At 37.5% G+C, this 144,179-nt stretch overlaps 1 protein-coding gene across 6 annotated transcripts; it reads right to left on the minus strand.

The window, feature by feature from the left end:
- Window positions 1-12,689: 12,689 nt before the first annotated feature.
- LOC149245291 (pectin acetylesterase 12-like) lies at window positions 12,690-107,978 on the minus strand. 6 transcript variants are annotated; one of them, XM_089457741.1, is made up of 13 exons: window positions 107,767-107,978; window positions 106,922-107,179; window positions 93,950-94,032; window positions 81,402-81,531; window positions 75,922-76,001; window positions 73,285-73,371; window positions 71,632-71,756; window positions 71,271-71,331; window positions 70,053-70,106; window positions 69,862-69,939; window positions 69,251-69,356; window positions 44,085-44,227; window positions 12,690-13,223 (listed from the first exon to the last, which is right to left on the minus strand). In XM_089457741.1, exons 2-13 carry the CDS (start codon window positions 107,163-107,165, stop codon window positions 13,110-13,112), a joined length of 1,305 nt encoding a protein of 434 aa, XP_089313867.1. In that variant the 5' UTR covers window positions 107,166-107,179; window positions 107,767-107,978; the 3' UTR covers window positions 12,690-13,109. The 6 variants fall into 6 exon arrangements, with proteins under 6 accessions (XP_089313867.1, XP_089313866.1, XP_089313871.1 ...); XM_089457740.1 differs by having other exon boundaries at window positions 107,798-107,977; XM_089457745.1 differs by having other exon boundaries at window positions 107,746-107,770.
- Window positions 107,979-144,179: the final 36,201 nt, after the last annotated feature.

Here is a 144,179-nt window from a genome sequence, read left to right on the forward strand (position 1 = left end):
GGGAAGAGGCAGATAAGATTTTGAAGGAAATGCAGTTCAATCTCAGTTTTACCTGGTCTTATGATCCATTAGGGATCATTTCTAAATTAAGGATAGAAACCAAGTCTACTCCTTACTTTCACACACCCAGGCCAGAAATAGAAAAGTACAAAAATCAGCTAGAGTGGGTTGAGAACACCTTACAGGGGGTAGAAGAATAGCAGGTCTCATCATCAACAATGCAAACTCCTACTATGCAAGAGAAGACAGCGAAAAGGAGCAAAAAGGAAGAGTCCCCTTTAGGGATTGATATTTTCAGTGAGGGATTTAAAATTATGTATAGAAAGAAGGCTAAGCTTAGTTCCAGACTAAGCCTTACCAAAGATTCAGAGCAGCAGACCATCATCACCACTAATGAGCCACTTGTTTCTTCATTAGTGGGTGATCAGTCTACACAATCTCCTACTACCTCTTCAACTTCACAAGAGCAGTAGCAAATAATGCAGACAGGTACATCTACTTCAGGAAAGGCAGAGAAGAGCATAATGGATATCTTCAAGGAGATAAAAGTCATAAATGAAGCCTTGAAGATTAACACTTACAACCAGTTCTGGAAGCAGACTTCCGGTGCCCAAAGCAGGTTGTTGTCAGCCTTTGACTCAAAGAAGGGGAAAATGCAGATGGCATTCCTTCAGGCACAAGTTCCTCAGCCCAAGGGAGCATCAGACTACAAAAAGACATCTTTTGAGTTTGATGTCAAGGATATACATCCCATTGACCAAATGGAGATGCATAAGTAGACTGGGAAATGATTTTCTCTACTGTCACTAACACAGCCATGACTTTGTCCAAATTACAGGTTACACTAGCAAATGTTCAGTCACAGCTAAAGATGGAGAAATTTTTTGCTCTTGCTAAATACACCAAGATTAAAACCTTGGAGGATCTGGTAATCAAACTGGGGTATGATCCTCCAAATGTCAATGACGCAGAGGAGTTGGTCAAAAAGAAGAATTTGGACATAGCAGCATTAGGGAAGCAGTTAAAATTTCCAACTACTAAAGATCCTCTAGCTAAGGATATTGCATAGACAAAGACTCAAAAGGAAGATATGATGAAACTCATCATGGAGCAGACTGCACAGCTTAAGCAAATGGAGACAGAGATGGAGAAATTTATCGAGGAAAATGAGAAAGTTGCTAAAAGGACTTCCCCTTTAGAAGCACTTCCTATCACAGTGATTCCTACAGCCGTACCAGCTACAACAAGTGCAGGAGATGCCACAGATCAATTGGCCAATGCAGTGCAAAATATGTCTCTACAAAATGAAGAAATTAAGGGACTGCATGACCAAGTGAAACTTCTTGAGGATCATCAAAAGAAATCTGAGATTTTTCATGCAGTAGAGCTTAAAAGAGCTCAAAATCAAATAGAAGTATGGAAAAAGTCAGCAGCTGAGTCTTCCATTGGCCACACTCTGGGTAATGTCAAGGAAATTATATGGAACAACATCATTGAAGAGATGGATGAAATCTGGCCATGTATCCAAGCAAAGCAGACAATTTCCAATATAAATGCTCAACTGGGAGAGATGCCTGCAACATCCAACAACATTATAAAGTTTCTTAATTCTAAAAACAGGTATGAATCGGATGATCTAGGAGTGGATGACAGGACTAAAACTATTATGGAGGTGAAGAAAGTTCTAACCAAAAAGAACTTAGTAGTGCAGTTGACATAAAAGTGTCACACTTTTGAAGTAGCAGTCAATAGATTTTTCACAGGGATTGATGCATTGAACAGGAAGGGTCTGTCTTCACTGTTTGTGATCAATGATAAATTAATGACCAAGGAAGACTACTTCAAGAAGCTTCAGGACATTGCCAGGGACACAGCCAAGTCCTCCAACATCAAAGGTTCCATGACAGGCAGGGTGTTTTACGAAGCCATCAACAACATATGTTTCATTCAACATGAGATAAAACATATTTTCACTGTAAAACCCACTTTTGCCCAATATACTGAGGTAGATGAAATCTATCGTAGGGTAACCAAGATAGCAATTCCAGATGAAGAACGATGGGAAAAGTAGAGTGAATTTCAGGATTAAAGGACAGATCAACTTTGCCAGCGCAACACCCAAATAGTGGCCACTCAACAACAGCTTTCCTTCAAAACAGGGCCAGATGTTTATATTCATTATTTTTGTTTGAATGAATTCTATTTCCGTTAGTTTTAAGTAATAATAGAATGTTGTGTCACTCAAGAATTTATTGTAATATTTTGTATTTTGTTCAAAATACTTCATTTTGTCGAAGTATTCAAGGTTGCACCCTTGAACCAGTTATCACACAGATTTGTACTAAGCTGGAGAATTTTTTATATAATAAAAGATTCTGGATTTATTTCATATGTCTTGTCTCTCAGTGAGTTGTTTTCATCATGTTTTTCTTTTGTATTCTTCATATAATTCAATTCTTTTACAGTCATCTAATTGAAAATTTATTTGAATCTCAGCTTCATTTTGAATCCGCTGTGAAGTTGCATTTAAATAAGAGATTAATTTGCAAGACTATATGTTATTGTAAATACCTCATTGAACTCAAATTGCACTAGATTTATGTAATAGTTTTATTATATTCTGTTGATCTGGGAAACATTGTTTTCTTGATTTCTGCTTATAAATGGTTTAATACTCAGTCTGAATATTTAATAACTTATACTTCTCTATATTCTACTTAACCATCTCATTTAAATAAAAATAACCATATGTATTTAAAGAACAGCCTTTTGTTTTATTAAGGATCTTTCTAAGTCTAAAGTGTCTGTTTTTATACAGTTCACTAGTTCTCCAAACCATTAAAATCAACAAAACATTTTAGATGCTTTGGCATAGCCAATTGACCTTAGGTTATCTAAAAGGACAACACAACCCCATCACCCATATGTGAGTCATTCGTCCAAGCAACTAATTTGTGGCTGCAACCACTAACATATCATCAAAATATAGATAAACATATATAGCAGATTTCAAAATTGACTTAGAATTTCGAAGACAAAATATAAATTTTCATCAAACCAGGTGTCGTCAACTCGTGATATGCGAGTGCCTCTGGTGGTTTCCTGCCATACTCAATAATCATCAGTAACAAGGTTTCTATGTGTTATTCATTTTCATAATAACATCATTATTCATTGTGAACCAGAGCTAATGCAAGTAGGTAACATAGGGGACACATCCATCATGGCTATCATTATCATAACATCAATGGAAACATACATATCCATCAAAGCTATCAACATCGTAACATAAATAGAAAACATACATATCCATAAAAGCTATCATCATGATGATATCAATAGAGAGCATACGTATCATTTACCGCTATCATAATCATAAATTCAATAGAGACAAAACATAACAATTTATGCAACAATCATCATAATATCAATAGAGAACATGCATAACCATTAATGCTACAATCATCATAATACCAATAGATAACATACATAACCATTAATATTATCTTCATCATAATATCAATGGAGAACATACATAAACATCACAACCACTAATAATAGAGTCATGTGTCTGGATCCTCAACCTGAGGTCCTCAAAGAATAAAGTGTGGGCCTTAGGGATAAATAAATGTTAATGTCATATCACTATCAGTCAACTAGAGTGGGGCACTACATCTTGCCTCTATGGAACTCAAATTTTCATCTTTACAATGCCTTTGTCAAAATATTTGCATCTTGTTCCTCTGTAGGAATGTACTCCAACAACGTGATTCTTCTCTACAGACAATCTCGTAGATGGTGATATCGGATGTTGATATGATTGGATCGATCATGAAAAATTGGACTCTCAGAGAGTTTGATACAACTCTATTTGTCATAGTAAACCATTGTAGGATCCATCATCTGACCGAATAACCCAACAAGAATCTTCCTCATTCAAATAGCTTCACAAGTTGTTTGACTAGCAGCCATGTACTCTGCTTTTGTTGAACTGAGTTCAATTGATCTATGCTTCCTATTGTACCAAGAAATTGTTGTTGACCCAATACTGAAGATGCCTCCTAATGTGCTCTCCCTGTCTAGTGCACTACCCGCCCAAACTGCATCTATAAAGCCTTGCAGACTCCCTCTTTCCGCCTGTACCAAAGACCAAATTGAGTGGTGCCTTTGAGGTATCTCAACGCATGTTTGGTTGTCTTCCAATACAGTTTGGTTGGCTTAACCATTGCTTGACTAAGTTGGTTGACTACATAACACATGGTTGGTCATGTGTTCACCAAATACATAAGTGAACCCATAAATTGCCTCTAAATAGTAGCCTCTACTACTTCACCTGAAGTAGCATCTTCTTTCCTCTGATTCCCCACTAGAGGAGTCTCCATGGGCTTGATGCTCTCCATGTGGAGCTTCTTCAGTATCTCGTCATCATACTTTCCCTGAGAGACAAACAGTTCCCATCTCCTTGTCATACTTCCACACCAAGGAAATAATGCATGAGCCCTAAGTCCTTCATCTCGAATTCTCTTATAAGATGCTCTTTGCAATATTTTACCAGCATCTTATCACCTGTTAGAATTAAATCATCGACATATAATACTATAATCAATCATTTACATTCAACCACAATATGGTAAAGGTTTGCATCTGCTTCATTTTTTATGAAGCCCAACCTGGTGAAATAGTTGTCAATCCTAGTGTACCAAGCACGGGGTGTTTGTTTCAATCCATACAGTGCTCACTTGAGTCTGCACACATGTGACTCTTTGTCGAAGGTCTCAAATCCTTTTGGATGCTCTATGTACACCTCCTCCTCCATCACTCCATTGAGGAATGTTGTCTTCACATCCATCTGATGTATCTTCCATCCCATTTTTGCTGCAAGCTCTAGAATTGACTTGATAGAAGAGTACCTTGCTACTGGAGCAAAAGTCTCCTCATAATCAATTCCCTCCACCTAAAAGAACCCCTTGGCCACAAATATGGCCTTATTTTTCTCGATGCTTCCATCTTCTACTTGCTTCACCTTGTCGATCCACCTAGAACCTACCACTGACTTTTTCTTTGGTCTTGGGACAACTTTCCAAACAATGTTTCTGACTATGCAATCATATTCCTCTACCATGGCATCAACCCATACTAGCTTTTGCACTGCTTCCTCGAATGAGGATGGTTTTGTCTCAACTAGCTCACTCATCATAACCATGTACCTAGTGTACCGATCTGGTGACTTCCTTTCCCTACACTGTGATGTGGCTGCTCCCACATTCTCTCTAGCATCATGCAATAATTTGTCACCTTCCCTGATGTGCTTCCTTCCATCTCTAGATGTCTTTGCATGAGTGGGTTCTTCCACTCTCTGCTCCTTTGCTTGTGGTTGATCCACATCATCTTGAGGTTCTTCCTTTGGAGCCAAAAGCTCATCATATGCATGTAATTGAAGCTCCCTCTCAACAGAACATCTCATGGCCTTCTCTTCATCGAACTTCACATCTCTACAAACAATTGTCATCCTATGAGATGGCAGGTACACCCGATAGTTGTGAGGTGTATCATTGTACCCCAAAAATATGCCCAACTCAGCTGTCAGCTCTATCTTTTTCCTTGCATCCTTGGTAACATGACAGTAAACTAATGAACCAAAGATCCTGAAGTGTGACACATCTGGTTTCTTCCCTGAAAAATCTTCTTCTAGTGTACTCATCCCGAGAATCCGATGAGGACTCATGTTCTGCACATATACAGTTGTGTTGCATGCTTCAACCCACAAGTGCAATGGTAGGCCCTGATCATGTAACATCACCCGTGCAACTCCCACAATACTTTTGTTCTTCCTCTCAACCACCCCATTCTGTTGTGGGTTATGGGGTGCTATTAACTCTCGTTGAATGTCTTCTAATGCAAAGAAGTTCTTGAACTCATTCGACACATATTCACCACCATTATCGCTCCTGAAATCCTTCACTTTCTTTCCAGTGTCTTTCTCAACAAGTGCTTTAAATTCACAAAACTTGGAGAATGTTTGGTCTTTCTTCTGCATGAATAAAATCCAGCACATATGTGAGAAACCATCTACAAATATAACATAATACATGTGCTTGGTCGTGGACGCTGTCAAGAAGGGTCCACACACATCTGAGTGAACTCTTTCAAGGAATGTTCGCACTCTATTGTCCTTATCATGAAAGGTGGCTTTAGTATACTTCCCCAATGTACACTCTTTGCATGTATCTCGCTACTCTAATGCACCCTTGGGAAGTCCTGCAAAAATTTGTTGCATGATCTTCAAGGATCCATGGTGCAAATGGCCAAGTCTCCTATGCCATAATTCACCAATGTCTCAGCTTTGCACCTTCTTTTCTTTCATGCTCAAGGTAGCACAGTCTTCTACAACTAATTTGTAGAGGTTCTTCACCTCAACCCCGATCCGCTTCACTTGTCCCGTGGCAATATGTCTAAGGAAATTCTTTCATTTGCTAAATATCACATCGTAGCCACGATCTTCCAACATAACAATGGAAACTAAATTCTTCTTCAAACCCAGAACATACATGACATCTTTTAATGTGAGAGGAGAACTAGACTTCCTCTGAAAATTAACTGTACTAATACCAGTTGCGCTATACCTTCCATCATCTCCCATCTCGATGTGCATCTGGAGGTCCTTCTCCTCCAATTCATTGAACATTTCTTTGTTTCCCATCATATGGAATGAGGCTCCACTATTCAAATACCACACACTACCCATTACCGATGTCACCATGCATGCAATGAGTGTGAAATCCAACTCAAATTGTGAAGCTAGAGCTTCACCTGCTGCTCCTCCTTAGGGATTCTTGTCATCCTTTTTGTGTGGACACTTCGTGGCATAGTGTCCCAGTTCATGACAATGAAAACATCTAATCTTCGACAAGTCCTTCTTCATGCCTGCCTAACCAGAATCTCCTTTGGATTGGAATTTCTTCCCTTTCCCTTTCTTTGCCTTTCCAGTCAAGGCACAGTTCTCCACATCATCATGCTTGGATGAGATTCCATCTCTGGTGTTCCACCTTATCTCTTCTTGCACCAAGTCGGACCACAATCGCTCCCATTTTGGTAGCTTTTGCCTCCCATTTACCGAATCTTGGTAGTTGTGCCAGCTCTTGGGAAGGCCTATAAGTGTTAGGCTTACCAAATCATCTTCAACCATTGTAATAACAACACTCTCAAGTTCATCCCAACAGTGGGTGAACTTGCTCAGGTACTATGGTATTGTGTTTCCCTTCTCCATCTTGATCTTTCAAAGCTTGTCCTTTAGTGCAAGCTTCTTGTGGTCATTGTTGTTCTAAAACAAGTCTATCAAGGCTTGCTACATTGCATATGGGGTATCCTTCCCGTGGAGATTCGAGACAATATGATCTCGAACTCCTAGTATGACCCTCCGCCTTTGCCACACATTTCTTCCACTCTACCAGATCTTGAGCATTTGTTGTTGGAGGCTTAGGAATATCATTGTCTATGAATTCCTTCAACCCATTATCTTCCAACACTGCCTCCATCATGTCCTTCCAAGCAATATAATTTGAGCTACCCTCAAGGGCATACTCGAGTCTCAATCCATAGAACGACATCCTGCTGGCTCTGAAGAATGATCCTGCAAATTCGATTTACTTGCAAAGACAAACTCGAATTCTTCTCTTCTATTGTGATTCTTGCTCTGATACCATGTAGAAATTCCTTGTAGATTCAAAATGCTTATGTAATTTTCTAAAACAAAAGACTTGAATCTACTCTACTCATCAACGGAAACAATTAATCGATCGAAAAATCATAAAACATGAGACAAGATTCAATCACATATGCTCAAATATGTATCTGAGGGGAAAGCTTGCTGCTCAAAACCCCTTCCTATCTGTATATTGCATTAGATCAAAAAAAAAGAGTAGATTTACCATGCTTGCTCAAGCCTGAGCAACCTCTACACTAGTACAATCTATCTCACTATCTCAAAAGTTGACTTTGGCCAATACATAGCCAATTTTAATGCATGCCAAGCTCTTATCTCCTTGTGCTTGTTTCTTAAGGAATTAGCCCCTATTAATTAAGGAAATCCTCATCCTAAATTGGGCAATCTCTATAGGCCCTTCTCTGACTGCATGCACCACCTGTACAACTTGGAAAATTATACAATTGATGGTACACTGCCCTTGAACTCCAATCTCAACTAAGTAACTTGAATTTCATTCATGCATGAGTTATTTATGGATGATTTATCAGTTAACTGGTTGAACACATGAAGTTACACCCCACTACTAAACCTCCTACTAGTTCTCTAACAATTAGAACTAGTTTAACTGACATTAACTCAGTTTGACTAAATTAAACTATTGCAACTCAAATTAAACTCACACTAGGCTCCTAAAATTTAAGAACCACTCTACATGACTCAAGTTAGGCCCTCAACTCGAATTAATTGAGCCAACTAAGTGAAATTAACTTATTTAACTCATCCTCTTTGTCTTGTGATGTGGAATTACAATTTTCTCCTAATTTAATTCAATGGAAAATTAAATCAGGATTTTTTTGTTGTCATTTTCAACAACAGTATCAGTGTTGGAGCACTCATCGACGAAATGGGCACTCACAAAATTAACTTTCTTTTTTCTCATTTTAAAACAAATAAATGCCCTCCACCAAGGGAATTATGCCCATAAGAGCTCACTTAGCCAATCGAAAATTAGAAATAAGGTTTCCTGAAAATTAGAAAATTATTTTTGAATTTATGGAAAATAGAAATATTAAGCATTTTCCTGAAACTTTGGTTAAAATTGGAAAAATACAGCAAAATAATGCAAAGTCAACACGATTTGACCGTGAGGCAAATGTTATAGTCCCTGGCAAGGAAGGGACTAATAATAAAATGAAACATGAGTATCACCGATAATCCAAAATCTTTATTTAGTTTTAAATGTCACTATCAATTTCATCCATTATATTGATTATTTTATTAAATTTGGATGAAAAAAATAATTAATATTTATCATAACAAAAATTATATCAAAATTAAATTTTATTTTATTATAACTATGAAGAAAAATAATGAATACGTATAATAATGTGCAATGCAAAAGAAAAGTAAATTACCATAAAATATATTAAAAAAAGTATTTATAAGTGAATTCATTAAATTTTTAAAGACACGATAGGAAACTCGTTTATTTGTAATCCCCTTATATACAATGATGCATAATTATATTTGACTTCCTAGGCTTATATATCTTACAACCCTCCAAATTTGATCTAAAGTCTCATAAAGAAAACATATACTCTTAATCATTAGGCCCACCCAAATATATATATATAAAGGAACCCCCACTTTGCAAAGTAATACAAAACAATTTGACTTTTGAAGTTTATAAAGATATGCATACCCTACTTCCCTCATGATACAAAAGTATAACCGACTAAAAGGAAATACATGCTCTTAACCATTAAACACACTCATATTATAGTAGTGTCAAAAATATGTACAATAAATGCAAGTTTATATATATATATATATATATATAAAAGAGCCCCACTTTGCAAAGTAATACAAAACAATTTGACTTCTGAAGTTTACAAAGATATGCATACCCTACTTCCCTCGTGATACAAAATTATAACCGACTGAAAGGAAATACATGCTCTTAACCATTAAACGCACTCATATTATAGTAGTGTCAAAAATATGTACAATAAATACAAGTTTATATATATGGCTGGGCCTAATGGTTAAGAGCATGTGTTTTCTTTATGAAACTTTATGAACTTCTATTTATTGTACATATTTTTTACACTACTATAATATGATTGTGTTTAATGGTTAGGAGCATGTATTTCCTTTGTTAGGTATAGGTTTGTATCATTAGGGATGCTTGTATACTTCAAAAGTCAAATTGTTTATATATGTGTGTGTGTGTGTGTGTGTGTGTGTGTGTTTAATGGTTAGGAGCATGTATTTCCTTTGTCAGTGATAGGTTTGTATCACAAGGGATGCTTGTATACTTCAAAAGTCAAATTGTTTATATATATATATATATATATATATTGAGTTACAAGAGAGCCCCACTTTACATAGTAAGACAAAACAATTTGACTTCTTAAGTTTACAAGATATACATACCCTACATCCCTCTTTCCCCATACAAACCTATAACCAACTAAAAGGAAATACATTCTCTTAACCATTAAACATACTCATATTATAGTAATGTCAAAGATATGTACAATAAACATAAGTTCAATATTTCATTATGTTCAAATCAAATGGCATGAATAACTCAAACTGTAATGATTAAAAAAAAATTATTAATCAATTCACATGTATACAAAGGAAACGAAAGTTTCAATATATCCTTCACTCAATATTTCATAGGTGGCAAATACATCACAAATGAGAAAATTTAATGTGGTTTATCATACAAGTACAAACACCAAAAGTCTAAAAGTTTACTTCAAACACTGAACTATAGTTACTTCAAATAATTAGCTTCCCAAAGCATGTTATTGATGAGGAAGTTATAAGTCACATGTTCAAATCCAATCAATTCTCTCAAGGTTACCAACAACTATTGTGATTAGCATTTGAACCACATCCATCCATCCATGTACTCCAAAAGAAAATGAGGGGATTCTATGAGATTTTCCTTTAAAAAAACATACAAACATCAATATCATATTAAAAGGACATGCAATGTAATCCTTAATGCCCATTGATAGTACAAGTTGGAATTGCAACGCAAGAACATAATTTTGACAATTTTTGTCATTGCCCAAGTAGCTCATCATTTTCCTTATCTATTAAAATTTTAATAAAATCTTTTATGGAGTCATTAACGGCTTTGGTATATCTTGTTCGACTTCATTATCATCATGCATTGTTGGTTCATCATTGAATTATAGAAGATTGTTGATGCATGAAGGCTTTGACCTTCCAAGAGAAGTGCAAATATCAAATATCATTGAATTATAGAAGATTGTCGATGCATGAAGGCTTTGACCTTCCAAGAGAGGTGCAAATATCAAATCTCTCTCCACATTACATTAAAGTGCATAAAGTGCACATTGCCCTAAATTAATGTGAAGTTGAATTTTACAGCGCTTTTAAAAAACAATTAAAAATGTATCTTTTTCTTTGAAATAAGCCTAATCCCACCCTCAAACCCTGCACCAAGAGGAGCATACCCTTTTAATGTAACAAAAAGAGAGTGTTATATAGAGAACAAATCTATTGAAGAAACACAAGGTGCAAATTAAATTGGTAGAGAACAAATCTATTAAAGAAGTACAAGGTGCAAATTAAATTGATACAACTTCTTAAAGATGAACTTTATATGGGAAATACAAGGTGCAAATTAAATTTGTACAACTTCTTAAAGATAAACTTTATATACTTCTTTTTAAAGATGAACTTTATATGAGAAATACAAAATGCAAATTAAATTTGTACTTCTAAAAGATGAACTTTATATGAGAAATACAAGATGCAAATTAAATTTGTACTTCTAAAAGATGAACTTTATATGAGAAATACAAGGTGCAAATTAAATTTGTACAACTTCTTAAAGATGAACTTTATATGAAAAACCCAAGTAATGGAAATTTTGCAGGTCACTTGTGCATGTATATACCTAGCACTAACTTTATATGAAAAACCCAAGTAATGGAAATTTTGCAGGTCACTTGTGCATGTATATACCTAGCACTAACTTTATATGAAAAACCCAAGTAATGGAAATTTTGCAGGTCACTTGTGCATGTATATACCTAGCACTAGTATTTATTTTGCTTGTGTGATGCCATATTGTTCTTTGATTGTTCATTGTTTCCCCGTGTTTCAACAGGGAACACGCTTTTTCTGGTCATAGGCATTTACATGTACCAGATTCCAAATTCCCTTTCGATGTATTTTCTTGTAATGCTCATGCTCCCGTCCCCTTGACATCAAGGGCTATTAGAAGGCCCCTTCCAGCGATCCCCGAATCTTTTCCCTTTACAGTATCCCCAAAACATGGTGTAACGTACGTCTGAAGAAAAGACTTCCAGTGTACATCCACCAAACTAATTTTCAGTGTTAATTTTATCTAAAAAACAAATCAAACTAACTTCTGATTGGGTACAAAACAAATATAAATGTGAAACTGAATGATTTAGTAGGACAATCCTCTAGGCTCTTTGCTTAGACAGAAGCAACAATCCAATGTTCAGTGACATCTTGTTAAAAAATAAAACCAGCTTCTGGTTCATACAAAACAAACATAACTATGAAACTCAGTGATTCTAAATGATCTAGCAGGGCAATATTAACCAACAATCCATAATTGCTCACTGTTGGATACAAACAAAAATTCTATATGGCATACCTTAATTCCGCTTGACATGAAACACAGAAAAGAACCATCCCAATAAATCACAAGTAAAATTTATAATCACATAAATTGTTGCTTGCAGACAGTTGTTAAATCGTTCATTATGGAAATTTTATCATCACATATTAATGATTAGGAATTGACCATAGAAATCAATTGCAGGTTCTACTTTCCACTTTCTTATATACTAAAGCAAGCTTCTAAAGATAACGATAACACAAAATTGTTCAATTACTGATATCGGTAGAAAGGATTGAATATAGAATACACTTTAGAACAGTGTCACCTGCAAAGTCATTAATGTGGCTAGAAATCCTCAACAAGAGAAATGCCATTTTTATTTTTATAAGAGAATTGGATAGAAATGAAGAGTTGCTTCCAACCCAAACATTTGTCATATTTACTTCTGCCTAGTAAAAAGTGAAGAATGGACATCTAAGAATGAAATATCAATTATTTAAACATTACATATAAATTATTGCCAATAATTTATAAACATCATCTTCCTTTGGCATGTTGGCCATGCACCAGTTTTCACCTCACCCCATAAAGAATACAGCGACCAATGATAATTTTACAAATCAATACTGGAAGATGAAATTTCATCTATTCCACAGTAGCTTTCACTTGATACCAGGATCACTTGAATGCTATGCGTTATTCCCAACACTTGTTAAATTGAAGAAATTGGAAACGAATTCAAGGATGTAGATCCTGCCAGAGCTATTTCGATTTGAAAATGAGGTTGTGACAAGTTTGATCACAAGGGTATGGACAATCGATTTCCTTCGAAGGACTTCGATCAAAATACCAATCCCCCACTGACTCTGCAATGGTCTTTAATGCCACCATGAAAACAACTTGATTAGTTTCAAAAGGAATTTATCTCATTTCCAGAAATTTAAAACCATCAATGTACATAATTTACCTTAAAGATGTATTAATTACTGACACTACAGATAATACCAATTTCATCCAATAGTATGTGTATTATGTGTGTGTTCATCTTGCATGTATGCTATAGATGTCATAAAATCACTGAATAGACATATTACCAATAATTTCTGCAATTTAATTCTGGAAGTTTGAAGTTCTTGAACCCAGAAATAGGCTCGAATTTGATGCCAAATTGATTTCAATATCAAACAATGTTCCTGGCAATTAAATTGGAGAATATGGTATGAAAAAAGAAAAGAAAAATATGGGGAAACAAACTCAAGTTCGTCCTGCCCACTTCATAAAAGTATTGAACCCCTGTAGATTGCAATGATCTTGAATGCAGCTAATGTATAAATCCTTTGGGCTGTGACCTGACAGGCAACTTGGAGCAGTTGTCATGGTGATGACCCAGATTTAATTCCAAGTGGATTCACCCCACACCTGTGTGCCTTTTGTTGGCCAGCAACCTCTCCTCATTATAAAAATAGAAGAGAACTCGCATTATTACCCCATATATATGTATGTAGGGGAAACCCAGGGATGTTTCCCCCACATTTTTCGATAGCATCTCTTGTAAACCCTTCAGTGTATACTACCATGCCTGACTCAAAAGGATTTGAACTAGGCACCTGCTAGCACAGAACTAGCCAAGTGCTCAACAACACTGGCCACAATCAGATGCGCTAATCCCCTGGGATAATATATATATGCTGGCACAAAATTAGTAAAATACCCAACAACATTGACAACAATGGGATGAACCAACACTAATCCATGCTTGCTACAACAACCATACACATTTGTTTTATCAGTTTTTTCTCCAAATGGAACATTCCGTTTATAATGGCTTACCAAAGTGCACACATTAATTTATATCCGATAAATCCTGAACTGACCATTATGTTTTCTTTGGGTGCAATGTGTTTGATAACCAGCCTAGATCCTTTTTAAGGAGGCATCTACTAAGCCATGAGAGAGATCAATTCTCTTTTCACTTTAAAAGAGATTTGTATCTCAAGAAATTTGATCCCTCTCGGCCCTTGGTAGATCCCAGTTAAGATGGATCTAGGCTAGTTTTAAAAATAATATAATTTATATATTCAGAGTTGAGATGTATCTACGCTAGTTTTAAAAATAATATAATTTATATATCCAGAGTTGAAATGGATCTAGGCTGGTTTTAAAAATAATATAATTTAGTGTTTTGTTTGCAAAATATTATTTTTATAGATTAATATAACTTATAATATATTTAATAATTTATGTTGAAAATTTTGAAAAATAAATAAATATTAACAAGATTTTGATTTCTTCTTGTTTAAAATACATTTTTTAACGCATAAACATATGATTATTGCAAATTAAACATATGATTATTGTTAAAGAATTTAATGGGTCTGTCATATACATATAATTTATATATCCAGAGTTGAGATGGATCTAGGCTGGTTTTAAAAATAATATAATCTAGTGTTCTGTTTGCAAAATATTAATTTTATAAGTTAATATAAATTATAATATATTTAATAATTTATGTTGAAATTTTTGAAAAATAAATAAATAAATATTAACAAGATTCTGATTTCTTGTTGTTTAAAATACATTTTTAATGCATAAACATATGATTATTGCAAATTAAACATATGATTATTGTTAAAGAATTTAATGGGTCTGTCATATACATATATTTGCATTTATTACATCATTAATATATATAGTTATATAATATATTTTATATTAATTATTTTAATGGACCACGCACATAATTTGTATAATAAATTTATTATTGTATTAAATTTTGATCATCAAATTTAACTACCCTACATTAATATTAGTTTTTTTTTAATAATAATAAAAATATTATTAAATTGTAAATTTTTTAATTTCTATTAAATTAAATATTATATATAAATATCACTTGAGTCGATAAGTTACTAACCATTCATTTTTAGTCACCATTCATTTTTAGTCACTGGACTTGGACTTGATTGTGTTAAGTAGCTTTTGAGAAAAGTGTTATAGCCCATGGTTTGGTTATAGCAGATGGGTTTGTACTTTATATTTATCTAATCTATTACTTTTGCCCATGGTTTTGTACTTTATATTTATTCAATTTATTAATTTTTGTTTGTTAAAATTTCTTTCATAAATTAAAATAACCCAGAAAGATGTGAAATTATTTGACCTTCCGTTTACATTTTACATTTTATCTTTATATGTGTTTTTACATTTTATATTTTATCTTTATATATGTTTTAATTTGAATATCAATTAAAACATACTAAGCCAACATTTTTTCACTATATATATTTTTCCTGATATTTAAAAATGTTGACAAACTTTCTTACATTACCCTTACACACATCTCCCTGGCTATAAACCTCTCAATGCAACCACAAATTTAATATAGCTTTTTTGACAGAAGAAATAGCTCTAAATACCAAATTAACAACGAAACACTTAGCCTTCGACAAAGGAGAGCAGATTTCAGGTTATCAAATCGAGTTTGAAGGAAACATGGCGATCGATGGGACATGAGGAATTTGAAGGAAACCCGGCAATAGCTGGGACTCAAGGAGTTTGAAGGAATCATGTTGAACACATCATAAGCGTGTATATTCAGTTCATAAGAAAGGATCAAATAATAAGGCAGAAGGCAGAACTTGAAGCCATCATCCATGAGAAAAGAAGCCGTGGTAGCTGAATTTAGAAAAAACAGTTTTGAAGGTGATTCAAAATTAATTATTTATATCTGAACAAACAAATCCAAAGTTCCTTTGGACACTTGTAGAGCTGCTTAGATTGGGTCACTAAATATTAAAAAGAAGATAACAAATTAATGTCAATAATAATTATCTGGGCAAATTTACTTTCCCGTTCAGTCAGGTTTTATAATGAAAAGAAGTTATGTAACGAAGTAGTTCATATTAATTGGTGATTGCCCGAGGCTGAGTGTAACTTGGAGAATCATTTTTAAGTAATAAGAGTTCCAATCCCTTGCCCCATAGAGGTTTCCTTGACACACTATCAAGGTTTTACCACGTAACTTTTGTGTCAATTTGTGTGATTTCAGTTTCTACATTTATGCATTTCTTTCTTGTTTTTGAATGTTAATAACTCTGACCACGTAACTTTTTGTGTCAATTTGTGTGATTTCAGTTTCTACATTTATGCATTTCTTTCTTGTTTTTGAATGTTAATAACTCTAGATTATTAACAAGTGATATCAGAGTGAGGGTGTGAAGCTGATCAGAGCAAAGGGAATCAGTGTAGAAAGATCATCATAGGAGGGAATCAGTGGCATAGTAGTTTTTTTTCTTCTGACAAGCCGTGCACGACTTAACAGTTAGAGTCTCATTTTCTTTTTATTAAAAAAAAAGGGAGAGGCCCATTTTGACGCCGAGAAACAGGTCATTGAAGTCTAAAGTAAAAGGGACAAGCAGAGTCGCTGAAGCCCTGCCGCTGTGTTCGAGCCACTTGACTACTGCCACGTCCGTCATGTGTGTAGTCCCGAATGTTGTAAAGAGAGCTTTCGTGCAGTCCCAAATGTAGTAAGAAGAGTTTTGAAGCTGTCGGTCAAAGTCAAGAGCCAGTCTAGAAGCCTAGCCGTGCTGATTGCCGATAGAAGAGCCCGGAGACCTTTGTCCCCCTGTTTGTTGTCACTGCTGGTTAAGCAGCCCTGTCGTCGTTGTGAAGAAAGAACCACCAGAGAAAAAAGGAATTCGCTCTCAAATACACCGTAGAAATCTGCCAACCGAAATCCGCCAACTGCTCAATGGAGTCTCGAATATTTTTTTAAAGACAGAATAAAAGTAAGGGGAGCCGTTAGCAGCCATAGTCAAGAGGGGGTCATTACAGCGACTGGTCGTTGAAGTTTTCCAAGGAGGCAGGGGTCGTTGAAGCCACTACAACGCTGAGCCAAGTGCAGATAGCACAACAAAATTAGTAAAAAAAAAACTTTCAAGACTCGTTGTGGCTGAGTATCACTGGACATTAAAGAAGGTCAAACCCTAAACAGTGAACAAGCAGAAACAACCAAGTATTTTTTTTTGTAAATTTTGCAGCAGAGATTTACAGAGAACAAAAAAAAATAAAAAAATAAAAAAAATATATATATATATAAATTTCTCTAGTGTAAGAGAGAAATTCCTTAAAGAATTGATTGATAATAATTTTTGGGGTTTATGAAGACTTTCTTTTAAAAATTTACTCTAGCTGAGAGAAGAAAAACCCTATTTGAGAACTCTAGCCAAAAGAAGGAACCCTAGTAGCAGTTTTTTTTTTAAAAGAACTTAGTGTAGGAAGAAATGGCAAAAATGACTAATGTTAAGTTTGAGGTGGAGAAATCCACCGACAAGAATACTTTTGCATTGTGGAAACTGAAAGTAAGGGACTTGCTAGTGCAACAAGGGTTGCACAAAACTTTATATGGGGTTATAAAAAAACCTATTGGCATGACTGATTTGGATTGGGAGGACTTAGATGCCCAAGCTCAGAGTAGCATCAGGTTGTGTCTAGCAAATGAAGTTCTCTTCAACATCGTTAAAGAAACTTCAGCGTCAGGGTTGTGGGTAAAATTGGAAACATTGTATATAACCAAATCTTTAACCAACAGAATTCATTTGAAGAGACAACTGTATAGCCTTCGGATGAAGGAGGGTACTTAAATTGCAACACTTAAATGTTTTTAATATACTTATTTGCCAATTGTCATATATGGAAGTTAAATTTCAGGAAGTGTTAGTTTTTGTAGCATTGGATGTGTTCTAGCCTTGAAATTTTGTGAAGAGGCTAGAATGCATCAGATCTCCAAAACCCAATCCTTTCTAGAAATTCCACTAGAGATGGCTTAATTAAATTATTAGTCGATTTTTAAATATTTCCTAAGTCTAAACTTAGGGAATATGGTTATTTAATCAGAATTAATTAACTCAAGGTGAATGTTCTAGAAACTCACATGGATCGACTTCAAGTTAATCCTAGCCATCGGTTAACATCTAATCTTGGTCGTTGGAGTCCCAGCAGAGGATTATAAGAATAAGTCGATAGGCACTTGGAGAAGACACGTGAGCAATTCGATTTCATGAGCAGATCGATTTCCAGAGTAGCAGCAGTCAGTTGTCGGAGAAAAAGCCAATGAGATCTAAGTAGTAAGAGAGGGGCAGGGACACTGAAGTCGGAGGAAGGATTCCAGTTCCAGTGAGTGCATTTGCAAAGAGGCAAGTGAGCCACAGTGAGGCTGACACATAGCAGCGCCATAGCCTCTAGAGGAAATTTTGAGTCTGCTGGGAAAAATCAAAGTTTCAGTGCCAAAAGTTGGGCAGAAGTTTCAGATGCAGGAGAGACATTTTCCCAAACAGCAGCAGACCAAACGGCTTGAGGAGAAGTTGGTTCAAGCTGAGTGCAGAAGTGACTGCGCTAGGGTGATGCAGTAGCTACGCAGAGCTAGTTTGCACGGCTGAATTTGAGCCGAGGTCAGAGCCTGGATTTGCCTATGGAGTAAGGAAATTCCTCACTAGATTTTTCTTGCTAGTTTTTCTCTGCAGGATTCCCAGTTTCGACATCTAGTTGTACTCAAATTATTTCACTACTGCATAATAAAAGCCTCGATCGCTGCACCAGTTTTCCCAAGTTGGGTTTTTCTGGGGACATTGATCCAAAAATAATTGTCATTTTATGTGTGTGCGCTAGTATTTATTTCCAGCATTTATTTCTTCCATAGTTTATTTGTGTAGGTTGCAGTGTTCTGATTCAGTATTTGTTGTAGCAAATAGTAAATAAATTGTTAAAATAATTTAACAATTAGAAGAATTATTTTCAGTTGCTGCAATAAGATTCAGGTTTCTGAATTTTCACATGGTATCATAGCGCAGATGATCAGTCAGAGAGCTCAGTAGCGAAGGAAAAGGGAGTTTTGATGTTCAGTGAGGACAGCAGATCAAAAGCCCAGAGACATTGCAGTCACCTTGGCCAAGAGGCCGAATTTTTTAGGAGATTTGATTTTTTTTGTGAGTGTGAGGCAGAAAAATTCGATCTCTCCAAATCGAGGGATTCCAGAGGCAGAGGGAGAAGCCCAGTATTTTCGCAAAGCAAATCTCTAGTTGGACGTAGTAATTTTGCAGCAGTTTGCTAGAGCAAAGCTAGCGCCAGGTGGAAAAAGAGCACACACTAAGGGAAAATTTTCCTTAGGGAACTTCTAGTCTCAAGAAGTTCGATTTCCCTTGCAGATCAGTGGTCGTTGTGAGTAGAGTTTCTCACTCCATAAGGGAGTGCGAATAGCCTAACAACCACTGACCAGAAGGGAAGAGGAGATTTTCGACATTGTTTGAGATGGCCATTACTAGACTTCAAGATCAAGACAGGTTGGATGGTGCTTTCAACTATGTCATCTGGAAGGCAAAGATGTCCTTCCTTCTAGATGAATATGGCCTGAAGCCATTCATAGATGCAGTGGTAGCTATCCCCACAGATGTAGATCAACTGAAGGAGTACAAAAAGGAGATGGCGCGAGCGAAGAGGTTGTTCCTTGATGGTTTTCGGGATCACATTGTTTCACACATAGCTGGCAAAGGGACTACCAGAGAAATTTGGGAGACTCTCACAACGCTATATCAGGGCACTTCTGAGCAGCGGAAGATGTAATTAGAGGAGAAGCTGAGATGCACCAGGATGCCGAAGGGGGAAGGCACAGACCCCTTCATCACCAGGATTCAGGGGATCCGGGACCAGCTTACAGTGGTTGGGGCAGCACCTCAACCTATGGAGCTAGTGCGATTGGCACTCAACAGTGTCTCAGAGAAGTGGCAGGTATTTTTCCAAAGTATCTTGGGCAGAGACACCTTGCCAAGGTTGGACAGGATGTGGGCCGATTTGCAACAGGAGGAGTTGAGACGAGCTCTAGTAAAGAGCTCCATCAGTGGCAGTAGTAGTGGATCGAAGCAGGTGAAGGAGGAGGAGAATGTGGCCCTCACATCGAAGGGTCCCAGTCAAGGACATGGAGAGCAGCGAAAGAAGAAGAAGGAACTGTCAAAGGTCAAATGCTTCAAACGTGGTGAGCTTGGTCACTACAGTACCCAGTGTCCTCTCAGGAAGAAGGGCAAGGAGGAGAAGCAAGACCAATAGGTAGCATCAACAAAGATCGATAAGTTGTCCTCCAGGCTAGAGGAAGACTTCGCCATGTTTGCTGACATACCCCTAGGAGTCAAGTGGGGTGATTCGGTGTTGTAGCCCCAAAGTGCTACAGATGGGTCACCTCTTGGATCAGTGCCTTGCTACAGGGCCCATAGTTTTCAGAAGCAGATGGATCAGTGACAGTAGATGCAGTCAGATACCAAAGTGACAGATGCAAAGTCTAGTTGCAGTCAGATGTTGGGGAGCGCAGTGCAGAGTTGGCAACAGTGCAGGTGGCACAGTGTAGAGTCAGCAGCAACACAGATGCCTCAGTGACAGCACAGATACTAGCAGCAGTGAAAGACTCGGGAGACAGATGCATCATACTGATCACAGTTGATTCAGTATTTAGGATGATTTTCAGTTACAGATGTTGCAGTTGCAGCAGCAACAGATGAAGAGGGAGTTGCAGTGCAGATGCAGTGTTGGCAGCAATTCAGCAGGGTCAACAGCAGCATAGATGCAGCACATATTAGAGTTGCGCAGTAGTTGGTGGGCAGCAGCAGCCAAACATCAACAGCATGACAAGAGATGATGTAAAGACAGGGTGTTGCTACATGAGGCAGCAACTTTAGAACACATTCCTCGCTAAGAGGGAGTGTTAGTTTTTGTAGCATCGGATGTGTTCTAGCCTTGAAATTTGTGGAGGCTAGAATGCATGAGATCTCCAAAACCTAGAAATAGTTTCTAGAAATTCCACCTAGAGATGGCTTGTTTATATTATTAGCTGATTTTTAAATATTTCCTAAGTCTAAACTTAGGGAATATGGCTAATTAATCAAAATGTTCTAGAAACTCACATGGATCGACTTCATGTTAATCTTAGCCATTGATTAAGACCTAATCTTGGTCACTAGAATCCTAGCAAAGGATTAAAAGAAGAAGTCGATGGGCAATTGGAGAAGACACTTGAGTAGTTCGATTTCATGAGCAGATCGATTTCCAGAGTAGCAACAATCAGTTGTCAGACAGAGAGCCAATGAGATCGAAGCAGTAAGAGAGGGGCAGGGACAGAGAAGCCGAAGGAAGGATTCCAATTCCAGTGAGTGCATTTGCAAAGAGGCAAGTGAGCCACAGTGAGGCTGACGTAGAGCAGCGCAGTGGCCTCTAGAGGCAATTTCAAATCTATTGTCGAAAAGAAGAGTTTCAGTGTCAGAAGTTGGGCAGAGGTTCCAAACGCCAAGAGAGACATTTTCCTAGACAGCAGCAAACCAAACGGCTTGAGGAGAAGCTAGTTCGAGTTGAGTGCAGAAGTGACTGTGCTAGGGTGATGTAGTAGCTGTGCAGAGCCAGTTTGGACGGCTCAATTTGAGTTGAGGTCAGAGCTCGGATTTGCTTGTGGAGTGAGGAAACTCCTCACTAGACTTTTCTTGCCAGTTTTTCTCTATAGGATTGCCAGATTTAGCATCCAATTGTACTCAGATTATTTCACTGTTGCATAATAATAAAACCTTCAGCTGTTGCACCGGTTTTCCCAAGTTGGGCTTTTCCAGGGACATTGGTCCAAAAATCACTGTCATTTTATGTGTGTGTGCTAGTATTTCTTCCAACATTTATTTCTTCGGCAGTTTATTTGTGTAGGTTGCAGTGTGATTGATTCAGTTTTTGCTGTAGCAAACCGTAAATAAATTGTTAAGAAGTTAATTTAACAATTAGTAGAATTATTTTTAGTTGCTGCAATAGGATTCGAGTTTCCAAATTTCCACAGGAAGAAGACAAAGCTATTACTTTGTTGTGTTCCTTGCCCGAGTCTTGGGATCACTTTGTGACTTCTATCAGTTTGAGCACAACCGAATCTTTGGAATTTGATTCTGTTGTGGGAGCTCTGTTATCTGAAGAAGTACGGAGGAAGTCCAACATTGAAACTTCCGCACCAAAAGCCATGGTAGCCAAAGGCCGGTCCAAGGAAAGAGGGGAGAAAGCAAGAAGTTCTTCTAGATCAAAATCAAAAGGCAAGAAGTGTAAAGCCAAATGTTGGTACTGCAACAAAATAGGACACCTCAAGAAAGATTGTTGGAAAAGAAAGGAGTCCGTTGAAAACCCAAAGAAGGAAGCAAATCAAGTTGAGTCAAGTATGATTGATGAAGTTTTATCTGCTGAATTAGGTATGGTAGATGAAGCTTTACCTGTTTGCAATGTTTCTCAGAATTATGAAAATTGGTTGTTAGATTCTGGTGCTTCTCATCACATGAGTCCGCACAGAAATTGGTTCACTTCATATGAAGTTGTGAATGGTAGTTTTGTGTTTATGGGTAATAATGTATCTTGTCAGACTGTTGGGATGGGAAATGTAAAAATTAAAATGTATGATGATACGGTTAGAACATTGATTGATGTTACACATGTACCTGAGGTGAGAAAGAATTTGATTTCTTTGGGAGTATTGGACTAGGATGGTTACAAGTTTATGTGAGAATTTCTGAATCTACACATATGAAATCCTACTGCAATCACTAGTTTATCATCTCCTACTTGTTATTACATTCAACAAGTTATTTAATTTATAAACAGTGATGAAAAACACTACTGCAGACTACACTGACATACAGATCATAAACTGCAAATATATGAGATAAACACACAAGGGACACCATTATTTTTTGACAACACGTCCTCGGAAAAACCCAATGCAGGAAAACCGATGCGGCATATAGAGGGTTTATATTATTAAGCAAGCAAAATCTGAGTACAACAGGTTGCCTCTCACCTTTCAGATAAATATCAGCAGCAAGAAATACATACAAGGGTTTACCTCGTTCTCCAAGTCTCAACTGATCCACTGAGTGGCCTGACTCTAGCAAACACTACGAAAATCCTAGCGCAATCTTTGCTTGGCCAGCGTCTTGCCTCTAGGAGACTGTGTCACTCCTTCTGCTGGATCGATTTGCTGGAGGAAGATTGTTGTTCAGCCCTCCCGGCTCAGAACCTCACTTCTCCGACAAAATCTCGAACTTCTGACGATTATCCTGCACTGCCACTGCAAGATACCCTCTTGGCCTGCGTGAGCTCCTTCCTGGACTGCGTAGGCCTTTGCACTGCCTCTCTAATGCTACTATTGTCTCCCTGCCTGGTACTCGGTGGCTTGGAACTCCTTTCCGATCCAACTCTTTGCAATTGCCCCTCACTGCAACTCAGATCGCTAGTTCGATTTTCTCAGCAAAACACGCCCCAGAAAAATCAAATTGATTTGATCACTCGGTGTGTCTCCAACTAACCCTCAAGCCTCCTCTTATACTTTTCCTATTGATGAATCAACGGCCAGGATTAAGTCCTTAATCAACAGCTAAATTAAAATAGACTTGATCCTCGCCTCTTAGAAGCTTCTCACCCATATTTTTATTAATACCCATTAATATTTTTATTTTCGTACATTTAGACTTAAGAACCCATTAAAAATATTAATTCTTTTAATAACTCACAATCCGGGCGGAATTTCTCCAGACGATTTCTGGGTCGTGGAGATCTTATGTATTCTAGCCCCTCCACAAATTTCGGAGCTAGAGCACATCTGATGCTATACCAAAATCAACACTCCCTCTTAGCGAGGAATGTGCTCTAGCAATAGAAGCATCACACTGATCCACAGCATCGGTCTTTTGTGTTGCTGATGCTTGCCCTGTTTCCCTTCATCCACTTCACTGTTGCACCTTGTACTACTGCCCATGACACTGCCACTGTTCCATCTGTACTACAACTCCCTCTCAAAATGCTGCATCACGCTGCCCATAGCACTGCGACTGCTAACTGCTACACTGCAACTCAATTGCTGAGAAGTAAGCAACTGAGAAGCCACCCAAAAAGCTGACATGTTGGTCAGTCTGGATGCCTAGTGATGCTGAAGCTACCTTTGCAGCGAATCTATGCTAGCCCTCTGTTGCTGCTACGATGTTGCAATCTGCTCTATGCGTCCCACACTGCTGCAACCTCCACTGCGTTGCTTCAAACTCTGGCACTCTAACTCTACCATTGTTTCTCCATCATCCCTCGCACCAACTGACTCCCGTCATTCTGCTACTGTCGTTAAGGGCTCTCGTAGTCGTATGTGATCCAAGAGTTTGGGCGCCTCAAGGATCCTATCACAGTGTAGTCCTCCCGACTACAACTCGAGGTCGCCCCACCTCTTCTCCAGAGGTGCATGAGCACTCATGGAACAATCCTTGTCAGCTTTCGCTAGAGCAGCCTTTGAGTCAGACTTCTCTTCCTTTCCCTTCTTCTGAGGACATTGTGTCACGAAAAGTCTCAGTTCCCCACACCTGAAGCATCTGACTTTGGTTATATCATTTTTCTTTCTTTTCTACTGCCCTTGCTATCCCAATGATGCGAGAGCTACATCCTCCTCATCCTCCTTCTTGACTAGGGCTCCTCTATCGCTACTCCCTGCCTTGGTTAGCCTCCTGATCTCTTCCTGTCAAAGCGTTGCCTACATCTCCTCCCAACTAGGGAGAAAAGCTTTGCCCAAGATACTCTGGACAAATGTCTCCTAGTCTTCGGTGACTGCACTCAAGGCAATCCTGACCATGACTCGGGATCTGGTGTAGACCCTACGGAAGTCAGCTGGTCTTGAATCCCTTGCAACCTGAGGAGGAAGGGATCGATCTCTTCTCCCTTCTGCATTTGGTACTGTCTCAGCTAATTCTCCAATATCATCTTCCGTTGAACAGAAGTCCCTTGGTACAAGGTGGTCAACGTCTCCCACATCTCCCTTGTTGTTTCCTTCTCAGGAATGTGTGGGACCACATGATCTTTAACCCCATCTAGAATCATGCATTTAGCCTTCACCTGGGCCTCCTCATACTTCTTCGACGGATCAGTGTCGACCGAAATAGCAACTACCTTCAAGGCATAGTCCTCGATGCAATTCTTGTCTAGGACTATCAGGATCCTGGCCTTCCAGATGACAAAATTGGATGCTCCATCCAATCTATCCTAATCTATCAATCCATTGACTGCCATCTTTGCTCAACCAAATGCAGGACTGGTTCTCTTCTCCCTCTCTTGCTGCTACTCCAGCAAGACTCAGATCTAGATTTCTTCGGCACTAGAAATCCTCTAAGGAACAAGCTCCTTTAGACTCCCTCTGAGCCCTGATTTCCTTCATGGAAATCCTCCTGCCAAATGTCGAATCACTCCTCTCCAATCCTCCTTTGTTGTTGTTCAACAACCCGGATCTAGATTTCTTTGGCTAGAAATTTGTCAACGCAGTGACTCCCTCTACCTCGGCTTTGTCTCCACAAACACTGTTCTGTACCAACAGCAATAGCGTCCCACCAGCTCCTCAAATCGAATATGCACTTCCCTATTGCCCCGGCAACTGAAGAATATGAACTCCTTTGGCTCTGTGCAGTCACTGCGTGAGCTAGATTAGCGCCTCCTGGCCACTGCGTCACTCCTTAGTCCAAAAAGATAGCGTGACTCTGCGTGAGCCTGATCTGCCCCTCTCTACTTCTGCGCTAGCCCAGAACGTTGACACAATCACTGCATGGGCTCCTCCCAACTACTGTGTCACCCTATCCTCGCTCAGAATGCTGACGCAGGCACTACGTGAGCCTCTGTGTCACCCTTCCTCTACGTTCTCTGGCTTTGGAACAGCGTTGTCACTCAAGACAGCTACCTCTCTGCAACAGATTTGTTGGATCTCCCTGCTAATGGCGTCAGTGTCCTATGATCTACAATGCTCCGATACCATGTGAGAATTTCTGAATCTACACATCAGAAATCCTATTGCAATCACTGGTTTATCATCTCCTACTTGTTATTACATTCAACAAGTTATTTATTTCATAAACAGTGATGAAAAACACTACTACAGACTACACTACCATACAAATTATAAACTAAAAATATATGAGACAAACACACAAGGGACACTGTTATTTTTGGACAACGCCTCCCCGGAAAAACCCAATAACTAGTGCAGCATATAGAGGGTTTGTATTATTAAGCAAGCAGAATCTGAGTAAAACTGGTTGCCTCTCACACCAGCTAACCTTTCAGAGAAATCTCGACAACAAGAAATACAAACGAGGGTTTACCTCGTTCTCCAAGTTTCAACTGATCCATTGAGTGGCCTGACTCCGGCAAGCACTGCAAAAATCCCAGCGCAATCTCTGCTTACGCCAGCGTCTTGCCTCTAGGAGACTGCGTCACTCCTTCTACTGGATCGATTTGTTGGAGGAAGATTGTTGTTCAGCCCTCCCGGCTCAGAACCTCGCTTCTCCGACAGAATCTCAAACTTCTAACGATTATCCTGCACTGCCACTGCAAGAGACCCTCTTGGCCTGCATCAACTCCGTGTGAGCCCCTTCCTAGGCTATGTAGGCCTCTGCGCTGCCTCTCTGATGCTACTGTTGCCTCTCTGCCTGGTACTCGTTGGCTCGGAACTCCTTTTCGATCCAACTCTCTGTTTCTGCCCCTCACTGCAACTCGGATCACTAGTTCGATTTTCTCAGCAAACCACACCCCAAAAAAATCAAACTGATTTGATCACTCAGTGTGTCTCCAACTAACCCTCAAGCTTCTTCCTATACTTTTCCTGTTGATAAATCAACGGCAGAGATTAAGTTCCTAATCAACGACTAAGATTAAAACAGACTTGATCCTCGCCTCTTAGAAGCTTCTCACCCATATTTTTATTAATACCCATTAATATTTTTATTTTCGTAAGTTTAGACTTAGGAACCCATTAAAAATATTAATTATTTTAATAACTCACAATCCAGGCAGAATTGCTCCAAACGATTTCTGGGTCTTGGAGATCTTATGTATTCTAGCCCCTCCACAAAATTTCGGAGCTAGAGCACATATGATGCTACCCCAAAATCAACAGTTTACAGGTCAAAATGGAGTGCTGAAAGTTTCAAAGGGTGCTCTGGTTGTTGTGAAGGCAGAAAAGATCAAAAATCTTTACAGACTCAAAGGAAGTACTCAAGTCAATGAGGCAACGACTATATCTGAGAAGACAAAAGAAGATACTCGCCTATGGCATCAGCCACTGGGTCACATGAGCGAGAAGGGTCTTTAGGTACTAATGAATCACAAATTGCTTCCTAATTTGAAATCCTTGAGGTGGGATTTTTATAAACATTGTGTATATGGAAAACAGTGTAAAGAGAAATTTAAAATTGGAAGTCATAATAGTAAAGAAATTTGGGACTATATTTACTCTAATCTTTGGGGACCATCTCCTATTGTATCTTATGGAGGTTCATTATACTTCGTAACATTTATTGGTGATTTCTCCAGGGAAGTGTGGGTCTATATGTTAAAAAGAAAAGTTAATATATTTAATGTTTTTAAACAATTTAAAGCTATGGTGGAAAACAAAACAGGCAAACATGTTTAAGAACTAACAATGGTGGTGAATTTACTTCCTTAGAAATTGAACAATACTGTAAGGATGAAGAGATTGTTAGACATAAAATTGTTGTCTATACTCCTCTACAAAATGGCGTTGCTGAACGTATGAATCAGACTCTTATGGAGAGAGCCAAAAGCATGATCAGCAATGCTAACCTGCAGAAGGAGTTATGGGCAGAAGTAGTATCTACTACTTGTTATTTGGTAAACAGATCACTTTCAGTTGCCATTAATTGTAAAATTCCTGAAGAAGTTTGGTCAAGTCAGTCTTGTGATTATTCACATTTAAATTTTTTGGTTGTGATGCCTATGCTCTTATTCCAAAGAATCAGTGTTCAAAGTTAGATCCAAAAGAAAAATGTTATGTCTTTGTTGGGTATGATTATGCGGTGAAAGGATACAAGTTGTGGGATCCTTCTTCACAAAAATAGTCATTAGTAGAGATGTAACATTTGATGAATCCTCTCTTCTAAATTCAGATATTGTAAAAGTTGAACATGAGCAGGTATCGTCGAATCGGCAAATTTAGTTGGAAGCTAAACCTTTTCCAAAAAGTCGAAGGGAAGGAACGACGTCTGAAGGAAAAGGTGAAGAAGATGCAAACGAAACTGTAGAAATTCAAGACCCAGTTTAGCAACCAGTCAATCTCATGAGGTCTACAAGGAAGAGAAGAACACCCTAGAGGTATGAAGATTTTGCTTCATCTATTGCATTGATTACTGAAGATGGAGAACCTTCTTGTTGTCAGGAAGCAGTATAGCGAAAAGTGGAAAAAGGCGATGGACGAAGAAATGGATTCCTTAGCCAAGAACAAAATTGGGATCTTGTAGAACTTCCTAAAGGGAGAAGTGTTTTCGAATGCAAATGGGTTTTCAAATTGAAGCGAAATGTTGATGGAAGTATCGAAAGGTATAAGGCGAGGCTGGTAGCAGAAAGGTATATTTAGGTTGAAGGTATTGACTTTCATGAGATTTTTTCACCAGTCGTAAAACTTGTTTCTATTCCAACTGTGTTAGCACTAACTGCATTACTTGATCTTGAGTTAGAACAGTTAGATGTTAAAACAACTTTTCTTCATGGAGATTTGGATGAAGAGATTTATATGGAACAACCGGAAGGTTTTGTACAAGGTCGCAATAGAAGATTAGTTTGCAAGCTCAGGAAATCATTTTATGGCTTCAGGCAGTCACCCAAGCAATGGTACAAGAAGTTTGATTCCTTCATGGTGAGTTGGAACTTTACTAGAAGTGAGTATGATCATTATGTGTACTTTAAAAGTTTCAATGGCATATTCATTATCTTGGTCTTGTATGTTGATGATATGCTTATTGCGAGCAAAAGCATGGAAGAGATCAACAAGTTAAAGGCTCAACTCTCTAGGACGTTTGATATGAAGGATCTTGGAGCCGAAAAACATATCTTGGGCATGGAGAGACACAGAAACAGAAAAAATGGAAAACTCTCGTTATCACAGTAGAAATATGTGGAGAAGGTACTTCAAAAGTTCGGTATGAACAATGTGAAACCTGTTAATGTTCCATTAGTTTCACATTTTAAGTTTTCTTCAGTTTTGATTCATCGAACTGATGAAGAAAAGAAGTATATGTCTCATGTACCATATGCAAATGCAGTAGGCAACTTGATGTATGCGATGGTATCTACAAGACCTGACATTTCACATGTAATTGGAGTTGTCAGCAAGTTCATGGAAAATCCAGGAGAAGAACATTAGCGAGCAGTGAAATGGGTGCTTCAATATTTGAGAGGCACAAGTGACCATTGTATCATCTTTAATGGTAGTGAAGGTTCAGTCTACGGATATGTGGATGTTGATTATGCAGGTGACTTGGACAAGAGGAGATCTACTACAGGATATGTCTTTACTCTTGCAAGTGGAGCAATTAGTTGGATGTCAAAGCTTCAAGAAATAGTTGCTTTGTCTACTACTGAAGCAGAGTATATAGCTGCTTCAGATGCCTGTAAAGAGGCAATTTGGTTGAAAGGTCTACTTGATGAGATTGGAAGGACGCAGGAGAAAGTGAATGTATTTTGTGACAGTCAGAGTGTTATTCATTTGGCTACAAATCCAGCTTATCACAACAAGACTAAGCACATTGATGTAAGGTACCATTTTGTAAGACATGTGATTGATGGCGGCAAAGTAGCTCTCAAGAAGGTCCATACACAGGAGAATCATGCAGACATATTCACGAAGCTAGTTTCAGTAGAGAAGACTGCGATGGTGTTTGGCTTCTCTTGGCTTGCAGAAGAGATGATGAATGGGCATGGGCAAGGGATTAGGAAAATTGTTGTCAAGGTGGAGATTGTTAAAAAGATGACAACAATTAATGTAAATAATAATTATCTGAGCAAATTTACTTTACTGTTCAGTCAATTTTTATAACGAAAGGAAGTTATGTAACGAAGTAGCTCATATTAATTGGTGATTGCCCGAGAAGCTGAGTGTAACTTGGAGAATCATTTTTAAGTAATAAGAGTTTCGACCCCTTGCCCCGTGGAGGTTTCGTTGACACACTGTCAGGGTTTTACCACGTAACTTCTTGTGTTAATTTGTGTGATTTCAGTTTCTACATTTAAGCATTTCTTGTTTTTGAAGGTTAATAACTCCAGATTACCAACACTAAAGTGATCAGTTTGCTAGAAGAGTACTTGTTTATCCATGTACGGAGATCAACCAACCAAGTTGCAGATTGGTTGACAGACAGAGCCATCAACACCAAAAACAAACACATATGGGCTGGAAGTGGATTCCACATCGGTAAAGGAAAGTAATTGAAAAGAGGAACTAAATAGGAACATGGCCAACTACCTCACTTAACAGCTTTCTAATCAAATTTAATAAGGTTTGCTTATCCAAAAATCCTGAGGAAGAAGATCTACCTTGAGGTTGAAAGGACGTTGTTTATTAAGGCAATTTGCGTTGCAAACCTGATGTTTAATTATTCTCCACGTAGGATAATGAAGCTGGAAATTATGGGAGACTACAGTATTGGGTCGTGGTCCCCTTGATCAGTCTGGTTAGTTTGAGCTCCCTCATCACTCTGTTCCTTCTGGGTTCCGTCATCAATCTGGTTCTTTAAGAATGAGGAACTGTGGTAGGAGAGTTTCCCTGTGCACCAGGGAAGCCACAGCTACATAAGCTCAGCAGGATGATCCCTTGAGAGTAAATAATCGTTTAGAGTTTTTATGGCACAATCTAGCCAGCCTGGAAACTCTTATGAGAAGACTCCACCTTCCAAAATCCCCAAAAAATAACCGTTGAAAAGCATTACTATGTTCTCCGCAAGTTTGGTGAATGTCTCAGAGAGAGACGAAAAGAATGCCCTCAAACAAGCAAAGTATGAGGAGAAATGCATCTCTATGCTGGAGAGGTTGGTCATCTTGTATCTTGTCTTAGATAAGGGTAAGGAAACATGGGAGGAAGAACTCTTCAAGATAGCTATTTGTCACTGCATGGAGTACACAACATTGTTCCTGGTTAAGAAGTAGGCTCCTGTCTACATACAAGAGGGATGTGGCTCAAGCATGAAGAAGAACCACCAGAGGGCACAACTTAGGCCAGTCCTCCTCTGAAAGCTTTATAAATTATAGCTATGATATTCCAGTATTAGTATTTTTTTGGCTTTTGGTTAGAATGGTCCTTCCTTGATATGATTTTCTATGAGTGAACCAAGGAAGCCAGGGCATGTTGTTTTGCTATGACTGAACTGCAGAAGCAAGGGAAATATGCATAGGCCCCATTTCGTTTGTAATTTCTGGAATAGTAATAAGATAAGATAAGCTAATTATATTAATGTCAGATGAATGACCACAAAAGTAGGTCAATAGCACTGAAGAGTACAACCATATGAATACAATGAGAGAGTGCAAGTGCAACTCCTAGAAATGTCAAACTTTATATAAACAAAGAAACCTACATACAATCAAAAAATATGTATAAAACTTTGAAAAAGGTACAGTGTTGCAAAACACTGAGTTTGAACAACTCAAGAACCTTTCATGAGATAGAGATATCAGATGATGAGGTTGATGATGTCAATGTCTCCTAAGTTTGATGGTTGAGGGGAAGCGGGGAAAATAGGGCACTGACATGTTGTTGGAGTCCTCTAGAACCATCAGGGGGTCTAGATGTATGATCCAAGACAGAATGTACGAGTGAGGGATACTCCTAGCATCCAAGGTCGAAAGAAGGAAACTTCGAATGGATCTCTAGTTGCTCCTTTGGGTCTAGGAGGTAGTCTAACAGATGAGAGGTGCTCTACTTTAAATCCATCTAGAGTTGATCTCTTTAATGCTCTGAGAACATGTGACCTGATGTATGTACTGGTAATGCTGAGCCAATCTTGGTAATATTGATTGGCCTCCTAAAGGGGGAGGTTGAGGAGAAACTTGGGGTCTCACCATTTTGCTATCTTGTGCACTCTAGAACTCTACCTACCATTTGTTGCTCTAATATGATGAATCAATAGGTAAGTATGAGGTGTTCAGTCTAGTCATCCTAAGGCGAGGCATGGTGTGCAAGACTTGAGATCTGTCGCAGATCTCCCCCATAAAGAGGGCTAATCAACTCTAGTCTTGGTACAAGAAAAAAGTAGAGAGGGAGCCCCCTGAATCCCTATTGCGGCAAAATCTAGCAGGTCCGGTGCAAAGCCTCATCAGGCGAGGGACCAAACCTTATGACAACAATGATGAAGTGTTGCCATTGTCACCTTAGCAACCTTCCTCTTGCTCTTTAATGGAATTTAAGCCACAAGGGAGGCTTCCCTAAATCACCTATAAGAGTACTCTAATACTAGGGCCCAAATTGATGATTTTTTTAAGGTCTAAAGAGGGATAGAGAGCTTGGCCAGCCCAAAGATGACCTAGGTTTTCAATACTAAGGTTCAAGCACTCTAAAGTTAGACCACTAAATGGGCTGCTATAAGTTAGGGTTTGGATGATCTTCAATAATATGGCATTCAATGTCATATAGCAGCCTAAAAAAGGTCCTCAAAATGATCTTCAACAAGAATGGAGCAAGGACTTCAAATAGAGACTAGATTTTAACTAGGGTAAACAATTTTAACATTGTTAGATATGCATAAACAGCAAGAATAAAGGGTGACATCAGCCCTTCTAGGGTGTCCAAGGCTATCCATTTACTATGCTTATATATGATTTATATAGATTTACCTTAAACACTGAGCCACCCACATGTAGCAAAACAACAAGTTTAAGCAAAAATCAGCCTAAAACCCTAACGGCTACCCTAGCTATCTATCAAAGAGAAAAAGGGAAGGGTCTTTACTGAGTTTTAGGGTGATCAACACACTCATGGACCAATGCCTTATCCTACAAGGCTTAATGAAGTTTTTATGGTACAAAGTTTTAGGAAAGGATATTGAAGGAGTAAGCAGGGTGCTCTAGGGAATCTACTTCTAAAACCCTAACTATTGCTCTTGTGCGGGGAGACATCAAATATGAGGTTTGCACATATAGAATTTCCTTATAGACCTTGAAGAAGACAATTTTACATGCAATTGCGAAGCAAAATTTCAACGATGATAGAACATTTAGTCATGGAACAAGTGAAAACCTACTTTAAGTATTAAAGCATGCAAAATATCAATAATAGACAATAAGCTTACAATAATCCTCCACAAAAACACTTATTTCAATCCTTGGACAATGTTTCCAAGCAAAAATAACTTCCATTGGAAAATTGCATCCATAAACCTCACATTTTGCCCAATGCAGCGAAAAAGACACAAGTGGCACTCTCTTAGAGAGAGCATGAATTACATGTGTGATGATGAAAAGACAAAATCAAGGGAGGCTCCACTCATTTTTACAATAAAACAACTAAACAAGCCCTATTGACAAGTTTACTTTAAGTCTTCCACAAGAAAGAGGTTACAATCCAACCTCATAACTCAAAAACATAAAAAATGTGCCATAAAGGCCAACATGTGTGGGAAGAAATGCTCCTAATGTTCGTTTATGTAGCATCGGACGTGTTCTAGCCACGAAACTTGATGGAGAGGTTAAAATACATGAGATCTCCAAAACCCATAAATCGTTTCTGGAAATTCCATCTAGAGATGGCTTAATTAGATTATTAACAAGTTTTTAAATATTTCCTAAGTCTAAACTTAGGGAATATGGTTAATTAATCATAATTAATTAAGTCAAGGTGTGAATCATCTAGAAACTCACATGGATCGACTCCAAGATGATCTTAGCCATTGATTAAGTTTTAATCTTGGTCGTTGGTGCTCCAACAGTGGATTATAAGAGGAAGTCGATGGGCACTTGGAGAAGACACACCAGAAGTTCGATTTCCTTGGCAGATTGATTTCCAAAGAGTAGCAGCAGTTGCCAAAGAGCCAGAAATTGAAGCAGGCAATGAGGGGCGGGGACAGAGAGGGTGGAGGAAGTTTTCGAGATCCAACGAGAGCATTTGTAGAGAGGCAGAAGTACCACAATGGGGTTGCGCAGAAGCCTCTAGAGGGTAGTTTGATTTAGCTGGAGAGAAGTCGAGTTTCAGTTCCAGAGGTTAGAAAAGGATTCCAAAAGGCCAGAGAGACAGTTTCTCAGCCAGTGGCAGACAGGATGGCTACAGGAGCAGCTGATTTAGGCTAAGCGTGGCAGATACTGCGCTAGGGTGACGCAGGCCAGCGCAAAGGCAGTTTGGACAGCTCACTTGGAGTTGTAGTCAAAGCCTGAATTTTCCTGTGGGGCGAGGAAAATTCCTCACTAGAATTTTGCCAGTATTTTTCACTGTAGGATTGTCAAATTCAGCATCCAGATTATTGTACTCAGATTTTCTCACTGCTGCATAATAATAAAACCCTCAACTATTGCACCGGTTTTCCCAAGTTGGTTTTTCCGAGGACAATTGTCCAAAAATAATGATGTCATTTTTATTGTGTGCTAGTATTTTCTCAGTTTCCAGCACTATTATTTCCGCAATATTTTATTTGTGAAGGTTGCAGTCTGTTTATTTTGATGTTGTTGTAGCAATAAGCTAAATAATTAATTTATTAGTTAGAATAAATAATACCAGTTGCTGCAATAGGATTCTAGTTTTGGAATTTTCACACCTAAAGCATGACATCATCCTCCAAATGAACTCAATAAGCCACAAAAAGGTGTGATAAGGGCTATTGCATGCTCCACACTCCAAAATGCATTTTCAAGAATCAAGTGAAAGCCTCTAAAGTCACTCCATGCCAACACGTCATGTCCATGGTGCCCTATGTCACCTCAAAGGAGAAAGAGGGGTGACGTGACCCTCAATAACTCAAGCTTTGGGGCTCCAAGATGGTGTACAAGCCCTCCCTTGTCATATCTATCATCATCTAAGCACTGGGACAAGTGGTGCCCATCAAACAGTGTCAAGGCCAACTTGGATGCATCCTAGGTCCATCGCTAACATCACCAAGATCTCCAACACCCTAGATCACCATGTTTGGCGAACATAATCCTTCAGATTCGAAGTTCGTTGAACTCAAAAACAATTCGAATTTGTTCGATTTTGTTTGCCAAACATACAGGCAGATAGGAATTCAAACCCGAACACCATTGCGAACTTAAAATTTAAAAAATTTCCCTTCATTCCATTAAATTCGAGTTTGGGTTCTACTTGTTTCGGCGGGTTTTTTTGGATTGGGTTGTTTTGGCAATTTATGATTTAAAAAAGAAAAATAGAAATTAGAACCCTACTACGCTCACTCTCCAGACTCCACTCTCGACTCATGTAGCAGTGTCATTGTTTCCACACTCGCCCCCTGCATGATGCGTCTAGACTCCACACTCGACCCTTGTGTGATGGACATGTGATGTGTCCAGACTCCACACTCTGTTGATTTTTGGTAGCATCGGATGTGCTCTAGCCATGAAAATTGGTGGAAAGGCTAAGGCACATGAGATCTCCAAGACCCAAAAATCATTCGGGGAAATTCCACCGAGATGGAGAGATATTAAAATAATTAATATTTTTAATGAGACCCTAAGTCTAAACTTAGGAAAATTAAAATATTAATGTGTATTAATATAATATGGGTGAGAAAGTTCTAAATAACGAGGATCAACCTAGATCTAATCTTAGTCATTGATTAGGGACTTAATCTCAGCCGTTGAATCGTCAACAGGAAAAGTATAAGACGAAGCTTGAGGGTCAGCTGGAGATACACCAAGTTGATCAGTCAATTCGATTTTCTGGGGCAGGGTTTACTGAGAAATTGAGTTAGTGATCTCTTTTAGCGAGGGGCAATTCCGCAGAAGGCCGAGAATACATATCAGAGAAGCAGAGAAAGTGCCGGAGAGACAATGCAGAGCCTAGGAAGGCTGATGCAGAGGCAGCCAAGACTGACGCAGAGGCTAAGGAGGCTAGCGCAGAAGACGCGGAGGGCCAAGACATTGACGCAGAGGCAGCAGAGGCTACGCAGAGGGCTGCAGAGCCGACGCTGGGCAAAAGAGGTAGCATTATGGTGTTTTCATGGGGCTAACTGAGCGTTGAGAGGTAGACGCAGAGCTGTAGAGGGTGACGCAGTTCCAGAGAGAAGCTTGGAGCAGCTTTCATTGTCCAGTTGAGGAACAGTTGAAGTCACTGTGGGATTCATCATCCGGTTGTTGATCAGCTGGAATATTTGTCTCCAAGGAGAGGTACCTCTACCAAGGAAAATCTCTGAAGGGTGAGCCATTTCTGGCACCCTAGTTGTATTCAGAAAACTGCATAATAATAAAACCCTCATATATGTTGCACCAGTTTTCCCCCATTGGGTTTTTCCAGGGATGATTGTCCAAAAATAATGGTGTCCCTGTGTGATTGTCTCAATTATTTCAGTTGTTGATTTGTATATGTGTTAAGGCTCCATTTGTGTTTATTTCGGTATTTATATTTATAAATAACTTGTCAATGGAAAGAACAAGCGGGAGATAATAAACCAAATAATGCAGTAGGGATTTCTAATGTGTGAGACTTAGAAATTTCAACATGGTATTAAAGCATTGCAGATCACAGGAGGACTGAAGGCACCAGCAAAAATCTAAAATTTGCAGCAGTAGCAGCTGTCCCGAGAGACAACGTTGTCCCAGAGCAAAAGTAGCTAGAGAAGAAGTGGCGCAGAGCCTAAGTCAGCATTTCGAGCCAGGAGGAGCGTCTGTGCAGAGGCAGAGAGAGGCAAATCAAACCCACACAGTGCCCGGTCATCTTTCTCAGCCAGGAAGTATCGACGTTGTGGCCAAGAGGAGCAGATTTTGCCTTTGCCGGGATTGCTCAGAGCTTGAGCGGCTCAGTTTCCTTAGTTGTCAGGGCTTGGGGAGCTGTGGGCAGATTATGATTTGAGGAGCTAGTGGGATGTTGTTTCTGTCGATACAGAACAGTGTCTAAGGAGACGGAACCAAGGTAGAGGGAATCACTACCTTGATGGATTTCTAGCCAAGGAATCCAAATCCGTGTTGCAGCGGCAAAGGAGGATTGGCGAGGAGTAGTTCGACAGTTGGCAGGAGGATTTCTAAGAGGGAAGTTGAGACTCAGAGGGAGTCTAGAAGAGGAGCAGAGATGGCAATCAATGGATTGAGGGTTCAGGACAGATTGGATGGATCTTCCAATTTTGTCATTTGGAAGGTCGGGATCGTGACAATCCTAGACAAACAACGCATCATGGACTTTGCCTTAAAAACCGTAGTTGTCCCAGTTGATCTGAATGCTAATGAGAAGTATGAGGAGGTGGAGGCAAAGGCAAAATGCTTGATCCTAGACTGGGTCAAAGATCATGTCATACCACATATTGTTGAGAAGAACACAGCAGGGGAGATGTGGGAGGCACTAACCACCTTATACCAGGGCTCTTCCATGCAGCGGAAGATGCTATTGGAGAATCAGTTGCGATCATGTTAGATGCAGAAGGGAGAGAAGATAGATCCATTCCTTCTCAGGTTGCAGGAGATTCGTGACCATCTTACTTCAGTGGGGTCTACATCGAATCCAGAGTTTATGGTTAGGACTGCCCAAAATGCAGTCTCTGAGGAGTGGGAGACATTTGTCCAAAATATTTTGCGCAGGGCTTCTCTTCCCATTTGGGAGGAGATGTGGACAGCTCTTTGCCAGTAAGAGATCAGGGGAATGACCAAGGCGGGGAGTAGTGGCAAGGGAGGTTGAATCAAGAAAGAGGAGGAGGAGGATGCAGCTCTAGCATCTGCGGGACAGCAAGGGAAGAGGAAGAAGAAGGACATCTCCAAGGTCAAATGCTTCAACTGTGGGGAGTTGGGACATTATGCATCTCAATGCCCCAAGAAGAAAGGCAAGAGAGAAGCTTCCAATTCAAAGGCAGCTCCAGCTAAGGTGGAGAAAGAGGTCGAGACTGATGATAATTGTGCCATGAGTGCTCATGCACCTCTAGAGAAGAGCTGGGGTGATATCAAGTTGTAGTCATGAGGACTACATACTAGGGGCAGGATCCTTGAGGTGCCCAAACTCTTGGATCACATGCAGCTACAGGAGCCCTTAACGACAGTGGCATGATGACAGGTGTCGGGTGGAGCAAGTGTAGTGGAGCAGCAAGGCAGTGCTTGGGTGCAGAAATATGAGGTAGCGCAGTGGAGGTTGCAGCAATGTGAGAGGCACAGAGGTGTATGCAGCAGCGCAATGGCAGCAAAGGGAGCACAGGATAGCAACAGAGGCAGCTTCAACATCACATGGCTTCCAAACTGACCGGGATGTTAGTATTTGGGAGAAGCCAGTTACCTATTTCTCAGTAACTGAGTTGCAGTGCAGTAGTTAGCAGTGGCAGTGTTATGGGCAACATGATGCAGCATATTGAGAGGGAGTTGCAGTACAGATGTAGCAGTGGCAATGGCAGTGTCATGGGCAACAATACAGGGAGCAACAGTGCAGAGGATGTGAGGCAGCAGGCCAAGCATCAACACAAGTACCGATGCAGAAGATCAGTGTGATGATTCTATGGTGAAGCATTACTAAAGCACATTCCTCGCTAAGAGGGAGTGTTGAATTTTGGTAGCATCGGATGTGCTCTAGCCATGAAAATTGGTGGAGAGGTTAAGGCACATGAGATCTCCAAGCCCTAGAAATCGTTTGGGGAAATTCCACCCGGATGGAGAGATATTAAAATAATTAATATTTTTTATGAGACCCTAAGTCTAAACTTAGGAAAATTAAAATATTAATGTTTATTAATATAATATGAGTGAGAAAGTTCTAGACAACGAGGATCAAGCCAGATCTAATCTTAGTCATTGATTAGGGACTTAATCTCAGTCGTTGAATGGTCAACAGGAAAATTATAAGAGGAGGCTTGAGGGTCAGTTTTAGATACACCAAGTTGATCAGTCAATTTGATTTTCTGGGGCAAGGTTTGCTGAGAAATCGAGTTAGTGATCTGTTGCAGCGAGGGGCAGTTCGGCAGAGGGTCGAGAATACATATTAGAGGGGCAGAGAAAGTGCCAGAGAGACAGTGCAGAGCCTAGGAAGGCTGACGCGGAGACTAAGGAGGCCAGCGCAGAAGACGCAGAGGGCCAAGAGGCTGACGCAGAGGCAGCAGAGGCTGCGTAGAGGGTTGCAGAGCTTACACTAGGCATAATAGGCAGCATTGTGGTGTTTTCATGGGGCAGATTGAGAGCTGAGAGGCAGACACAGAGCTGTAGAGGGTGACCCAGTCCCTGGAGGGTGACACAATTCTAGAGAGAATCTTGGAGCAACTTTCGTTGTCTAACTAAGGAACAGTAGAAGTCACTGTGGGGTTCATCATCTGGTTGTTGATCAATAGGAATATCTGTCTCCGAGGAGAGGTACTTCTGCCAAGGAAAATCTCTGAAGGGTGACCCATTTCTAACACCCTAGTTGTATTCAGAAAACTGCATAATAATAAAACCCTCATATTTGTTGCACCGGTTTTCCCGCATTAGGTTTTTGCGGGGATGATTGTTGAAAAGTAACGGTGTCCCGTGTGTGATTGTCTTTCAGTTGTTGATCTGTATATGTGTTAAGATTGCATTTGTGTTTATTTCGGTATTTATATTTATAAATAACTTGTCAATGGAAAGAACAAGTAGGAGATAATAAACCAGATAATGCAGTGGGGATTTCTGATGTGTCAGACTTAGAAATTTCAACACACTCGACCCATGCGTTCTCTTTTAACTTGTCATAACCTATATCTCGAACTCCCACTGTGCCCTCATCGGAGTGACTTGACTCTAATGCAACTCATTTTATCCATTTATTTTTCTTCACCTTATAGTCCTTACCTAACAATCTCTAAAAATTATGCAAGATTTTAACTGAAAATTTAACAAAGTTGGAAGAATATGTGGATGTTTCTATCGTAAATTAACTACGAGTTACCATTTGTGCCAAAATATTAAGAATTATGTAGAGTTTTTGGCAAAGAAAATGCCGAGAATTCATGGAATTACAATAATCATGTTTGTACAAGAATGAAACACCTACTAGCCTATCACTAAAAGAGGGATTACTATTTGACTATCAGATTGCCAGGAAATGCAATGTAATAAAAGTCAAGTCACTATAATTAGAGGCAAGTAACTAAACTTACAAGTTGCACTGTATATATGTGTTTTTATGCCTACTATGTTTTAAAACTTCAAATATATATATATATATAAGGCCAAATTTTATCAGTAAAATTTTAAGTGTCGAACTTTATTCGAATTTCAAAGTCGTCGAACACAAACGTGATGACTTATAGGCAACACTAGGCTTCATGGGCTCAACATTTCAACATTTGGGGGTCCTCGAGGTTTCAAGCATCATGTGAGGTCATCAAATAGCCCAATGCTTTGCTCTAGATAGGAAACGTTGTATCATCAAGGTCAAACTCTCTCTATGCAATGGATAGTATGGCCTTTGCTGCTCTGCTGAGAAGGTGGGGCAATCACCTCAAGAAACCATCTATTGTTGTGATGAGAACCACTTGACAAAACCCTCTCAAGGTCAAGTGAAAGTCAACAACCATTAGGTAACAAAAAACATAGAAGCATTATAGTGGACCATACTTAATGTTAGGGGCACAATTAATACTTCACACAAAGATCACCTTCAAATATCTAACTGGACCAAGGCCCATATAAATGTTCCCTCTCTTCTCTCGGTATGGCTAGATGGATAACCCTATTAGGTGTTTCCATCCCCCAAGGGGAAGTGACAGGTCCCAAGTTAGCCAATCAATCCATAGGCGCATGTGAAGATGGTGGTAATGGATAGGGCACAACTTCAGGGCTAGGTACAATAGCCAAGTGACCAGCTGATGATGGTCCAACATTTTGAGTGTATAGATGCAATCATGCAAGGAGGTAGCAATTGTGGAAGCATGAGTTACCCATTTCCTCAGCATACTTTTTCCATCCCTCTAGTGTGCCTTTTACTTCTTTAGGATAATGATTTGATTTAGGTGCATAACTCAAAAGATCAAGCTTTCTTTTTGAGATTTAGCATTTATTGCCCCTTAATGACGAAGCAATTTATCGTTGATCAAGGTTGGGACAATACAAGGAATCCTTTTTCTGGATGGAGCATCATGTGCTCTAGGAACCAGGTGATAGCTAATGGGGGGGGGTAAAGTTCATGGTAAGCTCTTCCCCACGTGCTACTTTTTGTCTCAACCATCTTTTGCATTTTATCCTTTTCTTTCATTGTGGCTTTCTGTTGCTTTTATCTTTCTTTTAGCTGCATTAACCGCTGGGACAAACTTTTCTGGCCCAAACTCAAGGAGGAGGATGAGAAGGTGCCAATCCCCATGACCAATGACCACCAACCCAAAGAATGGAGATGGAATAATGGGAAAAATGGAAAGTGGTAAGTATGGAATATCACAGGCACATTGCTTCAATCAAAGCCTCCCCGGTAGTGTCCTTCGTATAACCGTAGGGCCTCAGAGGATGTTCCACTAGACTAGAGTCAAAGACTAACCTCCCAAGTGAAGTGAGGGGACAAGAATACAGTCAAGATTAGTCAATCATCCAAATCACCCCTTGATTCGTATTAGCCCCAAAACATTAAGTAAAAGCACATGTTTATAAAATGGTTAAAGTACCTTCCACCTTCCCTCAAGAAGGAATGCCAATTGGGAGAAAGAAATCTGACAGTAGCAATATATAGAGGATTTATGGCATGATATCATGTGTTGATCAATAGGGTTGTTGGTTGGTTGTCCCAGGAAGAGAAACACTTCTCCTATGGGTTACCCATTTCTTAGTGGGTAACAGTTCCTATAGAGGTAGTGATATCCTCCTCTTATCTCATAGCATAGCGGACATCAAAAAATAGGGTGCATTTCCATCTCCAACTCCTAGAGGTGGCACACCTAGTAGATACTATCAGATCAAGGTATATGGTAATCTATCTCTATCCATAGTTGATGGGCGCCAACCCAAAGTTGTCGCAATGGGATCCTAAGCGACTGCATCCAATGCCTATGTGTATAAGGGGGGCAGACAATGATGTCTTCCCACAACTCCAAAAAGTGCTCTAGGTAGAAGGACATCTTCAAGGCCTGGCTCGTCAGAGGTGAGGTCCAAGTGACCTGAATGTACAATATGTAGATATCCTTTCTAATAGCCTGATTTAGTACCTATCTAATCGGCAAGAGATGGCTCAACACATCAAGGGATAATCCAAATGGGGGAAGGTGCTCCAAAGAGAGAGCAATTAACTGGAGAAGACAAGATGCCTCTGAGAACCAACCTCATGCCCAGCCTGAGGGAGGATCAGAAGCGAGAGCCTTCGAGGAGCAAAGTGCAAGGTAGGGAAACCTATCTCATTTGGTAGTAGTGTCTCTAAGAGAACAGACTCTGTGAAGGAAAGAAACCAAATGGAAAATGACTTCAAGGCAGAAAGGGTAGACACTAAACTCTTCCTGGATGATAGGCTGTATAACTGTTCTTACCTTTGATGATGCACCTCAGAAGCAAGATCTGTACTCCCTCCAGCCTCCTCTAGTCTGTCTACAACAAGCTTGGCCCCCACATCTCGGAGCCATAAAGAACAAGCATAAATTGGCATAAGGCAGTCTATACAAGCCCTGGTATGAATCTACCTTGAAATGTGTGTAGTATCTGGAAAGTACCTACAACTCTCAGAAATGAGAGTTTTGTGATATGAATAAAAAATATTATTTATTACAGAAAGAAATAAAACTGCAAAACACTTGGCATTATGGAATGGAATATAATTACAACGACGAAGAACATATATTATGCTATAAATGGCCATTAGACTATTATGGACAATAAAATGAACAAAAAGGGCTCAGGACATCTGATTGGCTAATTTAGAAAAGATAATGACCGATTAACAAACCAGGCTGTCAATTGTCTTTCAAAGGGTAACAGAAACAAAAACATCAATACATTTAGAAAATATGAAAATATTCTTCCGTCAGAAAAATCATTAACCAAGAACAAAATGCTGTCCACCAAAAATCTAATGTTACATGTTTAAAGTCATTAACAAATTATTGGTTGACATCAGATGTCTAAGTTTGTAAATATTTATGTTAGAGAAGCTTGGTAAAATACCACCAGTAAAAGGTAAGAAAATGACACATGAAGTTGCGAAGGCTCATATAAAAGAAAAAATTAAAGATGAAGCTCAGCTCCATGGAAACAAAATTTTCATTAAACAGAAAAACAGAAACTGCAGGGTTCCTTATATTTCCATGGAGTTGAAATTGAAAATATATATTATCAGAAACATCGATGCATTAGATTCTCTTCAAATGTTGTGAGATCATAGGCATTTTTAGCTATGCGAGATTCTTTTGATACTATAAAATGGAGCATTTAAACATTATAATTTTTTGTAAATAATGTATCAAAAGAATCTCGCATAGTTAAAAGTGCCTATGATCCCAGACCATTTGAAGAGAATCTCCCCAAGACCCACCAGGTACCTCTAAAAAAACTGTTGAGAACTGCTATCTACAGAATAAATGACAAATTTTTGATGAAATGAACATGGAACAAAAGCTGTTTTCTAAATCCGGTAGCATGCATAATATTTCATCCATTTAAACTTCATGGCTGCAATATTGGTTATTGTTTAATTGGAGTCATATCACATTTTATGTTGGTTAACAATCCAAAGTCATGTTTTAGCTTTCACATTTAAATGGAATTGATAACATGTACGATGTAGCAAACATACTATAAAGCTTAAGAGAAAAACACCATGCAAAAATATTCACAACATACCTTCTTAAGCCTCGGTGAGCCAGGAGCAAACCAAGTGTCCTGCCTCTCGGACTGGCAATGTGCAAAGCAGGAATTGATAAACATGCCTCCAACTCGAGAGCCAGCAATCCCCCTCAATTCATTAAGCATGTCCATCCTGAAACCTGTTTACAATAATAGTTAAACATTTACTCAGAAAAATTGTTTCCAATCATATTGCACAAGGATTGCATGTGTGCTATTTATCGAATGATTCAGAGATTTGCAGGATCTTATGATGGTTCTAGCCCCCAAAGGGGTTTGATTTTTGAGTTTTGGTGGAAGTTGCTTCAGACATGCATCATGTTCTTTCAGTTTGATGGAGGAATTCTACATGGATCAGTGTTGGGGAGATCACCTAATCATGTCTTAGTCACTACTTTCACTTGTTGCATGATTAGTTCAAGTGTTAGTTGTAGTGATGGTAGTGTATTTAGTATTTACCTCATGTTTTTCTAGTGTCATTTATATTTCATCACATTTCCATCATTGTACCTAGGTAATTTGTATATTTCATCACATATTCACTTTTTACCTAGGTAGAATCCACATTACACTTACGCTTTACAAGTTTCATTTCATAATAACCCTTCATTTGTCATATTTCCACTTTTTCACCATTTAAGTGTATGAACACATCAACTTGATTTGGGATATTTCATTTGTTGATTAAGTAATCCCAAACCTTGGGATGGGTGTGTCACATTACTGGCCTATTAATGCTCATATTTTATGATCTTCCATCGAGGCCTCATTCCCTAAGTTTTATTTTAATTTGTTACTAGGGAATGCATCTTTGTGTCTATTTGGTACAAATGTGAAGATAGCACTCCCCTTTGGCACACATGTTGAGGCAACCCACTAGAAAAATAATATTTTATTGTTGCCTCATTTTCTAAAATTGTTGGCCCTAATATTGGCCTTGTTCACATGTGCCAACCTACTTTTTGACCATGTCACCTATTTATTCTTTGGCACACATGTTGAAAAGATAGTTGAGTCTTGAACATTGACTAAGTGGTTAGTTCTGCATGTTGCTAATGTTTGTCGCATCGGATAGGTACTTTTGTCCGCACAGGTCTAAGTGCCTAGACGTATGGAAGTTGTCCAAGATCTTCAACATTAGCAAATTTTATTTAATTAAAGGATTTACTAAATTGTTTTTTATAAGAAAAATGAGTTTAATCTAATGAAATGCAAATGTTTTTGCACGAGTGAATTAGATGAATCTTATGTTGGGAATCATGATTGTCGTTAGACCAAAACCCATAGGTGTTAGTCAACAATTACATTGTCAAAGATAAGGATCCACGAGAGGCGGTTAGTCCATATCCGAAACAAGCAGGAAGCGTTGGTTAATCCAATGTCCAATAATCTCCCCCCCCAACGCAAGTCGGGTGTGTATCGAACTCATGACCTACACTCTGATACCACTTGTTGGGAATCACGATTGTAGTTAGACCAAAACCCACAGGTGTTAATCAACGATCACATCGCCAGAGATAAGGATCCACAAGACGTTGTTAGTCCATGTCGCAAAACACGTGGGGAGCATTAGTTTATCCAATGTTTAACATCCTAACAATTGATCTCAAGTGAGGTGAGATCTAATCTCAAGTGAGGTGAGATCTAATCTCAACTATCAATCACTTTGGAAATTAGGGTTATGGATTCAGTCAACAACTCAAGCTTATCAAAGCAAGACTAGGCGAAGGAGGAAATACAACAATGAGCACAACACATAGTCAGATAGTGCAAATCTTCGTGATTGGTTGAAGAAAGAATTTCATCCAAGTTTGTAGGTTCGGAAGGAAAAGTGCAAGGGGGCAGCAAGAGAGGAAGACCAAGCAACCAAGAAAAACTAAAGGATTGATTTTTGAGCTGCTGGCAACAGGCAAGGTCGTACAACGCTCACACTTATGGCAAACAAAGTCGTATAACATGTGGGTAGGCTCACGCAAGCTATAGCATACAGGTCGCAGACAGGTTCTGCAAACTGCAAGAAGCTCACACGTACCGTGGATAGGCCATACAGGTTACATACATCTCACACATACTATGGGAAAAAGGTACAGGCACACACGCAGGAACTTGACAAGCCATATGGACCAAGTGACAGAGGGTTTTCAACTAAAAATTTCAGGATTTGTTGTAATTGTAATTTTCCTCAGTGGGCAATTTGTTTCCCAGGTTGAGAAGCCCTTGTATGCTGTAAATTGTGTGTGCATGTATGAAATTGGCCAATTTTCTTCAGCCGATTTTATCTTATTTAACTTGTTAAAATCCCAATAGTGCATTTTATTTAGTAACCTACAAAATAATGTAATTAACAGGAAGGTAATTAGGTAGTAATTTGCCAGTTGTTGGGGTTAAGGAAATTTAATACAATATCAGAACTTACACTCTGAGAGGGAAGATTTCAAGTTTGCATAGTAGATCAACCAACAATGACATTTGTGGAGGCCATACACTTCAGAGAGAGAGGAGGAGATCATACCAGTCAAGTAGTTTGGCAAAAGTAAAATTTTTGTGGGTGTTTAAAGAATCAAACACAGATCCACAACATTTTGCAGTAGATCTATTAGATCTACGAGGACATCTCAATAGATCTATAAACTAGCAACAATAAAATTTGTGTGGGTGCTAGAAGGAATTAGCAGACAATATTTTTTTATCAGATCTAGAAATGGGAACAAGAAGTCTTAGGTTTGAAGATAGGTTGGATGGGGCTTCAAACTTCCTGTCCTGAAAGGAAAAGGTGAACTTGCTTTTGAAGAAATATGACCTTTCGGAGATTACAAAAAAGGTTGCTCCAAGATCGACAAACCCAGTATAGAGAGCAGCTCACAAAAACAAGGACATCAAAGCCCAAAGCGTAATCATGGATGTTGTGAAGGATCATTTGATCCCTCACTTGGCAAAGAAGCAATCAACTAAATAAATATGCAAGGCTCTAGTGGATTTGTTCCAAAGTGACAACGTGAATAGGAAGATGATCTTGAGAAACAAACTCAAGTTCGTCTAGATGTCAAGATTTGAAATTGTTACCATTTATCTCATGAAGATCACCCAGATACATTGTCGGCTTGCGACAATTGAGCAAAAAATGAAGGACATGGAACTTGCAAATGTGGCACTGAATGGTTTCGCCAAGCCATGGGAACTATTTGTCAAGGGGATCTACACCTATGTTGCATGAAACTTCTAGGAACCCAATATTTCAGGACGTACCCATACCCGAAACTCCGAAACTCGACCATCATGTAATCATCTACAAGAGTTAATATAGACTTAGTTTTCCTTCTAAATTGTCATATATGGGTATTATTCCCTTTTCTCTTGCAAGATAATGTGTTATTCACTTTTTTATAAATTTCCTATATATATATATATATATATATATATATATATATATATATATATATATATATATATATATATATATATATATATGTATGACATTTTGGACGACATTTCCACCAAAGTTTCCATTTTTGGGCGGTGACGTTTCAACGCTTCGTGCAACCTAGATCTACACTCAGGAGAAACTTCCCAATTGGAAAAGGCTTTAGGATGATTGCATCTAAGAAGAGGCTTGAGAGGATTCTAAAGCTAGAAAGCAAGGAGATGGAGATGAGAACTTGTCCCTAGCCAGTCAAACCAAGAAAGGCAGAGGAAAGGCTTCCAAGGGTAACGGTGAGGGGTCAAACTCATGGTCGAGGAAGAAGAGAGACTTGAGCAAGCTTAAGTGTTTCATTTGCCACAAGAATGGGCACTGTGCGTCACAGTGTCCAGTGAAGAAGAAGGGGAAGGGGAAGTCACAAACCGATTTACAAATCTTATCAACCACAGAATCCAATGAGCGGCGCCAAATCTTTCCATGGATTGCTTCTCCTACTGCTTTCCCCGTCAAAGTGCCTATGGTACCAGTTTATATCCAGTTACCCGAAGCTCATGTAGAGGGACCTACGGCTAGATCCGTCATTTCGGCAAGAACCTTCCTTGCCTTGTTCCTCTCTCTTTACTCTAATCCCTCCCGAACAAGTTGGGTTAGGCCCAATGCTCCTGTCTAACTTATCAAAAACTCCATCGAAACCCTCCTCCTGAACAACTCCCCATAAAGCTCCCCATAAAGAATGCTTAAGAGACCTGGTCAGGTAAGAACAACATAGATAACAGCTCAACTAAGAACACAGCACCAACAGACAACTGCATCAGTAGAGATACAACTAGATGAATTTGCAACAATGTTTAAAAAGGACCTCTCACTAGACTCCTGTCTTTCTACAAGCACCAACACTAGGAGTGTGTCGTGTTGGAAAATTGATAATAGCAATTTATTATACTTATTTTCCTTATCCTTGATACTTGCTTGTGAATCTTATTTATCTTCTTCAGTTCTTTAATTACATATTTTCATCAAACAATATCAAGAAAAACAATAGAGAACACAGACATTAGGCTCTAAGCCAGGGAAAACTTGGAAACTCTTCTCTTTTTAGAATCTGCTTCAAATGAGATACAAAGACCCAAACCCTAGACCAAGTCCTCCAAGTACCAAGTCGGCCCTCTAACAAGTCCTTCTCTGATTTTACACCAACTAGCTTCGACACTGCAACTTCGACCAGCCACCTTCAATACTGCAACTCATCCTACAACTTCGGCCCTGTAATTTCGATCTTGCAGCTTCCTCAGAAACCCCAATCCAGCCTCCCCCTGAGACCTTCCTAGAGCAAAACAACTCTTCCCAATGTCAACAAGGTCTAAACAGAGTATTCTCTCTTCCAGCTACAAGTTATTATACTTCGTCCTTCTACAACTCGGTCCTGCAACTTCGGCCTTCTTCTGTAGCACCAAAAACCCTAGATCCTCGCACGTGTGAGAGAGATAGAGCCCAAAGACAAGAAATTTCGTCCTTCTTCCTTCTCCGAGACCTTCTCTCTTCTTTTCGGCTTCTCCCGGCTTCAGATCGAACTCTTTCTTGATACATTGAACTCGTGTGAGTGGGTGTCTCCAAATGGGGTCGAATTGCTTCCTTTTATAGCCTTCTCAAGGGGTTGAATTCCCTTCTTTAGGCCGACTTGATGTTCCCAGGGCCTTCTTGTACTTTGGAGCTTCCAAGACTTTCTAGACTCAAAAATAATTCTTTTTACAAATATATTTTTGCCTGGAAGGGTCTTATAAACATGAAGTTGACTCCTTTGACTCAAGACAATAAATCCTAAGACCTAACAAACCCTAGAAGCACGAAGAACATTCTTTTACCTAGAAGACCATCAATAATGAGCATGAAACCCATGCTTTGATATTAATATCTTTTTCTTTTCTTCTCTTGGTTGTTACATAGGATAAATATTGAAATGAGTACAACAATTATGAATACCAAAACTAGTTACATTTTCAACACGTATGTGGACAGTGGTGCATCACGTCATATGACAAGTTGTTTAGCGTCAAAAGGAAGACGACTCGAGGATTAATGTAGAGCTTGGTGATAATGCCAAGTATGCAGTGAAGGAAGAGGGAACTATCTTGTTCCAACTCAAGTCAAGTGGGTTGTTAGAAGCCAAAGACATGTTATATGTACTAGGACTGAAGAAAAAATTGCTCTCATGTGAAATATGGAGGACAAAGGATTTGTAGTCATGTTTCAAAATGGGCAGGTGCTCATTCGTCCAAAGGAATCTAGCCCTGACATAGTAGTAGCCATTGGGGTTAGAGAGGGAAATTTATACAAGTTGAAGGGTAACCCTATTCAGGCCTTGGTACATGATAGTGACAACCTATGTGAGTTATGGCACAAGAGGATGGGGCACCTACACTACAAAGAATTTTCGATCCTAAGGGAGATTGTCATTGGTCTCCCAGATTCAGTGTTGAGTAGTAAGGCGTGTACAAAGGGTGTGCATCTGGCAAGAATACAAAGGTTGCTTTTCCAAACAACGAGAATAGGTCAAGGGGATATTGGATCGCATACATTCAAATGTTTGTGGACCGATGTCAATGGCATCAGGACAAGGACCATTATACTGCGTGACGTTCATTGATGACCTTTCCAGGAAAACCTGGATCTTCATTAGGAAGATAAAGGATGAGGACTTCAATCGGTTCTTGGAGTTCAAGGCTCAAGTAGAGAACTAAACAAAGAAGAGGATAAAGGTCTTGAAGTTGAACAATGGGGGTCAATACACTTCCAATGACTTCAAGGATTTCTACAAGGAGGTAGGGATTAAGAGGGTGTTTTCAGTGTCATACAACTCCCAGTAGAATGGAATTACAGAGAGAAAGAATTGGTCTTGTTTACCACTGGGGTGGCATCTGATGATTAAATTGATGACTCCATGCCCAAAGATAATCCAAAGGACACTTGTACCATCAGATATCATCAGTCAACAGAGTTTTTCTAGCTCTACTTCTATCTTCTCATCATCTTTCTTGTACCCAGATTCCACACCCTGCAGGGAATTGTAATAAGTGATACTAGTAATGATGAGTTTTTGAGTCTGTAACAAGCCTAGGATGTTGGGACTCGATTAGAAAATGAATACACTTTGGAGTGTTTTTTTAATCTGGTTAATTATCCCATCTTTTTCAAAGGCAGATAATTTTCAGGGTTTTTTCACTCACTTTTTACCCCAACGCTGGAGTGACAGTTTGAAGGTTGAGCCCCTAACACATCTTAGTGTATAGAGTCAATGTATATTACCATACTAGATCACACAAAAAAATTCGTGGAATTTGGTTAGGTCTAGGTAGTCATTTTTTAAATTTTTAAATTTTCCGTACTGCGAAAATTGCAAATAAAATTGTATTTAAATTGTAATAAATGTAGTCTAGAAAAGTTGTATGGGGTATGAGTAATCAAAATTACACCTCTCATCCTCAACTTTCTACTATGACACACTTTGAGAGGTTAAAAATGTGTTTTTAACCCTCAAACCCCACTTTTCCTAATTTTAGTGGGAAATCTGGCAATTAATTAAGCCAGAAATTAAATAAATGGAGAAAAATAAATATCCACACATGCTAAATGTTGTGGAAATGAGGTGGAAAATTATGGGAGAGTTAAAGTGAAGTCCCAAGGTGATGTGGAATCCTAAAATCAAGGAAACGATATGTGTTAAAATAAAATCAAATTTCTAGCATTAAATGTGAAAGCTGCTTACTTGGAATTTCGAATTTGTGAAGTTAATGCACATTTGGGACGATTTGGGGGAATATTTGGGGGAGATTTTTGTGGGAAATTGTCCCCACATGGGTTGCCACCCATATACACTTGTGATTCTATCATAAAATTTGAATTTGGCACATAAGGGAAGAAGAAAATGATGTCCACTTGCCAGAATTTGATTTTTACACTTGGCATTGGAGTTTCATTCAACAAATTCAAATTTCTCATTGGGATTGGCTCCAATGCCATTTGTCACTGTCATTCTTCATTGGGATTTGCTCCCAACTCTCTATATAATAGAGCCATGGGCTCTCATATTGATCATGTAATACGAGCTATTGTGTTTGATGAGACTCTGCGGGATTGTATTCACTACTTGCAATATAATATAACAGTCTTTGGGGTAAAGCGTGATGGTGTTCTTCTCCTTGCATGCGTGTTAAATTCTTGACTTGTTGTTATGCTTCTATTTGTTTCTTCATGTCATTATTTATTTCATGCTTGTTTCAAGTTATGTTAGTATGCAGCTATCTCATATTAGCATAAGAATTAATTATTTGCTTTAAGAAAAGAAATCTTATAGTGGATAATAGATGTATCTCTATGAATTCTTTCCACTGCACGCACTTAATTTCATGTCGATTTTAATGATTTGTGTTGAAGTTTTGTGGATGAATCATATTTCGTCAAGATTTTCAAGCGTGAAGGGAAATTCTCGAAGGAATCAACCCATTCTTGAAAAGTATTCAAGGAGAACCCGCATGTTTTGAATTTCAAAGTCTCATCTATATCTTATTTGTGTCTTGCAGGGATTCTTTCAAGTTTTTGAAAGTTTTTATTTCTTGCATCAAAATATCAAACTTGGAAAAATTTATTTTTTACGAATTGTACTTCATTTATCAATATCTAGCTATTTCAAAGGCTAAGTCATAGCTAGTCAAAGAGGAGAGTTTGCTCATACTTTTTGGCCTAGCCTCTTGTAGATTATTTTTGTAAAATACTTTGTTGTCATCTTGGTCTAAAATTTGAGTTATTTTTGTATCCTTTTGAGCAAGATAGTTTCCATGCTTTGATTTGTAGACTTATTCATCTTGAAAGCATTTATAATATCTTGTGCTCACAATTTAGTGTTTCACTTTTCAGGGTTATTTTGGCTTTCCATTTGAAAGCATTTCATTTCATTTTAAGCAAAATACAATTTCATTTCTTAAAGAGCAAATACTTGGAAGGCACTTGTTGTTTATGTATTTCATGCTTATCTTATGATGGTTATTGCTCATATCAATTTTTTGCTTATAAATCTTAAAAAGATAATCTATTTAACTCTAACAACTCTCCTAGAAACTCACATCCTTTTTAAATTAACTTTTCATTACGGGCCACCCCCCTTAGCTAACCTAGGAGATAGCTCAAACGGAGAGAGTTGGGATTAATGTGACAGCCCCTTCTTTGAGTTCCCTGCCACCAACCACACCTTGTGGAGTTGAAGGTTTTCCACTGACTTGTAGGTAGGTGTAAGCGGCAAGGTCAACAGGTCTATCATCCATTCTTCCAAGGCTATGTAGTATGAATGATGATACATGACAAGGATCTACCTATGTTCCTTTGGGAAAAGGCATGTAAATCGCAGTATATGTGCAAGAACATAAATCCTCATAAGATATTAGGGGATAAGACTCCACTGGAAGCTTTCACTGGGGTGAAGCTAGAGATGGGGCATTTGAGGATCTTTGGTTGTCTCATATACATATATGTCCCCATGGAGAAGAGAATGAAGTTGGAACCTTTAGGAGAGAAGGACATATTCATGGGGTATATGTGCAAAACATGAATCCTCATAGGATATTGAGGGACAAGACTACAGTGGACGTTTTCACTGAGGTGAAGCCAAAGATAGGGCATTTGAGGATCCTTGGTTATCCAATATACATCCATGTGCCTATGGAGAAGAGGATTAAGTTGGAGCCTCCAGGAGAGAAGGGTATATTCATTGGGTATAGCAAGACATCAAAGGCTTACAAGATCTTTGTTCCAACATGGAGGAAAAGAGTTGTGAGCAGAGATGTGAAGTCAGAGGAGAACTCGGCATCTAGGAAGTCACATGAGCCACTACTCGTGATAGAAGACGAAGACCAGGAGGCCTTGAAGGGTGAACAATGTTCAAAGGCTTCTAGCTTAGGGAGTCAACCTTCAAGTGGGGAGGAGTCAGTAGCTTATTCTAATTTTGTCAAGAGACCCAGGTAGTTTACACAGACATTGAAGGATGAACAGGAGCATATTGAGGCTCCTAGGAGCACATTCAAGGAGAGCAAGCCTCCAAAAAAGTTTCCGAACTACATGACACTGGTGAGTAACATCATTGATGAGGCAAAAGACCAAAGGGTTTGGAAGAATGCCATGACAAAGAATGATGCATGGGACATTATGCTAAGACCAAAGGGAAAGCTAGTTATAGGTGGCTCTTCGACAAGTACCTTCCCTGCTAACAAGGAGTATTAATGTTTGTAGCACCAGAGAAGTACTTCCACATAAGTCTTAGTGTCTATATGTGTAGAAGGCGTCCAAGATCTTCAACCTTAACAAATTTACTTTAATTACAAGATTTATCAAAGTAAAGTGCTTTTTATAAGAAAAGTGATTTCAATCTAATGAAATGTAAATGTTTTTGCAGTAGTGAAATGGATGAATACTAACCATTGATCTCAAGTGAGGTGAGATCTAATCTCGACCGTTAATCACTTTGGAGATTAGGCTCAAAAACTCAAACTTATAAAAGCAAGGGTAGGTGAAAGAGGAAATACAATAGAGAGCACAAGACACAATGAGAAAGTGAGAATCTTAGTTATTAGGTGAAGAAGGAATTTCATCCAAGTGCGCAAGTTCTGGAGAAAGAGTGCAAAGGGGCAACAAGAAAAGAAGACCCAGCAACCAAAAAAAAACTGACTGATTTTTGAGCAGCTAACAGCAAGCATGGCCATACAGTGCTCACACTTGCGGCAGGCAGAGTGGTACAACACACAGGTAGGCTCACAAAGGCAGCATGCAATGGTCGATAGGTCATGTTGACCACTAGAGTGGCACCTGATGATTATATGAAGACTCCATGCCCAAGGATGATCCAGAGAACACTTGTACCATCAGATATCATCAATCAACATAATTTTTTAACTCTACTTCTATCTTCTTATCATCTTTCTTGTACCCAGATTTCCACACCCTGCGGCGAATTATAATAAGTGATACTAGTAATGATGAGTTTTTGAGTCTGTAACAGGCCTAGGATGTTGGGACTCGATCAGCAAATGAGTACACCTTGGAGTGTTTTTTTTATCTGGTTAATTATACCTTCTTTTTCAGAGGTGGATAATTTTCTGGGTTTTTTCACTCACGTTTTACCCCACAGTCGGGGTGACGGTTTGAAGGTTGAGCCCCTAACACATTTTCATGTCTAGAGTCGATGTATATTACCATACAAAATCACACAAAAAATTTCGTGGAATTTGGTTAGGTCTAGGTAGTCATTTTTTAATTTTTTAGATTTCCTGTAGGTCAAAAATTGCAAATAAAATTGTACTTGTAATGTAATAAGTGATGCCTAGAAAGTTGTATGGGGTATGAATAATGAAATTTACACCTCTCACCCTCAAATTTCTACTATGACATACTTTGATTGGTTAAAAATGCATTTTGAACCCTCAAAACCCATTTTTTCTAAGTTTAGTGGGAAATCTGACAATTAATTTAGCCAAAAATTAAATAAATGGAGAAAAATAAATATCCACACATGTTAAATGTTGTGGAAATGAGGTGGAAAATTATGGGGAGTTAAAATGAAGTCCCAAGGTGATATGGACTCCTGAAATCAAGGAAATGACATGTGCTCAAATAAAAATCGAATTTCTAGCATTAAAGGAGAAAGTTGCTTACTTGGAAATTCGAATTTGTGAAATTAATGCACATTTGGGAGAATATTTGGTGGAGAATTTTGTGAGAAATTTTCCCCACATGGGTTACCACCCATATACACTTGTCATTCTATCATAAAATTCGAATTTGGCACATAAGGGAAGAAGAAAATGATGTCCACTTGCCAGAATTCGATTTTTAAACTTGGCATTGGAGCTCCATTCAACAAATTTGAATTTCTCTTTGGAATTGTCACCTCATGACGCTTGTTTAATCACTTCTACATTGGGATTGACTCCAATGCCATTTGTCATTGTAATTCTTCATTGGGATTTGCTCCCAACTCTCTATATAATAAAGCCATGGGCTCTCACATTGTATCATGTAATACGAGCTATTGTGCTTGAGGAGACTCTGCGGGATTGTATTCACTACTTGCAATATAATACAACAGTCCTTGGGGTTGTCATTCTTCATTGGGATTTGCTTCCAACTCTCTATATAATAAAGCCATGGGCTCTCACATTGTATCATGTAATACAAGCTATTGTGCTTGAGGAGACTCTGCGGGATTGTATTCACTACTTGCAATATAATACAACAGTCCTTGGGGTTGTCATTCTTCATTGGGATTTCCTCCCAACTCTCTATATAATAAAGCCATGGGCTCTCACATTGTATCATGTAATACGAGCTATTGTACTTGAGGAGACTGCGGGATTGTATTCACTACTTGCAATATAATACAACAGTCTTTGGGGTAAAGCGTGATGGTGTTCTTCTCTTTACATGTGTGGTAAATTCTTGACTTCTTGTTATGCTTCTATTTATTTCCTCGTGTCATTATTTCTTTCATGCTTATTTCAAGTTATGTTAATAGGCAGCTATCTCATATTAACATAAGAATTAATTATTTGCTTTAGGAAAACAAATTTTCTAGTGGATAATAGATGTATCTCTAGGAATTCTTTCCACTGCACTAATTTAATTTCATGTCGATTTAATGATTTGTGGTGAAGTTTTGTAGATGAATCATTATTTGGTCAAGCTTTTCAAGCGTGAGGGGAAATTCTCAGAGGAATCAACCCATTGTTGAAAAATATTCAAGGAGAACCTGCATGTTGTGAATTCCAAAGTTTCATCTATATCTTATTTTTGTCTTGCAGGGATTCTTTAAAGTTTTTAAAGCTTTTATTTCTTGCATCAAAATATCAAACTTGGAAAATTTTATTTTTTACGTATTGCACTTCGTTTATCAATATCTAGCTATTTCAAAGAGGACAGTTTGTTCATACTCTTTGGCCTGGCCTCTTGTAGATTATTTTTGTAACATACTTTGTTGTCATCTTGGTCTAACATTTGAGTTATTTTCGTATCATTTTGAGCAAGATAGTTTTCATGCTTTGATTTGTAGACTTATTCATCTTGAAAGCATTTATAATATCATGTGCTAACAATTTAGTGTTTCACTTTTCAGGGTTATTTTGGCTTTCCATTTGAAAGCATTTCACTTCATTTTAAGCAAAATACATTTTCATTTCTTAAAGAGCAAATACTTTGAAGGCACTGGTTGTTTATGCATTTCATGCTTATCTTATGATGGTTATTGCTCATATCAATTTTTGCTTATAAATCTTAAAGAGAGAATCTATTTAACTCTAACAATTCTCCTAGAAACTCACATCTCTTTTTAACTTAACTTTTCATTAAGGACCACCCCCCTTAGCTAACCTAAGAGATAGCTCAAACGGAGAGAATCGGGATTAGTGTGACAGCCCCTTCTCTGAGTTCCCTGCCACCAACCACACCTTGTAGGGTTGAAGGCTTTTCTCACTGACATGTAGGTAGGTGTAGGCGGCAAGGTCAACATTTTTGGCACCGATGCCGAGGACAAGTCTTCTTGTACCTGGGAGATACGACTAACTTTTGGTTTTTGCATGTTGGTTTTTAGAGTTAAATTCTTGTTCAAGTGGCGACTCCACTTATTTCATTTTCTGCAAGGATTTATGCTTGAAGCTTGCTTCTTGTAGATTTCTTGCTAATCTTGGACAAGAGCCCTCTCACTGGTATCCATTTGCTCTTTCAGGGTCAAGTGGGCATGACATCATGAATGATTTGTTCACCCCTTGTGATTTTATTAACATTTCAAGCTATCTGAATTTCATTCCGGATGAAGCCATTGAGGCTATTGAAGAGTCGCCTAGTTTTCTAGGTAACAATGCCATCAGTACTGAAACTCGCCTTAGGAATTTCCACCTTTGTGTGAGCAAATAGTGCCATGATATTAACCATGAGGATGTTAAAATGAGAGTTTTCATCTTTTCATTAGATGGAAATGCAATGGATTGGTTCATAGAATTACTTGCTAACAGTTTTGATTCTCTAGAATCAACCATCGATTCCTTTGAAGAAAAATATGGAGATGAAAAAAAGATCAAAGCGAAAGCAAATGAGAATAATAAGGATCTCATCAAGGGGTTGACTAAAATGACTAAGGATATGCAACTCTACCAAGTTCAACTCATTAAGACCATGGAGGTAAATCATGCACAAGCAATAAAGGCCATGGAAGTCAATCATTTTAATCAAATGGCCACTCATCAAAATAGGTTGGTCGCCATGGAAGAAAAACAAGTGCAATTAATCAACAACAAATCATGCCAAGGAAATAAGTGTTATGAAGGCTAATCAAATCACTTTTTCAGAATAGGCTAGAGGAAATGGAAAGATTACAGGTACAAAAATTCCAACTTAGGTTAAATGACGAATGGGAAAAGAACAAAGAAACAAATCATAAACCTCCTGATCCACTGAAGCAATCTTCATCTCATTATTACGAGGTCATTTACTCCATTGAAAAATGGTTAATTGATGGAGACTTGGATAGCAAGGAAACTGTGGAGAATCAGGTTTATACTTATGAGATTGATCCATCACCCATGTCAAAGCATAAGCAAAATGGATAAAGGCAAGTCAAAGAAGTATTGGATACTTCGAATTTTCCATCAGAGCATCTTCAAAATCGGACAAAAAGGTCTAGTTTGATCACCTCAACATCAACATCACAATCTATTAAGAAGAAAAGAAAAAAGCAGAAAGGATTTGGTAAATCTGATGGTCATGTACAACACAGTGTTGGGATTGATCAAAGTCCTCAAATATTTAGAATTGGACAGGGCACATTAGAAAAGCAGCCCATGGATCTGCTTGAAAGTAAGCAGGTTATCGGCATGAAATTCATTAAGGACATCTGATGCTATGGGGCATCTTTTTGTATCATATTTCTAAGCTTATCCCTTTTCATTTTTGTTTAATTAGTTTTATTTCATGAATAAATTGTCATTTATACTCTTAGAATAAATTTCCATTTCTTCGTTTCTGTACTTTATTTCATTTGATGATATTTTGAATGGATACTGCTGATATATATCTTTTGTCGATGGATGCAGATTCCAGGTTCTTGCACACTATCACTATGTATCTAGCATGCATCCCCATATGGAGCCAAATATTGACCACTAGAGTGGCACCTGATGATTATATGAAGACTCCATGCCCAAGGATGATCCAGAGAACACTTGTACTATCAGATATCATCAGTCAACAAAGTCTTTTAACTCTACTTCTATCTTCTCATCATCTTTCTTGTACCCAGATTGCACACCCTATGGGGAATTGTAATAAGTGATACTAGTAATGATGAGTTTTTGAGTCTGTAACAGGCCTAGGATGTTGGTACTCGATCAACAAACGAGTACACCTTGAAGTGTTCATTTTATTTGGTTAATTATCCCTTCTTTTTCAGAGGCGGATAATTTTCTGAGTTTTTTCACTCACGTTTTACCCCAAAGCCGGGGTAACGGTTTGAAGGTTGAGCCCCTAACACATCTTAGTGTCTAGAGTCGATGTATATTACCATACTAGATCACACAAAAAAAATTGTGGAATTTGGTTATGTTTAGGTAGTCATTTTTTATTTTTTTATATTGCCCACAGGTGAAAAATTGCAAATAAAATTGTATTTGTAATGTAATAAGTGATGTCTAGAGAAGTTGTATGGGGTATAAGTAATGAAATTTACACCTCTCACCCTCAACTTTCTACTATGACACACTTTGATGGGTTAAAAATGTGTTTTGAACCCTCAAAACCCACTTTTCCTAAGTTTAGTGGGAAATTTGGCAATTAATTAAGCCAGAAATTAAATAAATGGAGAAAAATAAATATCCACACATGCTAAATGTTGTGGAAATGAGATGGAAAATTATGGGGGAGTTATAGTGGAGTCCCAAGGTGATGTGGACTCTTAAAGGAAATGACATGTGTTCAAAGAAAATCGAATTTCTGACATTAAAAGAGAAAGTTGCTTACTTGGAAATTCGAATTTGTGAAGTTAATGCACATTTGGGAGGATTTAAGAGAATATTTGGAGATTTTTGTGGGAAATTGTCCCCACATGGGTTACCACCCATATACACTTGTCATTCCATCATAAAATTCGAATTTGGCACATAAGGGAAGAATCAAATGATGTCCACTTGCCAGAATTCAATTTTTACACTTGGCATTGGAGTTCCATTCAACAAATTTGAATTTCTCTTTGGGATTGTCACCTCGTGCCACTTGTTTAATCACTTCTACATTGGGATTGACTCTAATGTCATTTTTCAGTGTCATTCTTCATTGGGATTTGCTCCCAACTCTCTATATAATAAAGCCATGGGCTCTCACATTGTATCATGTAATACAAGTTATTGTGCTTGAGGAGACTCTGCAGGATTGTATTCACTACTTGCAATATAATACAACAATCTTTGAGGTAAAGCGTGATGGTGTTCTTCTCCTTGCATGTGTGGTAAATTCTTGACTTGTTGTTATGTTTCTATTTATTTCCTCATGTCATTATTTCTTTCATGCGTGTTTCAAGTTATGTTAGTATGCAACTATCTCATATTATAGCATAAGAATTAATTATTTGCTTTAGGAAAAGAAATCTTCTAGTGGATAATAGATGTATCTCTAGGAATTCTTTCCACTGCACTTATTTAATTTCATGTCGATTTAATGATTAGTGGTGAAGTTTTGTAGATGAATCATTATTTGGTCAAGCGTGAGGGGAAATTCTCGGAGGAATCAACCCATTCTTGAAAAATATTCAATGAGAACCTGCATGTTTTGAATTCCAAAGTCTCATCTATATCTTATTTGTGTCTTGTAGAAATTCTTTCAAGTTTCTTAAAGCTTTTATTTCTTGCATCAAAATATCAAACTTGGAAAAAATTATTTTTTATGTATTGTAGTTCGTTTATCAATATTTGGCTATTTCAAAGAGCTAAGTCATGGCTAGTCAAAGAAGAGAGCTTGCTCATACTCTTTGGCCTAGCCTCTTGTAGATTATTTTTGTAACATACTTTGTTGTCATCTTGGTCTAACATTTGAGTTATTTTCGTATCATTTTGAGCAAGATATTTTCCATGCTTTGATTTGTAGACTTATTCATCTTGAAAGCATTTATAATATCTTGTGTTAACAATTTAGTGTTTCACTTTTCAGGGTTATTTTGGTTTTCCATTTGAAAGCATTTCACTTCAATTTAAGCAAAATACATTTTCATTTTTTAAAGAGCAAATACTTTGAAGGCATTAGTTGTTTATGTATTTCATGCTTATCTTATGATGGTTATTGCTCATATCAATTTTTGTTTATAAATCCTAAAGAGAGAATCTAATTAACTCTAACAATTCTCCTAGAAACTCACATCTCTTTTTAACTTAATTTTTCATTAGGGACCACCCCCCTTAGCTAACCTAGGAGATAGCTCAAACAGAGAGAGTCGGGAATAGTGTGACAGACCGTTCTCTGAGTTCCCTGCCACCAACCACACCTTGTGGGGTTGAAGGCTTTTCTCACTGACTTGTAGGTAGGTGTAGGCAGCAGGGTCAATAGGTCGCAAGCAGGTTCTGTAGACTATAAGCAGGTCACACATGTCATGGACAGGCCATATAGACTGCGTACCACTCGCATGTGTTGTGGGCAGAAAGTACAGGCGTGCATGCAGGAATATGAGAGGTCATATGGACCAAGCAGCGGATCGTGTATCTTTAGCTAAAAATTCATGTTTCACTGTAACTATAATTTTCCTCAGTGGCAATTTATTTTCCAAGTTGGGAAGCCCTTGTATGCTGTAAAAATTTAATTAATGATCAGCAAATTTTTAAAAGCAAAATTATGTGAATGCATGTGTGAAATTGGCTCAATTTGCTTCCACTGATTTTATTTTATCTAACCTACTAAAATCCCAGCAATGCATTTTATTCAACAATCTGTAGTTTAATTTAATTAACAGCAAGGTAATAATTAGGTAGTAATTTTCCAGTTGCTGGGATTAAGGAAATTTAACAAATGTGCCATAGAGATTTCAACCATGTATCTATCCCTCCACTCATCCACTCATCTATCCATCCATTCACACTCATTTATTTCATCTCTTGGCATACTTTTCTAGAGCTACTTCTCTAGGAGGTCCACTTGCATTTTTGAATGAGCTTCTTCAGACCTTGTACATGTGAAAATTCGGAAACCCGAATCCTATTGCAGCAACTGGAAATAATTCTCCTAATTGTTAAATTAATTTTTAACAATTTATTTACTGTTTGCTACAGCAAATACTGAATCAATCACACTGCAACCTACATAAATAAACTGTGGAAGAAATAAACGCTGGAAGAAATACTAGCACACACACATAAAATGACACAGTTATTTTTGGACCAATGTCCCTGGAAAAACCCAACTTGGGAAAACCAATGCAGCAGCTGAGGGTTTTATTATTATGTAGCAGTGAAATAATCTGAGTACAATTGGATGCCGAAACTGGCAATCTTACAAAGAAAAACTAGCAAGAAAAATCTAGTGAGTAATTTCCTCACTCCACAGGAAAATCCGGACTCTGACCTCAGCTCAAATTGAGCCATTCAAACTAGCTCTGCGCAACTGCGTCGCCCTAGCACAGTGACTTCTATACTCAACTCGAACCAACTTCTCCTCAAGCCGTTTGGTTCGTTGTTGTCTGGGAAAATATCTCTCCTGAGTCCTCACCTCTAGAACCTTTACCCAACTTCTAGCACTGAAACTCAGCTTCCCCTAGCAGATTCGAAATTGCCTCTAAAGGCTACTGCATTGCTCTGCATCAACCTCACTGTGGCTCACTTGCCTCTCTACAAATGCACTCACCGAAACTGGAATCCTTCCTTCGGCTTCACTCTTTGTGCTCCTCTCTCACTACTTCAATCTCACTAGCTCTCTATCCGGCAATTGACAACTGCTACTCAGGAAATCGAAATGCTGAAGTGATTTCTCCAAGCCCCATCGACTTCTTATAATCTTCTGTTGAGATTTCAACAACCAAGATTAGATCTTAATCAATGGCTAGGATTAACTTGAAGTCAAACCGTGTGAGTTTCTAGAACATTCACACCTTGACTTAATTAATTCTGATTAATTAGTCATATTCCCTAAGTTTAGACTTAGAAAATATTTAAAAATTGATTAATAATCTAATTAAGTCATTTTTAGGCGGAATTTTCAGAAACGATTTATGGGTTTTGGAGATCTCATGCTTTCTAGCCTCTCCACAAAAATTTCAAGGCTAGAACACATTTGATGCTACAAAAACTAATAGTACAGCTTGTGAAATTAAAATGACTACTAACTAATTCATCCACTTCCTGGAGGTCCACTTGCACATTCGTTGAGAAGATAAATATAAGTAGGTTCCATTACATAGTTTTCTAGGGCACACCTCTCCTAGGTGCTCTCTCATGGGTCTCATCATTATTGCATGGATATTTCTTGGAGAGCTCCCTCACCTCTTTGACTCAGCATTTAAATTATTTTATTTGGAGGTTGTTACGGAGGATTATTCTAAAAGAGCACATTGCAACTTGGGGGGCCATATGTGTGCATTTAATTGATATCCATTCTATTTTTGGAGCTTCTTGGGGGGCCATATGTGTGCATTTAATTGATATCCATTCTATTTTTGGAGCTTCTTGGAGGGTGCACTTGTATTTTGAAGATCATCTTTCATCCAGGGGACCACGGATAAAATTGCGAGGATCCTCAGAAAGCATGATGTTCCCTCTACCTTTAGACCCCTGAACACCATCCGTATGTCCCTAAGGTCTGTGAAAGACCCCATTGACCCCAAGGATATGAAAGGTGTCTATGTTATTCCTTGCTCCTGAGGGACACCCTATGTTGGTGAAACTGGGTGCATTATTAATCAAAGGATTCATGAACACTCAGCTGACATTAAACATGGGAGGACCAAGTCTTCCGCCTTCACAGAACACATAGAAAAGACCAAGCATTACATATGTATTGAGGAGGCCCAAGTCATTGCCATGATTACTCCTTTTCATCACCGGAAATTTAGGGAGGCCATTGAAATTGAAAAAAGGCCTTAATAGAGATGACGGCTGGAAAATCAGCAGTTGCTGGATCCCTGCCCTTTCTTCCTAGCTGTTCCCCCCCACCCCTCCTCCCCCAACCCTGTTCCTTAGTTGTTCTTTGCTGAAAGGCCCTCTTGGTTTTTTTACCATCGTCTTCCTAATCATCTAGTTTCCTCTTTTTTCGTCTCCTCTCTTGAACCTTTATTCAATTTTAAGTTTTTTCACTCCTAAATTAAAAGTTCATAACTAAATGTTTAAGTGAAATGAATTTGGATTAAACTAACCTAGTAAAGAAGCTATATTCTTTCGAAGTTAATTAGTTTCTATTTAGATTGAATTCCTTATAATTAATTATTTAACTAAAATATCTATTTTAACTTTTCTTATTTCATTTGAATTTATTCATTTGAATATTATTAAAGGTATCTATTAATAGGTATGGTTCTTAATAATTATATACATACTTTATATTTTTGGGGTACTAAATATAATAACTGACCCTTAGACTAATTCACTAACTATTTGTCCAGGTTACTGTTCATCTTTAGGGTAATAATTATAAGAAATTAGCTTTCTAATGATTTAATATAGATATATATATAACAGATTTAAAAAATAATAATAATTAATAATAATAATTTAATTAACTAATTAATTTGCCTTTTCTTACCTCTTGGTCCTGTTGCCCAGTCAAAAGTAGCCATTACTTGGCAGCAAGTGGTCCAATCTAGTTGCCCAGTCAATTTAACCGTTTCCCAGTGAAATATAGCCGTTGGATGACCTGCTCTCCTTATTTAACAGGAAGCCTTGATCTGGTTCTTCAACTCGTCCTGAGGATGAACCACACTCGTTGGTTCGAAACGCGTCGGCAATATGAATTTGGAGGTGATTTTCGCTGAAGACTCTTCTCAAAAAATCATTTTATTTATGAAACGTAATTACCTTGGCACATTCTCCTAGGGAATACCTTCCTCTTAGATTATTTTATTCTTTTACTTGGCCAAAGAGGTTGTTAAAGCATTCCTTCCTAGGGCATACATCTTCATGAGCTCATTTATATTATTACATGGTCAAAGGGGATACTATGGAGAATGCCCTCATCATGAGACATGTACACTTGGCACTCATTCACTTATCTTGGAGAGTAGCCGACCTCATGGGCTTGGGATTTATATTATTTTATCTTAAGGTCGTTATGGTTTAGAATTCTAGAGGAGCACTTTGCACATGAAGAGGACAAGTGGCACTTTGCATGCACCTTGCATGAGATTGGAGGTTGAGGAAAGAAACATGTGTCACTAGCATCACATTTATTTAGCATCTTTTATTTAGTATTCTATATTGGTATTTTAGTCTTGGAGAGGCCACTTATGCATCATTGCATTTTTTTCTAGTATATTCCTTGGAGAATACAATGCATCTAAAAAGAAAAATACTATTTTTTTCCGAGGAAAAATGACGCGTAATTTTATTCATCATAGGAAAAATATAATTTTATTTTTCATATGCTGTAAGCATTCCAGAAGAAAGGTGCCTCTTGGCATAGGAACTAAAAAAAAAAAGCTAACAACTGAGATAAACGTACATCAAAAGAAGAACATTAAGTCTGACATTTTGCATCTATTTTTTCTTTTTTGAACTTTTTGCCAACCATCCGAATTTGGTTCAAAAGGAACCAACACCAATTCTCGACCCTCATCCATATGGGGAACATATTTATCAAAATTTGAACTCTCTAAAACGTGGGATAGTTTTGTGCCCCCAATCCCATCCGATGTCGGAATACCTTCAGATTTCCTCCCTTTCTGAGGGAAGATCGCTGCATCTAACTGTGCCTTTGTTCCACCAACCATTTTGGTTTCAGCTTGAGCCTTAACATGGTCAGGATGGATTTTCTTCATATCTTCTACCTCATGTGCTGATAGCCGAGGTTCTGAAAAATGCCAACCTTTTGGCCTGTTGACCTGTCTCTTTTTCTTTTTTGGACTCTTTTTCGCTTGAGGACATGTGTTATGTAGGTGCCCTGTTTGGAAACAAACTCAGCATCGGAAGGCCGTGTTTTCGTAGTCGAAGACTTATGACCACAGATGATTTTGGTGTTTCAAAATTATGTTACCCAGAAGACCTTTGTGAAGGCCAATCTCCACACAAATTCTGGCGAAGGTGAAGATACCTTTATGAGTTCTTTCCAGGTCCATTTTTTTAAATTTACCTAGAGTATTTCCTATGTCCTCAAGGACTTTATGATGCTAGAAATGGAGGGGGGGTTTGGGAGTCTAACCCACACTGGCATGGTAGAGACCACCATGGTAGTGGCATCAAACTCAGGGAGCCATGGAGTGATAAATACACCAGCCCATCCCCAAATCCAAGGTCCTTCATTAAGAACAAAATCCAAATCCTTTTGGGTTTCAAATTGGACTATAAAAAATCCTTTTGAGAATAAATAAATGTCACAATTGGGTGTCCACAGAGAGAAAACCCATTGATATAAAGCTTCTGGTTTTAGCCAATAACCATTAAATCTGCAAATAATAGCTTTAGAATGGAGTACAGAAAAGAGTGAAGATACCTCAGGAAGAGTGACTTCCATAGTAGGATTCTGCTCCGTCTGATCTATAATGTAAGGGTCTGGCATGGATTGACTCGATTCTTCCCTGGCTGATGACATCCCTTGAACAGCATCCTTGAAAGAAATCAAGTTCCCTGATGAAATCATGGCCCCTTGAGCACCCCCACACAGCCTAGAGGTAAGGATTAAGGAGGAATTTCTCGGGATACCATAATCCTTGAGCTGATTTGAATCTTGTAGAACTTTGCCTTCGTATTGCAGACATAGGAGGTTTGCAGGCAGTCTCCATTTCTCTACAATAGACTGCTTCAGAGACAGGACAGAGGCTGAGCTATTTGTCCAAAACATCAGTCTGCCCCTTTGTATTTCTGACAAAAATCTGGTACAGATTGTTCTGTTTATTCTATTCCTGAGTAGCAAAATGCCCAGACCAGGAGGGTGGAAGATATCCGATTGATAAATCCGACAGAGAAGGGGCAGGAGGCTCTGTTGCAGCCCTCACAGCCAGCCATAAAGCTAAGCAAAACTTTACAATCAAATAAAACAGGGCAGTGAGCATGAAAATACCCCCTGTTGTGCTCCGACAACACCCCTTGCACAACCAGCATGCCCAGAAAGTGGAATCGAAGTTTTTTGTTCAGAAAATGAAAGAGGCCAAAGACTGTTGTCGACATTGGAAGGGGGAACATCCGCTCCATAATCTGCCCCTGTTTTCTTTTTACTTCGAGAGTTATTTGGCAATTGCAGCAAAAGGGAACGTGTTTTGCTAAAAGAAAGGGCCATGACGACAAGCTCTTCACACAGCTGAAAAGACCACAAGGCATAATGCCCCCTCCATGGCAACTCCACAGTGACAGATGCCAAGCCCTGCAATGCAGCAGCGGCGGGAAAAGAAAAACCAAAGGAACCATAAACCCTAGACTCAATAGCTCTCCCCACTATACTTGACTGTGGGAAAATATTATTTTATTGTAAAGGAGTTGAATTCAAACCTAAATTGGATGGTACGGGGAAACAGGAACACACTCAAAATGTGACCCCCCAAAAATCTGGAAACAGGGAAACATGCTATATATGTATATAAGAAAATTATTCTGAAACTTTGAAAGAAACCATTTAAGTTTTAACATTATAATTTAGAATACATATACAAATTCATGAATATATGAGCAAGTGCCAAGGTCCCAGGCCCAAGAAAATCATGCTGCAACAAATACCTATGTATCATCGAAATCATTCCGTATATTGGGATATTCATCATCAATATCACCTTCTAAGCATTAAAATAAGATAGAAAAAGCTTATCATGTCGAATCCAGATTTTGTTTGAGTGATAAGTACGCTTTTACTAGGCTCATGATAGAGGAGTTCAACAATCATGCCACTAATATCAAGATACGTAGAGGGCTTGGTGGTCTTGGTGGTCTTGATTAAATGCTAGGTCCATACCCTCGTACACAACAAAATCCAATGGAAACGTTGCAATCCCCCCAATCCGAAGATCCTGAAAACTATTAAGTCTGTTGGATTTTGAGTGGGATCAAAAATTCTACTTTCTCCATATGAAATCCAATGAAGTTGGAACCACTCTCAAACATCCTAAAACAAACAATGGTAATCTTAAAAATTTAAGTAAAAGAATGAAAATGAAAATTACTGTTGATTATATAGCATATTCTTAATATTACCATTAATTATATAGCATTAGTTGGGCCCTATGGTTGAATATTAGGCAGTCCCACTCATAAATTATGGTTTTTTTTTAAATAATTCATGTTCAACCCACATGTGCCACACAAGCATGTTGTATGGCCTGAAATGCATTGTACAAGCATGGAATTACGCTGAACAGCACCTAAAACACATTTCCAGGGGGGGTTGAAACGCATTTCAAACTCATAAAACACATTTCACCCCCTGGAAATGCATTTCAGTCCCCACACCAAAACACGCTTGGTACAGGGGCGTGTTTCCTATAACATAAGTTCAAACCTATATAAGGGTTTGATTTCTCCCTCTTTTGTCATGTTGGGATGTAATTTGAGGATCAACATTTGTTGGATATAATTGGAGGATCAATGTAGTGCTTCAATAGATGAGACAATCCTCTCAAACTTTATGTCATCCTTTCCTACTGAAGTTATCTTGACCTTTACTTGTTAAGTAATGCATTAAGTAATGCCCTTCCTTTTTCTATTATCTTACCAATGGAATATTGTTTATGAATGCATGTTTTCTCTACTCTTGGATGAATGCACATATATTCTATTCCTGATAATCATAATCTCAACAAGTAACAGATTTTATCTACTCTAGTAATATCCATATTACTGCAGTTTAGAACAGCAAGGAGATGGAATATTGTATCTTGTACGTTTCAGCTTTAATATTCGTTTCTTCTCCTTAGGATAGTTTACCATTAAACCTTAATGTGACCTCATTTACCCAATGAAAAGACATTAGTCTCCAGTCCAATCATCCACTATTTATTAAACACAAAACTGTTTTGGTGGAATTTACTCTGCATTTCACCTTGCAATTCATTGACTAAAATTCTAGCAATCCTATTCTAGGGAAGCCCCCCTTGTGCCAGAGGAGAGCTGGGCTAAAGTGTGATAAGGGTTGATGAGGTGACATTGGCCTCCCTACTTACATGTCCATAGGCTAGCAATGCTCTTTTGGACTTTAACCTTAAATTGGCAGTTTTTGAGGCAACAAGAGTCACTCTAGTAAGCCCCAAAAACATGAAAACTTTTGGTGGAGAATGTGTATTGCTCCTCCAACATTCATAAGATATCAACAATGTCACTTAAACTAAAAGAAAGAAATCTCAAATAGCTGTGAAATTTGGATATTTAACATGTTTTCACTTTGCAGCATAAACAACATCTCAATAAGACCTGCTTATAGCAGACATATGCCATTTTATGAATTAAGATTGAAGCATTCCAGCAATCAGATTTAGAAGAATATCTGTCACGTTGCATTAGGCTTTACCATTTTTAGTATTTTACATATTTTGTTGTTGAAATTGAGAAGAGAATACCTTGCAATACTTGAAGCTGACTTGCACTGCAATTAGCTGGATTTAGTCTACATGAGTGCCAATGGCCCTGAGGATCAGCAGTCGTTGGGACCAAACTGCTAAGGATCTGAAAATACAGAATAGTAAATAAACTTGAGCTTTTTTATTTAGATTGCAGACAAGTTTCATTCTATATCACTTACATAAAAAGCAAAAACTTATATTAAAATGCACAAGAGACTAAAAGTGTTTTGCAACAATGCATAAAAGTTAATTTCTTCAACTTGGTCTTTGCAAGCTTCACAGGTTCTCACAATGGAACACAGTTTCCATAAATGCAGAATTTGCTTCCAAGAGAGATTTCAAGTAATGATTCATTATTTCTTTATTACTTTGCAAAGTAATTTTATACCTAACCATATCTGCAATGGGAATGTTTATGTTTCTGCCTAATGAGATTAATAAGCTTTGAAATTTGATTTATACACACAGATCGTGTATAAATCTTGTATTTGCCAGCACCTTCCTATGAAATCACAGAAAGCATAGACTGCCATGTTTCTGTTAAGAAAACCAATAGACTTTTAGCGAAGATCACTTTAGATGTTAATACAAAGAGGAAAATCTAGTACCTGCCACGAGTCATATGCTGCATTCAAAATGAAAAGTGGGGTATTAATATCCTGCAACAGATGCTGTGGAAAGAAGCACTGCCAAGCCATTTCATGACACTGTTAAATAGAGTTCAGAGAAGGAAATAAAGCATAATACAAAATGTCATAACCAGTGGAGCATAAAGAGATGATGGAATTTGTATGGTCACCTTGGCTGCATCCATTCGTGAGGTACATGCTCTTGGTAAGTTTTTTGCAGCCCCCTATAGAAAAAAGAAATAATTAAAATGAAATAAAATGACAACATTATGTGACAATCAAAGAGCACATATCCTTCAATAAGACCTCTAATTAGCATTCCTGCTGCAGAGTTACAAGCTACCGTTTAGTCATATTCTAATTTCTATCAGACTCGTGAAAGGAATTCCGTAATCCTGAATATTAAAAAACATCACAAATATTTGGAAAAATCTGTTAAATAGCTAATCTGAAATGTTAATGACGTTATATTTAATGTCCAATTGGTGAACCCTGAATAGGATAATGTTTTACTTGTTTGTATATTAAGATTCTTCTCTTTTTCAACATGCACTGCAAATCATTTGGCTTTCAAACTCAAAGTAAGGATGAAAGTCAAGTGGGTGCAGATAGGAAATTGTAGGCTCCAGAACTTCCAATGCTTCATTTTGTGCTTATTTCCTTGACACCGAGATAAATCATAAAACCCACAACCACTCCTAACTATTCTTTAGGTATCTTTCTGTCAAAGGTTTGTTTATAATAAGATTTTCTATTTCGAGATATTCAATTACAGTAAGGCCAAAATACATGCTGCAATTAGACTAAATATATTGATGGTACATCATAATCAAGTTCAACAGATAAATATTGGAATTTGTAAGGATAGACTGTGTTGAATTTAGTAACTCCATAGTTTTACTAACATTGAACTTATTAAACAAATCAAGCATGTAAAGAATGATGTATAATTTATCATCATAAAAAGGTGGGTTTCCTGGAAGTTTCCCAAATGGAAGAAACTGCTCCAAATACCGAAAGGAGGTTAGGATTAATTTATTAAACTATGTATGCCATGCACACTGACAGCATAAATGTTCCTTTGGACGAAAATCTTTAGGAATGTATTGGAAGTTTAAAAATACACGCTTACTGCCAAAATAATACCAAATATACATTCTTATCTCCTCTTTACCCAAATGGGTAACAATGTTTTCCCAGGTCGACATGCTCCAAAGCTAAACACCAAGAATTCCAAAAACTCAAAAAGCCAAAATGTGTTTTTGTTGTAAACTGGAGCCTTTATTACCAGTGCACAACTAGTGATATTTATCAAATACTCCCATACAAAACAATTACTGTGCAACCCAGAAACAATAGAATTAAGATAAGGATAAAAAGATGAATACCTGCATTGTCACAACACCATTGTAGATAGATCTTAAGTAGTGCACTCCAGACACATCCGTCCTGTTCATTTATATACCAAAGTATTAATATGATTCCACAAATTCGGTGAAAAAAGGGCTATTTTTCCAAGACAAGAATTTCAAAATCAAAATAATATTTCGTATTCACTCTAATGCAAGATTCAAGCAAACCACTGAAGAAGCAATAGAGATAAGCTAATCAACCATTGTTCTTTATTGGGTAGACGGATAGTGATCTTGAGGGTTTAATTATTTTGGACTCTACTATAAGAACAAACACTGAAGAAAAAAATATATATATTTAGAAATGACACAGTTGTAGGAAGGATTAAGACCATACACGTCGAGAAAGAATCCAGCATCACTAAGACATTTCACTTTAGAACTCCTTGGCATCAAATCCCGAAATCCGTCACAGTGAATGATTGATGCCAAACCCCCAGCTGAGCATCCTGAAAGCAAAGCCTGCAACCAAAATTTGCATCTATTCTTGACACTAGAAAGAAGAAAAAAAGACATGCAATTTGCTAAATTATGAATTTCTCTCCTTGTTTCAACAGACAAGGTCTGCATATCAAATCCATTGATGGTCTTGAGCATTGTTGCATTAATCGTTATCGGGATTAAATCGGCGCGGGGAAAAAATCGGAATTATCGGGAAATTATCGGAAAAAATCGGGAAATAATCATTTGGTACAAAAATATTCATTTTTTTCAATTTTTTTAATATTTAAACCATCTACAACATAAAATAAATACATTGACACATAAATATGATAAAAAAACTAATATATAAGATGTTTAATATCATTTCTAGCGCTAAAATCACACATAACATTGAATCATGTCTTGAATAGTAAGTCCTGACTCCTGAGTCCCAACTCAGCCTCAGAATATCAACAAAAAATATGATAATGTATCTCATCATGTCATAATGTCATATACAATAAAATGAAGAAAATAACTAAAGTCTAATCCTATTGATTTCCTCTGTCCCTCTTGCAAGAAAATGCCACAACTTTCCCTTTCCCTCTAGATGTAGATGTTGGTGCTGGTGGAGTTGGCAGTGGAGTCTACTATGCTCTAGAAGCTAAAGAACTAGAAGTAGAAGGCTAGGAGCTATAGGAGGTAGACCACGTCCTCTACTGGTGGCAGGGGTAGCCCGGGCAGGTGGTGTCACCTGTAACCATTACAATCTCTCAATCCTGAAATCCTGAAAAACTGATAAGTCTGTTGGATTTTGAATGAAATCTAAAATTCTACTTTCTCCATATGAAATCCAATGAGGCCGGAACCACTCTCAAACATCCTGAGTCATTTCATGGTAATGTTAAAAATTTAAGTAAAAGGATGAAAATGAAGATTAAGGAGAATGTCACTTTTACTAAACATTACCATGAATAGCAATCAATACTAGGGCCTAGACTTGATCATTAAGCTGCCCCACTCAAAAATTATTTGTTTCTTTCAAAAAAAATAGCATTTCAAACATTTAGCATCCCTTAAAAAACCAAAAAAAAAAACATTATTAAACCTCCCTGCCATCTGTCGCGACCCCCGGCGATTTTTTAAGTTTTTATCGCGATTTTTCAATAAAAATCAGCAAAAAAAATCCGGCGATTTTTTCGTTTAATTATCGCGATTTTATCAGAAGAGGGAAAAAATCGCAATTTTTTCATTTTATCGCGATTTTCACAACACTGGTCTTGAGTGCATAATTCCAACACATTATTCACAATCTTTAGCATTGTACTTGAGAGACTGGTAAGATGCTGAAGGTATAATACTTTTCACAATTAAATTAAAAGCGCGTTCTCAATCATACTCAAGGTATAATAACTTCAGATTGTTTGTCACGTTATTTGTGTAAAATGAAGTAGGATACCATAAAATAAACTTTTCAAGAGATAAGAAAAGCATAAAGGACATGGACAATAACTGCAGAGTGTTATTTGTGTTGAGAGGGAGAGAGAGAGAGAGAGAGAGAGAGAACCTGTTGTGCGTTCTTCATTCCTTCTACCAAGAGATCAGCCATAGCAGCTCGCCAAATCCTTTGTCCTCTAAAATAAAGTTTATTAACCTAACATATCATAAGAGGCCTGCAATAGTTAATGCCAGAACACACTAAAGACATAGAGACCATTCTGTTGGAACTGACCAAAAGTAGTAAGACGCATTCAAAATATGGAATTCAGCAGCAGTTATAAATAGGTTGCTTAAATATCCAGTGCAAGACCAAGCTATGAGAATTAAATAGAGGATAAGTGCAACACTGAAGCAACCCAAGACAATAAAAAATTAGACAATATTCAAATATACAAATGAACAGAAAAGGATAAGCATGATGAACAGACATTATAAATTCTAGCATGAGTTGGAAGCAGAAGTATATCATGGTACAGTACTTGGTGCTTTTTTTTGTAACTCTGTATATAAGACTCAGTTTTTGGCCAAAGAAAAGACATTATAAGAGCTAATGTACAGCGATTTATGAAAAACCCAACTTCAAAAATATGTTAGTAACATCCGACCCTGGTCACAATTCTTCCACCAACTGCAGAATACGGAACAGGATTAGTAGTAATCGTTGCCCTCTTAATAATAAGCCAGGTCAAATGAACCACAACTATGAAGATGTAAATTGAAAGGATGCTTGCTCTAACTGTAGTCAAATTAAAGGCAAGTCACCACATCAAGATCTGTTGCTGCTTTATAGCATGCAGACTGAGGGAGCTAAGATAAGATGAGTTGAGATAATTTTATTAACAAGTGACCAGAGAGTAAGTCAATTGGACTAAAAAGAAAAAAGAAAAAACTCCTTATACTAAATTATAACATGAATAGGCAGAAAAAATATCAGGAGGTCAATGGTATTAACAACAATTTATACAAATATATTTTTAACCGAGAACACAAACCTCATAGTAATTAAAGTAGTTTAAGGGTAATCTAATCTGCATATATAAAATGGATTTTGTTGGAAATATCCTAAAATAAATACATTAAAAAAATTGCTTCGAGTGTGTGGGCACTGGGAATGAAAGGAGTGATAACAAGGCACGGATAATTTGCAGGTATACACTGCCAAAATATAGCAACCAGCTATATAGGCTATAATTTGGCAAAGAAAATAAAGCAATAATTGTTTACTCATTTAAGGTGTAGGGCCAGTACGGCTAACATCCTTTCACTAGTATCAAAGAATCAATAGATTATAATAAATTTCTACTAAACTTAGTCACATCTGGAAGGTTTCTCCACATACTTTTCCATTGTCGCTTGGTAAAGATAATATTTTAGAGTCTAGACAGCTTCTCCATAGGTTCATCTAGTTGCAGTTGGGTTTGCTTTCTCCGAGAATAGACATGAGAGATGTTTGAGTTCCAACCTTATCCTCAACTGGTACTCCAGTTTTATAGTAAGGCGTTTTGAAGCTAGGTTAGTGCCTAAGGTTACATTTTTATGGTTTGCACATCTATGTAAATTGGGAGTTCGAGATTTCAGAGGTGTGTGGGGAGATGCATTATCTTCCTCTTCACTCTCAAACATGTACTCATGATCCTTGGTCATTATATTTGCGAGGGAAGGAAAAGGAACTTTTTCCCTATGCATTAATACCATCGTTATAAGTTAGATATCCCTATCCATGAGACACATTCTCAAACAAAATTATTAAAAGGGGGTTAGCACGTAAGTGAACCTAATTAATCACCAAGGTGATAGTGGTGCCCATCCATCTTAAGAAACCCCTCCAGTGAGCACTGAGACATATGGCTATCAACAAGCCTCCCAAGAGGGATGACTCTCCCAGGGTCTCCCATGGTGAATGCCACTTAATATACAATAGTTGCCCATTAGGACTATAAAAACAGAACATGGGCTTATTTTTTATCTGATGTTATCCCTGGAAAGATGTGCCTTTATTATATAAATACTTTTTTCTTCTCTAACAAAGTAGGTTGTCCTTTATTACACTGAATACACAATGACAATTTGGTGTTCAAATAAGAATCTTTTGCTAGTGTCGTAACACTCATTTGGCAAAGAAGATTTGCAACATAACAATATCAAGCTCAGGAATAGTATAAGTTTTTTTTATCAAACGCGACATTTTCAAGAAAATAGTTTAATTGTTCATCTTCTACTTAAAGGAGTGGCTCCAAATTATACCCTAAAGGAAATGCATCTTATATCTGCTATAACAAAGTGGGGGCACGAGGTTGTGACAAAAAAAATTCCATGGTACCAATTACAAACTTCTACAAGGGAAACATAACACCAGTAACTAAAGTTCTTACATTTCTTATGTAAATACTAAAATAGCTTCTTTAAGGAGAATTTTTGGCTTATAATTTCATTATATAAAGTGGGCAACGTAGGATGACATATGCGTACAGTTTAGATTCATTTTCTAATGAATTATGTGCACTTAATAAATTATGACGGAATATCTGAGTTGATGTCCTTCATTGTCAGTCCATGGAGCCAGAAACGCATGTCATTTTATGCCTCATAGGATGATACAGCCTAACAATAGTCAACAGAATAAAAGCAAATACATGAAAGAAAATCATTGTCCAAGCAGGATTCGTTTAGATATTTTGCATGATTTATGGATTTAGTCACATACCTCATTTTCACCTTCCACGTCACCAGTGAATGATGCGCCATCACAATATCGAAGCTTGACCCGATTCCAATTATAGAAATCTGTAGCATGACATTATAAGCACATATTTGAGAATCTCGAATTGTGCGAATGAGTAATCGAAGCACTAATAGCAAAACACCTGGCAGCTAATTTCAAGTATCAGTCAAGAGCAATCATGTTTAAAAGAGTTAATGGTTAATATGAGCATAATAGCACAAAAAATAGTACTCTTTAACAACATTATCCATCAAAAATACCTTGAAATATCTTCGTTTTACTGTTAGAAAGCATGACGCAGATGTTGCTGCACATTCTTTGAAGAAAATTATAATTACTCGTGATGGAACGAAGATGGCAGTTAATGTGCTAGTATCTTGAGATAATGCAGACAAACAACTAAATAAGCACTATAAAAAGAACCATTGGAAATAAGTGATGCTTGATTACTATGGAAAGGCAATTTACAAGCTGTATATCATTAATAAGATACTGTTTAGGAACTTGGAACCCGCAGATGTTAGAACTTTGAAGATTTTTTTGTCTTAGTCAGCCTTATAGAGCAACAAAGGAAAAGGTTTTGGCGGGTGCATTCTTAAGACTACATCAGTCAACAATATTATCATGGTCAATGGCTCACATGGAAAGGAATCAAAGAAGAACAAAAGCAATATGCATATATCCAAACAAAAGGGAGTTACATTCTCTTCCGAGTCTTTTGAATTGAAGATGGCATCTTACGGTATAGGGAGAGAATCATCACACTCATGTCTTTCAACTGATGTACAAGTTCTTATATTAATTAATATTCCACCAAGTTTCCAGACAGTGGATGTGTGAATGGGGACATTCATATACGGACATGTGGAAACACCCCACAAAATCAAGGAAACATCTTGGGAAATGTTGTTGGGGACCCCATCCAAAATCTTAAAAAATAAAAATTTAAATATATGAGAAACAATGATATGTCACAAACATGAATATTAAATCATAACAATGATAACATAGATATTCACATCCGCTGTAGGGATTGATCTTTGCATGCTTTTGTTTTTAATAATTTGGCTTTTCTAAAGACATTGGGCTAAAAATGTGGGGGGGTCGGGGAGAGGTTGAGTGATCATGTAGGTGGGTTGGAATCGGAAGAGCAAATGGCATAGGAGGTGTGTTGGAGAATTAGGAGGCTTGTGGAGGTGGGAGTGTTTCACGTATTTCCTAGAGCATTTAGCCTTGGAGCCTTGTTGGATGCGCACACCTTGGAGCTTGACATGTCTCACCTAGAGTTGGAGCACTTCACATATGGGCCTATCTTCTTGTAGCTAGGTTGCTTGCAACAGACTAGGTCCACTTTGTATTGTTGGCCTCCCTCTCCTCTCATATAAATAGGGGGAGAAGAGAAGAAAATTCCTTTGTTAATTCATTCATCACACACTTGTAGAGATGTGAGAAATGGTGATAGGGTTGACTAGTATGTCCATTGTCATCACATATAAGCTTTCTATGAAATTTCCACGAATGCACCAACTGGAAATTATTCTCCTAACTAATTAGCAGTTTATTTATTTATGGCAAATAGCAAATTACTCATTGGTGCATTCTTCACAAATAAAATATGTTGCGGAAGTAAAATAAGGAACTAAGAAATAGATGCACATACATAAAAAATTGACACAATTATTTTGGACTAAAAGTCCCTGGAAAAACCCTGAAGGGAAAACTGGTGCAACAGATGAGGGTTTATTTTATTATGCAGCAAATATGGAGAATTACAATTGCTGGCCTTCCTGGCTCAGCTCCAACAATTTTATCTCACCAAAAATACTGGGAGAATCCTTCTCCCTCTCAGCAAATCAATCTGGCCTCTCCTTGGCCACTCGCACTCTCCCTGACACTCGCACCACTAGGCAGAAATGCGCATTGCAGCCTCTGGGACTTTCACATTGCCCCGGAAACACCTCCTGCCAAGTCATCCTACTTGTCTCTGCCTCTGGAATAAATTCGCTAGGCTTTCCGGGACTTGATCTGAGCACTAGCAACTGAATCAATCCCTCTCCTGGCAACTAGCACTGGTAAACTGGGCAACTCGCACTACAAAATTCGGCCTCCCTGCTGGATAATTTGACCTTCCTTCCCTGACACTGGAAACTAGAAAACCCCTTGAGAATTTCTTTGGAAATTCTCCCTACTGCAAACCCATACTACTCTCCTTGCCTGCCTCAAATCCTTCCCTCATTGAATATTGAAAACTGGGTAATTTGCATTGTCTTGCTCCCTTGCTTCTCAATTGTATCTATCAGATCTCCATCCCATCGACTTGCTCTTATAATCTCTCATTGGAACATCAACGGCCAAGATCTAATCATGATCAATGGCTAAGATTAATTTAACTCCATCAATACATTTTTCAGGAATTCTCTAGAGCAAAAATCGATTTCCTCGATTAATACCCATTAATTAATCAATTTTCGTAAGTTGGGCTTAGGAACCTTTTAATTATTGATCAATTAATTTAATTGAGTGCTTTCTAGGTATTTTCTTTCGAAACCTTTTCAAGGTTTTGGAGATCTCGTGTTCCTTAGCCTCTTAGACACAAATCGAGACTAGAACACATGTGTGATGCTACCAAAAACCCATAAACTAACACTTTCATGGTTAGGTTTTAGTGCTAGGTTTGCGTCAATAATACAAAATTTGTTCTATAAAGCTTCAGTTTTGTCTTTGTTACTACTACCCTATCATATAAGATCATGCTACATAAGTATATCCGACAAGGTTTCCCTCTTTCCCCTTGTGGATGTATAGCAACATTCCCTTGGCTAGTATGCTTAAAGTACTTTGATAACTTCGTCCATGCTAGCCATGTGTATGAAGTTTTATATTGGTTCCTTTACAGTGCACATATTGTGGTCATCTAGATAAGTAATTGATAGTGTTTTTCAGGTCCATATATTGTGATGACATATCTCTTCCTATAGTTTCTAACTTATTTGGTTGTTTGTTCTTTTCTAGACAGGTAGAGGGCTTAGGTTTGATTGATATTCGCTTACAAGGACCCATTTTTCCTGTGAAATGGATTGTGCAATGTTTGTTCAAGGATCCATGGAAATTATTACTTAGAGACAAAATTCTCCATGGGAAACATACACTCGAGATCAAAAGGTCTTTTCTTATTAATGATGTTGTTTCTGCCCCTTATTCATTAAAAGTTGGGGATTAACAAATGTTGAAAAGGATAGGGGAGGCACGAAAAAGAGTTACTCTTCACTCCACTAGCATTGGGATGGTTGCAAAAGAGGCTTTGGAATTGCCTACTACTCCATGTCATCTTGGAAAGTTTAAAATTCAATTGTTTCTAACCTAGACAAGCATCTTCCCAAGAGGTTGGGACCAAGAAAGGAATTTATTGTTAGAAAGACCTTTGGGATGAGGGCACCCAAATGTTGAAGACTTGGTATTGCCTCTCACAGGTATATGGGCTCTTGTGCTCTGATCAATTTGACAGTTGATAACTTCAATTGATTTCGTTTGATGAGTTATATAAGTTGAATTTTCTCATTCCAACGCCCATCTTGTAGGATTGGAAATAGCACAATGGAAAAACTGCTTGAATATATAAGTTGTTTGAGAAAATGGGGTATTCCACACAGGACAAACATGTTGAGTAACCACTCACACAACCAAATCAAAGATCATAGCACCGGTGTTTTTATGTGATTAAAACCCTCTAAGAGGGAAATAGTGCATGGCCCCAACCAACATGGCCACTTGAGGCCATTTATTAATGCAAAAGAAAAAAATGTATATTAGAGAGTTTCTCACAATTGATCATCAACAAATGACCCTCCATGCTCTTGAAATAGAGATCATGGACTAGTTTGGTGTTATGCCACAAATCAATAGTCGTTAGTATCAAGGAAGAATATCAGTCGTTAGACCACTCTATTTCTAGAACATATCGTGATTGTTGAATTACATAACTAGAAATGCATACCAAAGAAACACATTTTTACCTAAAGACACATTAGACCAAGTTGAACTCCTAAGTGTCCAAAATTTAAATATCCTAACACAAGCCTTGTTGATTGTACCATCTTCTTTCTGCACTATATGGCTTCCATGACTTTGAACATGCATTATGGTCTCTTTGATGAAGAGGCCAATAGAAAAAATAGACTTCAAATAGTATGGACTCTTCAGCATGTTTACAAACAAAGGATGCTTGTGTGATTTTTGATCTAACCAAGGATTAGCTTCCAACGAGCGATTGTTTCATATATAGTTTATACACCTACATTGTGTGGACAGGAAACTTTAAGTCAAATATTTTAGTGTTGCAAGTGTGCTCGAAAATGTTGGGATTTTGTATGGAACACTTGGCATCATCTATTCTTCAACAAGTTCTCTTGGAAAAACATTGTACTAGATGATGTTGACTCCAAGGGTCCTTTACACTTTAGAGGTGTCTCGCTTTGTATTAGAGTTGTAACATAATGTACTTTGTGGAAACTTAGATGTGAGGTTATTTGAGTGGATTTATGTTTCCCATCTCATACTTTTAAGAACAACATTTCACTGAGATAGATGTACAACTTCATGTTTAAGGCTTTCCCAAGGAAGATGAGAGAAGTTGTGAGTTTGAGGCATAGTTTGACCTAATTGCCTTTCACTTGTCCTATAGGTGGACTATGCTTGCATTTATATTATCTATATCTTTCTTAGATTAATATAAGTAGCATTTTCCAAAACGAAAAGTCAAATAAGTAGCACTCAAATTAGCCCAAGGGAAAATAGAGATGTTTTAGTGCTTATCATTTAGAGAAACTTATCCTACCTAATTGCAGTTCATGTAAATTGTGTGCATGTCTTATTTCATCAAAGACAAAATGCACTAGATCTATCCGACTAATCTTCCAGATTTTATCCTCAACATAAATTCTTTCAAATGTTGGCATGGCACTATCGACATGGCAAACATTTTACAAAATGGGCATTTATTTCTAACAAGCATAGGATTTTGTGTAGGCTATTAAATCATATTTTGTGTAGAGGCCTTTCAATCTTATAAGCACCATGGCCTACACCTCCTCCAACCCTATTAGGGGAACTCCCCTAGGACCACACCAAAACTTAAGTTCTAGATTAGGTGGACTACAAATATATGTAACAATCATCTTAAATATGTGCATGTATGCAAGAAAGAGAGAAGAAAGAAAAATTAAAAACATTTGACTACGTGTACATATCAACACACAAGGATACATATACAAATGAAATATACTCAAAAGCATACATATTTTCTTAGTGATTATGATCAGTTGCAGGAAATATATTATACTAAAGAGCTATATCCTTGATTGTTAAAATGAAAATTAAAACTATTCTGAGTTTTTACAATCTTTTGATATGAGCATATTTTCCAAAGCAATGAATAAAGTAAAAATGAAATCCAATTCCATTACCTGGATTCTCTGAACGCTTATTGCTTAGAATGCCTGAGAATACTATTGCACGCTCCATGTATCGAGATGAACCTCGACGAGTTGTTTTGCGGTAAATGCATGTTCTCAAATCATTACACCATCCTCCACCCTTTAGTTTAGATGCAATAAAATTAGAATCCAGGAGGATAAGCTATGCTATTGAAACATGCTTTAAACTTTGAAATCTCTCATAAACCTTCTACTCATAACAAATAATGCATTGGCTTATCAATATTATAGGTAGCACAGAATAACATTCTGCAATACAATCACTACTAAGTGTTTATTACAGCTTCAAGAGGAAACCAACACTCAAAATGAATAAAAGAGTAATGTAGACTTTATTATAACAATCCAAACAAAAGTTATCATAATGGTTGCAAAAACATTAAAAGAAACAAATGTTGGTATTGAAGACAGTATCATAACCTTGTTCATAGAAATGCTAAATTGAAACCCCAAATTAAAATTTGATTTTCCATGGAATTTCGTTGAACTAGGAAAATTAGGATTTAGGTTCCTATGGAAACCTTAGTGAAAGGGAAATACATGTTGTCTAGTACAAATTGAAAAACTAGATAATTCAGGAATCAGAAACAAAAGAATACAAAGACACATAGAATTTGAAGTAAAGTTGCAAATAGTAAATTGGCTCCAATGTTTATAAAATGAGAGGCATTTTCAACAACAAAAAATAAATCAAGCCCCAATAAAAGATCTATAAGGAAATATAATTGATCATGTAGATATTTTGAATATAATTCAACTTGCAGCAAGTGCCAAGACAAGAAATTTTAAGAAAGCCAAACTTTCATCATCATTGCTTTATGTATGTAAATATTCATAAACTGTGGTCAAATAATCTTGTAATACATGGAAAAATAAAATAGGTCATCTCCCATGGAAAATCAAAACTTCAACCCTGTGTAAGTTAGCCTATTAGGGTTTTTGATCAACAATATGTCAGCAACCTCCCTACTTTTGTCATTTATGAAATGATGTGGGTCCTTGTGCTCCATTTTGGTTTAAACTTACAACAAGATTTTTCATGCTTAAAGAAGTAGTGCTTTAACATTTTAAACCACATAATCCAAAAGATTCATTGACAATCTTAGAGTATCTTAATATCAATTTGGCGTGCATACCTAGCCAGTACCATTCATTCCATCTTTAGGTAGTGGCTAAAGTATCTCAAGTTGCTTGAGGCCTCATTTTGCATTATGGCCATTACAAGCAATAATTTGAAGCTTTTTAGAAGCAAAGCATTAGTAAAATATTTATCACTTGTAAGTAGGTAGGAGAGGTGTGTATTTTACTATTTCTAAGCATTCTTCATTCTACACTTGTAATAAACTTACGATCAACTAGTTTACAGGAAGAAATAATGCATTTGTTGGTCTCTAAGCAATACCTAGGGGTACACATAATGATCTATCCTTGTATAAATGAGTTTTAATGCTATTATACCATAAATTGACAAGGGTTATCCATCACATATATTTTGATTAGGTAGGAGAGGTGTGTATTTCTAAGCATTCTTCATTGTACACTCGTAATAAATTTATGATCAACTAGTTTACAGGAAGAAATAATGCATGTGTTGGTCTCTAAGCAATACCTAGGGGTACACATAATGATCTATCCTTATATAAATGAGTTTTAATGCTATTAAACCATAAATTGACAAGGGTTATCCATCACGTATATTTTTTGTTAGGTCCTAACACCACATTGAACCCTAGATTTTAATAGTGGATAGCATATTGATGAATGACACTAATTGGTAAACTTAAGTCCCAAGAAGCTTGTCTCTTGGTAGGACAAACAGCCTTTTCTTGTATCCCCAATCTAGCAATACCTAACTATATCCTATATGATCATCACAACCATGATTTAATTGTGGTCACTATTACCACAAAAACCAAACCTACAAAGGATTTCCTAGCCAATCACATACTCCGAAAAATGACTAAGCCAGAAACTTGGAATAAGTAGGAGGAGAATATAATATTACACAAATCAAAAGCCTCTTGCACCTTGCATGTATCTTGTGCAGTCATCATCCTAGACCAAAGTTAAAACAAGACCTACCAAGGAGTAGAGCCCTCTACGCACCTCATCAGAAGCAAGAATACCACCCTGAGTGGTAACATAAATCAATCCAAGCCCTTTGTCATCCTTGGCCATAGTATACATATACACATGAGGAAGCCCCCTCTCTCCACCATACTTGGACCACAAGTAGGACCACATAATCTATCCTAATCATTAAAACTAAGCCCTACTAAGCAATCAACAAGAGACATAATATACATGAAGTTTGCTTTGTAGCCACTAAAGACACCAATTCCACACAGACACTAGCGACAACTTAATAACCCCTAGGTTTGCCCCCTTGCAAATCTGGAGGGTTAATGACTACCACATTTCATTAATCTAGAGGTTTAGAGACATATTCAAATACAACTTTGCTTGACCCAGTGGATGGTTCTCGGAGAGTTTAGCTATAGTATTGATTTAGTGATTTTATGGTTGTTCAGATATAGTTTTGCACATATTTTCATCAAATTGGAGAGAGTTGTTACTTTTAACGGTTCTCGTATTTTTTAGGACAAAGTTCGAAGGTTCACATGGCAATGTTGATTATATATTCAGGTCCTCATGACCTCGGGATTCTGATGAGCCTTTTTCAGGTTACATGCATGATACTTGTTGTTCTAGCACCAGTTCATAAACTCACATGTCAGTTGTAATAGTATATTTGAGATCCTTGCAAGCTCCACGATTACAATGAGATACTTTCGTGCGACATGCGAGATGGGTCAATTTTTAGCAATTTTGCATGTCAAATTTGGTCACATGTACAGATTCCCCACTGAAAACAGAGTGCAATGAGGCTAGTTTCATCGACATGCAACATATTTCTACTTTTAGCAAATTTTGCATGGTGGTTCTGATGTTGTATTCAGACTCCTATTTGAAAACTATGTCCAATTAGTATGGTCTTGAGGACATGCAGACCATTTTCTATTTTTAGCAGTAGTTATGCAAGGGTGACATGTGGCAGCCTCTACGGACGACACATGGCAGCTTTTCAGGGTGACAAATGGCAAGATCTGGGCACATGCATGAGCTTGAGTGAAGTGACAAATCATCTGAGGTGGATTGAATGCATTGGTGAGTTAACTAGGTCACTTGAGTGAGTCAATTGCAGACTACTAGGACACATGCATGTGTCTAGAAGTGACTTGGCATCTTCTGGAGTTAACTAAGTCCCATGCATGAACGGAGGAGTCTACGAGATGTTCTCTTCAGTTAACTAATCCATGCATTCTCTTTTCTCCACTTTGCTTCAGTCTAACTCTCTCTCTCTAGTTCAATTTCAGTTGGACAAGAGTCATCTCCTCTTTTTCCATGTGCATGGCTAGTCCATCTCCACCTCACCCTAGTTCTTCACTAGTTTAACTCTAGTGCATTACTACTTCACTCCCCTCTATTCTTAGTTGACTAATGCACATTGGTTTCTCCTTCTCCACTTTATCCTCACTTCACTCCACCTTTCCCCTGTCAACAAGGAGCATGGATTATCTACTCCAATTAACTGAGCTTTCTTCACTTGCATTGTTAGTGATACTCAAGCAAACCTCCACATCACCCAAGTAAATGGACAGTTCACCTCTCTTCTCACATCAATCCACATAGGGAGAGTCTCACATGGGTAATTCAACCTCATTGATCACTAAAAAGAAGAAGAAGAGGTCACTCTTGATCAAGGTAGATCTTCTTTGACAGCAGCTCATACTTTATTCTCGGGATTTATTTCTCCTTCTTTATTCTACCTTCTGTTCTATTGTGCAGGAATATCACTGGATTCAGTTCTGTAACAATCTTCATGGTGCAATGAGCCTCCAGGCTTTTGAAGAATAAAGCATGTTTTTTATCTGTTTAGTCACTCTGGATTTGTCAATATTTTAATGGTTTTCTTGTGCAATACTATAAAAGTTATGAGCCTTTTCTTTGGTTAAAAATCAGCCACTTAAAGTGCTTTCTGTCTATTTTACTTTCCCAATTTAAAGCTAATGCTGGAGACAATTCCACCACACCAAACACAAAATTATTTTATGACTTCTTCGGCCACTGATTTCCCAGTCAAAAACAGCCATTGCATGCTTGTTTTTTCTGCATTATTTTGCAGATTTACAGGTCGAAACAGTGTTTTTTAGACTAAGGACACCCCCATGTGACACAAGCATAAATTTTCCTAAATGTTTCACTAATTTCCACTGCAGGATTTTTAAAGTTATTCCAATCTACATACTTTGCAGAAATTTGTGCTAACACAACCCCACCCCAAAAGGAATGCCAAAATATCTCACAATCACCCTAGGTTGAATAAAGGCCAAAATAAACCTCTGACCTTTTCAACCAGTAATTTTAGCTTCTCAACATTACCTTGGCCATCTGAAGTTGGTATTTCAAGTTTCACTCCAATCTTAGATGGAATGTTGGAAGATGGAGGAAGAGAACTATTATTACCCAAGTCCCCAAGCTTCTCGCCTTTGGAATCTTCTTGGTCAGCCATTTCTTTTCATGTTCAATCTCGATTGAGTGTCATTCTTATCCTTCATTACCAACAATTTGTGTTACAATCTCAGTCAATGCACTCCAACTAAGTAAACCTAGCTTCTAAATCTTCTTTGTTGTGTCCTTCATGAGAAGTCCCTATCATTTCTAGTCTTCTAATCCTCTCTAGACCTTGTGACAATGCTTCTCCACTTTCTCAGTGTTCACTGCAGGTATTTATGATACAGGTTGTTTGCCATGTTTGCAAACTCTAGGCCTGTGTTAGGGTCCAACCCTAACCCCCTTATTTATGTAATAGGGTCGAGTCATAGTTATAGTTCGTTAAAGAGTCAATAAAACCCATATTAATAATTGTAAGTGGTTGACACACATTTAAAGAAGGGACCACAGTTAGTTGCAAATGGGCCATGGTATTAAATAGATGGTATTAATAAGAACCATGGTACTAACCCATGGTATTGCATGTATGAATCCTATATAAAGTATAGAGACTCCCCATTGAGGAGCACCGTGTCTTATTTTGTAATCGAACCCTGCTCTATTGGAGGTTGCCCCCTTGAACAGGCAAGTGAACATTGCTTTCCTTTTTGAATAATAAAATACATGTTGTTATTTCTCATTGTTCTGTGTTCTGGGTTATATTCCTTCGCATATTTGGTATTCTAGTATCTTCTCGCAAGTCAAGAGCATAACAAGTGGTATCAGAGCACTTTCCAAGGCCGGTGGGATCTCCATTTTTAGCAGATTTTTTTTTGGCTAGAGACGTGTTCCAGCGTCTTTAAACCACGGGATCTGTCATTGAGCGCATAAACCTGTGGATTTGGGGAGGCATGCACGCAGGAAATACAAGAGGTGGTCACGCTTGTTGGACTCCCTTGTAACCCCTGTGGGTACCCCTTCGAGTAGTAGCGCATTAGATAGAACCACGCACGGACTGTCTTCCACGTACCCTCTGGGTATATCGGAAGCCCCCTAGGCTCACCTGAAACCTCGCCGTAGATAAACCGTCGGCCGTCTTGCTGCTACAGTACACCGAGAACAGCACTCGGGGAGATTACTCGCGCGTACGATAGGGTAGTCGGGTAGTACAGCTAAGGGTACGATTGATCCTCCTTAGTTAGTGCCTTGAAAGATTGGGCCGAGTAGTATTGTTGGACCCTTATATATATTGCGATCTGTAGCACCTGACACTCCTTGAGACCATAGTTCCCTTGTCTCTGTACAAGTCGCCTCTTCTTTTCCATATGAGATCTAGCAAGTTGGGTTCTGTCGCAGCAGCAACAATCAGATCCGCCATTCAGATCTAGCAGTGGGGGTTTGATCGTTGCCACATTCCTACTCACACTCAGCAGTTGAGGGTTTCACAGACAGATTTGACTATTTGTGCAGGGAGGCTTGTGGCTCCTATATGTTGGGGTAATTCTCGCAGGACATTGGTCAAGATTAACTTTTCTGAGAATTGGCTACTACAGTATTCCTAAGCAAGGAGTAAAACTCCGTTCGGAGTACCCAAAAAAAAAAAAAAATCTGAGGCCCTCCCGAGACGCTTATTGGAGACTTAGCCCATAAGAATCAAGACGACAGGCTGAGCAAGGTGGTACCAATCACTTGTCAGCTTCAAATTTTCAGGTGGTCCCAAATTTTTTTTTCCAATAACAACAAGTGCACCATATCTGTCCATGGTACAAACCAAAGCTCAAGCTATGGCCAATGAGAAGATAGACATCCTTGAACAAAAGTTGGATGAATTAACGAAGCAGATCCAGTCCTTACGTAACGCAATCACAAAGGGCAAGTCGAGGTTACAATCGGAGGCATATGCTTTTAATGAAAACCATGAGGGTGAATCTAGCCATTCTCTTCACTTCTATGGAAACCACCAACAGTCCCACCCTCGACCACCCAAGCTGGACATGTATAAATTTGATGGCTCTCATTCCGCCATATGGCTATCACAAATGGAGAAATATTTCACATTGAATCACATCAGAGATGATGAGACTAAGCTAAGTGTGGGAAGCCTTTACTTGGACCAAGAAAGATGGCAATGGTGGCAATGGCATCAACGATGCTATGCAAGGCCAATGACTTGGCAGATATTCTCAAAAGCCCTTTCTGATCGCTTTGATCATGAATCTAACTTTTTGGGTCGTCTTACTAAGCTCAAACAGACATGCACAGTACAAGAATAAATAACTTTGAAGCATTAGCCTTCCTTGAGAGGTCTAGATGAATTCTACTTGGAATGTAGGATCTCAAAGATGCCATACAAGCCCACGTCCGGATGCACCACCGAACCACATGGTTGGCATCTTGCACGACGGCTCGTGAAGTGGAACGCGCGTTAGCAGCCCAGTCGCCTCGTCCAAATTTCATAGCCAAGGGACACCCCACCCAGGCTTGAGCACTACCCAAACACTTAAGGTTCAAAAGGTGTCACCAGCAGAAATGGCGGAAAGAAGAAAGCAAGGATTGTGTTACTACTATGATGACAAATACTACCCAGGGCATAAATGCAAGGAACCCAAATTCTTTCAAATTGATGCTACTGAGGAAGCCCCACCCTGTGAGGGACCAGAGGAGGAAGATGAGGACAACCAGCAGGACAATGAGCTCCCAGCTACACCAGAAGAACCAGTTATCTCGCTCCATGCTTTGGCAGGCATTTCTTCTCCCCAAACTCTCAAAATCAGAGGTTTTGTTAAACATCGCCCTGTAGTAGTCTTGATTGATAGTGGCAGCACGCATAATTTTATCCATCAAAGAGTCGCAAAAGCAGTGCATTGTTTTGTCAGAGCAGTCTCTAATTTCCAGGTCCAGATTGCTGATGGGGGGACAATGAAATGTGACGACTGCTGTGAAAATGTCAAACTTCAGATGGGGCATTACCACCTAAAGACCCACATGTTTGCCATCAATATGGGTGGGTGTGACATTGTCTTGGGGGCTGAATGGCTCCGCACACTCGACCCAATCATAATGGATTTCCAGGAGCTATATATGAGCTTTAAGCAAAATGACTACATGCATACCCTCCACAGACTCTAGGCAAGTGCTCCTTCTATCATCAGCGCGCATCGGATGGAAAAGTTGTTAAAAAAGGGCCACCATGGAGTTATCACCCAATTTAATGCCACCCAGGCCTTCGAGCCCACTTCTCTTCATATTCATCCTGAGATGCAATAGGTCTTAAACAACCATCGGCAGATCTTTGACAAACCTCATGAGCTTCCACCCTCGAGAGGGGAACATGATCATAGCATTACTTTGGTCCCAGGGGCACAACCACCAAATGTGCGCCCATATAGATACCCTTTCGCCCAAAAGAATGAAATTGAAAAAATCATCAAGGAACTCTTGGAAGTCAGTGTCATTCGTCCTAGCATTAGTCCTTATTCATCAACTATGCTGATGGTGCTCAAGAAAGATGGGGAATGGCATATGTGTCCAGACTTCAAGGCCCTCAACACGCTGACGGTCAAAGATAAATTTCCCATCCTGGTTGTTGATGATTTGCTGGATGAACTAAATGGGGCTCAATTCTTTACTAAGCTAGACCTTCGCTCGGGCTATCACCAAATTCGCATGAAAGAAGTAAACATTCCAAAGACTGCTTTCCGAACTCATGAAGGCCATTATGAATTCCTGGTAATGCCATTTGGTCTCTGTAATGCCCCATCCACTTTTCAGAGCCTCATGAATCACCTGCTCAAACCATATCTCAGAAAATTTGTCCTTGTTTTCTTTGATGACATCCTCATCTACAGCCTCACCTGGGAAAAACATCTTCAGCATGTAGACCTGCTCTTGCAACTACTCTGGAAGCATAAATTATTTGTCAAATTGTCCAAGTGCTCTTTTGGCATGAAAGAAGTCGAGTATTTGGGCCACATTGTGGGGCGTGAAGGTGTTAGGGTGGATCCCAAAAAGATCCAGGTAATGCAGGATTGGCCCCAACCAAAGACCTTGAAGATTTTGAGAGGATTTTTGGGTCTCAACGGCTACTATCGCAAATTTGTACGCAATTATGGTCGCATTGCTAAACCCCTCACTCACTTTCTCAAGAAAAATTCATTCCTCTGGAATGATGAAGCGCAACAGGCATTTTATAGCTCTCAAACATGCCATGCGTTCCACTCTTGTATTGGCACTACCCGACTTCTCCAAATCTTTTGTGATTGAATGTGATGCATCAGGTACGAGTATTGGGGCTATCTTAATGCAGGAAGGTTGACCCTTGGCCTTCACTAGCCAACAACTAAGTGGGACAAATTTGGGACAATCTACCTATGAGAAGGAGATGATGGCCATCTTACATGCAGTGGATACCTGGCGACCATACTTATTGGGGTGGCGTTTCCAAATCTGCACAGACCATCAAAGCCTTCAATATTTTCTCGAACAACACCTATCCTCACCACAACAAAATAAATGGCTAGCCAAAATGTTGGGATATGATTATGAGATAATTTACAAGAAAGGGCGCGAAAATGTCGTAGCGGATGCTTTATCACGCCAATTTGAGGAGGAAAGCACCCTACTAGCAATCTCTCTTCCCATTCCAAAGTGGATTGAAGAGGCTCGCAAGGAATGGTTTTCACATCCTTCGCTCTCCCAACTCATTAATCAATTGCAAGCAAATCCAAATTCCACAGCGGCTACTCTTGGCAGGATGAGATTCTTCGCTACAAGGACAAAGTAGTGATATCACCAACATCCACCCTCAAAAATCGCATTTTGGCAGAGTTGCACTCATCTCCCTCTGCAGGCCATTCAGGCTTTCAGAAGACTTATGCTCGCACTTGGCGTTCATTCTTTTGGACAGGCATGAAAAAGGACATTCTTACTTTTGTAGCTGAATGTGATGTGTGTCAGCGCCACAAAGGAGAAATAGTCAAATCCCCAGGCACTTTACAACCATTGCCCATCCCTGCCTCAATCTGGACAGATGTTTCTATGGATTTCATTACTGGTCTTCCGAAGTCAGGCAACAAGTCAGTCATCATGGTGGTTGTGGACAGACTTTCTAAGTATGCTCATTTTTGCGCCCTACCCCACCCTTTTACACCCGCTTTGGTGGCTCAATCTTTCATGGACCAGATCTTCAAATTGCATGGCATGCCCACTTCCATTATGTCTGATCGTGACCCGATCTTCACCAATAACTTTTGGCAGGAACTCTTCAAGCTACAAGGTACCCAACTCCAACTCAGTATTTCCTATCATCCCCAAACTGATGGTCAAACTGAAGCAGTCAACAAATGTCTGGAGACCTACCTCATGTGTTTCACTTCAAAAAAGCAACATCTATGGGTACAGTGGTTACCTCTAGCAGAATGGTGGTATAATACTAACTATCATGCCACCACCAAGATGACTCCTTATGAAACAGTTTATGGTCAACTCCCCCCTTCACCTACTTCTTGTATCCCAGGATGCTCTAAGGTACAAGCAATGGATCAACTCCTACAGAACTGTGCAACCATGCTTGCCCACCTCAAAGATAATCTCCATCAAGCTGAAAATTGCATGAAGCAACAGACATCGTTCAGAGTGCACATTTCAAGAAGGGGATCAGGTATTCTTGAGGCTGCAACCATATAAGCAAACATCACTCAAAGACAAGGGTTATCAGAAATAATCTCCAAAATTATACAAACCGTATCAAATACTTCAGCGCATCGGAAAAGTAGCCTACAAGCTAGCCTTGCCACCCACTGCAAAAATCCATCCCGTCTTCCATGTCTCATGCCTCAAGAAAGTGGTTGGGAACAATTGCAGAATTCAAACCAGTCTACCCGAATTGGATGAAGAAGGTTCAATCTGGCTCCAACCTGAACAGGTTCTTGACACGCGAGAATGGCACCTCCGTGGCTGCACGATCAAGGAAGTCCTCATCAAATGGAAAGACACCTCTCCAGAAGATGCGACCTGGGAACCAGCCACTGTTCTTCAGCAATTTCCGCAGCTTCAGCCTTGAGGACAAGGCTGTTTTTATGGGGGAGGGCATGTTAGGGTCCAACCCTAACCCCCTTATTTATGTAATAGGGTCGAGTCATAGTTATACTATATAGTTAGTTAAAGAGTCAATAAAACCCATATTAATAATTGTAAGTGGTTGACCCGCATTTAAAGAAGGGACCACATTTAGTTGCAAATGGACCATGGTATTAGATAGATGGTATTAATAAGAACCATAGTACTGACCCATGGTATTGCATGTATGAATCCTATATAAAGTATAGAGACTCCCCATTGAGGAGCGTCGTGTCTTATTTTGTAATCGAGCCCTGCTCTATTGGAGGTTGCCCCCTCGAAGAGGCAAGTGAACATTGCTTTCCTTTCTGAATAATAAGATACATGCTATTATTTCTCATTGTTCTGTGTTTTGGGTTATATTCCTTTGCATATTTGATATTCTAGTATCTTCTCGCAGGTCAAGAGCATAACAGTCTGATGGCTCATAATCCATCAATCCATAACCAATAGGCTTACAGCCTGTCCATCTCACCAGCACAAATACTAAAATGTGGAATTAATTCAATTGTTAAACGCTGCTCGCTATTTCGTTGTGCATTAAATCTTACTATAATAAAGTTGCAGATTGTATTTTAATTGCAGAAAACAGAATTAAATTAAACAATATTCTACATAACAGTAACACAAAAAGCCAACCTTGGGAAAACCCAAAAATAATAGTTCTTTTTTGGCTTTAAATTAATCTTAGGCATATATTCAGATTACAATGACATTGAAGGCGAAATACCAAATTTATCAATGGCTTTGATGGCCCTTTGGCAACTTGGCAATTCTCAAGAATAATGACGAAACTTTTGTTTTCTGCCTTGGCACTCTATTCTTCCTTCTTCACCTCATTGACATAAAATTAATCCACAACAAATTTTAACTTCTCTCACAAATTAACTATGCAGTCCCCAAGTTCCCCTTAAACTTCTCTTGCTTGGCTTGGGCTTCAATCCCCCCTCAGCTCCCCAATTCTCCTGCCTTTTATGCGTTTTTGAAGATGGTTGGGCTTCCAACCTTTCTTTTCCTTAAAAGCCATGACAGATCTAACTGTGCTTTGGCAATTTCGAGGACCAGGATATCAGATTTTCCACTGAAATTTGGTGGACACATGAATATAGCTGCCAGATTGCTCCTGTCAAAATTTCATTGCAAAACGACATCATACAACTGAGTTATGGCCAAATTACATCCACATCTATTTTGCATATTTTAGGAGTAAATCCATGAATCTAAGGCTGATTTATGGCGGGCACATGTACATATGTACCATCTCCCTACAGTCCAAATTTTGTCTTCATCCGACTTCATATGCCTCTGTTATCTCAAAATTACAATACCCAGTTTTCATCTCGCCCACTTTTGTAGCAACTACGTAGCATGGTTTTCCACTTCATAGTTTGCCATTAACTTGCAATCTAGACCACTAGTAAGCCATCAATAAACCATTTTGTTTTCTTCATGATCTCATTTCAGATCAACAAAATAACAATGAGAACAACGTGCATATTCAACACGAACAATGAAAAATCCACTAACCAATAAGATCACTGAATCATGCAATCAACAAAGATATAGAATAAAGAGTTTGGATTAGTCTTGTGTGAAATAACTTGATTGACTGGTTAATTTTGGACATACAAAGATAAAGCACAATAAGCAATATTAACAAAGCCAAGAAAAGACAAAGCTTCAAAATTTTAAAATTTAGATACTGTTAAGAAAACTGAAGCAGAATAGTATGACCCTACAATCCTAACACCTATATTTAAGATCTATATTTCATCCATTCCATTGTCATTTTAAGAAAAACATAAGAAAGCCTATGGCTAGCCACAAATGTATGAAAGATGCCTTTATGAGTACTCATCTCTTTGGGACCAAAACAAATAAAATTGTAAAAAAGAAAAGAGGTACACCTCAAGCTGTATGAGCCAATTATTTGCCCCTGAACCCCATCCCCTACTTAGATGATAACCTGGTAAAGTTCCATCCAAGCAAACTGCACTCAACGAAAAAGATTAGGATCAATGACTTGCATGTTTTAGTATAAAATCATTCAACAAAATATCTGTTATTTCAAACTAAATTGAACATATAACTATCTAATTCTAGAGAAACGATTGCAAAATTTCCACTATATACAGAACACTTTGGTCATAACATAGTAATGTTTTACTTTTGTAAACATGCATGCTATCCTAAACTTACCTAGATAAATCGAACAACAGAATTGATGTCTACAAACCTGGAAACCATTCTATGTATCTATAATTTAGATAGAGAACATGGTTATAATGCCAATGAGCAAGTTGCACCATGAAAAGGGCTCAAGTACAAAAGGCAGTGAAAGATGAATAAGTTGTCTTCCAAAGGGATTATATGACCAGATTCCCAGCTCTCCGCAACCCCCCCCCCCCTTCCAGCTCCACAACCACAGTTTTGGATGCTTGTCGACCTTGGAAACTAGTAGAGCTTCAGTGCAGACTCCAGAGAGAACCCACACTGCCTACCTCTACCTAGTAAGTTCCATTTAATTTCCTTTCTCTAGAAGACATTATCAAACTCATTATGGTCATTTTATAGTAGTTGACAAATCAAGCTGCTCCTCCAATACAGGCTATATGCTGAGGCTGCTCAACTAACTTGCCTTCTTCCAGAAGACATTATCAAACATATTATTGGCCAAGTCACATGACATGCGGATACTAGTATCTAACACGCAACACCTCAAAATAAGATACGAGGGAACATGTAAATATATATAAGGGTGAGAAACCAACACTACCTATATATAAGGGAACATGTAAATATCAATAAGGGAGAGAACCCACCACTGCCTACCTCTACCTAGTAAGCTCCATTTAATTGACTTTCTCTATGAGACATTATCAAACTCAATATGGTAATTTTATAGTACTTTTGTCGACGCATTTCAAACCAACGAGCGTGATTCATCGTCAGGACAAGTTGAAGAATCAGATCATGGCTGCATGTTAAATAGGGAGAGCAGATCTTCCGACGGCTACATTTGACTAGGAAACAGCTATATTGGATTGGGCAATTTGACTGAGAAACAGCTAATCTTGACTGGCCAACCTGACTGGACCGAGGGAAAATAAAAGTTATTTTTGTTATAATTATCACCAAAATTCTATGTTGCCAGGAAACGTGGGTGCGGGACGGGGACTGGGATGGGGACGGGGACGGGGACGGCATTTTTGGAAATACGGTGCGTGGGTTCGTCGGGTAATATAATAATATTAAATTTTATAAATTATAAATTTATAATTAATAATATATATGAAATTTGAATTTGTATATTTTTTCAACTTTAAACAAGAAAAATTTAATGATAATTATTTAAATGGGACAGATTTTGTCACACACAGCTGACTGAGATACACTAGCCAAGTTTCCTACAAACTCAGGAGTACGCTCAAAAATCCTAAAGTATTCTGAGTTCTCAAAGACTCAACATTTTAAACTTTATTTTATTGGGCTGCCTTGTGTGTTTGGTGGGACAATAGTGAAATATACGCTGTCAGCAGCCATAATTTATACTTTAATGTAGCCACAAGCCTAAAAAAATACCACAGAATTTATATGTTAATGACAAATGTAATGATTCAATTTTTCAAAAATTAAAATATATATACTATGAACTGTTTTTCCTGAACAAATTCTGAACCATTTAATTGGATTTTGTTGATCCATGGTGAAATTACATTGCAAGGGCAAGCAACACCATTGTTAGAGGGTAGATAATGAACTGGCTTGAATGTTGTGTAGATGATTGAGTTGAAAATTTGAAATACATTCTCACTGAACGGTTTATATTGTAAAGAATAGCACAGAGCTATATTCAATGTATGAATGCAATTATGTGATGCCATTCATTAATGCCAAAAATGATGAAGATTTTTTGCGCTTTATTAATCTAATTGCAACTATTTCAGGTTAAAAGAACTGAAACGTATACTTCTCATATTATAGTATATAGTATAAAAAATTAAAAATTTAACAAGTCTGGGCTGAGTATAGGTAAGTTTGTGGCATTGTCATCTCTGTTTAGGGCTTCGGTTGGGTACAGGAGTCTAGCATAGGGAGGCCGAGGTCTGTTCCTTAGTGAACAGTGAGCTGTTTTGTGTAAACAGTGGCATGAATCAAGCCCTACAACTCAACGTTTGATAACAACAAGGAGGAGGGACTATGCGGCAGCTGTAGGAGGCAAATTGAGCGTATAAAAGTGGGTTGACAGTTGTGGCTCATGTTGCAGACAGTCTGAAACAGCAAGAAATTGTGACATTCATTCCGACAATTCTGCTTAATGTAGTTGAGCCCCTGTGGGTGTTCACTGTTCAAATGTGTAATATAATGCACCTATATTTTTCACACGCGGGTCTTGTGAAACTTTTTCATGGAATAATAAAATTGAAAACGAAAATTGTAAATACCACTGCCGCTGAAGCTGCTCTATCCACTGCCGCTGAAGTTGCCCACTGCCGCCGGAAATGGTAAACGGGGACGACTCAAGCCTCAACCAAATGGAAAAAACTTAAAAGTTAAATGAAATCAGTAATCACGTATCAGATATTTGCTTGTGTGCGTTCATAAAGAGTTAAAGTCTTAAAGATTTAGGGTTTTTTAAGTTTTTTACATTTGTTATAAGTTATTTTTTAAATTTCAATAAAAAAAATTATTTGAAAATTAAATTTTTAATATAGTTTTTTTATGAAGAACCCGAAGAACCCAAGAACCCATTAAAGGAAAAGAACCCAATTTTTTTTTTTGAAGAACCTGGTTCTTCTGGGTTCGTCTGGGAAGAACCCGTACCCGAATCCGGTACTTGGGTGCGGGAACCCGGGACGGGTTCGATAACCCCACTCCCGGGTGCGGGTACCCGTGCAACATAGCCAAAATTATTGTTATATTTATTACCAACATTTGAATAAAGGTAAAGTTTGTATTTAAAAATCGAGAGAATGAATAAATTAGTTATTACTAGGCCTTTTCTCCAATTATAATCATATAAATAAATGGTTAGTTAATTATTATGAAAGTTAGTTTTTGTTATATTTATTACCAAAAATTGTAATCACTAAATCAAACATTAATCATTAATAACCTAAAAATTACTAATGTGGAATACTAATGCATCGACAAAAGTATTATAATGTGATTTCCGCCAAAAAATCTTCTCAAAAACTTGTTATGGATCATAGAAGCTTAAATTCAACAATTTTATAGTAGTTGATAAATAAATCTGCTCGTCCAATACAAACTATACATCGAGGCTGCTCAACGAACTCACCTTCTTCCAAAAGACAATATCAAGCATATTATTGGCCAAATCACATGACATCTAAGACAAGGGTACATGCAAATACCCGTATCTAACATGCAACACCTCAAAACAAGACATGAGGGAACATGTAAATATATATATGAGGGAACATGTAAATATATACAAGGGAGAGAACCCACCATTGCCTCTATATAAGGGAACATGTAAATATATATAAGGGAGAGAACCCACCATTGCCTCCCTCTACCTAGTAAGCTCCATTTAATTGCCTTCCTCTAGAAGACATTATCAAGCTCATTATGGATACTAGTATCTGACACGCAACACCGTGAAACAAGACATGAGGGAAGATGTAAATATATCTAAGAGTACACATGGATACATATATATAACACACAGCATGCCTAAAACAAGACATGAAAGAATACACAAACACAAATAACATTCACCTCCAAAACCATGACCAACTCTTCTTGCATACACTTGTGATCCCAGAGCCCACCACTGCCTACATCTACCTAGTAAACTCCATTGAATTGCCTTTCTTTAGAAGACATCATCAAACTCATTATGGTGATTTTATAGTAGTTGATAAATCAAGTTGCTCCACCAATATAGGTTCTATGCAGAGGCTACTCAACTAACTTGCCTTCTTCCAAAAGACATTATCAAGCATACTATTGGTTGTCACATGACATCTAAGACAAGGGTACATGTGGATACTGGTGTCTAACACACAACACCTCGAAACAAGACATAAGGGAACATGTAAAGATAAGGGCACGCATGGATAAAGATATATAACACACCACATGCCCAAAACAAGACATGAAAGAATACACGCACATCATTTCACCTCCAAAACCATGACCAACTCTTCGTGTAATCTCGCCAAACCCAAACCCTAGCTTTATTCATAGCCCTAAAGAGAGTTATGGGGGAGTTAGGGCTAGGGTAGGGATTTATATATATAACCCAACCCTAGCCATAGCGCACACAGACACATAAGCTAGTGCTAGGGTAGGGTTTATATATATAATACTACCCTCGCCTTAGCTCCCCCATTACTATATAAAACCCTACCCTAGCCACCCCCACAACTCTCTCTCTCTCTCTACATATATATATATATATATATATATATATATATATATATATATATATATATATAATTGTATCCTCCCCAATAGCTCTCTCTCTCTCTATACACAGAGACAAACGAATACAACCTTTCCTACCCCTAGCTCCTCCATAGCCCTCCCTCTCCCCCTCTCTTTGTCTCCCTATACATAGGGCTAGGGTTAGTGATATATATATAGACACATAGGGCTAGGGATAGCGATATGTATATATAGATATATATATATATATATATATATATAGAGAGAGAGAGAGAGAGAGAGAGAGAGAGAGCTACATGGGAGCTTTGGCTAGGGATAAGGTTTGGGTTTGGTGGAGTCACGTGTAGTCAGGATTATGGAGTCCTAGTGTTTCTTAGCCTCTCTGACAACTGTCGAGACTAGAACACCATTCGATGCTTCAAAAACTAACAGATGGTTCACTCAAAAATTAAGGGATGCTTAGGAGCATCTTGAAGCTCCTAGGAGCACATTTAAAGAGAGCAAACTTATAAAGAAGTTTCCAAACTATATGGCATTGATAAGTAGCACTCTAGTTTCTGAGCCTTCCAATTTCCAAGAGGAAATTGACTAGAAATTATGGCAAGATGCCATGGTGGAGGAGTATACCTCCGTCGTGAAGAATGATGTTTGCGACAGTGCCAGGACTAGAGGGAAAGTCATTTATGAGTTTCAAGTGGCTCTACAAAATCAAGCATGCCACAGATAGATGCATTGAGAAGTTCAAAGAAAGATTTGTGGCAAGAGGGTTCTCCCAAAGAGAGGGAGTAGGTTACAAGGAGACATTTCCCCTAATCACCAAGTACACTTCCACTAGAGTAATTATGTCCTTGGTTTCATTTATAAGATGGATGATACATCAAATGGATGTGAATAAATCTTTCCTCAATTGGCATTGGAATCATTGAGGAAGAAGTGTACATAAAGTGGCCTCAGGGCTTTGAGGTACATGATGAGGAGTCCCATGTTTGTTGGCTTAAGAAAGCTTTATATGGACTCAAGCAAGCACTAAGAGCATAATATTATGGACAGATGGATATCCATAGCATATGGGATTCACTAAACACAAAACAATTTCTAACTTCTATTACATATTTGTTTAGACTAATCTACTCATTTTGGCATTGTATGTAGATGACTTGTTTCTAACAAGTGTAGAGAATCGCATTGTTTGGTGTAAATCAAATATGGCAATAGAGTTCGAGATGAAGGATATTGACATGATGCATTACTTATTAGCATAGTAACACAGGTACAACTCCCAGGCATTGGAGAGCACGTAGCTCACACTCCCGTGCTCTTGGGAGCTTGGGAGCTGGTAGGAAACGTTCCAAAATCGTCGGGAGCTTCAACGGGTACTTTGGATCTTTTTGGGAGCTTCACTACAACAGATTTTGATGTTTCGGGTACCTATTTTGAGTAGATTTTCACCTTTCAGGTACCTATTTTGAGCAAAGAAGGTACCATTTGTTTATTTTCTAAGTGATACATGTCAGGTCAGGGGGTTGGACTACATGGGCTCTGTAAAGCGACAGAGACATGGAGATGTAGCAAAGGTTTCAACAAAATATAGACAGTTGCCAGTCATTCCTTGGCAGCTTCTGTTGCAAATCTTGAAGTTCAACAATTGCAAATAAGTCTACTTTCTTGAAGTCTATCTTGAAGCTTTAATGATAAGATTCAACAAATTACAGTGATGGTCAAAAAGAGAAAGAGTAGTGTGTTAGTCAGTTTCATTTTATAAATTTCCAAACTTGAATTTTGAAGTTGAATATAATATAGTGTTGCATGAAATCACATAATAATCAAGTAATAATAACCTTTTTTTCAGTTTGGGAGTTCTGCATGTTTCTTTGTTGGCAAGGAATTTCATTGGCAAATTGTTGATGGATTAATATTTTGATTTTTTCTAGCAGTGTTTCAAAGTTCAATCTTTTACATATTTCATTGCAAGATGGAATCTGCAGGATGGAATTTGATTGGCAAGTTTTGGATGGAAATAAATAAATTATTTTATTTTTATTTTTAATATATATTAAATTTTAATATATTATATTATTGTCGCTCCCAACTTGACGTTTCCTATAAATTTGGGCAAAGCTTCTAGCCGTGCCAGATACTTGTTCCCTTGTACCCGAAGTACCCGCGTACAGGAAACTCGTGCAACATAGCGTATTAGCAATTGAGGTTTGGCAGAGACTAGGGAAGATTTTCCTTGGGCAACGTAAGTTCAAACCGTAAAGAGGTTTTAGATGGAGAACTGCAAACCTATGGCCAAACCTGTTGCGCAGCGGATCCCCCCATAACATGTTTTTGGGGCTTGAAGCCCGAATTTTGGTCAATATAATGTAAAGACCCCGCAAAATGCGGGCGCGGAGCACGAGAGTCTAGGGTTGTCCGTCCTAAAATAATGTAATTTAATGTAAGCGTGTTGGCCATAGAGTGAGGCTCTAAGTGTAAAGGGATTCTAAGTTTTGACAAGTAATAGAGAGATGTGAAGGCATGATTAGAAGCTAGAAGTAGATCTGAAGGTACTGGGTCGTAGTGATAGATAGAGGCTCCGCAGCTGAGTGCGTGGAGGCCTAGTAGAGTCTGCAGTTGTGTGCGCAGACCCCTACAGCTGAGTGCGCAAGGCGGAGTTGGGATTGTACTTGGACAGAGAATTAATAAAAGATAAGTTGATTCTGAAATACTGTGTGTCGATGCTTCTGTTATATTTATGCATCTCTTTACAGTTTATGATTACGCGCACTTGTTATGAATGTTGAATGATTAAGGAAAATATTGGACCCACACAATTAAGTTAAGATCTATAATAATAGCACAGTAAGGGTAAAGGATCTAGAACAACGCGTCTTCGTGCTCTTTACAGAGCTGCGCAGAGCAGAGCAAGCGCGCAGGTTTGGTTCGCAAACTTCCTATATTTCATCAAAACATCCCTAGGGTGCGGAAACCTGGTTCCAGCACCCTCCCATACTACCTCGGGTGAGACCTCAGTCTGCGCACCGCAAACTGTTGCCGAAAGGGCCGGTAGTTTCGGGATTTGTTTGGCTAAATCACTTCTGAACCTAGGTCAGGGCCCAACAAGCCAACAAAACCCATGAATCATAATCACTAATCTAAAGTTGGTGGACCCCATGATGCATAGCAAATTGATTGGTTCCCTGTCATATTTGGTCAACACCAGGCCAAATATGTGTCTTGATATGAATATCTTAAGTCACTTCATGGTGGAGCCAAGGCAAGAGCATTAGGTAGCAGCAAAACACATGCTCAAGTATTTGAGGAGAATAGTGGAGTATGGTCTGAGATAGCTTAGATATGGTGATGTGAAGTTGTAGGGTTATTAAAATTAAATTGGGCAAGCAATGCAGCAGATAGGAAGAGCCCCTTAAGGTGTTGCTTTAACTTGGGATCAACAATGATATCTGAGTTCAACGAGAAACAAACTTCTGTAACACTTAACCCAGCAAAGGCAATGTACATGGTAGCCAATAATACTACTTGTGAGGCCATTTGGTTTTGCAAGTTACTTGCAAGATTGTTTGATCAGGACTTGAAACCTACAAACATTTATTATGATAATTAGAGTTGTATCAAACTCTCTAAGAATCCAATGTTTCAAGACAGGTCCAAGCATATACAGATCAAATATCAATTCATACAAGACAAGGCGCAAAAAGAAGTAGTGAAGCTCCAATATGTTCCCACGAATCAATAAATAGTTAATATTATAACCAAGCCATTGGTAAGAGGGAAGTTTAGGGCATCCAAAGACAAACTAGGATTAGAACAAAGATCCTTCCTTGTTAAGAGGGAGTGTTGAGAATTATAGCTCGAACAAGAACTCCTGCACAAATTTAGTCTGAATATATGAGAAGTAGTTCGAGATATTTTCAAAAAATAAATCTATTTTGGAAAAGTCATTCCATTTTGTAATTCACTTAGTAAAAAAGTGAAAAGTCTTATATTTAGCTATTAAGTCTAGAAAGGTGTATCTCATGCATGCAGGACTTAGACTATGAGTAAACTCAAAAAGAGATTAGTGTTTTGGTCTCATTAAAAGTATAAAGATAGGTCAAGATAGAGGTTGTAAACACATACAATTAAACAATTCAGCAAGTTGAGCGATTGAGAAAGAGAGAGAGAGAGAGAGCATATTCAAGAAGAGGTGAATCCGAGCAATAGGAAATTTCGTACGGGTTGATGTCCAATTATGGAGAATTGTACAAAACAATTATGTACAATCGTATGGGCACACATACAATCCATATGGACAAGCCATATAATATGTACAATCAACCATACAATTCATACAGTCATACATTCTCAACAAGTTGTTCTAATCAGCAGGGTGATCTTGTAAGCCGTGCAGTTGCTTGGTTTTGGTAGCTTGTGGAGGTATCCCTTGTAAGTTTTTTGAAGTAATGAAAAGTTGACTTTTGAAAGAGTTGTGACCTACGTATGTGTGAAATTGTTATTATGCTTCCGTTATTTGATTTCCACCTATTATGTGATTGATGTTATGGTTTAAAAAAATGATCATTAATTAAATTCAGGGATTTACTTGTTCAATTGAGATCATAAGGACATTAGTCATCTAGACTTGAAATTTTTAAAACTACATCCTTCAATGATGGGACTACCCTCGAGCTATAGTTGATTCGAACATCTCTTTTGATTGAGGACATGTATTATTGATGCTTCCTTGATTGGTTTGATCTACTTGGTCTCCTAAAGTTTTATTTTTAGAACTATGGTGCCATACCTATATATCTTGGTTGGCCACTATTGGCATGGACTCTAGCTTTAACATTCTCGTTGTGAAGTATTTAGATCTTTTAGTTCATACTTATTTGAGAGTATATCTATTTTGTGAGCTTGGGTGCTCATTTTGCTTAATAGCAAACATACAATGTATCTTTGTTTTATTAATAAAGAATGCAGTATTTTCCCTGGAGATAAATAAATAAATAAATATAGGTAGATAGATAGGATTAGCCTAGCAGTAACTTGGAACAAATGTGGTGACAATGACCCAAGTTCAAATCCTAACAAACATGCTCTTTGAGCGAGGTTTGCCAAATGTGGCTATGGATTATACTGAATATTGTTGGCATTGCATACATGCAAATTATTGTATGGTATTGGCAAGGTACTAGCAAACCCTATTCTTCACTTAACTGTGTGAGGGTAGTCGAGCTTATTTTTGAGTTTAACATCCATTAAAAAACGAGTTCCCCTTTTATGTGCCTGAGATTTTAAAAATATCAAAATTATAAAAAAGATGAAATAATGACATAAATGTGTAAATTTTTTGAACATTTACAAAATAGAACTACACCAATAAAAAATAAAAACATATTTAATGACACATCCAAACCTATGTTGAAGGAAATGTTGGGCAGGAGGTTGTTTCTAGCAAAAAACGACACTGAAACTTGGAAACGCGTATGGTACAGCTTTGAAACGCATTTCAGGTCGTACTGACACATTTCACGACGCTGAAATGTGCCCCAGTACAACCTGAAACACGTTTCAAGATCGTATGATCGTGTTTCTGGAAAAATTGCCCTTTTTTGCGTAGGATCAGGAGCCTAGAAGCGGAATTGGGCAATCATCTTCTTCAACTCCACCATCCACTATTGAGCATGCTTCTGCTTCTATTTTTTATGAGGATTATGATGATGAGGATGAATATTGAAGACTATTAGTCTTTAGTCTTTATAGTACTTGCAGCTTCATAGTCTTTATTGTACTCACAGCCTCGCATATATAATAAAGGTTGATTTTGGATATATATTTATAATAAACCTCGTTTATCAAGGTTGTTTTTGGATATTATTGCTTTCATTATGTGATTGTGTTTCCCTGTTTCCAAAATCTGGGGGGGTCGCGTTTCATACCCGTACCCATTTCCCCGTATCGTGCAACTTAGATCCAAACACACCTACACACTTTTTTTAATTTGTGAAATTTCCTGCAATTCCCTAGTATCCTGAGTGCCCAACGTGTTGAGACAATGTGATGACCATCTGTCAAACACACATGGGGTATTGGCACAAGACATGTGTCTCATGTGTGATACTCTAGCATTATGTGTCTGACACACAAACATGCAACTCACAAGGCTAGGAAGATGTGTCATCTTTCCTAGATTGTTGTTGATTACATAATTATCGATGATTTAAGCTCCTCCTCCAATTCAAACGATGGTTAGAGATCTCCCACTCCCAAAAAAGGGGCATTCTTCACTATATGATCAAGGATCTATCTTCACTTTCACATACAGATTTACATAATTTAATATACATGTTTGCATTGTCAATTTGCATTGCCCAAGTGATCCACCATAGAGGAAATGCCCTAAGCACACCCCAACTGACTACTAATATTGGTTGTAAAATTGATTCCCATCAATGTAACTTTGGTCACTAATGGACATTAACATATTTTCTTCTTTCTTTCTTCATTCATTCATCCTTGGACTTTGACATCTCAACAAAGTTCACAACATAATTCCATCACCTAGGTATAAGAGCATAAGGACTAAGTAGGCTTTTTTTTAGTACATAATATGGCATCTACACCCCAGAGGAGAACATGGTCCTCACATGATTATGATGTAATCTACTGAGCGCAGTCAGAGGGGTATTTTTACTATATTGTTGGGTGACTTAATCTACTCATAAGGATAGCAAATTCACCTAGGCATGGTCCCAAACCAAATTCTTACTACAAGAAAATAAAAAATATTATAGTGGTCAAGTTTAGGATAAGGTCATCATGTACTACCATTATCATCGTGTAATTAGTGTTACAACATATGAATTTGCATCATTTGGCTCATACTTACATATAGAAGTACGTAGCAAAGTATTTGCTTATAGTAAAAGATCTTGATCTCTAACAAGCATATGCTCACATCTACAAGCAAATATTTGCGTAGATGTGAGGTTGATCAGCTATCCTTTGACTATAGTTATACTTATTTCATCCTAAGGGCGATCATGATCCATACACCTTCTACAATGTTCAACCTTTATTACACTGAGAGTAGCAAAGTGCTCTATATCCCCGTATGGTAAAAATGTTGTCACATATATGGGTAATACTTGCATGTCAGCTTAAAAAATAGTAAAAAATAATGGTGATATTATGTGTTAGTCCAATATAGATAGAAATAAAAATAAAAGTCTAGAGAGAGAGAGATTTGATATGTACACCTAACATAAAAACAGGTATAAAGAGAGAGAAAATGAGAGATTCAGATTTACACAAAAATAGAACACTATCAATATGATATTTACATAGAAATATTGTTACCCTTCTTTTCATCTTAGCCCAGATCCATCCTAAATGATCAAAAAATTTACACTTCAAAGTTTTGATCCCTCTTACTGCTTGATAGATCCCGACTTAATATGGATCTATGCTGGTACTAATTACTCTCTCTAGTCACTTCTCCTCCTCTATCAAGGAAAGCAACCAAGTCTTTGAACTCACTTCAACTATGCGTGTGTGGCATTTTCTTATCCAAGCAACTTCCCAAACCCATTTTGCAGGAACTTATACATTTGACTCGTCATGAGCCCTTCCTTAGCGGTTGGGAATTGATTTTTGAAGTTATTTATGCTCACATATTTAGCTTTTGACGGATCTCAGAGGTATATACTTCTCATTACCAAGAACACACTTCGAAATGAATAGGATGAACTTTAAGAGGCATTATTTACTTAATCAATATCTCGATCTTGAATGAATTAATGATGAAGGTTTAGTCACTCTTTGACCAGAATATTTTTTGAATTGTTAGCGCGTAGTAATCTCTTTTTCCAACATGAACTGTAAAATTCCATTTAGTGACCTCTAACAGCCATTATATTGCCACCTAAGCTGCAGACTTCCCTTACTCTATGCCCCCAAGACCCTCTTCACCGGAGATGCTCAAATGAATATAGGCTTTCAGGTAATCTTAAGAATTTACCAAAATCTACTGCAACGAAGCAGGATGAAGGTACTGTGGCTTAGAAGACTTGACCTGGCTAACAGGGAAGAAAGATGCGTAAATATCAATGAAATTAGAGGACCTTCTATCAGGAACAAGAGGAAGAAATGGAGGGCTATTCTCCGAATGCTTGCAAAATCCACTAGGGAAATGAGGGAGGCACCAGTAAAGTAAAAGACTATTGCAGCCACAAACACAACTAGCATATACTACAGCTAACATCACAATGTAGCCGTTGGACATCAACCTTACTGACTAGACACTGATATTTGTGAAAATTTTGAGAAAAATCCTCAAAATAGAGTCCAGACCAAGCACCAATAACGCTAAGAAAAACGGTATTGATTTCTATATATTCAATCACAGTAGCACATACATATGAAACATTACAGAAATTGCAAGATCGATTTTGGATTGAATGAATAGAAATACTTGCCAGCTCCTATCTCCGCTGCGCCTTTCACAAGAGACAAGCCCACCATAAGAGCACCTGGAGGATAAGAGTCTTTTGCCTCTTCCCAATGCACCTCTGAAACATTGCTGCTGATCCTACCGCCAATCTCCCAAGTTTCTGCCTTTCCATTACAGATTACTAGAAGCAGGACCACCCCAAACAGAGCAAATTCAAAGTCCAAAGATCCCCTGGTCATCCTCCTCCCAGTGACCATGGGGCAATGCATACAATGCAAACAACCTAGAAAACAGAAAAACCAGTGAGTGAATAAGAACTTAAAAAGCCAAAGAAGCAAAAGCCTTGAGGAGCATTAGGCCAAAAAAGGTATAAAAAAAACAGGTGAGCTTTTTATCAAAACTGTGAAGAATCAAGCCAGTTTTTGCGTCAATAATGCAATGCAAAAACCAATAACAATAACCCAAAAGGAAACCAAAATCAATAAACATCGTGAAAAAAACCATGAACCCACTTCTCTCCAAACACCCACCACAGCACAGGGCGCATTAAACAAACATGTGTCACAGACTAGATAGAACCCAAAAGAGCCCTGCAGCCCACCTTATACTTCTAGCTTCTCGGAGCCCAAGGAAACAACAAGCAACGAATCCTGAAACTCTCACAGACCCACTTCAACAAAGTTACCCACCCGATCTCCCTACTTTTCTAATCTATTATTAGGACTCAACATTAAAAACGAATCCCAAAAACCTTTCACAAATATTTTCACATCACATTTATTGTCTATAAAAAGAAAAACCATCTGGAAACCCGCCACAATATCATGCAGGGTCTGTTATGTACAACACCTGCCCAACATACACACTTACAGAATAACACCCGCCCAACACACAGACTTACTGAATGAGAGCAAAACTTTCTCCACAGCAGCTGAGGTGAGCGGATTCCTCACGTATGGTTAGGAGTATCAGTAGATATATGATTTCTATTACTCTCTTTTGGAAGATTGTGATGTTTTTTTTGGGGAATCGTGATGAATGGTGTTTTTTACCCATGATTGCAGTGGTTACATTTATATAAATGCTTTTCTTCTGAACTACCATGTCATGTGATTGCATAAGTAGGACACAGACGCCCACGTTACTATAATGCAATGTAGTAGAATTCAAAAAGCGTGGCGTGCCGATGTCAAGGACGAATTGGTTCTGCCTGTTAGTGAATAATGTCGGGCCACGTGTATAAAAATTTCCGGCGCATGTGAGAAAGTTGTGACCAAAGTTGAGAGTTCACACAAAGCATAGTTGGTAGTAATTTTATTGGCCGGAGCCTAAGAAGTTTTTGGTGTGGGAGAGGAAATTGGTTTATAAGTTGAGTTGTGAATTTTAAAAAAATTAAAAATAAAAGATAATGAATTAATTGAAACGTATTTTAATTTTATGATGTACTTAAAAATATATTTTAAACAATAAAAATTAAGTCAAATTATTTGTTAAACCATATCTTTTTAAATTATGGATGGTATATTTTTTACTTTTAAAAAACACTTATAAATAGATTTGGATGAAAGAAGAAGAATTTTAAACAATAAAAATTAAGTCAAATTATTTGTTAAACCATATCTTTTTTAAATTATGGATGGTATATTTTTTACTTTTAAAAAACACTTATAAATAGATTTGGATGAAAGAAAGAAGAAATTATTTTAACACTTATAAATAGATTTGGATGAAAGAAAGAAGAAATTATTTTAACGCCTATGAGGTTAAAGATAGCCTGTGGGACAGATTGCTTCTACATCTGCTTGATGTATTTAGCCTTTTTTCTGTGAAGCTTCAAAATAAATGCTCCTAGCTTCTCAACAAACCCCTTGCTAAATAGATTATCCCAAGAGCTAGCTGCTAGCGTACCTGCGTAACTTTCCCGGTTGTCTTTGAAAGCCTCACATTCTAAAATGAAATATTTTTATGTTCCACTTTTCTGGAAGAACAAAAAATGCATAGGTTGTCTTTGAAAGCCTCACATTATAAAATGAAATATTTTTATGTTCCACTTTTCTCGAAGAACAAAAAATGCATACTCTTTCCTCCCACACTTCCTTTGGCATTTTCCAGCGCCCTGTTTCACAACGGAGTTGATGAGAATTAGTCCTTAACTGAGCAATAATAATTTTGACTCTCCAAGAGATATTGGTCTCTATGTATGCTTTTGGTTGATGACTATGAATGGGATTAAACACTTCAATATAGTATTTTTTCTTTCTTCCTAGCTCCTTATCCCAAGTACGCTTGTGGAACTTTTCCATAACGGACACGAGTTCAAGCAAATACCACATTTACTAAACCATTTGTTATTTTGCCACGTCCAACATTTTTGTTCTTGCATAATCTATCATTAAAGGCAACCTTAGGCCATCTACCCTCTTCCATTTGCTCATTTTTTTAAATGCTTATGACTCGCACCATAGCAATTGTTTCAATAGGAGCAATCCCTGTTTCACTTAACAAAATATCATAAGGAGCTGCACTTTTAATCTTAAATTTGTTTGTAATCAAACGCTTTCAATTTGTCTCCATTACATGTGGGATGTACCAATGGCTCATAGTTCACAACCATAGAGAATCACCGAAATCACTAGAAGCCCAAAAAGAGTTTGGGTGGTTTTCGAGTCTTATATAATTTTTGTAAAAGTTATGATGGAGCTGTATGTATTGTTTAAAAAAAAAAAATTGAAATAAAGTGAATAAAGAAGTAAATAAATTTAATTTTTCAATAGTTTTAATAAATTTATTTTTTTATAAAATACATTTTTAGTTTAGTTTTATTTATTTTTACATTTTAAATAAATTAAGTTTGTTTTATAAGGCATGTCTACCTAATATATAAAATGATTTTTTTAAGGTTTTTTTCTCAAATCAATTTTGGTTTTTTTTTTGGGTTAAATCATAAGTTTAAGTTATTTATTTTACAAAGTTCAAGAGAGTATCATACACTAATAAGTTATAATTCTTATTTGATGTAGTTGGAATGAGTAATTATTATATATCTTACTCTTATTTAGGGGGCTAGAAGGTGGGATATATATGGAAAAATAAAAATATTAAATATAATATATGTGTAATGATGGAATGTTGAGAACATGGATATGAGTCATAAGTTTCTCTCAATTTTTAACAAAAAAGAGCAATAATATTATATATTAAAAAATACAAAATGTTTAGATTAAAATGCATTTAGATATGATACATTTTAAATATTATTTGAAACAAATTTTAAGTCAATTCATAATAACTTTGCCCAAATTGTGCACTTAAATTACACTATAATATTTATAAATATTATAGTATATTAAACTTTGCCATGTTAATATGCTAAATTATCTTTTCAATATTAATAACTATCAATTTCATATTATATCAAAATCTTCAAAATTAAACCTTTATTAATTTGTACTAAAACATATGTGAAAGAGTTATTCCCCAAGTGTTATGTGCGAGGAAGTTCGTTCAAATCAAATGAAGTGTTATGTGTGAGGAAGTTCCTTCAAATTGTCCCATTCACTTGTGTCTACTGAAAGGGCGTACCCGTGTCAAGTGAGAATGAGACCAACCTACTTGTCGATCCCTCTAAAAGAAAATTCACCTGTACTATTTTAAGAAAGGTTGAAGATGAAAACCATTTTCTCTTAGATTGTCCATCCTATACTTACATTCAATCTCATTTTCAAAATATTTGTCAGGCCATCAACCTTCTTAACATTTTAACTCGACAAAACCCTAGGGATCTTAGAACACTTCTCTCACTTCTTTTTTAGCATTAAAGAATTTAGATTAGTCTCTTACTTTTTTTAAGCTCCCTTAGACCATATAAGTCTTAGTGAATGTTAATCATCATCATCATTTAACAAAATACTAAAACTTATTATCTATAAATATTCATTTAGAAAGTGAGAAACAAAAGCATCATTTAACAAAATACTAAAACTTATTATCCATAAATATTCATTTAGAAAGTAAGAAACAAAAATACATATATAAATTTTTAACGTACTTGTAAAATTAGCTTCACATACATAAACTTCTAATATTTTTGTAATTTGAATCTTTGTTTCGATTTAGATCTGGATTAAAAGTTAAATAGTAGTACTTTGGTAATATGAAAACACAATAAAAATCAATAATGTGATTGGTTGATAACAATAACACACAAAAACATTAATTTATTAGATATTCATGTCAATGTAAAGATAAATATGCATGCATTAAAATTTATTCATATCCACAACTACAAAATGACTACTATTATATTTTTTATAATCTCTAAAACAAAATTTACTTATAATTTAATCTTTATGTCATAATAATATTTTAAAAATATAATACAAATATTCCTAATAAAATAAGTGTTAGTAATAACGATATAAATAAAATTTACTTATAATTTACTCTTTATGTCATAATAATATTTTAAATAATTTTTTATAATAATATTTTAAATAATTTTTTAAAAGGGTGAGACCCCCTGGGAAAAAACGCATATATTACATTATCGAGGACAACACATTTTGTATAAATGGCGATTCGAACCCGAGTGGGAAAGTCATTAATGAATCGTCCCTACCACCCAAAACAACATCCACATTTTTTAAATAAATATAATACAAAAATTCTTAATAAAATAAGTGTAAGAATAAGTATATTTACGAAAATAATACACATCTATATTTATTAATTTTTTTACTCTTATAAATTTTAAATATTTAATTATATTTTTTTGCTTTTTATTAATTTAATTATCTTTCCTTTTTAAAAATATTAAATGCAACTCACTAAAAAAACCGCTTTGTCATCAACATTTGAGAAGATCGCACTCACAATTACTCACACTAATCTCATTACCTTGTAAAAAACTTTCTGCCCTTGTGAAATATTTATTTATGTTTTTGTTTATGCACAATGTGTTTTACAAATTTACGTTCTCCACCCAATCTTTATGAAGTTTAATGCAACTTTATGTGTGTTTATGAGGTATTGGCATGCAATTTTGAACATTCACATATGTTTATAGAGTTAAATTATATTAGTGGTTACATGCAATTTTTTTTTGTATATTTATGAGGTATTTGTATTTAAAGATCTTGGATGAAAACATGTGAGCTCTCTTTGTTTCAAAATAATTTTGTTATTTTATTTTTTCCTAAACACATTATTTAACCTTTTTGCGGAGGGTATTTTGTTTTGGGGATATATTTTGTATCATTTTTTGGTTTCTCAATTTTAATCTTAATTCTAATGGAATGTTTTTCAAATTGAGAAATTTTCAATACACCCAAATATATTATGATAAAATAATATTTGATGGTTGAATATTTCATTTTCTAAGATTATTATTCTTAAACTATTAATATTTTTATAACTAACTTTTATTTTAATAGAATTAGTTTTATTTTATTTTACTTTATAAAATAAATAAATAAAAACCTTTAGGTATACATAAACAATTAATTTAAACTGGATATTTTATTTAACAATTCGTTAAACAACTAATTTCAATATGAATATGGAAAATAATTATTATTATTATTATTATTATTTTATTTGTTTCTTTTTTTTAAAGGGCATTCCTCCTATAACTAATTATTAAACCATTAAAAGTAATCCTCTTTTATTTTATATATATATTTATTTATTTATTTATTTTTAAATATTTATATAATACCATTAGTTTCTTGTTATTATAAATAGATATAATACTAATAATAATAACTTAGTAACCATTTAGAATCCGCTTTATTTTATTATTATTATTATTATATATATATAGAAAAGGTGATGTCATGTGTCGCTTATTATAACTAAACTTCCAAATTATTATATTAAATTAACTTATCTTTATGCCTCTGGTCATGCTAACCAGTCAAATTTAGTCGTTGGTCAATATGGCCGTTGCTTAGTTAAGAATTATAACCGTTGGAGGTTCTGCTTTGTCTATTTAACATGCATAGCTTGATCTGATTTTCAACTTGTCCTGACGATGAACCACACTCGTTGGTTCGAAACGCGTTGACAAATGAAATATCATGTGATTTATACTGAAAAATCTCTCGTTAACTTGATATGGATCACAGAAGCCTCAATTCAACAAGATATTTGTAATTTACATGTTTTTGAGTTTGTGCTTATTTTAGTAAAAAAAAACCAAACAAACAAACAAAACAAAACAAAAGTGAAAAGTTGGAAGTTGGAGTTTTCTAAAAAAATTAAAGATAATCATAATGAGAATCAACCATCACAATTTTAGATAGAGGAGCCCATTCCTTCTTTAAAAGCAGATATTGAAGACATAAATACTAATCTTCTTTCTTAGTAGGAATTAATTATTCTTGAAGCCTCTTTAGATGGAAGAAAGAGACTTCATGAAACTAATTAGTCCAAATCAAATAAATAACTAGTTCCTTCGTGAATCATAATATACCACCTCATAATTTACAGTTAATTTGACTATATCATTTTCCAATCAAATGACAAGTGATTGAAAATAAGAAGCTAAGATCCGAAAGTTGTAGGTTGCAACATCTCATTTCAAGTGCTAGTAACTTGTGTAAGAATTATAGTAAGTTGTATAAAATTATTGCAAATAATTTTATAGTTCTTTCATTATATAATATAAGGGAAGTAAGTATTAATGAAAAATGAGATCCTAGAAGTAGCACGCCAAGAAGGGAATCTCTTAAGACTATGTATTGCACGAAATGTAAAAGAGATCATCATTCCCAGTTTACTGATGACACTCTCCTATTAGTTGAATGTGTTAGGAAAGATTGTACTCATAAAGTTAGTGCTTTCCTCCCTCCCTTTGTATATCAGGTCAGGGCTTCTTTGCTCCAAAGAGTGTCATTCATAATATAAGTACATTATCTGGAAGTTCCTATGGTAGGGTGGAAAAAAAGATGAGAGAATTTTCCACTTGGTGAATTGGAAAATAGTCAGGTTTCCAAAAAAATGGGAGGATTGGCAATAAAATACCCCGAATACATGAACCTAGCCTTGCGAGTAAAACAGGTTTAGCAACACCTCTCAGACTCCAAAGAATGGTGGAAGAAAACATTCTTAAGGAAATATTTCCACAAGGACCGCTTGCTCAAGCCAAAGATTGAATCTTGGGAAGGACAGTGAACAAAGATATGGAAGTTATGCAAAGAAACAACCCTAGTAGTTTTGGAGCACCTTGGTTGGAAAATTGGCAATGGTAGACGCATTCATATATGGAAATATAGGGTTCCTTCTACCCTATTGGCTAACAAAGATCAAGGAGTATGGGATCTGACAATTTGAATGGAAGACCAAGGTCTTCACGACCTAGCTGATATTTCAGCTTGGGATGATGATGATGTTAGGAAAGGTTGGGCAATGCCCCAATTTCCCACCACATCTCCCCCAGGCATGGTTCATATTGCTCCAATCATTAAAAGGATTTGTGTCTATGGCTTCTCACTGCCTGGATCATCGAATCCGGACAGGAGGTAAGAAGATCTATTACACAGTCAAAGAAGGGTATGAAACGTTGATTAAACACCTCCCTCATTCATAACCTTTCGAGATATGGAGTAATATATGGAATAAATATGGGCTTCCCAAGATAAACATTTTTTGTTGGGAGATGGTTCATGGGAAGATTCTCACTGCGAAGAATTTGAACAAAAATGAAAAAAAGAAAGAAAAAAAAAGATACAAGGCCCCTCGTAATGTGTTCTCAATGAAGAGATTGAAGAGGATATCAATCATGTGTTCTGACAGTGCTCCTTCTGATATAAATTCTAGAGAATTGCCTTGAATCCAATTGAAAAAATTCAAAATATCCCATCAGGTTGGTCCAAAATGTTCGAAAGATGGAAATTTCTCTATCAGTTGCATCGCAAATCTGACTTGGCAAAAATCGGATGTTGGGTTTTCATTCTTAAATATTCATGCTGGGAAATTTGGCTCTCCCGCAATTATGGAATCTTCAAGAATATAAAGTTGAATCCATGCTCAACAACCATGAAAACCACTTAATTACATTTTGAATTCATATCTTGTAGGGGGTTCGATTTCGAATAATGAAAAAGAATGGCTTAAATTAAGTAGGTTTTCTGATCATGCTAGTAGCTTCAAGTCTCATAGAGATCAACCTTCTTTTCTATTTAGAATAACAGGAGATCAATTTAAGGAATGACATGGCTCCCAAGGAAAACATCAACGCTTTTTTTATGGAGCTTCGAAAGGTAATCTGGGGGAGGCAGGAGCGGGAGGGGTCCTTTATTGCCCCGATGGGGAAATAAAGATGAAATTTGCTTGGGGGTTAATATCAGTGCCAAATAACCGAGCATAAGCCTTAGCCCTTTTGCAAGGACTAAGCATATCAATATTGAGAGGAATTTGACAATTATGTGTAGGTGGTGATTCATTGACCATAATTCAAAAGTGTCACAAACTCATAAAAAACTTAGAATAAAAGTTGTCGTCGATACACCATCAAATTGGGATGCTATTCAAGAAATTTGATGTTATTAAATTCTTCCATGTAAAGAGGGAAAATAACCAAAAAATGGATGAACAAGCTAATAACGGTGAAAACCTCGGGTAAGGAGTGATAATATAAGATCAAGGTGATTCATTTATATCCCATATCCCATGAAATTTCATTTAGTATGGAAAGAGCCCCTCCCATTAATGATGCAAAAGGAATTAAGGTTTGACGAACCATTTATGATAAACACCAAACCCAAGACGAGGAAGGATATCGAAGGGCAGCATTCCTGTAAGCACGACAACAATGTTCGACTTTCCAAATGGAAGTTCTGGTAAGAAAATGTCATGATAGAGGACAAGCAGATTCCATTTTGGCCTATATTCAATCCCTGCTACAAATTAAGGCTGGTAGGTACTCCACTTGATCTGGAGAAGTTAATTCTACATGTGAGTGTGAGAGGAGTGACAGCTATATGGATGATACTATGAGATATGAATGTTAAGAGAAGGGACATCGACTATCAATACACAAAGTCCAAATGTAGATACGACATGGATTGTGGCATGCATTATAAAGGGAGCTTGCAAGCAATAAGAATGTGATTGGTTTGTGTTTAAGGTCAAGCAGTCTACACCATGGCATCTCCAGATAGAAATGATATTGGGAATGTTTTAGAGATCTGTTGGAGGCGATCAAGTCAGACCTCTCGGCTCTTTTTGCCAAGATTAGTAATCAAATAGTCTCAGAGGCTCGTTCTCATTTCATTTTGGTCTCTCATCAATTGGAAGATTTGCATGGGGATGTTGAACGTCTCCAACTCTCGATGGAAATTTTGGCAACTAAGATGGAAAATATGACTTTCAAAGTCAATAATATAGAAGTCTTTGTGGAAACTGCTATATTGGGTGTCATAAAAGAAGTCTTCGGAATTTCTAAAGCCCCCTCTCATAGCGAACAAGTAGTACCGTGGGATGGTGAAGAACTTGGAACGACAATGGCGGCCCCCTTCAAATGGAAGTCGATAGGGAAGAATCAACTGAAAGCCTTGGTGCTAAGAATGCAAGCAACGAGTAGTACTTTTATGTAGTTTGATGTCATAATTTTGTATGTTTTGTAACTATGTAGTATTATGTGGAGTCTTTTGGAGACTTTACAAGACAAATGTTAGAATTATAATTAAAACAAGGTCAGGTAGATGTAGGATGTTTTTTGAACAAGGTTAGAACACTGATGAAGAACAATTTTTTATTATAAAGAAGGTGGTGTGTTTTCTAATTAGATTAATATAAATCTACTTGTTTCTTAAAATAATAATAATAATAATAATAATAATAATAATAATAATAATAATAATAATAATAATAATAATCTTAATTTAAAGATATTATATCATGGTAAAATAAAAATCTATAAATATTATAAACATCATATAAATAATAATGGCGAGTCAATCTTCTAACAATAAATAAAACTTTTAACAGAATATCACATAAACCATCTCTCTATTATAATTATTCACTCATATAAAACACGCTTTAATCAAATAAATAAATAAAATGTATTTAAATAATAATAATAATAAAATTAAAATAAATGCAATTTTTATATAATATAAACCACACTTCCACTATCATATAGCAAAAAGCTTATTCAATTTACATTTATATTATAAATTAATTAATAATCAAGTTTTGTCATTTCAATATTGTTCACTCTATCTGCATCATAGGACTTTGAGTTAATTAACCATCATTGTTCATTGTGCATCATAAGATTCTGATTATATGGCTTATCGTTCACTCTGCATTATAAGATTATGAGTTAACTAATCATTATATGGTTACTTGAACAATGATCACATGTATAACTTTGATATTTATTAGGGTTTGAATTCTTATTATGATGGGTATTTTTGCAATACTATATAGAAACTTTAGTTCATAATAAACATCATAATCATCCCACTTATGGTGGAAGATTTTTTAAAAATTGAAAGTAATTATTATTTTAGTTGTGTGTCTATATAGGAATAAATTAAACAGTCTACAATATTATAGCATAAATGGCTTCAAGAGAAAGAATTTCAAACTTAGTTGTGGACAGACATTCCAAAACCACCTTTACAACTCATGCAATCCATGGTAGGTGTGATATGAGCCACTCAAGCGCTTCTTGAGAGGGAAAAATGGATTTTTCAAATATCAATGATTTGGACCATTGAGAGTCACTTGATTCCGAAAGTAAAGATATGCGCACTCACGAGAATAGAAAAGTATTATTAAATATGTGACTTTTAACTTTTATGTTTTTAATCACTTTCACATCAATTGAATAATTTAATGTGAATGAGATTGCCAGTTTGGACATGAATGTCGACATCTCTAAAGTTACTAATTGATTTTTAAGCTCGAGGGATTATCTGAACCCAAGTTGTTTAATTTATTTTAAAATTTAAAAAATAATAATTAATTTTAATTAAAATAAATGTAATTTTTTTTTGGGTTAAAATAGTTTTATTTTGGAAATGATAGGAGTAAGGGAAGTTTATTAGGGTTTGTTTAAATAGAAATATTCCCAAAAATGTCAAAAACGTCAATTAGTTAGACTGCATTATTTTATTAAATATAAGAAATCCGATGCAGGAGCATCTAGCTTAGCAATTTCATTATATTCTAGTTAACTTAGGGGGTCTTGTGTTTTCAAGGAAGTTGGATTCCTATGTATCAAATTAATGTAATTATTAATGTTTTGAGTGATTGGAATAGGAATTAATTAGATATTGTGAGGATATTTGTAAATTCTCTCAAATGTAGGAGAACATGAGTGATGATGAGTGATTAGTGAGGATTGAGAGAATTGGAAATCAATTATAAATCTTAGATTAGAAATTGGTTTCATGGTTTGTGGAACTAAAGAGGATTCTTAGGGATTAGTGGAGTCAAAAGTGGACTTAGAGGATATTCAGGATTTAGTCCGGCAAATTAAGGATCTGAACCAGAATTGGTTAATAGAACCTTTTGTATAAATGTAAGCCTAAAAGGCATAAAGAGAGTCAGTAAGTTAGTTAGAGTGAGAATTAGAGTTCAGAGATTATATAGGGTTTGACTGTAAGCCTACGTGTAGAAAGAGAAAAGGTCACTGATTAGAATATCAGGCCAAAGGAAGACTCATTATGTAATCATATATATATATATATATATATATATATATATATATATATATATATATATATATAAGTTGTGTGTGAATTAGAAGTAATTTTGCGTAACATAGGTTTGCAGGTGTGCAGAACTAGAGAAGAAGTGCAGAGAAGAGTGTTACGGGTTTACACACAGACAATATTGGAGAAAGCCTTTAACGTTGCAGCGAAGGTATAACTGCAAGGTTTCTTAAAGCCTAAGGATTTACGAAGGAAGCGTAAAGGTGCGTAGGAGCTGAAGGTCGAGATCAGAACAATTGAAGACCGTAAGGCGAGAATAAATACACAGACAGAGAAGCGAGAAGACTATTACACGGTGAGGTACAGAAGAATGTAGCAGCGAAGCACAGTGGTTGGATCAGTCGGATCAACGAACAAGATTAATGGAAGATGAGCGGTGGATATCTTATCGCAAGAGACTAAGTTAATAGATGGATGGATCACATCAAGGCATGTGTCGACAAAAGTGTGGAAAACGTGTAGAATGATGGAGCAGTCTTCGTAGGTGGTAAGTTGTATCTCGCGCGCCCTAAGAGCTGTAAGTTGTATTCTAAAATTTCACGTGATTACCCTTAGCGGCCGACACGTAGCACGAGAAAACTACTTTTCTCACGCGCTCTAGATCTGATATCGGTCGTGCAAGATTTCATGCGAGATTGCGCGATAGCCATTGGATCAAGCGGAATTGATTGACGGTAGAGATCGACCAAGCCAGTTGGCGAGCGGGTGACGCGATATCCGTTGGATCAGACGAGACAGATCAACGGTGGAGATTTAATGTGCTAGAGAAAGCATCGATATACGTGCAAAGGTTTGTGGAATGGCACAAAGGTAAGGTTTTAAGTATGGGTTATGAAATATTTCTATTATATGGGAATTATAATAGAAATAAGCGAGATAAATGTTTTATGGTAAATTTTGATAACTTCTGCTTAGATATTCAATTAAAAGACTTAAACTTTGGTTTAAGAGGGTTTCACCATTGACACTGATGTCCATCTTGGGACATGACAGAGACATAGTGTGACATGCAATTCTATTTGCATACTATGGGTATGTGCAGCTTAGGCTACATCATTTGGTATAAGAGCAGAACAAGGAAATTCTGTGTGTAAGAATTCTTTGAGAAAACTTAGAACAAAGTTATGTTTTGAAGGTGTGTATGCAGGCAAGACGAGATCAAATTTTAAATCTGACAAATAGTAGGCACACAGAGATAAAGTGTAGTAGAATTTGCAGATGCAAAGGAAACAAAGAACAATCCATTCAAAGTGCAGGTGAATGGTAGAACAAGATCATGCAGAGGTCTTGAAGGTAGCAGCATAAGAAGGTGAGAAGATTGCAGCAACCTAGAGCAAGGAGTGCTCAATTGGTTCCAGAGGAGAGAACCAGAGAGATGCCAAAAGACTGAGCTCAGAGGAGAGAAGCTTAGTGAGGTATTATGTAGTAAGGGAGACTTATTACTGCAGAGGTTTTGTTGTATCTCACGGAAAGATCATAAAGGCAATTCCACAGAGGATGTGGGTAGAATTGCTAAGGGATGAAGAAAGTTGGTAAGAATTTCTGAGTGAAAGAAGAGGTGGCCAGAACCTAGTATTTCATTGTGATTGAAATACAAGAGGACAATTGTGTTCTTAAAAGGTGCATATGAGTTGAAGCCTAGAAGGAGTAGAGAGAAGTGCTCAAAGAGGTTCGAGGGAATAGAGAACCAAGTTCTTGCCAAAAGACCAAGTACAGAGGAGACCTTGGTGGGGTAAGTGGTAGCAGGGAGGACTTGCTATTGCAGAGGCTTTAATGCAACTCATAGTAAGTGAGTGAGGAACTCATGAAGATAGAGAAGGAGATGACTATTGATAGTCATAACAGAGATAACAGAGGTTCTGAGGAAGACCACAACAGAAGAAAAGTGAAGAAGGAGGATGCCAAGGCAAATGGCAAGAGAATGAGTCAAGAGGAGCTTGACAAGGAGATTGTGGAGTTAAAAGAACAACTCGATGTATTAAGGATGCTACTAGAGGAAAACCAAAGACAAGGTTGGGTCTTGAGGAAAAAGGCAATGAAGTGGTCTAAGTTACAGAGAAGGCTACAACAGAGGCAAGTGAAGTGGCTGGTGGAAAATCTCAGAGAAGCTAAGTTGGAAATGGAAGTTTCCATTTGTGAAGAAAAGTAGGGTGAAGTTCTGGGTGAAGATGAAGACTGGAGACCTGTGGAAGATCTTATGAATTATTATGAGAATTCAAGACAACAAGGAGATATGATGACTAAAGCATCAAGTGAGACCTCAAAGTCTTATGTTTTTAAAACTGATAATTTGTGTATGATTGTAGGTATTACAGGAGAAAAGCAACTTTGTGAAGATGTCTTCAGAATGGATGAAGATCTTGAAGTAAAAGGTGACAAAGAAAATTTCTCAAAAGAGGAAGAATTTGACTAGTTACAACCGAAAGAGTCGATGGATGAGTTACTTAATGAGAGAAGAAATTCATTTAAAACTGTCATAGAAATGGAAGATCAAGATCTTATTCTGATGAAGAACGAAGGAATATTGTCTCAGAGAGGTAATCTAATGAATTTGATTAATGTTATTGATGAAGAAAAAATGCAGGAGAATATTAATGCAGATGATGGGGCAAGGATAGCTCTTGAAGAAGGTTTACAAAGAGACAACAAGGAAAAATGTATTGAAGAAGGAGGACATCTACTGAAAGATGTTAAGAAAGAAGAAGTCTATGCAAAAGATTTAGCAAAGGGAGAAAGGACATCTGATGATTTGTCAATAATAAAGGAAGGTATGGAAAATTGTGTAAAATTTCCAAATTCTATTCCAACTGAAATTATTGAGTTATATAGAAAATTAGACTTTCCAAGAAGAAAGTTGGAAAAGCAGGGGACACATACTCAAGATAAATTGTTGAAAAAGGAAGACAAAGAAATTGTCATGAATGAAAATCATAAGGAAAAGAGAATGGTAATTAAAGTTTAGCAAATTGACATTACAGAAGGAGGAGTTCATTATTGTGAATCAAAGCAGGGAGATCATTAAAACATATGATATGAAGGAGAGTTTAAATCAACATACTGATGTGTTGACAAAGGAATTGAAGGAAAACTCATAGCAACATACTGAGATGTTTCCAGAAAGGGAAAAGGTAATGAGGCCTTATATTTTTAATTCTGATAATTGTTTTATGATTATAGGATTTGATGAAGATGAGATAGACATGTTTCAAGTTGAAGAGTCAGTTTTAGAACTAAAGAAGACTGGAAGTTGCCAGGTCGGACATGCTAATGAGGAAAAAGAAAAGCATGAAGATACCATGCTTGAAGAAGTTAAATTGATTGTTAGAATCAGTCAAGGAAGTGAAGGACAATTACTGAGGGTTGTCAAGGAAGAGGAAGGAAAATATGCTGGAATTGATGAACATCATAGTGATGTATTTGAGAGGAATCAAGTACAAAGGGAATTAGAGGACAACTTATTTTTTGAAAGTAAATTTACAAATATTGAACAGAGGTTGTTTGGACCTTCAAAACAACAACTTCAAAGAGAAGACAGTAAACATCAGTTTGAGTATGAGTGGACAGAGTACAACAACAAATGGCAAAGTAATTATCAGTCAAAAGATAAATGGGATATTGAGATTGAAAGAATAATAAGATTGATGATGAAGGTGCCTCATAAGAAGGAAACAGTAAGAAGGCCAAGCAACAACAAGAGAAAGACAACAACAGACTGTGAAAGCCTAGCTAGTGGGGCAAAGCAACATAAAGTGTGGAGACTTGCAGAACAGCAACAAACAACAGCAGCAACCAAAGACAAATTACATAACAAAGTATGGGATCCAGGGGGATAAAGATCGGAAGCACATGATCAGGAGATCATGATTGTTTTAACCTTGGGAGTCTGATGCAGGAGCATCTAGCTCAACAATTTCATTATATTTTAGTTAACTTAGGGGGTCTTGTGTTTTCAAGGAAGTTGGATTCCTATGCATCAAATTAATGTAATTATTAATGTTTTGAGTGATTGGAATAGGAATTAATTAGATATTGTGAGGATATTTGTAAATGCTCTCTAATGTAGGAGAACATGAGTGATGATGAGTGATTAGTGAGGATTGATATATTTGGAAATCAATTGTAAATCTTAGATTAGAAATTGGTTTCATGGTTTGTGGAACTAGAGAGGATTCTCGGGGATTAGTGGAGTCAAAAGTGGACTTAGAGGATATTCGGGATTTAGTTCGGCAGATTAAGGATCTGAACCAGAATTGGTTAACGGAACCTTTTGTATAAATGTAAACCTAAAAGGCATAGAGAGAGTCAGTCAGTTAGTTAGAGTGAGAATTAGAGTTCAGAGATTATATAGGGTTTGACTATAAGCCTACGGGCAGAAATAGAAAAGGCCACTGATTAGAATATTAGGCCAAAGGAAGACTCATTATGTAATCATTTGTTTATATATATACAGAGAATTTAATTTTGAATTGTGCAAGTGTGGATTGAGTAATCAAATGATAAATTGTGTGTGAATTAGAAGTAATTTTGTGTAACATAGGTTTGCAGGTGTGCAGAACCAGATAAGTGCAGAGAAGAGTGTTACGGGTTTACACACAGACAGTATTAGAGAAAACCTTTAATGTTGCAGCGAAGGTATAACTGCAAGGTTTCCTAAAACCTAAGGATTTACGAAGGAAGAGTAAAGGTGCGAAGGGGTGGAAGATCGGGATCAGAGCAATTGAAGACTATAAGGCGAGAAGACTATTACACAGTGAGGTACAGAAGAATGTAGCAGCGAAGCACAGTCGTTGGATTAGTCGGATCAACGAATATGATCAATGGAATATGAGCGGCAAAGATCTTATCGCAGGAGACTAAGTTAATATATGGATGGATCACATCAAGGCACGTGTTGATAGAAGGGTGGAGAATGTGCAGAATGATGGAGCAGTCTTCGTAGGTGGTAAGTTGTATCTCGCGCGCCCTGAGAGTTGTAAGTGGTATTCTAAAATTTCACGCGATTACCCTTAGCAGCCGACACGTAGCATGGGAAAACACTTTTCTCACGCGCTCTCGATCATGCAAGATTTCACGTGAGATTGCGCGATAAATGTTGGATCGAGCAAAATTGATCGATGGTGGAGATCGACCAAGCCAGTTGGTGAGAGGGTGACGCGATATTCGTTGAATCGGACGAGACAGATCAACGGTGGAGATTTAATGCACTAGAGAAAGCATCGATATACGTGCAATGGTTTGTGGAATGGCAGAAAGGTAAGGTTTTAAGTATGGGTTATGAAATGTTTCTATTAAATGGGAATTATAATAGAAATAAGCGGGATAAATGTTTTATGGTAAAGTTTGATAACTTCCGCTTAGATATTCAATTAAAAGACTTAAACTTTGGTTTAAGAGGGTTTCACCATTGATATTGTTGTCCATCTTGGGACATGACAGAGACATAGTGTGACATGCAATTTTATTTGCATACTGTGGGTATGTGCAGCTTAGGCGGCATCAAAATCTCTCTGGGGTTTTCTTCCAAGCAAGATTTAATGGGAAATATCAAAAAGTCAAAAACATCGATTAGTTAGACTACACTATTTTATTAGATATCAAGGAAAGCACAAAAATAATTTTCACCTAAAGTCTTGTAATAACTACAAATAAACACCCTATGCTCAACATATAAACCTTGAATATTATAGGGACTCAAGCATTATCATAAATATGACGATCTTTGACTCAACAACAATAGACAAGAAGATTTTATATCAACCAAATTTCTCATTTTGAATAAAGTCTCTTTGTTCTAGTTTGGAGGGAGCTAAACTTACACTTGGACTCACTGGCTAACGAAGCCACAACCCTTAGCCAAGGATCTATAAAAAAGAATAGGAGTTTTTATAGCACATTGTCCCCTAAGAATATTTGTTTCATGGAGTTAAGCCATGTCTCACATGCAGTTAGTAACCCGTGTGTCATCCTTCCTCACACTAGTTCTTAAGTGCATGGCAATTTCCTGAGAGGATAATAACCCATCCCCTTTTACATCTATGAATTCACTATTATCCAAACTATTGAATCCTTTAGAATGGATTTTTGTGAGCAAGGTGGGATTATGCTTTCGTCCACACACAAAATTTGCAATGGAATCCAATATACATGCAAGCATTCTGAAAAGAATCAAGTGAGTGTCTCTATTTTTTTAGTCCATTTTTTGAAAATATGGTCGATAATTTGTTCTATCTAGTGTCTTTTAGAGGCTAATTAGCAAAAGGAGTTGGTCTTTGGTTTATCATTGTAGTTTGGTTCTTGGAAAGCTTTGTTTGATATTGGGGATTATGTTGTGTCTTATGAGCTTTCTCTCATTCTAGAGTACTTATTTGGGACTTTGGAACACATGGAATTTGCTCTATGCATGTCTAGCATCTCAATTCTAAGATTTGTTTCTTTGATTCTTACTAGGATGAGTAGCATCAATCTGAGGCAAAGAAGGTTCTAGCAATGTAGTTCAATGGTATTTTGTTGGTTGGTTTTCCTCTGTATATTGATGGCACTATTTAACTTGGTCAAGATCTAGCTCAACTCCTCTCTTTTTCAACTCTGGAAACATTGACTTACTAGGATCTCCAAGAGATTTACAAGACCTTGAGAAGGCACAATGAGTGCAGTCAAGGCAATAGGCCCTCCCTATTTTCAATACCTTCTAAGATTAAGGAAAATGAATGCAACTATGCGTCCTAGAATGTAGCCATCGTGAATTTATTGGTTTAGCAAAGGCAAAATATCGATGCCTTAGAAATAAACTAACATGGTAAGGAACATGCTCTTTAATCTTGGCAAATGCACTCAGTACACAACTTCAAATAAGAGGTTTTTAGTTAACTCTATGCAAGAGGATCGAAAAGATGAGGAAACGATCCATAAGTTTAAAGATGGCCTGAGATTTAAACAACAACGTTTCTTTCCCTCTAATGTTAGATAGGATGAGGCTTATAGTCACTATGTATATCACTAAATCTTCGTGTTTTTTAAAGCAATTAAGATTAAATTTCTTTCTTTTTTTTTAATAAAAAATTTACTCACTTAAGATGTAATGTTTATAAACATTTCCAAATCTTTTTGTGTGACATAGACTAACTACACATTTTTATATCAACACCTTTCCATCCTCAGGTAATTAACTTTCACTACTTTTAATATAATATATATATATATATTTTATTTAATTTATTTTTTCTTTAATAAAAAAATACTTTTAATATAATAATTTTGAATTTTTTTCATTAATTAAAAAAACTTCAATAATCAAAGAAAAATGTGCTGTATTCCACTCTTTTTGTTAATGTCAACAATATGCTCTACTCCACTCTTTTTGTTAAGGTCAACAATGACAGAATGAAAAGGCGTTTACACCTAAGGGCCCATGTGATATAACTACCCATGTGAACTTTACTACTTGGACGTTGGTAGCAAGTCCTAATAGATTCCACACGTAATGTACATTGATGCATATCAATATTGGAATGAATTATTTGTTGAAGGTCCGCACTAAATTATTTGTTTCATGTCCTTTTATACATATACCTTGTAAAAATATATACATTATATATATGTCTACGCCTTTCATAAATGTTTCATAATGTTGCGAGAGTGATAGCGAATTATTTGTTCACGTCCTCCATTTATTCTATCATTAAAAGCGAATAAATTTGAAATAAGATGTTGGTTTTCTCTCATTTTTAAATAGGCTAAAAAGGAATAGTACAATTGACAAACCAATCACAATCATATTGAAAATCTCTGATTAAGTTAGAGAATGTTAGAGGGATAAATACACTTATAAAAACAATCACACTTATAATATATGATTAGGCTTGATTTTAGGGAACACGTGCATCTCACCTTCATCACATCATTATATTTAATTTAGAACTTCAAACTTTTTCGGCCATTACTCCAATGGAGATCCTCTATGAATATTAGAAAGTTATGTATTCCAATTCCTGGTGGTTAGATTTGATGTTTGATGTAATACCAACTACAAGTGGCTTTCACATGGGTGTCATTGATGCCAAGTTGACCTTTTGTCCACAAGTTTTTTGTAAGGTTCTTATGTCAACAACTTTGATTAAAGTGACACAAAACCAAGTTTTATAAGAAAATTCAATGTTCCATGGTATCTTTAATTTACTTGTTTATTCAAGAGATGACCAAACATGTGGAATGAAGTTAACTACAATCAACCAACTTTGATAAAAGTGACACAATACTAAGTTCTCCATTAAATTTCAAAAGTTCCATGGTATCTTTCGTTTACTTGTTTATGTCAATTTACTTGTTTATATGACATAGGGCTAAACATGTAGAATGAAGTTATGCATAGGTGGGAAAATTCCATATACACCTTCCTAAGATATGTGTAAGTCATCCCAACCATTTCATAACTTTTTATTTCTTTTGTTTTTTGGAAAACTGAATGTGAAAGTTGGATTGGAAATAGGGCTTAAATGTTAAAGTAAAAATGGAGATACCGATTACCTAATAATCGACCTGAATATATAGTTAATGTACATTTTACCGAAGTGAAGTGCATATTGTGTTGAATATAGCTTTGCTCATACATCCTCTCAAACTTTGCATGTAAGTGTTCGAAAGCAACGAGATAATGGTTTAGGATGGGTCTTTAGAGGCCTTTTCTTTTTCTTTAATAGAGTCTTTAATAGAGTCTTCTTGCATGCACATAGGGAAAAGGAGATTTTTATAATTTTGGTAATATTATTGATGTAAAAATTAGTTTTAAAAAATTTATTTAAAATTTGGTTAAAATTAATTTATTTTCACCCCGATGGGGTGGCAGAACAAAGTGATGACGAGATCAAGGCAACCACCTCACCGTTCTAGTTGATGTGTGAATGCCAAGCGTGGCAATGCATGCACGCAACTGTGCGGTGAAGGATCTGGGAGGAGGAGATGGAGAAGCGATTAAGTTGGTATTTTTGCTCTGAGTTTGGTTATTTGAGTTCTAGAATGGGAGGTAGGGTGTTGTGCAAAGGTATGGTAATCCATGTTCAATTTGGAGGGCCACTGGATCCGATATGGGAATGGCATTGGCACGAGGAGGTCTAGAAACTCTTTGTTGAGAGACGACGAGCTAGTAAACTTTGTGAGTCTGCCCAAAGAGAGAAAACTTGGGACCCTGGCATAGACGAGCTTGGTCACAACATGCATTAGAGTTTTGTGGAGACCTTGGTGCTCATGATCCTCTAAATGGTTAATTGCAGCAAGGAATTAAATGGTCGACATTCGCCTTGGCTCTTGGTAAGCTTTCTTCAAATAAATGGTTAATTTTGTCGTGATTTATGCATTCTGGTTGGGGAAGCCCAGTTCTGTTTGGTGTACATTGTTTTGTTTTGGAGGACCACTAGTGGGCTGAGAAGCTTAGTTGAAGGTATTGGTGGTTTTACCAAAGGTGGGGCATGAAAGGTGGTGGTGTCACTCCTATATGGGTCGATGGTGTTCAATAGATGACAATGCTACGGAGGACCTTCTAGTGCATGCACTGGAAATCTGGGGTTTTTCATAGTAAGGGTGTTGTGGATGGGTTGGTTTGCCAGAGTGTATAGGGCTATTAGTTTTTGTTTGACAACCACCTCTGTTATCTATTAACAAAGGGTTTAAGGTGTAGGTTAGGGGTGTGGCTTTGTTGGTGGGTGTCACTAACTATTTTTGGGGAGGCGGTGGAATGGTGGTCGACGAGTTTATTGGTTGCCCTGTGTGTGTTTAACAAGGGCTATATTATTACCCAACTTGGGAGACTTGTAGTCCCGTGGTGATGTAGTAGTTTAAGCGACCCACGAGAGGGGTTTTTCTACGGAGCTAAGTGATAAACAAATGGAGGAAGGAGTTGGGTGTATCCTGGAAAGGATAATATGCACCGATAGCGTGGCAGGGGTATCAACCCAAGAGGTCAACGAGAGGAGCACAAGATGGAAAAAAATTATGACCTGGGGGAAGCATTGGGCCAAAATATTTCCCAGTCACCTGGGACTGTTGAGTTGCCACCCCCCCCCCTCCTTTGGATGCTTTCGATAGCCAACTTAGAAATGTGACCCTTCTCTACGAGAAACTTAGTAGGGACCATCACGATGATCGCAATGTGGTCATTAGCTTTATGAATGACCTGCAACGCAACCAATGGAAAATGTAGGATCGTCTGGCCACCTTACAGAGGGGTCAAAGATAAGTATACGAGAAGTTGGAGAGATTGGAAGGGAGACTAGCACATATGGAAAAGCACATTCACTATGACTTCCAACCTCCATCATCTCTTGGAACTCGTCCGAAGAACCCAACTCCTGTAAATTCATCAGATCCCTAATGATTGTGGGTTGTCTTTTGACTCTAGATGTTTTATGGGCTCACTGGTCAGTCTAGTTGTGGTTAATGGGTATGTACTATTTACTAGTTACTTGTTTTGGCAATTTTCTCATGGCCAATAAATTTGGTAGGTGTGAGGTTGAGAGAATTTTGAAAAAAATGTTTGCAGCGATGTTCCCTTCGAATTAATAAAAGTCCCTCAACTTACAATAAAGAAAATAATTTCATTTAGGTATAAATGGTGACGGCAGAAGTTACAATTTTAGTGTGAGATAACAATGTTTATCAAAAAAACATGAGGTTTGTTTGTGCTAACTTTGTTCATGATCCTAAATTCTATGGTATAGGTGGAAGTGTATTGATTGATGGATCTATAGAAGGATCCAACGACAAGATATACAATGTTGTAGATAGTAAGGATCTGGTTAATGAAGCCAAGGGAATAAATGAAATTACAAAGAACAAGGAGAAGTGCAATGCAGTTAATGAGATTTTTGTGGAGTATCAAAAGGAGCATTTAGAGGTGGCTATGGGAAGGGTTTTTTATAACTAGTTAGAAAAATTCGAAGGTGCTCAAGATGCAAGATCCTACAAAGACAAGTTTGTGAGAACATAGGGATGCATATAGGAAGAGGCATTGATTTTGGAACTCTCTATAGATAGAGGAAAGAGGAGATGAAGGGAATGGATTTTGAAAATTGTAACTAGAAGAGGTGAAAATATAAACACTATATTAAAACGCAAAAGGAATTTGTCATATTGGTAATTAGAAAGGATCAAATCCTAGATCAAGTTGTAGAGTCTTAAGAGTTTGGTTTGATTGGTTAGTTCCATGGTAAGCAATTAGCAAAAGATACATTACTAGGGTTGTTGACTTTTTGCCTTGACCGACACATCTCTGACAAGCAGGGCACTTTTGGGCATAAGCATGAGCATCCTTAAATAAGATGGGCCAATAGTAATCGACCCTCGTTACTTTGTGTACAGTTGTATTGCCCGAAAAGTGTCCACATGTCGATCCATCGTGTAAATCTCTTAGTACCTTCTCTATGTCTTGAGGCTCTAGGCATCTTAGCATGACACCGTTATGGTGCTTTCTGAAAAGCACTTCATGAACAAGTTGATAAGATAGAGCTTTAAGGTGAATTGCTCTATTTTGTTTGTTCGATAAATGTGCAAGCAAGGTGTCATGCTCTAAGTATTGTCATATATCTGAATATCACGGTGTTGTTGAGCTTGTTGGGGGGGCTTGTTCAACGCTATACATCTATATTTCCTACTCCCATCCTGAAAGATCTTACTCTTTGAGCATCCCTTGCTTCTGCTATGAGTTGAAAGAGCCCATGGTGAGGCCATGACCCTTAATAGTGTGAACTGGCTTAAACTCCATATCTTATTCTTGCAAACAGGTCATCCAATTAGCCCTTTTCTCATCCAGCTCTTGTTTCAAAAAGAGGGTTTTGACTGTTGGATGAGGCACATATATAATCATGTGAGATTTGAGGAGATAGGACCTGAAATGCTTAATTTCCTTATATACCACATAAGCTTGTTTATAAATGGTAGGGTACGTCAACTTTGACCCCTATAAGCCAATAATCATGAAAGAAATAGGTCATTCATTTCCTTCAACATCCTTTTGTGTCAATACAGCCTCAATAGATGAATCTGAGGCAAACCTATAAAGCAAGAAATCCTTTCAATAATCAGGACTAAACAATGCAGGCACATTAACAATAGCTTGTTTGATATGAGCAAAAGCATCCTTTTCCCTTTTGTAGATTACATCTTTCTTTATCATCTCTTGCAATGGTTTAACTATCTGAGCATAGTCAGAGATGAACCTATGCTAGAAATTAATCTTCCCCGGGAAAGATTGCATCACCTTCTTATTCACAGGGAATAGGATTTGACCTATAATTTTGACCCTTTCCGGATAAACTTTGATTCCGCTCTTAGCAATGATGTGTCCTAAGAGAGTGCCCTATGACACACCAAAGATGCTCTTTGGGATTGAGAGAAATCCCATACTTACGACATCTCTCAAATATTTTTGTTTTAGATGACGCATATGATTTGATATTCTTTTAGAAAATACAGTTACATCATCTAGATAAACTACTTCACTTTGAAAAATTAAGGTGTGGAAAGTGATGTCCATTGCTCTTTGAAATGTAGCATCGACATTAATAAGTCCAAATGGAATTCGCTTAAAGGCAAAAGTCCCCCACTTGGTCCTGAAAGTGGTTTTAAGATGATCTGGTTATGCCACTAGCACCTGATTGTAACCAGAGAACCCATCTAGTAGCGAGAACTGTAGGTTTTAACCCCGTACAGAAATTACCTGCATACGAATTCTAAAACACATAAAATAAAAATGCGAGATCATAACACATAAAACACATATACACATATTTTTCCCCTGGATCCCAAAACCGGGACAACCAGCTTGATTTTTCATTATGTTCCTTTCAATGTTATAATACATATTTATACATGCTGAAGCATCCAATACCATGGACTGAAAACCATCGTGTCCAATACCATGGACCGAAAACCATTGCGTCCAAAAAACATGTGCGAAAATCATGCACAAAACCATAGGTGGGACCGCCCAACCTAACATAGGGTCCAAAACCAAAATTTTTTGGGGCGCTGCCCTAGACCCCATAAAGTGGGGTTACGAATACGCCTCAAACCCCCTGTGCTCCCCCCGCCCCCCTCTAACCCCCAGGCAACTACGTGGGCTAGTCGTGGAAAGAATATAACACAACCCAACATTCTCCCACTTGTTGTTTTCTTTCCACACGGGGCCACAAGACAACTTATTTCATTTATCCAGCCCTGCAATGCCCATTGTTTCTCTACACCAAGAGAACTTCTCAGAGCTCACAGATTTTGCCAATGCATATGCAGTATTCTTCAAAGTGTCCACCTTTACCAGCAACACCTTTTTGTCTTCTATCATATCCCTCACAAAGTGATACTGAACATCAATGTGCTTTGTCTTTGAATGATATGTAGGGTTCTTTGCCAAGAAAATTGCACTTTGGCTGTCACAGTCTATTCTTATAACTTCCTGTACTAAGCCCATACTTGAACACAATCTCTGCAACCAAACTGCTTCCTTGCTTGCATGAGTGGCTGCCATGTATTCTGCCTCTGTAGTTGATAGTGCCACTACAAATTGTTGTCATCCAACTGACTGCACCTCCAAATATTTTAAACACATACCCACTTGTAGATCTTCTTTGATCCAGATCTCCAGCCCAGTCTGCATCAACAAAGCCATGAATATCCAACACTCTGTCCAATCCTGGTCTTCCTTGGTAGCACAAACCATAATCACTAGTGCTGCACAAATCCCTGAAAACCTGCTTCACTACTGTCTAGTGCTCCTTCCCTGGTTTTTACATAAACCTGCTCAATACTCCCACTGCATGTGCAATGTCTGGTCTAGTACAGGCCATTGCATACATTAGGCTACCGATTGCACTTGCATATGGAACACAGGACATGTCCTCTTCCTCTTCTTGTGTCTTGGGACATTGTTCAGCAAATAACTTCACACCTACAGGAATAGGAACCTTCACCAGTTTACTATCCTGCATATTAAACCTCTGCAGTATTGTCTTGACATACTTCCTCTGGTTTAACCAAAGCTTCCTCTTTGTCCGGTCCCTTTTAATTTCCATGCCCAAAATATATTTGCAGCACTAAGATATTTCATGTCGAATGTGGAGGACAATTGGGTCTTCAAATCCTGGATAATTTGTTTTTCATTTCCAACCAACAACATATCATCCACATACAAGACCAGATAAATAACACGGTCACCGATTAATTTAAAATACACACAATGATCTGCTTTGCTTCTGGTGAAGCTAAGTCCCCGTATAAATGTATCAAATTTTTGATACCACATCCTTGGTGACTGTTTTAACCCATACAGAGGCTTCTTTAACTTGCATACCAGTTCTTTCTTACCCTTCACCGCAAAACCTTCAGGTTGCTTCATGTAGATCTCCTCTTCCAGATCCCCATGAAGAAATGTTGTCTTCACATCCATCTGTTCTACCTCAAAATCAAAAGCAATAGCAACAAATAAAAGTAATCTAATAGAAGTTACCTTGGCAACAGGAGAAAAAATATCACCAAAATCAATTCCCGGAACCTGGGAATAACCTTTTGCTACCAACCGAGCTTTGTATTTCTCCACTTTTCCTTCTGCATTTGTCTTCTTTTGAACACCCATTTGCTGCCAATGGGTTTCCTTCCAGCCGGAAACTCTACTAGGTCCCAAGCCTCATTTTTGCGCAAAGATGCCATTTCATCAACCATGGCCTCTTTCCAGAGTTTGCCATGCTCTAAATCTACTGCTTCCTTCACAGTTCTGGGATCATCATCAGTAATAGATAAAGCAAAATTTGAGCAGAAAGTAGATGGAATATACCTTTCTGGTTTCCTTCTTTCTCGAACTGATCTTCTCACACCCAGAGTTTGTGGCTCTTCATCTTTTGATTCCTCCTCTGTTGTAGAGTCTAATTCTTCCTCCTTTAGCTCAAACTCTGTCTTCTCAGGTTCCTTTGGTTGGACTTCATGTTTAATAGCATCTTTCACCTCTCTGAACACCACATCTCGGTTGTACACAACCTTCCTTGTTACTGGGTTCCAAAGCTTATAACCCTTTAAACCATCCTTATACCCAATAAAGATGCACTTTTCAGATTTACTATCCAACTTGGTTCGTTTCTCCTTTGGAACATGTACATATGCATCACATCCAAATACCCTCAAATGTGAAAGAGAGGGTTTCTTACCAGTCCATACCTCTTGCGAAGTCTTATCCTCCAACACTGATGAAGGTGATCTGTTGACCAGGTAACATGCTGTCTCCACTGCCTCTGCCCAGAATTCCTGTCCTAACCCGACACCACTGAGCATGCTTCTTGCCCTTTCCATCAACGTCTTGTTCATTCTTTCTGCAAGTCCATTTTGTTGAGGTGTATATGGAGTAGTCTTCTACTGTGCTATACCACACTTCTTGCATAATTCTTCAAATTCCTTACTGCAAAACTCTCCACCGTTATCTATCCTCAACACCTTTATCTTCTTCTCTGTCTGGTTTTCCACTAGAGCCTTAAATTCTTTAAACCCATCAAAGACTTCAGATTTCTTCTTGAGGAAATATATCCATGTATTCCTTGAGAATTCATCTATAAATGATACATAGTACACAGACTTACCCAGTGATTGAACCTCAGGTCTAAACACATCACTGTGCACAAGCTCTAATATATGTTTCGCCCTCTTACCACCAGAGGGGAAACTCACCCAATTCTGCTTCTCGTATACACAATTTTCACAGAAATCAAAATCGAGGAGCTATTACTCATACCTTCTACCATACCTTTACCATGAAGTATTCGAAGGCCCTTCTCTCCAATATGTCCAAGCCTTTGATGCCACAACATGGTCTTCTCTCCAGAGACCACTAGATTTTCTGCTCCACTTTCAGGAACCATGGAACTATTGCACCCATCAACAACAGTGCTACCTTGCAGCTTGTACAGAGTTCCAATCCGAACTCCCCGCATCAATATCAGTGCTCCTTGAACCATCTTGCAGGTATCCTTCTCGAACACTGTTTTTACACCTGCATCATCCAACTTGCTAACAGAAATAAGATTTCTGGCTAATGCAGGAATATGCAGAACACCTAGAAGTGTTCTAACCCTTCCACTTTGCAGCTTCAACTTTAATTTTCCACGACCAATGATTCTAGCCTTCCTGTCATTCCCCAACAAGACATCACCACCATCATATTTCTCATACTCGCAGAACCACTCTCTATGGGGAGTGAAGTGAAAGGATGCACCTGAGTCAATCAACCATGCCTCGTGATCTACATGTGTACTTGAAGAAGCCAAGTACACATCCCCACCTTCATCTGAGGTGGTTTTCGCCTCTACAGAAGGAGCATCATCAGATCCCTTTCCTTTATCAGGAGCTTTAGATTTACAGTCCCTTTTGTAGTGCCCTTCCTTTCCACATTTCCAGCACACCACCTTTATAGGTTTTCCTGGAGATTTAGATCTCCCACTCGATGACTTATTTTTGTTTCTGTTCTGGGACCGTCCTCGTACAGACAAGGCATCACCATTCTGGCTCTCCATATTTTTCCGTCTCATCTCCTTCGTCAACAAGGATGAGACTATTTCATCAAACTGTAAGGCAGTTGCATTGCTACCTATTGCAATAACCAGACTATCCCACGAATCTGGTAGAGAACACAAAAAACTGATGCACTTATCTTCATCTGAAACTTTAATATCAACATATGCTAGTTGACTTACCACAGTATTAAATGCATTTAGATGCTCTGTCACCAAGTCTCCATCTTTCATCCTCAGGTTATACAGCATTTTCCGCAGGAACAGTTTATTCACCAAAGACTTAGAGTGGTACAAAGTTCCTAACTTGTCCCACAAAGCCTTCGCCATAGCTTCCCCTGATACATTTAGCAATACTAAATCTGAAAGACACAATCGTATTGTGCTCTTTGCCTTTTGATCCAACTTCTTCCATTCTTCATCGGACACTCCCGTTGGTTTAGTACCCGGATCTACCACGATCCACTGATCTTTATCCACCAACAGATCCTCCATCTTGAGTTTCCACAACTCAAAACTCTGACCATTAAATTTCTCGATCTCTATCTTTCCACTGCTCGCCATCTTCTTTCACCACCAGAATCAATCTCGCAGATCTCCCACTGAGCAGGGTTTACCATAGGCCTGAGTGAAACCCCTCAACAACAAAGGCATCCCCTTGAAGCCAAAACACCTCTGATACCAAATGTAGGTTTTAACCCCGTACAGAAATTAGCTGCATACGAATTCTAAAACACGTAAAATAAAAATGCGAGAGCATAACACATAAAACACATATACACAGAGTTTTTTCCCCTGGATCCCAAAACGGGACTACCAGCTTGATTTTTCATTATGTTCCTTTCAATTTTATAATACATATTTATACATGCCGAAGCATCAAATACCATGGACCGAAAACCATCGCATCCAATAGTATGGACTGAAAATCATCGCGTCCAAAAAACATGTGTGAAAATCATGCACAAAACCATAGGTGGTTCCACCCAACCTAACATAGGGTCCAAAACCAAAACATGCTTGTGTTGGCCAAAAAATGCAGTGTTTGTTGGCCATCACTAAAAAAGAAAAAGTTAGGTAAGTTATTAGGTACAGACAATTTATATATAATTTCTATAGAAAAACCATTTCTCATAGGTGACATCTAACAATTTCATTAACTAATGGATATGTTGCGACATTTCTAATTCTAGGAACATAAGTGATATTGAAAGCTTTAAAATGAGAAATAAGTCACCATACCTCTTACTGGTAGTTTTTCAAACTTGGTGAAACACAGTGGATAGTATTTTGTAACTGACGAGTAACAATCTCTAAGTCACCAATTACCTTGAGTATCTCTACCTTAAGGTCAATGGCTTTCTTTAATCCTAGAACGAGTGCTTCATATTCAACAATGTTATTTGTGCACTCGAACTCCAAACGACATGATAGAATGTACTTCTTGTTGTGTGGGTTTGTAAGAACACAACCAACTCCATAACCATCCTGAGTTTTTGAACCATCGAAATATAGAGTCCAAATATCATTAGCTACTAAGCTAGTTCCTGTATTATTAATACTACTATGTACATCTATATTACAAGATTCATTAGCACCAGTTGGAGTGCAAGGAAGGAGCTCCAACTGTGTATCTGGTGGGATGGGTGATGGTTATGCTTGATAACACCCGTGATCAATTTCCAAGAAGCAATTCTCGAAGATGACGTCTGCAAATCTAACATGATCATTATGACCCTCAAGTGGTATCACAATATGTTTAATTTATGGTTCACTTTCTACTTGCATATGGTTGCACTTGCCCTTGCATGGAAGCCATAAATGCGTCCAGTCTGTTGAAAAATATCCTTGAAGTTTACTGGACAAATCTCTACTCAACAATAAACCATAGGCTTCAGGGATGTCCACAATAACAATATTAATACATTGGTGTACTATATTGTCAGATAACAAATGAATAAAAACATTATTGAGTTCACCAATTGCTTGTACCAGTGATATGTCTAGTTAAATGATCTGTGCATCAATTTTATCCCATTTAGAATTAATTTTCTTAGCAACTAATAATGTCATTACATTTGCAGATGCACCTAAATCAACTAAAAAATTATGGACATTATAATTAAAGATTTCAAAAGTTAACAAAAATGGGGGGCAAAGAGTGTTAGTATTTAAATTTACGACATTGACTATAGATTCGAGAATTCCAAAAGAATTACCAGACACCGTTTGAGAAGAAGAAGCTTTATCACCTTATGAATTCTATGAAATGCTTTGACAAGTAGCTCACGCTGGCCTACTATATTTTCAAGCTCAAAGATGGAAATGTTGGCACAATATATTTTAATGTCCTCGATGATGTTATAGTCGATGCTTCCATTTCGAACAAGCAGTGTTGTAGTGTTTGGAGGTTTAGCTTTGTTGGAAACTTCTAGAGTGATATACTTGCTTTTATTACTTGTGGAAGTGTTCTTAGTAGTAGTATTTCCAGACTTATTCTGTGTATTATAAGCAAGATTAGTTGGTGGTAGAATCCTTCTTAACAATTGTTTCTTCAACTCTTGTCTTTTCAAATTTGTTCAAAAATGGGTCCTTTTCTCCTCAAATTATAACAACTAGTTGACTACTGAGGAGGAGCTTCATTTTTGGGTGGTTCTTCAACACTTTTCTTGTCAACATTGAAAATGATATAAAAAACATTGACTGAATGTCCAATACCTAAACTTTCTTCAGTCATGGCAGGTTCATTTGTTTCTTTTGTCTACTCGGTATGCTCATCTACTAATAGAGTATCAACAATATGGGCTTCCATAGCAATCATGTTGTGATTCCATTATGGGTATGTCTTCTCTGAATGCCTCTCCTGATGGAAAGTGAAATAGTTGTCCATGCCTAAGATTTCGACATTCAACACAACATTTGAGCCCTTAGCAGATTTGGCAAGTTGATTATTGTTATTTCTTATGAGTAGGAAAGGCTTAAAGGACTTGCTACCTGTAGATTGATCGCTTGACTTTCTCTTTAATTCAGATACTTCATTAGTAAGTGACTTCAAATATTTGGTCAAGCTTTCAATATCAAAATAATCCTTTTCTTTAGCTTTATTTGAAGAGGCTTGGTTTTTCTTACCAGCATCTTTGGTGTCTTTAGAGTCATCATGATCTTCAATCACTCCAATGGAGCACAAGTCCTTCTCAACTACAATGGCTTCTACAAAATTTAAAGCCAAAGTCTCCTTTGCAGCTCTCTTGACAAAGACAAAAATGTTTGTGGAAAGGCAGTTGTGTAATAATCCTTCGTAATAGAATCATGTGGTTGAACATTAGCAGGGAACTTGTTTAATATGCGAGTGAACCTTTGATTGAAATATTTTACTTTCTCTTTTTTCTCCATCTTGATGTTCTTGAGTTCTTTCAATAGCATGGCGAGAGTTTTATCATCCACAAACTTTTCTAGGAACAATTTCTTAAACTCCCTCCAATTGTGAATTGAATTTGCTGGAAGACTATGATACCATACATATGCTCTACCTTCTAAAGTGTACAAAAAAATTCTACAAGAAACATCGTCAAATTGTACCTCAAGCATTATTAAATGCATGTAGAAGTCATCTATATGATCTTCAACTTTAGTTTTCTTGTCAGGATCAAACTTAGATAACAACTTCTTCAGATGTTTTGGCATTTTATGAATATTTTTTGGAAGAGCAAGTGGCCCTTGAGCCATCCAATCCAAGTTTTTATCAACTATATATTTTCCTCCTTCTTCCTCCTCACACTCTGTATTAGAAGACTCTCCTCTTTCACCATGAAGTCTCTATTATTCTCTGGCTGCTCCTCATCAGAAAATTGAAAATCTTCCCCATCACCGTCTAGTCCTTCCTCAACAGGTGGAAGGTCCCCTGCTTGAATTGTTTCTTCTGAGGGTTCTGCTAACTCTTCAAGGGTGGCAAAAACTAAATCTTCCACCGATGAAACCAATGCACCGACACTAGTTATTTCTTTTTGTTTCAAAGTATGAGGAACATTATGAATAATAGGAAGTAATTTGAGAGATCTCACAAACATACGAGTAATGGGCCTAATTGTCCAGAGATGATCATAAGTAGATTCAAAGTCTGTCTTGAACCTAAGTGAGAATATTCCCCAATTTCATGAATGGGAGTTGGCGTAGAACTCAAACCATTATTTCCTTGTACATATGATTTGTTGTTAGGGTGAGATGAATTATCATCCATAAAAAGGTGGTTGCCCTCCAATTTCCCTCCTTTTAGCACCAGGATGTTGATGGTGTTGGATCCCACCAACATACAGGGTATCTCCCTTATATGAATCCCGAATTAGACCTCACACCATTTGGTATACGAGTCCCATCCAGAATTATGGCATGGCTGCCATTAACTTAAAGATTTGCCTTGGCTTGAGTAATTAGCATGAGAGAGTAGCGTGCATGTACTTCTAAATGAGCAAGAGAGTATGCCTTGTGATATGTTCAATTGTAAATGTATCAAGGTTCTTTCGTTGTAAGGAACAAAAGTGAGTCTCTAAAAGAAAAGTAATAGTACTAATCTAGTAAAGGCACACACACATAAACAAGGAAGAATTGTTAGTCATCAAGCAAAATAGTTCACATAGATGCCATGATCATTATAACAATCACAACACATTTCCAACAAGTTGAGCACCAAAGCCACCAAAATAGTTCAATTTCTTTAGTACATATGTAAGCCAACATAAACTGCAAACATTTGAAGAGTAGTCTCAAAACATCTACAATATATGCATGAAAATGTCTAGCCAAATGGGTTTAAGTATTAAGAAAAAGTCCTAAGATACATGAGTACGATGAGCACCACTAGCTCCAATAGTGGAGCATTAGAGCCACTTCTTGCTCTCCAAAAGAACTATCTCTATCTCTCTGATGTCTTGTAGGAGAAGCCAAGGTGAAAAGTCCTTTGCTTGAGTAATAAGGCCTATTTTATAACTAGAGGCATGGCCTTTCATATCCCCATGACTCTTGAGTTTATCAAATGACTTTTTAACTTCTTGTGACCTTTGGACTTCTAAATGACTTTTGAACTTCTTCATGACTTTTGGAATTACATGTGTCTTTTGGACTTCTTCATATGGCTCTTTTGTCCATATATGACTCTTGGACTTCCACATTTTTTCTTTACAATAAAAACTTATTTACATCATCATGAGGTGACAACATGACAAGTCACTAACATTGATGACTTGGACTCATAGTGACTGATGACATGGAATTTCTTGAGAGGTGACAATGTTGCCACTTGTATCTTCAATCTTGCATGCAACTTTCGTGTTGTTGTTGCTTTTACCCTCCAAAGGGTGTCAGATCATATGGAGTCTTTATGAGCTACTTTGATCATCAAGATTCCAATGTTCTTCATTATGTGTTCTTTGATCTTGAATAATTCCTCAAGCTACTCCCTTTGACATATCTCCTCATGCATTATTGCCATGTTGTTCTGGAACACCTACAACTAAGATCACTCATGGCAAGAAAACATCAGCCCAAAAACCTCCTATTCTAACATGTTTCATGCAAATTTTCTGATCATGGTTCATTAGTGTGCTCGAGAAGAGAGGAGAAAGCTTTCTAGATGAAAAGAGCATTGTCAAGGGACAAAGGCTAAGTGCTTGAGGCTTGAGGATGTGTTGTGTGATCAACTGAGAAGAAAATGCTTGAGGGAGGGCCAAGGGCACAATCTGGAGGATAAAGGGGGCTCAATGATGCTTGTTGATGCGCCATGCACTCAACTGGGAAAGCCTAAGTCACAAGGAGGATACAGGACGCATTGTGAAGGATTAAGGAGGTCCATATTCACTACTGATGCACCATGCGCTCAAATGAGGGTTCAGTGAGGGCACAAGGTGCATCCCAAAGAGTGAAGGGACACTTGACTGTTGATTGATTATGCACCATGCGCTTAGCTGAGAGAGAGGTTTTATTTAGGGCGCAGTTTAGAAAGGGAAGGAGAAGTTGTTGCTTTGGAGTGCGTTGTGTGCTTTACGAGGGCACAGGGCACAGTCCGAACAAGGAATGGGTCCTAAATCGGCCTTAAGAATGTGCTATGCACCCTCTTAGCCTTGGTAGGCCAACTTGTGCAAAACCAAAATTTGTCTAAGTTCGATGGATAAAAGAAGGGGAACGTGCAATGAGTTGGGCGTAAAATAAAGTGTGACACACACCAACTCATTAGTAAAACATAGATAGGATCAAATACTGAGAAATACACATCAAAACTCCAGTTTAAAAACACTCTCCAAGTACAATAAACAAAGTGTGTGCGACTGCAACCAAAAGTGTCATTTTATGACTAATCAATTTGTTATAACCATGAAGTACACCATAGATGTTCTAAACAATGTGACAACACTTAGGAATGAACAAGAACACTTGAAACATGTAAAATTACATGAAGTGACACATGAAAATAAAAGAAACACTTGATATGACAGTTAGGTAGGCTCCAAAATTTGAATGCAATGAAGTTTTGGAGGGTGTTGTGGCAACGACAACATGGTGGCAATAACGGCACTAGGTTTTGCATGAATAATATGATTCCCCTTGTCATTCCCTTGTCGAGTTTTGGCGCAGAGTTGGAACATGCATTTGACTATGAAGCTTTCATCTCAGGCACTAGTGACTGCTTGGCACGACACTCATTTGTGTTATGGGTGGGGCTCATGTGGAACTCACACCACTTTCTGCTGTCTATCTTCATCTTCGTGGTGTTATTCTTTACTTGTGGCTTCGATGGGTTGTCTTAGGTAACTCCACCTTGGCTTTGTCCTTTGTTTTGTAGTTTGGGGGTGCCTTTTCCCTGCTTTTGATCCATAGATCCAAAGTTTCACTTATGTTTAAATTTATGCTTGATCCTCATAACATATTGGTACATTGTGCCAAGTGAGGAGATTTCCAGGAACTCCATTTCTACCTGGATGTATTTGTGCAAAAAACCATGGTACTTGAGTATCAGATGCTGCGCAAAATCCTTGATACCCAACTTCATGCGCAAGGTATGGAAAATGCTTGTGAACTCTGACACATCTTGGTCCCTTTCTTGTTGTAATGCTTTCCACTTTATGTACATATCTTCATAGCTCTTGACATGGTAATATTGTTCCTTGATGACATCTCAGAAAGAGTTCCAAGAGGGCGTAGTTGAAAATAGTGAGGTTTCCTCCTCGTTCCTATGCTCACAGTAAGTTTCCCACCAGTACTTGACATGGAGGGCAACTTTGAGAAGTCCAAAAGTAATATTTTCCCTATCAGAAAAATTATGGACCAAAAAATATCCTTCTAGCAAATTTAAGCATCTATATGGGGCATCTGTTTCTAATTGACCTTCAAATATAGGAATTCAAAATTAACTTGTATCTTAAAGGGGGAATCATTGTTGAAGTGACTGTTGGATGAAGATGCTTCACCCGCTGATACCCAACGAAGAATCTGGGAAAAATTGTCCGTCATCTCGTTCCTTTGGTCACTCGAGTGCCTCTTCAAACAATGTTTTGAAAGGATCTCCTACTCCCACGTATTTCTTTTCTTCCACCATGGGAGGTTGTTGGGTTCAGTGAGGTCGGTCTCGCAAGGGTTCAACCAGTTCAAGTCCCAACTCTTATACCCTGATCTCATTGGGGACAGTCATAGAAAAATAGAAAAAGAATAGACTGCTTTGATACCATTGATCAGGATTTATGAAGGAACAGAATCAAATACAAATCTAAACAATGACAAAGAGATACAATGGAAAAAAAACTTAAATTAATAAATAACAATTGTTGAAATTTTTTTACATGTAGAAATGAACGCAGTAGCTTGGTCGATGATAGCTTATCTCTGAGAAGATATGTGATGGCTACATGCTTTATATGTTGTGTTATAATGAGGCTTAGAGGCCTTATTATTATTGAAAAGCATTGGAAAACCCTAAATATCCCAAAATCTAACTCTTGGATATGAAGCACCAAAACTTTGTGGGCCCTGTTGGGATTTAGTTGGAATACCAACTTCCAAGGGTCGTAATTTGGGCATATGACTTATGTTTGTCACACACGATACCTTGTTAGAAGGATATATCTAAGGACAAAAAATTTCAATTGAGAAGGGTAAGAGTGAAGGCCTCTTGTTTGCCCGTTTATAAAAAATAAAATGATGTTTAGGGTCTCAAAATGGTTTCGGAAGTTTAGGACCCAAAAAACTGCCAAAAATAGAAAATTGTCGAATTATGAAACTAAAAGGAAACAATGTTGGGGGTTCAAGTGGAATATGCAGGCGACTGTTATAGGATATTTTGTCTCATCTGATCAATCAACCTCCTAATGGTATTAGTAACATCATATTCCCCCTTTACATCATCATTGCACAAAACCCTATGCATGACTCTCTCATTCCCCAGAGTTCCTGCCCTAAACTACATGATCTGAGCCAGTTTTAGGACCAACGCACTCTGGCCTCTTGTGAGACAACGTTCACCTACTGGTTTCTCCACTGTGGTCTGCTTTGATCACCTACAGGTTGCTCCATTATGGTCTGCTTTGATCACCTACAGGTTGCTCCACTGTGGAGTTCTTTGATCACCTACAGGTTGCTCCCCTTTGCACCTGGTTTAGTTCTAGAAATTCGTGAAAAATAGAGAGAATCCCGAAGCCTCCATTTCCAGAAGCTTCCAGGATCTGTTGTAACCATTTACCTCAGATAAAAGTTTTGAATCCTATCCTATCCTACCTTGGAGTTTGTATCCCTTATCCTTAAATATCATCCTCCGATCAAGAGTGGATCTCAATCCTAATATTGGTAAAAGGATAAGAACTCCCAACTTACCTCACTCCTCTATATATTTACAACCTTCCATATGTAAGGGGTTGGCTTTTGGAGAGTGATTATACCCTTATGCTGGTGTTGTGAGAGATATCCTTTAATGCATTTAGGGTGATTGGAGTTACACTTTATGACAAAGGAAGGACAAGTCAACAACTTGGAGGAGCTC

This window comes from Pinus tabuliformis, chromosome 7, assembly GCF_031772625.1.
Source record: "Pinus tabuliformis cultivar Carrire ecotype Pingquan chromosome 7, CPIR1, whole genome shotgun sequence".
In the NCBI taxonomy this organism is placed as follows: domain Eukaryota; kingdom Viridiplantae; phylum Streptophyta; class Pinopsida; order Pinales; family Pinaceae; genus Pinus; species Pinus tabuliformis.

Excerpts from the sequence above, each read along its gene's own strand:
- LOC149245291 (XM_089457741.1), bottom strand. The coding sequence starts at position 107,165 with ATGCATTGCCCCATGGTCACTGGGAGGAGGATGACCAGGGGATCTTTG. Across the intron at positions 76,002-81,401 it reads TAAGCGTTCAGAGAATCCAG|ATTTCTATAATTGGAATCGG; the intron begins GTAATGGAATTG and ends GTCATGCTACAG. Across the intron at positions 13,224-44,084 it reads GCTCACCGAGGCTTAAGAAG|ACCATTGCAGAGTCAGTGGG; the intron begins GTATGTTGTGAA and ends GTGGCATTAAAG.